The sequence below is a fragment of the Aquarana catesbeiana genome, linkage group LG09, assembly GCF_042186555.1.
Source record: "Aquarana catesbeiana isolate 2022-GZ linkage group LG09, ASM4218655v1, whole genome shotgun sequence".
Classification (NCBI taxonomy): domain Eukaryota; kingdom Metazoa; phylum Chordata; class Amphibia; order Anura; family Ranidae; genus Aquarana; species Aquarana catesbeiana.
Window position 1 is genome coordinate 148215853 of NC_133332.1, and position 144179 is coordinate 148360031.

General features: G+C 43.1%; 1 protein-coding gene across 4 annotated transcripts; it reads left to right on the top strand.

Annotated features, from left to right (window-relative positions):
• Positions 1-8568: 8568 nt before the first annotated feature.
• FMR1 (fragile X messenger ribonucleoprotein 1) lies at positions 8569-111561 on the top strand. 4 transcript variants are annotated; one of them, XM_073599266.1, is made up of 16 exons: positions 8569-8647; positions 21754-21806; positions 29027-29120; positions 29248-29280; positions 38305-38376; positions 39720-39868; positions 54560-54653; positions 57940-58056; positions 68918-69088; positions 69451-69529; positions 72942-73051; positions 80439-80525; positions 80692-80887; positions 101064-101240; positions 103979-104061; positions 111110-111561. In XM_073599266.1, the coding sequence occupies exons 4-16, from the start codon at positions 29278-29280 to the stop codon at positions 111269-111271; spliced, it is 1500 nt and encodes a 499-aa protein (XP_073455367.1). In that variant the 5' UTR covers positions 8569-8647; positions 21754-21806; positions 29027-29120; positions 29248-29277; the 3' UTR covers positions 111272-111561. The 4 variants fall into 4 exon arrangements, with proteins under 4 accessions (XP_073455367.1, XP_073455363.1, XP_073455365.1 ...); XM_073599262.1 differs by lacking the exon at positions 8569-8647 and adding an exon at positions 8654-8955; XM_073599264.1 differs by lacking the exons at positions 8569-8647; positions 38305-38376 and adding an exon at positions 8654-8955.
• The last annotated feature ends 32618 nt before the right edge of the window (positions 111562-144179 follow it).

A 144179-nucleotide genomic window follows, 5' to 3' on the forward strand; every position in this document is an offset into this window, starting at 1 on the left:
GAGATGGTGGAGGATTACGCTCTAATTCACATATGTGCATTTTCCAGGTAATTTGGCCCCTCGTCCCCTTGTTGAGGAGCTGCATCTCCTTGCATGCATGCTGCGTTGGTCCTCCTCCATATCCTTCAATTTTTTTGCGGTCATGCAGCCAAAAGCCTCCTGGGTATCCGGGGCCGTGCTAATGGCACTTGTTGCATGCCTGAGGAAGGCAGCCGTGACATCATCCAGGTTTCTGCTCTTCCTGGCCCTTTTAGTTGAAGGGCGTAGGAGAGGAACCTGGGACTCAGTCTGGCTGCTGGGCAAGGCCTCCTCCTGGCTAAGACTTTCCTGTGTATAAAAATGGGACATATTTGTGGTTTTTTGGTCATCAATCACACACAATTTTGAGCTCATGACTGTTGCAAATTGAATGTTAACAAATAGAAAAGACTATCATTCTGACCCCAGCATTTTTCATTCTTGTCCCAATCATTTTTGTCTATTGATATGTAAACCACTTTGTCGTCTAGTTAACATCATTCAATTTTTGTCTATAATTATGTTCAGCAATGCTATACCTGGGTCAAACTGGGCTCCCCCACATCTTCTTCCTGTGTAGAAGGACTAGGGTGAACCTCAGGAGCTGTGGCATCAGCCAATGTGGAAGGAAGCATTGAGAGTGATGGGCGTGGTTCGGTTTGGTCTGACAAAAAACGTAGGCTGTTGTAGTACCACAGCCTGGGGAAATATATTTCATCTGCTGCTGCTCCGGATCTCTGGGATTCCATGACCTTCTTGCGCTCTCTATGATATGTACTATGCAGGCTACCAATTTTGGCCTTCAAATAATTGATGTCTGCCATTGGATACAGAGGCTTCACCAATTCCAACAGTTTCTCCATCACTGCCTTCCTCTTGATTTTATTGGAGTAATCCCTGCATTTGACTTTCCATAGACATGGCAGCTCCCAGTATTGCTGGATAAATTTGGTTAAAAAATCTGGGGCTGTGAATTTTTTCAACCATTTTGCCTGCAAGACACAACATAAGACAAACCCTAATGTCAGGCTAAACTCTCATAATCTGGTCCCAATCTAGGCCTCAATCTATAAGCAGTAATAGGCCACTAACCACTGATGCCCCAATTTAAAATTGTACCTTCGTTTTAATGTTTCTTTTGGCGATTTCGATCTTGCGTCCTCCACTCCTAGATCGTTTCTACAGCCGTTACATCGACCGCGTGTTATGGCTTTATATACACTGCGCATGCGGGAAACTCAGCCCCTGTTCTTCTTTCTAGTGTATTCCCCGCCCCTTCTCTTTCCGGGCAGTCAGAGAGCAAATGGCGGAGAGACAGCAGGTGTGTGCTAAAAGCAGCAACGAGGAAAGCCAGGAGCAAGAAACTTCCAGATCCAGGAGGAGATATAAGGCCTCAAATATGTCGTTTGAAGAAATGGTGGAGATGGTGGACATCTTAAAGAGGACAGACTATGATGGGAATCATGGACCTTACAGAAACCCAAATGCCAGAAAGGCCAAGATCATGGCTAAAGTTGTGAGAAGTCTGCACAGGAATTTTGGGGTACGACGATCCAAGGATCAGTTGAGAAAACGCTGGTCAGACCTTAAATTGAGAGAGGAAGATCAGTATAGAAAGATCAGGAAAGTTCTGCGAAAAAGTAAGTATTTGTCGTGTGTTCCTATTATTATTACTTTCGTGCTGATCCATGTTCTTTTCTTTACTGTTGTACAGTTTAAAATGCCAAGTTTTATTTTTGTGGACACAGGAATCATTCGCGGGACATTAAACATTGTTCGTTCGACCACTAATGCTTCATTTTTGGGAGATGCAGGTTAAATGCATTTGTTCAAACTCAAATATTCCGCGCTTAGGACAATATTTAAAGAGAACTGCAGCCCCCCCCCCCCCCAAAAAATGGAAAAACACCGAGGTGAAATCCAAAAAAACTAAAAAACTCTCGTGGGGAATGTGGCACTGTTGAAAAGTGAATGAAATTAAAATAGTACCCCAGAAAAATTGTTACAATATGTGAGAAGTACTGTAAAAAAATGTGTAAATAGTAAACAAACAGTATGTCATGTGTAAATGCCACATGTGTAAAACATCACGTAATATTATAAAGTCAAGTGCAAATAAAGCTGGAGTATAAATAGTCCTAAAAGAAATACATGCACCCAAAAATGAACATAACAAATATATAAATATGTGCGTAATATTAGTGCTAATTTAAAAATTCCAAAAAACGCATAAGGTATACCCAAGGAATGCACAATTAGAATCAATAGTGTAACAAATAATGAACGTGATGGTGCACCAAAATTATCAAAAATAAGATCCAAATGATATAAGTGTCCAAACAAAAATAAAGTTCTATATATATAAAAAAGAAAAAAGAAAAAATCTGTGAGAAGTGTCTTTGCTTCCAAAGGATCCCGTGTGAATTGTTGTGGTTGTTATGTGATCTCCTCCTCTGGAACCCCCAATTGTGTCCCCACTCACCAAAAAGCCCAACCCCTGCAGGGGTAATGAGCATATGAATGTAAATCCACTGGCAGAAATCAATCGGTGTCCCCCTCTGTGAATCCACGATCTCCTTCCTGGTTGGATTACCGCTAGTCCTTTAAAAAAGTCCACCAGAGCGTATCCATATGTGTGGAGAAGAGAGGAGCCTCATAGTGTAAATCCAAAAATTTATTATTTAGCCAGTCAGCTTACATTAAAACAAAATAAAATAAAATGAAATAGGTAAACGAATGGTATCTGACTGAGAAGTGACACTGCTCTGCCGGCTAGTGAAGAGCCAATAGCCGAGACAGTAGCGAGGCAGCGGCGTGCGTTCCACGAGGTGGCCAAAACAGACAATTGGAAGACACTTCCAAACAATGTTTATTATTAATATTTCTAGCCTAACATATCTGTCTGCTAAGTATACCTTTTTTGTATTCACATAGGGGAGAAAAGAAGAGGGACATCTGAGCTGTGTGTGGACACCAGTAACCCAGCACCGCCAGAAGATACAGAAAGTCAACTCACCACACACCCTGAAGATGTTGATGCTGATGTACAGGAAGTACTGTGTAAAGTTCTCAAAATGGTGTCAACCACAGGTCAGTGTCTGAGACCACAGCTTCAAGTAATAGATGGATGCCTGCATATTTCTAATACATGGTGTGTTTTTTTTTTTTTTAAGGTGATGTGGATATTGTGGAAGACCAAAATCACTTTAGCAGTGCAAGTGCACAAATCCTTATCAGTGAGCTCTAGGTTTGCAATAGAGAATTGGACAAAATGAAAGAAAACATCCATGATGTAAAAAACAGAGTTATCAACATCATTGATATTTTAGCGAAAATCTAAAAACCAAACATGTTTGATTTTTGTTGTTATGTTGTATATGTGTTTGTACAGTTTTAAATTGATTACATTTGTGTGGCTTCATGCCCAAATGTCTATCGAAGTCGTACCTGAATTTGGAAAAAGTATTCCAGGAACTACTTTTGCAAATTGTTGTGGCGCCGCCAAATCAGTGTCACACCAACTGGAACAGTGCCATTGCCTCAAATAGGCTGCGACTTGTCATGCAATTTTAGCTGTAAAATCACATGACAAATCCCTACAATGTGAACCTAGGCTTTATAGTGTCTGAAGTCGGTGTTTAGCCACTCCACTTCTCTAGCTGCACCACCAGGTCCTGTTTTCTTTATTTTCCGCATTTTAAAAACGAATCCGTGAATTACTAACCTCGAAAATTACATCATCACCTGTGCCAAAACACAAAAATATAGAAAACATGACCTAGAAATGCATCTGGAGAAGTAGAGTTGTGAAACACTGCCCTAAATAATGTTTTAACTGTAATTTTTATGTGTTTTTATTAATCACAAAGCCAAATTTTGACGATGCACACATATTGGGCCACAAAATTTGTAATTCCCTCACGATCCCATGCCTAAAACGTGTGTCTTTCCCTACATCTATTTTGATAAAGCCCAAAAACACACAGTGTGTCAACATGTGCTATCTCCCATCACGGGATATCAATGTATGCATTTTGTGGGTGCAACCCCTTCCTCCAAACTAAAGTAGGTGAGAGGAAGGGGTTGCACCCCCGAAACACGTCCATTGATCCCCCATGGTGTGAGCTAGCGCATGTTGACACACTGAGGGTTATTGCAAAAAGGCAAATCCACTTTGCACTACAAGTGCAATGCAAGTGCACTTGTAGTGCAAAGTGGATTCGCCTTTCTGAAATAAGCCCCAGTGTGGCAACATGTGCTAGCTTCCATCTGGGTATCAATGGACGTGTTTTGGGGGTGCAACTCCTTCCTCTCTCCTATTTTAGTTTGGAGGAAGGGGTTGCACCCACAAAACGTGTACATTGATATCCCGTGATGGGAGATAGCACATATTGACACACTGTGTGTTTTGGGGCTTGAGGAAATAACCTGTTTGTACCTATACACATTTTCGGCAGGGGATCATAAGGGACATTTAACAGTTATACCTCTACGTGTACGTGGCATCAAATTTTGGCTTTTAGAGGGGTGAGATCACTCCATCTGAGGAAATCAACATAGTTTTGGGATACTAATGTCTTATATGGCCTTCACTTTAGCAAAGTCAAACTTTGTAAGTTCCTGAGTTGTGGATGTGTATGTTATGTTTTTAAACATGCCTGTTTAGCCTCAAAAAAGGCTAAATAATGTCAAACATACATGTTATACACCAAGATGTTGGTTTGTTCAAAAACCTTTTATAACGGACATGTGAATGTGCTTGGAGTAAAATGTTTTATAATAAACAATGTGTGGCTTCTTATTTCAGTGCTCAATACCAGTGTATTTGTTAAGTTGGTGTACTTACAGTGACAATGTGCTATAAAATGTGGCTAACTCAGGCAATTTTAGGGACTCTAAGCAATTAATTAAAGGAGTTGAAAAGGCTGAATATTTTTATCATTAATGCATTACATACATTGACAACAATAACATTGTGTGTGTGTAACAGACCCACAGCACAACATAATAGTTAGCTGAAGAAGAGGTTGTCACTTTATGGAGCAGATAAGTTACGTTTGCACTATTGAAGAAAATGTCCAAAATTAAAAGGCCATGTGAGAATCTAGGAGACAGATAAGAAACACAAACAGTAATTCAAATGAAATATGAGTTTAATAGCAAATAAAAGTTTTATTCAACATCAGCAACATTTTGCTGTAAAGCCACTGCCCCTCTACCCACAAAGTACTTTAGATATTTTTGCTGGACATCTCTGGCAGTTTGTGGGGGCAACCCAGCACGGCCACTTTCAAGAGACATCATCACAGTTGATTCAGCTGGGCCGGACACAGCAAAGTCAACCTCACTTGAAACTGAGGGAATGTAGCTTCTTGCATTCATCCTTAAATAATTGTGCAGGATGCAGAAGCATAACACAACATGTTTGAGCTTGTATTCAGCCAGGTTAATCGCTGTTAGAAAAAGCCTGAACCGACTTGACAGGATTCCAAAAGCATTCTCGACAACTCTTCGGGCACAAGACAGCCTATAGTTCTAGTCTCCTCTGCTCTGGGGGTCAGGTTCCCATAATGGTAAAGAGCCTCATAAGATGTTCCCCCAGAGCAAAGGCCTCATCTGCAACAAAGACGAAATTGAGGCCCTCCACATTCTCCTCAGAAGGTGGCAAACGTAAGTTGCCATTCTGGAGCCGACGATAGAAATCTCTGGGCAATCACTTCTCCGTCCGAGTTGCGGCCATTCTTCCTAACATCAAGGTAAAGGAATTCATAACTTGCAGACACCACTGCTAGCATCACTGTACTGCAAAAGCCCTTATAATTAAAATAATAAGAGCCCGAGTTGGGCGGTGGAACAATACGCCCATGCTTCCCATCAATATCCCCACCACAGTTGGGAAAATCCCACTGATGGTGGAATTGGGAAGCCACAGTCTGCCATTCCTGTGGGTTGGAAGGAAACTGTGGAGTCAAACAAGAAAAAAAATTTGTACTTTTGCACATAACATTGCAAGCAGATTAGACACAAACATTCTTGGCCAACATAAGTGTAACATTTATTGAAATTAGCATTTAAAGACAAAAGTATAAGGTCAACTTATCAGATTCCTCACCCCCTCTGGTGGCCCATTCAAAAAAATTATGGTGGTGGTGGGGGGGGGATGGGTAGATGTTTTGGACAGGTAACCCTCTCCACTTCCATGAGAGCTGAATGCATAAATAATGTGTGATATTTTGGCCAGCCTCTCCTTACTTACACTATTGGCAGCCCACTGGACAGGGTAAGAAGTGTCATAATCCAAAAATATGGATACACACTGTCCAAATTGAAGCACATTTTTACATTCATAAATTACCGATCAAGATATTAGGAGACAAAAACTTTAACAGTACCATTTGAAGGTATTCAGGCAGGCCCTTGCACTACATACTTTGGTGAATTCATCCAGAAATATGACCACAAAAGAGGTATAGTGTGTATGGGTTTGGCAAAGTCAGCAGATAGAGTATTGGTATCGGTTGACTTGTGGGGAGGGGGGGGTCCAAATGAGCTTGGGCCCCCAAAAAATAGCCTCTTGCACTCTGCCTGAATTTGAGAGCAACAATAACATTTGTACACATTTTAGGGGATGTTTAGGGTAAGCACAAAAATGAAGATGATAAAATACATTGTTAAGTTACTAGGCTAGGTGTGTATGGGCCCAGGATAGCATGCTGGGGAGGTTAGTGAAGGCAAATATGCATGAAGGACAAAAAAGGAGCATTCAAAGCTTGCAGCATGCATGAGGACAAAGAGGATATTCACAGCATATTACAATAATGGTAATTATGGAATGAAGAAATTAATACAATACATTAGCAAACATTAAATACAAAGAATGTGATGTTAAAGGCTAAAACTTACCCGAATATAGACTTGGGGGATGGCAGAACAGGTCTCTGGAATAATGATTCCCAGAGCCTGGGAGGAGATCCCAGTAAACTTGATGTCCTGGAGACTTTTCCCCGTCGACAAGTACCGCAAGGTGGCGACGAGCCTTTGCTCGGGAGTAATTGCTTGCCTCATGCATGTGTCCTGCTTACTAATATAGGAGGTCAGCAAAGCCAATAGACGGTGAAAGCAGGGGTCCGTCATCCGTTGATAATTCCTGAAATCATCAGGATTATTCTCCTGGAGCTCCCACAACAAAGGCATATGGCAGAATTGGTCACAATTAAGCAGCCAATTCTTGGTCCAAGAACTCCTCCTCCCCCTGTTCCTGGACTGGACATGGGTCAAAGCAATAACTCCAAGCCCAACAACAGCATGATGTCTACGACAAGAACGCCACATGGCTAGTAGACGAACAGCAGTTCAGAGACTAATTGACAAGAACGTACTGAAAATCAGAAAGGACCTGACAAGCACGACCTGAAAATCAGAAACGACCTGACAAGCATGCACTGAAAATCAGAAGCGAACTAAAAAGAACGCACTGAAAAACAGAAACGACCTGACAAGCACGCACTGAAAAACAGAAACGAACTGAAAAGCACGAGGTTGAAAAGCGCGAATCGTCACTCACCAAACTTCTACTAACACAAGATTAGCAGAAAGAGCCCAAAGGGTGGCGCATGACTAGTGAACGTCCTTTTTATCGGCTCGTAGTATGTCTAGTATGTCACTACGTTTGTAATTGTTGGCCAACATTTGTGTGGTCGTGTGTATGCTAGACAAGTTTGAGCCAACGCCCTTCGGACAAAATTCCACGGTTTTGTTGGCGAACAATCCGATGGTGTGTACGAGACTTTAGATTTTCTGCAGATTTTTGTCTTCAGATTTACCAAAACCATGTAGTGCAAGGGCCTACCTGATTGCATACAAATTGAAACTCTTAAGGTTTGACCTTATATTATATGGTTTTGGTAAATCTGAAGACAAAAATCTGCAGAAAATCTAATAGTGTGTATGGGGCTTAGGGGAGATGTCCTTCACTAAGGAGAGATTTTTCCCCACTTCCTGTTGTGCCTACATGCCAGAAAGTCAAGTGAAATCTCTTAAATGGGACAGAAATTTTGTAAAAAGAAAATGTTTTGGCTTTAAGTTCACTCTGTCAATAAAGATTATTTTGGTTTATTTCCTGTCATGCGGTCAGCAAAGGTGTATGTCTTATACAAGCACTGTGCCAGCACTTACAGCTGGTCATGGGGTGAAGATAAAAGGCACCAAAATGGAGATATTGCCCCCAGAGGTCAATGTCACCTGAAGCCCAATGTATTTCTCCATACAAGTGCCCCCTTTAGGCTGAGCGCTCTAATCACTGAGCAGGCTTCTCTGGTGTGAGCTTTGCTGCCTGAAGCCACATGGGCGACACCAGAGGGGCCCTCTCCTCCCAACTCAGGCCCCATCCCTCGCGTTCCTCTCCCGCCGCCAGACGCGCTCTTCAGCCACACCCCTGTCTGCTCCCTCACCTCCATGGCAACCCCAACCCCACTCTGACGTCACCACAGAAGCCTTCGCCAACTACCTAGAAATGTATAACGGCGTAATGAGCGATTGCTGATTGGCCACATTTACGCTCAGTCCGCGCACTATTGGCTCTCGGCTTTGTCAGTCACCCGGGACGTCACGGTCGGAGCAAGGCAAGCAGGTTAGGTTGCGCCTGCTGTATGTGTGAATGGGCGTGATCGAAGCCGCGGCCTCCGTCACGTGATCGCGGTTTAATGTTTACATTCGAGACGGGTGAGGGGGGAATCCTGTGCCAGGCGGGGGCCCGTTTCGCTTTCATTTCCCGGGAGGAGGTGGAGGAGGGGGCGGCCGGCGGGCCTCATGCTGCGCTCAAGCCGCTGACGAGGGAGACAGAGGCCTGCAAAGACCGCCTTAGCCGCTGCCATCGTGCCGAGCAACATGGAGGAGCTGGTGGTGGAAGTGCGGGGCTCCAATGGAGCCTTCTACAAGGTGAGGCCTCATGCGTCCACCTCGGCCCAACATAGAGCTGTAGGTAAGCCGCAGCATCGCTGGGGGTACTACAGGTGCCAGCATGCTCTGCATAAGTCTGTGTGGGAAGCCTTGCTGGCATTTGCAGTTCCCCAGCGGCTGGAGAGCCCCAGGTCCTCCTAACCTAGACGGGTGAATGTTAGTGAGGCCGGGCCTACCTCTACACATAATGACTTGCAAACTTCCCCTCCCTCCATTCATACTTCAGTCCTCCCCTGTCTGCTCACAGCATCAGTACCAGCATCAGTACCAGTGCCATCTTCTTCACCTGTCCTGCCTGGCAGGGACACTGACCTGGGTATCCTCATCCTCCCCATCCCCGATCCTCATCCTCCCCATCCCCGATCCTCATCCTCCCCATCCCCGATCCTCATCCTCCCCATCCCCGATCCTCATCCTCCCCATCCCCGATCCTCATCCTCCCCATCTTCCCGATCCCCATCTTCCTCATCCCCATCTTCCTCATCCCCGATCCCCATCCCCGATCCCCATCCCCGATCCCCATCTTCCCCATCCCCGATCCCCATCTTCCTCATCCCCGATCCCCATCTTCCTCATCCCCGATCCCCATCTTCCCCATCCCCGATCTTCCCCATCCCCGATCTTCCCCATCCCCGATCTTCCCCATCCCCGATCTTCCCCATCCCCGATCTTCCTCATCCCCGATCTTCCCCATCCCCGATCTTCCTCATCCCCGATCTTCCTCATCCCCGATCTTCCCCATCCCCGATCTTCCCCATCCCCGATCCTCATCCTCCCCATCTTCCCCATCCCCGATCCCCGGTCCTCATCTTCCCCATCCCCGATCCTCATCCTCCCCATCTTCCCCATCCCCGATCCTCATCCTCCCCATCTTCCCCATCCCCGAACCTCATCCTCCCCATCTTCCCCATCCCTGATCCTCCCCATCTTCCCCATCCCGAACCTCATCCTCCCCATCCCCGAACCTCATCCTCCCCATCTTCCCCATCCCCGAACCTCATCCTCCCCATCTTCCCCATCCCCGAACCTCATCCTCCCCATCTTCCCCATCCCCGAACCTCATCCTCCCCATCTTCCCCATCCCCGAACCTCATCCTCCCCATCTTCCCCATCCCCGAACCTCATCCTCCCCATCTTCCCCATCCCCGAACCTCATCCTCCCCATCTTCCCCATCCCCGAACCTCATCCTCCCCATCTTCCCCATCCCCGAACCTCATCTTCCCCATCCCCGATCCTCACCCTCCCCATCCCCGATCCTCACCCTCCCCATCCCCGATCCTCACCCTCCCCATCCCCGATCCTCACCCTCCCCATCCCCGAACCTCACCTTCCCCATCCCCGATCCTCACCCTCCCCATCCCCGATCCTCACCCTCCCCATCCCCGATCCTCACCCTCCCCATCCCCGATCCTCACCCTCCCCATCCCCGATCCTCACCCTCCCCATCCCCGATCCTCACCCTCCCCGATCCTCATCTACCCAATCCTCATTGCTGAATCTCATCTACCCTATCCCCAATCCTCATCCTCCTAATCTGATTATCATCATCTCTGATCTCCATCCTCTTTAGCTCTGATTCTCATTCTCCCTGATCCTGATTCTCCTCATCACTGAGCCTCCTCATCACTGATCCTCCTCCTCATCTCCTGATCCTCCTCCTCATCTCCTGATCCTCCTCCTCATCTCCTGATCCTCCTCCTCATCTCTGATCCTCCTCATCTCTGATCCTCCTCATCTCTGATCCTCCTCATCTCTGATCCTCCTCATCTCTGATCCTCCTCATCTCTGATCCTCCTCATCTCTGATCCTCCTCCTCCTCATCTGTGATCCTTCTCCTCCTCATCTGTGATCCTCCTCCTCCTCATCTCTGATCCTCCTCCTCCTCATCTCTGATCCTCCTCCTCCTCATCTCTGATCCTCCTCCTCCTCATCTCTGATCCTCCTCCTCCTCATCTCTGATCCTCCTCCTCCTCATCTCTGATCCTCCTCCTCCTCATCTCTGATCCTCCTCCTCCTCATCTCTGATCCTCCTCCTCCTCATCTCTGATCCTCCTCCTCCTCATCTCTGATCCTCCTCCTCCTCATCTCTGATCCTCCTCCTCCTCATCTCTGATCCTCCTCCTCATCTCTGATCCTCCTCCTCATCTCTGATCCTCCTCCTTCTCCTCATCTCTGATCCTCCTCCTTCTCCTCATCTCTGATCCTCCTCCTCCTCATCTCTGATCCTCCTCCTCCTCATCTCTGATCCTCCTCTCTGATCCTCCTCCTCCTCTCTGATCCTCCTCCTCATCTCTGATCCTCCTCCTCATCTCTGATCCTCCTCCTCCTCCTCCTCATCTCTGATCCTCCTCCTCCTCCTCATCTCTGATCCTCCTCCTCCTCCTCATCTCTGATCTTCCTCCTCCTCATCTCTGATCTTCCTCCTCCTCATCTCTGATCTTCCTCCTCCTCATCTCTGATCCTCCTCCTCCTCCTCATCTCTGATCCTCCTCCTCATCTCTGATCCTCCTCCTCCTCCTCATCTCTGATCCTCCTCCTCCTCCTCATCTCTGATCCTCCTCCTCCTCCTCATCTCTGATCCTCCTCCTCCTCCTCATCTCTGATCCTCCTCCTCCTCCTCATCTCTGATCCTCCTCCTCCTCCTCATCTCTGATCCTCCTCCTCCTCCTCATCTCTGATCCTCCTCCTCCTCCTCATCTCTGATCCTCCTCATCTCTGATCCTCCTCCTCCTCCTCATCTCTGATCCTCCTCATCTCTGATCCTCCTCATCTCTGATCCTCCTCCTCATCTCTGATCCTCCTCCTCATCTCTGATCCTCCTCCTCATCTCTGATCCTCCTCCTCATCTCTGATCCTCCTCCTCATCTCTGATCCTCCTCATCTCTGATCCTCCTCATCTCTGATCCTCCTCCTCATCTCTGATCCTCCTCATCTCTGATCCTCCTCCTCATCTCTGATCCTCCTCCTCATCTCTGATCCTCCTCCTCATCTCTGATCCTCCTCCTCATCTCTGATCCTCCTCCTCCTCATCTCTGATCCTCCTCCTCCTCATCTCTGATCCTCCTCCTCCTCATCTCTGATCCTCCTCCTCCTCATCTCTGATCCTCCTCCTCCTCCTCCTCATCTCTGATCCTCCTCCTCATCTCTGATCCTCCTCCTCCTCCTCCTCCTCCTCATCTCTGATCCTCCTCCTCCTCATCTCTGATCCTCCTCCTCCTCATCTCTGATCCTCCTCCTCCTCATCTCTGATCCTCCTCCTCCTCCTCCTCCTCCTCATCATCTCTGATCCTCCTCCTCCTCATCTCTGATCCTCCTCATCTCTGATCCTCCTCCTCCTCATCTCTGATCCTCCTCCTCCTTCTCCGATCCTCCTCCTCCTTCTCCGATCCTCACTATTCTCTCCTCCTTCTCCGATCCTCATTCTCCTCCTCCTCCTCTTCTCCGATCCTCATTCTCCTCCTCCTCTTCTTCTCCGATCCTCGTTGTCCTCTTCTTCTCCGATCCTCGTTGTCCTCTTCTTCTCCGATCCTCGTTGTCCTCTTCTTCTCCGATCCTCGTTGTCCTCTTCTTCTCCGATCCTCGTTGTCCTCTTCTTCTCCGATCCTCGTTGTCCTCTTCTTCTCCGATCCTCGTTGTCCTCTTCTTCTCCGATCCTCGTTGTCCTCCTCTTCTCCGATCCTCGTTGTCCTCCTCCTCCTCCTCCTCTTCTCCGATCCTCGTTGTCCTCCTCCTCCTCCTCCTCTTCTCCGATCCTCGTTGTCCTCCTCCTCCTCCTCTTCTCCGATCCTCGTTGTCCTCCTCCTCCTCCTCCTCTTCTCCGATCCTCGTTGTCCTCCTCCTCCTCCTCCTCTTCTCCGATCCTCGTTGTCCTCCTCCTCCTCCTCCTCTTCTCCGATCCTCGTTGTCCTCCTCCTCCTCTTCTCCGATCCTCGTTGTCCTCCTCCTCCTCTTCTCCGATCCTCGTTGTCCTCCTCCTCCTCCTCCTCTTCTCCGATCCTCGTTGTCCTCCTCCTCCTCCTCCTCTTCTCCGATCCTCGTTGTCCTCCTCCTCCTCCTCCTCTTCTCCGATCCTCGTTGTCCTCCTCCTCCTCCTCCTCTTCTCCGATCCTCGTTGTCCTCCTCCTCCTCCTCCTCTTCTCCGATCCTCGTTGTCCTCCTCCTCCTCCTCCTCTTCTCCGATCCTCGTTGTCCTCCTCCTCCTCTTCTCCGATCCTCGTTGTCCTCCTCCTCCTCCTCCTCTTCTCCGATCCTCGTTGTCCTCCTCCTCCTCTTCTCCGATCCTCGTTGTCCTCCTCCTCCTCTTCTCCGATCCTCGTTGTCCTCCTCCTCCTCCTCCTCCTCTTCTCCGATCCTCGTTGTCCTCCTCCTCCTCCTCCTCTTCTCCGATCCTCGTTGTCCTCCTCCTCCTCCTCCTCTTCTCCGATCCTCGTTGTCCTCCTCCTCCTCCTCCTCTTCTCCGATCCTCGTTGTCCTCCTCCTCTTCTCCGATCCTCGTTCTCGTCCTCGTCCTCCTCTTCTCCGATCCTCGTTCTCGTCCTCCTCCTCCTCTTTGGTCCCTCATCGCTTATCCCCTTTTTCCCCTATCCCCGTCCTCCCCATCTCTGATTCCTCACTCTGGACTCCTCCTACTGATCACTGATCCTTACTCTCCCCCCCTCAGCAGCAGCAATGCCACCTTCACCTGTCCTGCTTCACAAGGAGACCGAGCTGGGCATTCCTGTGATCCCTATCCTCCTCTTCTTTAGCATTAGTGCCATCTTTACCTGTCCTGCCTGACAGAGAGATAGTCTTGGGTATCCTTATTGTCTCTAATCTTTTTCTCCTCACCTCTAATCCCCACCCTGTAAAGCAGTGTTAAACCTAAAAGCAAACCTTTATTATATTGCAGCTTACCAGTTTTTAAATGTGATGGCTGAATTAGTTTTATTTTTTTAGGCTTTCTTTCTTCTATTCTCTTCTTCTTCTATCAGTTTACATGGATGAGACAAACCATTTAACACTGGTAGGGGTGATTTAAAATGATCAGATTTTATTTATACATGAAAAACATTTATCCCAAAAGGAAAAAAAGCTGTTGCTGTAACTCATTATACAGTGTGAGCTGGAGTTCGGCTTCAGTTTATTGTATTTAAATCTGTTAGTACATTTAACATGCTACCCCCCCCCCCCCCCCCCCCCCCCGATGACATGGCTGCTGTGCCTTCTGTTCTCATTCCTCCAGAGTTGTGTTTCACTAATACAGGAGCTGTGTTACTGGCCAGATCACCATGTAATATCAGAGGGAAAAAGCCAAAGGAAAATAAACTGATGCAGCCACAACATCTAATGATTGATAAGCTGCAACATTATACATTTTGGTTTTAGTTTTGATTTTGGGTTTAACACCGCTTTAGGTTCACACTATAGCGATGTCAGACATTGCATGTGATTTGCACTTTATTGCTCTGCGAACCAATTTGGGGGTGTCATTAAGTTTATATTGACCCCTGCAGCGGTTCACAGAGGGAAGTGTGAACCGTCGGCGATTTGGGTGCGATGCAGGAACCCGCACTGAACTCGCAGGGTTTCCCGCATCAAGTGTGAACCAAGCCTTAATCCCCATCCTCCTCCTCATTAGTATCTTCACCTCTCTTGTCTGGGAGGAAGACTAACCTGGCTATTGTTATTCTCCTCATCTCTAATCCCCATTGTTCTTCTTCTCCTCCTCCTCCTCCTCCTCCTCCTCCTCCTCCTCCTCAGCAGCAGTGCTGTCTTCCACCTGTTTTGCCAGGCAGAGAGACAGCCATTTGCAACCTCTTCAACTCTAACCCCTATCCTCCTCCTCCTCAGCAGCATTAGTGCTATCTTACACCTGTCCTGCCAACTAGGAAGACATCATCACCATTTCTGTCCCCATTCACCTCAGCAGTAGGAGTGCCATCTTCCATCTATCCTGGCAGGTGGATAAACCTGGACATCATCTTAATCTCTTGTCCTTACTCCACCTTCCAGCGGTCCTGCCAACCACTGATATGGACCTGGGCATCCTCTCCTTCTTCTATTTGCAGCAGCAGGGTCATTATCCATCTGTTCCACCTGACAGGGCGGTCCTCTCTAATCCCCTTTTAACAGTAGCAGTGCCAACATATACCTGTTCTGCCTGGCAGAGAGACAGGCCTGGGTTCCATTTCCATCCTCCTATCAAAAGCAGCAGTGCTATCTTCACCTATTCTGGTGAGACAGACCTGGATATCCTCTCCATCTTTAATCCCGTTCCTTGTGGTCCTGCTGTTTCTAGTTTCACTACCTCAATCATCACCTACAATGAACACTCCCCTTTTCAGGATGGACACGTAAATGATGTCATCTCCATGTAGGTCAGGGCATGATTGTCTTGGGTTATGAACACACTGCATTACATTTGGGGAAACCAACATGAGTATCAGAATATATCAATTGCATTTCATGTAAAGATACAAGGTAAATGTGGTGAAATGGGAAAAGCTTTGCTTGGGTGTATGATACACCCTTTTTATTTCTTTATTTTTATGTACATTTTGTAATGCATAAAGGGTAGGCATCCATAAGATAAGAAATTGCACTTTGTAAAATACCCTTTTGGAGAGTAATGTTCAGGCTTTTACAGTAAAGTATGCTAGAGTAATAATGTGCAAGATGTAAACTTCCATAGCAGACAGTCAGATTTCATCCCACTGTTGTATAATCAATTAAAGATTAATTCTGCTTAAGTGCTTTGTTTTTTTTAAGCCTTGCACACCTGGGACTCCATTTTAAAGTGTATATGAAAACACAATTACAAAAAATCTTGCAACCTTCTAAATTTGTTTTCCATATTTTTGTTTTCAACAGTTTCAACCAAACTGTAAAACCATCCATTGGCTGGTGTCATAACTGATCACATATGATGCATCATGGCAGTTGAAGATCAAACCAAGGGCAAGATGGCAGCTTCCTTGACTGAAAACGATAGGAGGGTTTACTTCCACCTTGAAGCTCGCCTAAACACGGCAGCTCCTAAACTCTGCTAAATCCTACATGCAGGCTTGTATGGAGTTGAGTTTAGGAGCTACTAGTGTACATGAAGTCATGAAGTCTAATGTCCTGTAGACACGACTTGTTTTGCCGTCGGAATAAACCAATAGCTTCTGTCTTGTACTTGCTTCAGAGCATGCGTCGGAACAGCATACAGACGAGCGTTTTTTCCGATAGTAATTTGTTCCGTCGGAAAAATACAGAACGTGTTGTGTTCTCTATCTAAGTTCGTCTGAATTTTCGATGGAAAAAGTCCGATGGGGCATACACACGGTCGGAATATACGATGAAAAGCTCCCATCGGACTCTTTCTGTCGGAAATTCCGCTCGTGTGTACGCGGCATAAGACTTCAGTTGCATACTTGTCCTTGATCAGTGCTCCATAATGCACTAAATCTGAAGATAGCCAGGAACTAACATTCCATAAGGATTTAGCAGCGGTACCTCACCTAATTCGGTTAGGACAGCGTTCCTTTAACTTGAGCGCAAAGAGCATTTGCATTAAAAGCCAATAGAAATTCTGTAGATCTACAGGTAGATAAAGGCAGAGATGTTGCCCATAGAAGCTTGATCAGATTTTTTACTGTGATTTATGATGCGCTTGCACTTTGTTTATCCTCTAGCATACCCCAAAAATGTGTATCTTATTGCAAATAAGTTTCATGTACAGTACTCAATTGTTCCTCTAGTTTTCTGAAATGGTCATTACTTTTTGCTTTGTTATTAAAAATATCCAAAGAAAGAAATACTATACTATTCAAAGACTGCTTTCCCATAGCAATAATCAGATTTTCTGTATCCCCTACTGCAAAATATATAAGAAACCTCACTGATGTTTGTAGATGCACTCTTGGCTTTATGCAGAGCCTGGAGTGGGTCGTTATTTATTTTTGGATTTAATGGTCACACAACATTAAAAAAAAAAAAAAAAAAGAATGTTTTTATGAGTTCATATTCATAGTGTATTGTGTTTCACCTTCACTGTCACTTTTGCCTTGCTTCTTAAAATATGATAAATCATTGGATATAACATCACTATTCAACAAGTATACTGAATCGCACGAAGACAATGACAGGACAACGAAGACTTCAGCTTTGTATAACTGAATAACCTTTCTTGTTTCCTTGTGCTTGTACAGGTCCTTGAAGTATTCATTGTACACAGAGCTTAATGACCAGCCATAACCATCAACATGGCAGCATCTACAGGCTCTTTTTTTTTTTTCTTTCTCTTTTCTCTTATATGCACGAGCCTTCAGATCTAAGGTCCTCTTGATTTGTCATGATTCTTTGAGAGAGTGATGTGAAACATGTCAGAAAATAACTTTTTTTCTGCTGGCTAATTAATCAAAAGATAAATATTATTTTGCATCTCAGTGTGCATCGTTCCTGTTTGTACAATTTAAGGCTGTTTTCACACTGGGGCAGGCGTTAACGGTAAACGCCGCTAGTTTTAGCGAAGCTATTCGCCCGCTAGCGGGGTGCTTTTAACCCCCCCCCAGCAGCTGATCAAAAGGGTTAAATGCGCCCATGCCTATTCATTTTCAAGTCCTGCAAGCACATTGCCCCAGTGTAAAATCACTCGGGCTTTCACACTGGGACTGCAGGGGAGGCGTTTTTCGGGTGCTATTTTTCGCCCAAAAGCGCCTGAAAAGCACCTCAGCGTGAAAGGGGTCTTAATGACATTGTCTGTTTCAATATAAAAATGTAAACGTTGACAGCACTCAAAACCAACACAACAGTTGAATAAAATGTTTGTGTCTTTTTGTCTTGGAGTAACTCCAGTGGCAGGATGTCCTCAACACAAGTTTTATTTCTACCAAACTGCCACATATATTACAAAACAAAACTGTGCTGTTGGGATACACAATGGATTTTCTGTAATCAAGAATTGAGGTAATCAAATAATTCAACTGCCTAAAGGTAACACATTTGTTAGTTTTAGGCTCTGTTCACACCTAAACCGGCCACGAATCGCACAGCAATGCTGTGCATCCCTGTTCTCCATGTCAGGGACAAATCAGGGCAGAATCTTTGCCTGAATTCGGCTTCAAACTGAGCGAAAGACACACACAGCATTTCTGTGCAGTGCGCTCTGCAGCCGCCCCGGAGATATGTGAATCGGCTCCATAGAGAGCCGGTCACATTCTCCTGCTATGCGAATTGCATGCGGAGAATCCCTCATCCAATTCGCATAGGTGTGAATCCAGCCTTATAAGAGAAATGCCTTAGGCTCCATTCACACCTTGACATTCCGAATCGCCGCAAGAAGCGCTTGCGATCCCCGCTCCTTTCAATGGCACCCAAATTGTGGCGCGATTGTCGCCTGGTGAACCGTGGTAAAAGCATGCAAACAGAATAGTGGGACGCCTGTCACCCGAAAGAAGTGGCGGAACTTCTTTTGGGCAACAGGCATCTCGAGATTCTGTTTGCATGATTTTCCCGTAATCTGTCAGGCAGCAAAATCACAAGTGTATTCAGCGTTTCGCGGCGATTCCACCCGCGGTCCAGAACGCCATGGCTTGAATGGGGCCTTACGTTTTAAAATTGTAGTCACCAGGGGATCAAACACAGTCCACATCGATCTATGATTGAATCCACACTACTGATAGTAGGCAGCATCTAGTGTTACCGATTGATTTCACAATTCCCGGGGAGTTGTGATCCCTTGAAAGTAACTTCCAGATTTTCACTAGATACAGCATCTTAAAATGCAATGAGTTGCAACAAACCTTTTGGTCAAATTCACAGTTAAGCTTTAAAGCAAAAGTGCTTTTGATGCCTGTTGTTACCTTTTTTATTAAACAGAAAATCTTCTGCTCCATTCTCTGATTTGGTTCACTGATTTGGGTCTTTTTGATCTAATGGTTCAGGTTCTGCCAACTGTATCCACCGGGACTTGTGCAGTGATTCCCTCCCGCACACACACTGTCTTCCCTTTGCCTCTTGGGATATGCATGTCACATAAAGGAGGAAGGGGGCGGGCCTACCGCCACATCATCAGGAGTCACGCCAGCTAAACCAGGAAGAACTGGCGGGCCGCTTGATAATGTAATCTATATGCCGGCGTGGGACTGAGAGGTGGCAAAAATGAATTGAGTAAGGTTCATTTAAAGCAGAACTAAACCCATTGATTTAATTTTTTCCCGAAACAATTGTATTCAAAGCATGCAATGAATGATGAGTATCTCATTTGATTGCTCTGTCAAACCATTAAATGGTTGGTGTCGTAACTGTTCACTAACTGATCACATGTGCAGCACCATGGCAAGTACAGATCAAACAGTGGCTAACATGGCAGCTTCCTTGACTGTAAAGAATAGGAGGGTTTATTTCTGCTTTAAAGGAAACATTCAACTCTTCTAACGTGTTGCACACATATTCAGGTTGTAACCTGTTAGTGCTGCAGCTACCCCCACACCCCCCGATCCCTGCTGTGACAGCAGAACAGGGATCTCTTCCCCGTGTCTGCTGCCACAATTCAAAAAAAAGGTGTGGCCATGCGGGGCTCCGACCACCCAAATCGAGTCACTCATTAACACTCTTCTGTGAATGGGAAACTACAACTACCGACTGCCTTTGCAGCTGTCGGGTTGTAGTTCTCAATGAACTACCACGGCGCTGTTGAGTGTCGTGTTAGTTCATGGAAAGTTCCTGTCAGTGTGTAACTGATTGCTCGTATGAGGTACAAGCACACCAAGACTGCAAGAGCACTGCATTGCACCCACGATCTGCTGATTGTGAGCGCAATGCTTTGCTTTACTGTTTTCCAATAAAAAAAATGAACTTTTTTTTTTTTTTTTTTCCCCTGCAAAAAGATGTGCATTTATTTTTTTTATTTTTTTTTTAAAGGTGAACTTATCCTTTAAACCCTTACATATGCCCAGTGAAGTGACTATCATCAGGTGAAACAGAGATGAACGTACATAAATTGTACCTGACACAAAATCTGGCAGTATCTCTCAGCAGCAGAAAGCAGGGGGAGGGGATCTGAATTCACACACGGCACAGCTCAGAGACAAGAAGCCTAAAGCCTCGTACACACGATGCGATTGTTGGCCAACCGAGTGTCTGATTTTTGTCTTAAGGGGGTGTGCCAGGATCTTGTCTTGCATACTAGCGGTACAAATTGTCGTGCAACAAACACGAACGTAGTGAAGTACTACGAGGAATTTCAGCTCTTGAGCGCCACCCTTTGGGCCCCTTCTGCCAATTTAGTGTTTGATCATTGATTCCGGATTTGTGTACTTACCATACCAAAATCTGACAACAGACCGTTGTCCGCCGAAAATTTACTAGCCTGCCATCCAACATTTGTTGGCTGAAAGCCAACAATTGTCAAAAGGAGCGTACTAACGGTCAGATTATAGGACAACAGTCTTTCAACAGACAATTTCCTGCCAACAATCGCATTGTGTGTACGAGGCTTTAGGCCGGGTTCACACTGGTACGACACGACAGTAGTACCGCTTTGGATCCGACTTTTCCCTGCGACTTGAAGTCCGCCATGCGCCTGACTTCAATAAACAGGGATCCGACTTTGATCCCCGACAATACCAGGCACTGTATCTGCTATGGATCTTTGTGCGTTCCCCCTAATGTAAAAAAAAAAAAAAAATGGCATGGGTTCCCCCTCCAAGAGCATACCAGTCCCTTTTGGTCTGGTATGGATTTTAAGGGGAACCCCCATGCCAAAAAAAATGGCGTGGGGCTCCCCCCAAAATCCATACTAGACCCTTAACCAAGCACACAGCCTGGCAGGTCAGGAAAGGGGGTGGGGATGAGCGAGCGCCCCCCCGAACTGTACCAGGCTGCATGCCCTCAACATGGGGGGGGTGCTTTGGGGCAGGGGGGGCCCTGCACCCCTCACCCCAAAGCACCTTTTCCCTATGTTGATGAGGACAAGGGCCTCTTCCCTGGCCGTTGGTTGTCGGGGTCTGCGGGCGGGGGGCTTATCGGAATCTGGAAGCCCCCTTTACCAATGGGGCCCCCAGATCCCGGCCCCCCACCCTATGTGAGTGAGTATGGGTTACATTGTACCCCTACCCATTCACCTAAAAAAAAATGTTAAAAATAAAACACATAACACAGGTTTTTAAGGTAATTTATTAAGGCAGCTCCGTCATCTCTTCAGATTTCTTCTCCCCTCTCCGACTATTCTGCCTCCTCCACTGACGTCTTCTGCTGGTTCTTCTCCCCTCTCCGGGTCTTCTCCGCTGTTGTCTTCTAGCCCTCTCCAGCTCTTCTCTCTCTCAGCTCTGTTGTGTTCTCCCTCTGTTCTTCCTATATTGACTCGGCGCTCTCTCCTGCTCTAATGCTGGGTGCATGGTGTGCCACTACTTATATTGGCATGGGGCGGGGGTCACCGGAGGCCCGCCCCTTATGACGTTACCACCCCATCATGCCCTGGGTGGTGACATCATAAGGGGTGGGGCCTCTGGGTGACATCACCCGGTGACCCCGCCCCATGCCAATATAAGTAGTGGCACACTGCGTACCCGGCATTAGAGCGAGAGAGAGCATCGAGTCAACATCATAAGGAGAACACAGCGGAGAAGAGCGAGAAGATAGCAGACAGAGAGAGAAGAACCGTACATATGTAAGTGTAAAAATTTATATTTTGTATTGCCTCACGTTTTTAGCATTTTTTTTTTAGATATAGGAGTAGTGTTAAACTAATATTTCTAAATGCTGCAAACCAATCAGTTAATGTTTTGCTTCATTAAGTTTTCTTTCTCTTGCAGGCCTTTGTGAAAGATGTACATGAGGATTCCATTACGGTTACTTTCGAGAATAAGTAAGTACCTGGTTTATTGGTAATTAAAGCAAGACATACTGAGAGTTTTTCAGTGATTTCTTTTAGAATGAAGTGAGTTACTTCCTTATCTTCCTCTCTGATGTCATCTGGGAGTCAGCTTTCTATTCTGGTTTTTAAGCTGGCTCCCTGATGATGTGACACTGCACATTTACATCATCGGGGGGCTGGCTTTAATAAACGGGAAAAGACAATCCGCTACCTGAGGATACTGCATGGCTTATGCGCAGTAGATAGTCTCTGAATTGTATTTTTGAAATCACAAACTCAGCAAATACAAATACTGGCCAAGGCCAAGCCGATCTAAATTTTGCCTATGTGAGAATTGCAAAGTGGGAGCGGGTACCTGTTGAAAAAGGAAGAAAAAAAACACCAAATTTGTTAAAGGAGGGAGGAAGGAAGGGGGTGAGTGTTGGTCCACTTTAGGATGATTACCAAGGTTTTATATTTTGTACCAATGTACAGGTAGGTCACAGAATCATATTTGGAGGTTCTGGTGACACACTAGATCAGGAGTTGTTGAATATTCATTCAATGGGCTTCTTGGAGAATTTTCTTTAAATATTCAGTATGAGCAATGCTCTGACATGGAAGTGTCCGCTGAATTGATTCAGTTGGCCATTATTACTGGTTGTTGTGAGGAAGTCTTACTAATAAAAGATAATGCACACCTAGACATTAGATAACGGTGGACCCGATTTTCTTTTTACAGCTGGTCAGGGGATTGGACCCATCCACAGCCAATTGTTTTGGCCCTAGAAGCTATTGTCAATGGATAGTCCTTGCATTCTTCCCTAACTATAGATTGCTTTCATGTCCACCATCCCTACCCTGTCTACTGGTTTTCTCCCCCTTCCGTGTTGTTTTTTTTTTTTTTTTTTTTACAAATTGAGCTCTCCTGTCAGGTTTTTAATATAGTCTCTCAGAAAGCCTTTCTTCAGAATACCTGAACAGTGACTGCAGCTGATTGTCTTTTTTTCTAAAATGAAATTTGTGTACCCAGGTGGTGTCGGCAGGGCCCATAACTCAAATTTTTACAAATTCACTGGAGCTGGGCAAAATTTGAGCAGTGTATGGCTGGCTCTACACTCGGTAATGGAAAATTGTATCTTCCTGTATTGTACATTGTGGGACACAGTCACCATATTATTCATTACTCATAGGGGTTATGCGCCACCTACATATGACTGGACACTGGCAAAAAAACCCCCAAAAAGACGGGAAGTCCTCCCCTATATAACCCCTCTCATATAGGAAGTACCTCAGTTTTTTCACCAGTGTGTGAAGGTGATGGTCACCGCTGCGCATCTCTCAGTGCGAATTTATCACAGTCTCAACGGTTCCAGTATGGATCAGGAGATTGGTATTACCAGAACTATTCCTATAGCATGACATTTAGAAGAATGGTGACTGGGCCCCACTTTAGTTGAAATGTGGGATTTTTGCATGTAATGTGACCTTTTGGCATGTGCAATACCCTGCGCTGCAGATCCTGAAAAGGTATTTTAGGCAGGGTGTTATACAGGCACTGGCCCCCAGTACATGGGGACTGAGTCCCTGAAGGTCTTGCATGACAGTGTCTATGATGGGTAAAGGTTGGATCCGTAACCTTTTTGTCAGTGGGATCCTGCGGAGAGGATTGGTGAGTGCCCGGGATGCTTTCTAGTGTGTGTATGCCTTGCTGCCTTTATTAGAGTGTCTTTTCCTCTGTGGCCACTAGATGGCAGTAATGTAAATGAGAAAAGATTCCCCTGTATAGGTAATGCCACTGGTGCTTTTTCTACTACTTTTAATGTGGAAGAGTTGGTGTAGTACTGAGTGGGCATACGTATTTCTGCCCGCTCTATAATCCTGTGAGCATTCTTGTTTTTTCCACCTGTCATAAAGCTGTGTCTCATGGACTAGGTAGCATGTTTTTCCCACCTACTCGGTATGTTAGAGCAGCTTGCACAGCGTGGTTTTCTGGGGCTCACAGAGCAGTAAATGTACGGGCCTGTACATGAGCGAAAGTGTCCGAAAAAATGGTGTCAGAGGGGCAGGGCCTGTGACTGGGGGCTATGGTTTTGGTAGCAATAGCCAGTCGATACAGTGTGTAAACTACACAGAGTGCAGACTACAATGCAGTGCACATGCACAGAGTGCAAGCTATACTGTAGTGGAAACAGAATGTCACACGAGGCACAGGGCAGGCTCTTTAGTGTCAGGAAGGTTCACCCTCACAGTCAATGCATGGGACGCACACCTTTTTTAGGTAAGACACTAGCGGCTTGGTGGTCTACCTAAGCTAACCAGTGCACTGTGGTGTTTTAGTGTCCTTCCAGCTGATGGAGACCGCTTTTCAGTCCTATTGTTTTCATCCGGCCATATGTTTTAGTTTTTTTCTTCTAAAAACGGCAGAGTGGTGGGAGCATAGCTGGAGCAGAACAGTAAGACTCTAGACTTGCCCCTAGTGTCATTTCCCCTGAGGGTTATGGGATTCCAGGGGGGAAACTCCTCTTCAGAGGACTGCGGCATGGAAGCCCAGGGTCAGAGGGCAGTCCAGACCCAATAGGCCTTTGTGAATTTTTTCACAGAAATAATCCACACTCTTCGGAAGTTGCCACTACCTGAGTTACATTTCTGAAGCTTGGCGGTCCAGACTCTAGGAGAGATGCCGACTTTAATGTCAGGATCCACCCAGATGCTTGGGCTGGCAGCTGGCTCAGCCTTTTAACGAGCTTCTGAGACCTTGAGCTAGCCACTCCAGTCCCTCCCCAGCCCAGCCGGTGATGCTCTTTGCTCACTGAAGACTGAGAACTGAGTGATCATCGGCCTTTGATTACTCAGTTCTCCATTTAGAAGCGGCGGGGGACAGATGCAGCACCGGATCAACCTTGGTGGGTATAAATGATTTTTTTTTTTTTTTCGTAATCCTAAACTTCTCTATTGCCATGTAATCTATTTTTCATGAAATTGTTTCTGACTCTAGTTTTCTGCATCCATGTAATTTCCACTGTGAGTTGCAGTCATGTGCACCATTCTATGCACACTACAAATCCCTTAGGCCCCTTTCACACTGGGGCGGTGGGGGCGTCGGCGGTAAAACAGCGCTATTTTTAGCGCTGTTTTACTGTAGTTTTTGAGGCTGTATTCGGCCGCTAGCGGTGCGGTTTTAACCCCCGCTGGCGGCCGAAAAAGGGTTAAAACCGCTCGTACAGCGCGGCTATAGCCGCGATATTGCCGCGGTATAGCCGCGCTGTCCCATTGATTTCAATGGGCAGGAGCGGTTTAGGAGCGGTGAACACACCGTTCCTTCACCGCTCCAAAGATACGGCTCGCAGGACTTTTTTTACCGTCCTGCCAGCGCACCGCTTCAGTGTGAAAGCCCTCGGGCTTTCACACTAAACAAACAGCGGAGGCTGTTTAGGGGCGGTTTGCAGGCGGTATTTTTAGCGCAATAACGCCTGCAAACTGCCCCAGTGTGAAAGGGGCCTTAGTCTGTCTCGGGAGCAAGCAAGAGAGGGTGGTTATGTCCCTACATACTGTTGGACCATGGAGAATGAATGTAACCACCCTCTAACAGGAGGGGAAAGAAAGGGTAGTGATTGAAATTAATAGAAGGTACTTTTTTGAATAGATATTATTTTTTTATTTTTTTTTTTCTTTAAGCTAAAATTTCATTTCACTCTTAAATGGTCATAAAATCTAGACCAGAGGTAGGCAACCTTTTGGGAGATAGAGATCCACCTGGATAACATAGGCCCCCCCCCCCCCCCCCCCTCCAATAAAAAATTGAAGAAAACCTAGAAAAATCTAAAAATCTGCTAAAACGAATGTCACTGTAAAAAATAAAAACTTTTAGCTTACCGTAAAGTGATACTAAACACACGCTGTTTAATTTACATTGTCCCTTCTATTTCAGTATGTGGCTGATGACACTATATTTATGTTAATTTCTAGTCGATATACAGCTGTCACATGACCCAGATCTTTTCCAGCCTGTCGGAAGGGAAACCTAAGAAGGAGGAGCTTCTCGTCACATGTTCAAAATAAAAAAAAAAGCTTTATTTTGTAGAAATAACACGGTGTGAGCAGATTTTTGCCAGTCACAGACCCCTCTAACCTGTGTCTTAGAATAAGAATGAGGTGAATCCTCCTTTATTCTACATGTAATACCCTGCCCCCATTGTGTTTAGCTGGTTAGTGGACATGGAGGAGGAAAGTGGGCTGTCATTTACCACTGTGTATACGCTCACATGTGTGACTCTATAGCAGTGTTTCTCAATCATTATTCAGTCAAGGCACCCTTTACAATTCCGCACATCTCGAGGCACCCCATTCTAAAATGTAAAAAACTAAATTTATAGTTTTACACAATGCAACAACACCCATATGTGTAGGACACCCAACATTAGCAGTGATTTATTCTTCCAAAGCAAACATCTTTGCACACTGGTACTGACTAGTGTTCCAATGTTCCTCTTCTTCCTCACTCAGCTAATGTGACCCCAGTGCTGATGGAGAGGGGCAGGGGAGGAGCAAACAAGGGTTCTGTGCAGGTGCCCAATGTCCTCCTTCTCAACCGATGATTTCATTGGTTGTTAGAACACTGGTGGCTAGAAGGTTGTAATGGTGCACAATGAAAACCTGTGGCTTTATGTAACTAATAGGCAGGCTTGATCCACCTGCTGGCTTGTATACAAATTTTGAGGAGTTTCTAGGCAGTTTGCCAAGGCACCCTGGTTGAAAAAGGCTGCTCTATAGCCACATGGGCTGCTCAGATGTGATAGGGAGGAAATGCTCAGCATAGAAACTCACTGAAAACTGAGCATGTTCAGAGTTGCCACAACAGCTTTAAAATCCCTAGCTGAATTGGGGACCTGAACAGAAGGTGGGGATAGAGAGCAGCAGGATCAACCAGGATTTTTTCAGAATACAGAAAACGAATCTCACAGTGACTGAGTGAGTATGAACACTGTGTAATACGGCATTTATTGATAGTTTTTATGATGTGGGTTTAGTGACACTTTAAAAGTTAGCTTCAGTGAGAAACTTGCCATTCACATTCATTCACAAAGTTTGTCATGTCTATGGAGTAATTGGTCACTCCATAAGTCTGATGCTGGAGTTCTTCATGAAAGCAGAACATCTGGTACTGCAGGCTGATTTTCTTGACTACTGCCCCAATTTCTGGTCAGTGTAAGTAGGATGTAGGGCAGTGTCCAGGGCTTAGTAGGATGTAGGGCAGTGTCCAGGGCTTAGTAGGATGTAGGGCAGCGTCCAGGGCTTAGTAGGATGTAGGGCAGCGTCCAGGGCTTAGTAGGATGTAGGGCAGCGTCCAGGGGTCAGTAGTAGGTAGGGCAGCATACAGGAGTCAGTGATAGGTAGGGAAGCGTACAGGGGTCAGTAGGATGTAGGGAAGCGTACAGGGGTCAGTAGGATGTAGGGAAGCGTACAGGGGTCAGTAGGATGTAGGGAAGCGTACAGGGGTCAGTAGGATGTAGGGAAGCATACAGGGGTCAGTAGGATGTAGGGAAGCGTACAGGGGTCAGTAGGATGTAGGGAAGCGTACAGGGGTCAGTAGGATGTAGGGAAGCGTACAGGGGTCAGTAGGATGTAGGGAAGCGTACAGGGGTCAGTAGGATGTAGGGAAGCGTACAGGGGTCAGTAGGATGTAGGGAAGCGTACAGGGGTCAGTAGGATGTAGGGAAGCGTACAGGGGTCAGTAGGATGTAGGGAAGCGTACAGGGGTCAGTAGGATGTAGGGAAGCGTACAGGGGTCAGTAGGATGTAGGGAAGCGTACAGGGGTCAGTAGGATGTAGGGAAGCGTACAGGGGTCAGTAGGATGTAGGGAAGCGTACAGGGGTCAGTAGGATGTAGGGAAGCGTACAGGGGTCAGTAGGATGTAGGGAAGCGTACAGGGGTCAGTAGGATGTAGGGAAGCGTACAGGGGTCAGTAGGATGTAGGGAAGCGTACAGGGGTCAGTAGGATGTAGGGAAGCGTACAGGGGTCAGTAGGATGTAGGGAAGCGTACAGGGGTCAGTAGGATGTAGGGAAGCGTACAGGGGTCAGTAGGATGTAGGGAAGCGTACAGGGGTCAGTAGGATATTGGGAAGCGTACAGGGGTCAGTAGAATGTAGGGAAGCGTACAGGGGTCAGTAGGATGTAGGGCTGGGGTCAGGGAGGCAAGGTACTGGGGGTTGGGGGTCAGAGTATGGTATTAGGAGGGCACAGTACAAGTCCCCCCTAAGGATCTTTCCCTGCAGATGCTAAAAACATGGAAATATTATGTGACCACACAAGAGTGCTGCAGGAATAAGATGCTTAACGCGGAGTTCCACCCTAAAGTGGAACTTCCGCTCATCGGATTCCTCCCCCCCCCCCTGGTGTCACAATTGGCACCTTTCAGGGGGGAGGGGGTGCAGATACCTGTCTTATACAGGTATCTGCAGCCACTTCTGGGCTTAGACAGCCGCAGAATATCGGCAGAAGACCGCCCCCCACCCCCGTTGTGTGCTGGGAAACACACAGTTCCCAGCACACAACAGGGACCAGTGCAGAGGCGCAGCGCGACTCGCGCATGCGCAGTAGGGAACCGGGCAGTGAAGCCGCAGCGCTTCACTTCCCGATTCCCTGACTGAGGATGGCGGCGGGGCAGCCGAGAGCCGAGCGGTTGATCGGCTTCGGCTGCCGACATCGCTGGACCCTGGGACAGGTAAGTGGCCATTTATTAAAAGTCAGCAGCTGCAGTATTTGTAGCTGCTGGCTTTTAATATTTTTTTTTAAAGGTGCAGCTCCTCTTTAAAGGATTTAAAAGAAAAAAACAAAACTGAAATATCATGGCATGATAGATAGGATTTATGTGAATGAATTATGACAAATAACACTTCTCTGTTTAGTATTACTCTATCACAGCACACTTCCAAATAAGAAGCCTTTGGTTACCACATCAAAGGTTATCGGAGAGTCATGTGACTTACGAATTGCTGGTTAGGGCTACTGAATTTAATGCATTTTTAATAATTTTTAAATGATTTTTCTTCCAGACTTTAGCAATGAGCTAAGACAAATTGCTTTTGAAATGATGATGGCTATGTATTCATCTGCTAATGCTAAGCCTTGTGCTATTCATCATTTATTTTAAAAGTCACCTGTTTTGAACAAGTTTGTGATATTGTTATGAATTTACAATGCATTATTGTGATGGGTTTGTGCTTGCAGCTGGCAACCAGAGAGACAGATACCATTCCATGATGTAAGGTTCCCACCTCCTTCAGGGTACAATAAGGACATCAATGAAAGCGATGAGGTTGAGGTAAGTACTACATTCTTTGTAGAAATCCTGTGTTGATAACCTTTCTCATTTTGTATCCCTTCATTTCATTAATGCAGAACTCAGTAATAGATTATCAACTGTTCTCTTATTCATGTATTCTCTTTAGTTTTTGAGGGTGAAAGGAGAAGATGATTTCATGGTAGGTTGTGTGGCATGTAACCCTGAGATTTACTGTATTAACAAAAACCTTTCTCTAGATTACCCATTATGTTTGATGTTTTGATTTTGGTTCTGATAATTTTAAAGCAAACTTGTAGACAGAGGAGAGAGTAATAACTGACAGCAGGCTCACACAGCTAACAACATAAGACATTTTGGACAGCCATTGCTGACAGTCTAAAAATGCTACTTGCCTGGCCATGCATGCCTTTAGGACATGACCTGGAACAATCGTGCAGATTATGAAAGTCAGAATGAAGCCGAATGTCTCATCCACTGACTTGTTCAAAGTTATTGAATTAGAAGGTGCCGAAGCTAATGGATTAACATGACAACCAGTGAGCTCATTTCTAAAAGTAAAATATTCGCTGTAGCACACTCCACTCTTTCTCACCACTATTTCTTCGGTGGCCATATAGAGATGGATAACTAAAGAGTAATTAAAGTTTTACTGAGGAAAATACTACCCCAGAATGCAGAGCCTAGGCAATCGGTCACATAATGTCTGCCGATGAGTTTCACTCCATCTGAACTCTGTTGCTCCTCCTAAGCAGAGATCACATGACTCTACCCTTTCTGCAACACTGTAGGGAGGGTTTTTTTTTTTTTTTTTTTTTTTTTTTTTTACTCCTTTATCGATTTGGCAAGACTTTTATCACAGCTTTATAATAACATGTGAGTGTAGATCAATGTCTTAAACAGACAAGTATGTAGTGGGTTTGTGGATCATACAAACTGATTTAAACAGGGACCTTTGTTCTGACAGGCTATGCTAAATTGCTCACTGCACCTGCCCACTAAACCACTATGTTGTGCTTCTTTGTAAAGGGTAACCATTTTCTTTTTTAATTTTGTTATTTGAAGCCAAAACCTTTTTTCTATTTCGGATAGATTAGGGAATGGTTTAAGACCCATATTAATTTTTTCCCACCTGTGTCCCATTTAAGGCCGTTATATATCCGCAAATGAAAAAAAAAAAAAAAAAGGCCATGATGAGCTAGTATGCACCACATACTAGCTCATTATGAAATACTTACCTTAGAACGAGGTCCCCGCATCGCATCAAAGTCAACGTAGAGGGAGCTGACATTTTCCCCTCTGCGCTTCTTCCAGGTTCGCAGCTCTGGTGCTGTGAGTGGCCGGAGCCACGGTGACGTCACTCCCGTGCGAGAGTCGCCACTGACATCAGCGACTGCATGCAGGGTGAATGTCTCCTAAACCGTGTAGGTTTAGGAGATATTCATTTTACCTACAGGTGAGCCTTTTTATAGGCTTACCTGTAGGTAAAAAAGGGGGGTATACTACCACTTTAAGGAATTTTCCCTTCACTTCTTGTCCTGAAGACAACAACTCAATATTTTAGATTTCCCCTAATGAGGAATAGAGAGTGAATTTCCCCTAGATCACTTAAAAACTTTTTTTAAGATTACAATGGAAGGGTTAAAACTCCTGTCAGTAGTAGAGGCAGTTTTGCTTCCTCATGTTAGTGCCTCAAGCAAGGAGAACAGTATTGACATTGCAAAATCTTACTTCAAATGTCCTGACACTGGCAGTCAGAGGTAGCTGTGCATTAAACATCACACTGCAGATATACAACTATGAGGCAGTAGATACAGGGGTGTCTAGGTACACTCACATACCAGGAAGTGCACTGCTGTTTTTCAGGTGGAATACAAAACAAAAGGTATATTTTTCAGTGGATTTCTTGGGCACAATGTTCTTAAGATGTTACGTTTTAGCATAGGAAATCTTCACTTTTTGGGTTCATTTCCATTTTAAGCTTAAATGATTGCAAACTGATGTTTTTTTTTTTCTTATAAATATACATATAATCTTAGTTTTGCAAATAAACTTTTAACACATGTTTAGAGCACTGTGGGTTATCAAAGGCAAGAAAGAACACAGAAGACATTCCTTCGATTCTTTATTGATTAAAACCTTGGAGGAAGCTGTCATATGCTCTGACTCCTATACATGCGTATAAAAAGTTTTTAGCTTGGGCTTTTGGCTTCTATAAACAACACTTTTTACAAAGGGACAAAGAATTGGCTTGGAAAACATGAAAAGGAGCCTCTCTAATAAGGATGAGCTCAGGTGTGTTTGCAAGTCCACACGCCCGTCAGAAATCTGACACTCTACAGCCCTAATCACAGGTAGGTAGTGAGACTTTTCCCGATCCGTGTAGCATGAGCGCTGCGGAGTGTCATCTTCCTGGCAGGCACGGGCATATGGACTTGCGAACACGCCTGAGCTCATCCTTGCTCTCTAACATGAGAACACACATATTTGATATGCAATATTTCAGGTTTACTTACAAATTCTATTCAAGACACAAATCTGTCCAAAGTTTTGACCTTTGTGAAAGCGAATACCTACACTAAAAATATGTTTAATGAACATTAAAGTTCAACAATAGGCATCCTTCCCTTTTTTTTACATTTTTTTTTTTTTTTTTTTTATGCTGAATCCTAATCCGTAATTTAGTGCCTAAAATCTTTCCTGCCCTCTGTTAAAATAGTCAATTATCTGTGGGAGGGGCTACAGCCTTTCCTGGATTCTCATGACGACAGTCTTGTCGGGATATGTCCCCCTTCCTTCTCTTTGTGACTGATGTCGGCTCCAGGCTCTCTGCTAGCTCCTGAGACCAAGTGCAACTCAGCTCCTCTCCCCCTCCCTCCTCCCCTCTGTATGACCATAAGGCACCTTTCACACGAGTGTTCCAAACGGGTCCATCTGTCAGTCTTTCATACGGACCTGATTGAATGGTTCATTAACCCCTATGGACCAGTGGGTGTAAACAGACTTGTGTCTGTTTAACACCAAACCTACCTCTAATCCAATCTGGTCTGCTAAAAAAAAAAAAATGGAAAGGAATCTGGCCTTCTTTTGGCTAGGTGGATTGGATCAGGGAGCAGATGGTTGTAAACAGACAGCGAGGTCCGTTTATACTTGGCCGCCCATAGAGCAGAGCGGGCTCTGTCCCTTTCCGCTCTGCAGAAACTGAGCAGACATAGAACGGCTATCCATCTGCTCTGATCAGCAGGGGATCAGCAGACAGATCCCCTGCTGAACAAAACAGAGTCCACCACATTTGAAAGGGGCCTAAATATTAAATGATAATACAACCCCTGGCAAAAATGATGGAATCACCAGTCCCTGAGGATGTTCCTTCTGTTGTTTATTGTTGTAGAAAAAAAGCAGATCACAGACATGGCCAAAAACTAAAGGCATTTCAAATGGCAACTTTCTGGCTTTAAGAAACGCTAAAAGAAATCAAGAAAAATAATTGTGGTGGCCAGTAACAGTTAGATTTATAGAACAAGCACAGGGGATAAATTATGGAATCACTCAACTCTGAGGAAAAAATTATGGAATCATGAAAAAAAAACAAACAAAATAACACTCCAACACATCACTAGTACTTTGTTGCACCACCTCTGGCTTTTATAACTGCTTGCAGTCTCTGAGGCATTGACTTAATGAGTTATAAACAGTATTCTTCATCAATCTGGCTCCAGCCTTCTCTGATTGCTGTTGCCAAATCATCTTTGCCGGTTGTAGCCTTGTCATGGACCATTTTCTTTAACTTCCACCACAGATTTTCAATTGGATTGCGATCCGGACTGTTTGCAGGCCATGACATTGACCTTATGTGTCTTTCTTCAAGGAATTTTTTCACAGTTTTTGCTCTATGGCAAGATGCATTATCTTGATAAATGATTTCATCATCCCCAAACATCCTTTCAATAGATGGGATAAGAAAAGTGTCCAAAATTTCAATGTAAACCTGTGCATTTATTGAAGATTTAATGACAGCCATCTCCCCAGTGCCTTTACCTGACATGCAGCCCCATATCATAATTGACTGTGGAAATTTGCATGTTTTATTCAGACAGTCGTCTGCTTAAATCTCATTGTAACGGCACCAAACAAAAGTTCCAGCATCATCACCTTGCCCAATGCAGATTCGAGATTCATCACTGAATATGACTTTCATCCAATCATCCGCAGTCTACGATTGCCTTTCCCTAGCCCATTGTAACCTTGTTTTTTGTGTTTTAGGTGTTAGAGATGGCTTTCTTTTAGCTTTTCTGTATGTAAATCCCATTTCCTTTAGGCGGTTTCTTACAGTTCGGTCACAGATATTGACTCCAGTTTCTTCCCATTTGTTCCTCATTTGTTTTGTTGTACATTTTCTGTTTTCAAGGTATATTGCTTTAAGTTTTCTGTCTTGACGCTTTGATGTCTTCCTTGGTCTACCAGTATGCTTGCCTTTAACCACCTTCCCATGTTGTTTGTTTTTGGTCCATGTTTTAGACACAGCCGACTGTGAACAACCAACATCTTGTGCAACACTGCGTGATGATTTACCCTCTTTACCTACATACTAACAAGCAGATTTAATCTGATGCAGGTGTTAGTGTTTGTAATGAAAATTTACAGGGTGATTCCATATTTTTTTCCTTAGAATTGAGTAATTCCATAATTTATTCCCTGTGCTTGTTCTATAAATCTAACTGTTACTGGCCACCACAATTATTTTTCTTGATTTCTTTTAGTGTTTCTTAAAGCCAGAAAGTTGCCATTTGAAATGCCTTTAGTTTTTGGCCATGTCTGTGATCTGCTTTTTTTTTTCTACAACAATAAACAACTGAAGGAACACCCTCAGGGACTGGTGATTCCATAATTTTTGCCAGGGGTTGTACATAGAATACTATTTTAAGGTATAACACAACACTACTTTACAGTAAAACAAAATGTAATAAAATAATCAGAGCCAATATTGTGATTTATCATTTTATTGACTATTCAGATTGTTGTGTGATTGAGGCAATGGAACCTTCCATTCTCATCTGCCTAGACTGGGTTCACACTGTTGTTGCAGTTTGGCGACTCCATGGACTTTCTATTAGGTCCTGTGTTTTTGGGACATTTTCTGAAAGTGCACCAAAGATGCAGCATGCTTGACTTTTGATGAACTTTCAAAAAACGCACCAAAAACGCGTGACCTAATAGAAAGTTTCTAGGAAACCGAAGGTTAACTGCACGAAAACCATGTGTACACCAGCAGTGTGAAACCTGCCTTATATTTTCAAATAGGACAGATCTATTCAGAGACCTGGACAGAGGAGTGTCGCATTTTAATTTAGTATATGAAATAATATCTCTATGGCAAAAGTTTTCTTTCATTTTAAATACTGTTGAAGGATTAACCCCCTTTACATTTTTATTGCTATCTGGAGCTGCATTACAAAGCCAAGTCATGCGCCTGCACAAATGCATATGAATTTGGCTGTGTTTGTGCGCCCCGGAATAGAGACAGTGGCCTATCCTCCATGGGTGCAATATGTGTGGTGCACACAGGACCTTCGATAAAGGGGTACAGCCAGGTCTCCTGTACAAGGCTCAGGCCCCATCTGTTTATCAGAGGGGCCCATGCAGCAGTGGGAATGGGATCATAGACAGGGTGGGTGATCATTGTGGCATGGGTCTTCCTGCAGCAGCTAAAAGCTGACTTTTCCTCTTCTCCCTCCTGCCGGATTTCAGAAGCTGCAGGGAGAGCCACACTGGGGATCAGCTCCGGTAATTTTCAATCACACAAATCCCCAATTGAATTCTTCTGTGTGCCCCTCTCCCCCTACAGTGCTGACAGCTTTTTCTCCCTCCTGCTGGCTGCTGAGGGAATATGGGGATTGTTTCAAGACAGAGAGTGGGGGCAGTAAATATATTATATTTGCCAGCCCTTTCTTTCCTGAATGAACACAGTGATTGATCAGTATTGATCACTCACTGTGTTTGTTTATAGCTAAAATATAGTAAACATTGTTTACTATGTTTCCGCGTGTGAATGAACAGGAGCCTCTTTACAGAGCACCTCCCGTTCATTCATCTCTATTGCATTAAGGCTGCAGAGAAAGGATTGGGGATTTTTGTCCTCAAATCCTTTTTTTTCACAAAAGTCAGATACCCCCCAACAGTGTTTTGAAAAAATATGTAAAAAATAATTTAAAAGATGGAAAAATGTATTTAAAAAATTGTAAAACATAATTTTCAAGATATATTAGGGGCTCATTCACACAGGTTCTCTGGCTCATACAATGTGAATGAGTGGTTTGTTTGTGTGGCTGGAGCTGCTTGTTACTCTGTGGGGGTGCAACAGTGGCCTTGAATGTATTGTCTGTCATTAGGACCTGCAGCTGTGTTCCTACAGGCATTGCATCCCCATAGAGTAACATAGGCTGTTTGCACACAGCTACAGACACACAAAAAATGTTGATTCACACTGTACAGGCCACAGCACCTCATGTCCCCATTCACACAAAGAGCTTTATTTACTGGGTACAGTTTTAGATTTGACAGTAAGTTATGTTGTCTTTGTACCCACTAATAACAATTTTGTGTATTTTTAGCAAAAAATATAATTTTGGTACTTTTGGGAATGGACCTGTCAGGTAGGCTGTATGGGGACCGTGATTTCGAACAGCAGCACCAGGTGCACGTGAGCCCCTGTGCTCTTGCATATTGTGTAACGATAGGCATTCGCTGTTCCGTGTCTTTGCTCCAGTTGCAGTTGTCACAGCTGGAGCGAAGATTCATCCAGTGTGTAGCAGGGATGATCTCAGGTGTGTTCAGACACAGGCCAAACTCACCCAGGCTATTCCACTGGGAAGCTGTCAAATCCAACAGTTAGTCACAGATATTCCCTGCCCAGCAGTATGTTCCTTGCATAATTAGCTGTTTGGCAGCTTCCCAAGGGGATAGCTCTGGTGGGTTCGGACTCATCCAAACATGCCTGAGCTCATTGGATAGGAGATTGGTGACCATCTAATGCTGTGATTAGCCACTGCTAAGGCAGATCATTGTTCTTTTAGCCTCACCTACAGGACCCAGGTAATAGAAGGAAGGGAGCCCACTCTGCTTCACTTACTACTGAACTTTCTGCCAACTACTACTGAACTCTCTGCCTTACATACTGCTGCACACTGCGCCACTTACTACAGAACCTCTAAATTCCGTGCCATTTATTGCTGACCTCTGAACTTTGTACCACGTATTGCTGACTCCTGAATTCTAAACCCGTAAGCGGTGGAGGCATTCCCTTTCTTGCAGCGTATACATGCCCCTTGTATATGTGACGCTGTGAGAAAGAAATGCCTCGGCCACTTATGATTGGCTGTCCACAGTGATAGTTCAGGCTGGTTCAGACTTGTGTCTGAACACACTTTAGCTCATTTTTAGAGGGGGGGGGGGGTTGGTGTTTGTGTATGTACATATATGTATAAAAATGTATGTACGTTCATTCATTCAAACAGAAAGATATAGACAAAAAAGGTGTCTGATGTTTCCCATGTCTTTCCTTATAAATGAACACAGTGCCATGTGTAGAGATCATTTTCTGTGTTCATCCAGGGGGTCCCTGAGCATTAGAGCGGTTTCACCGACACTCCCCCCTAACCCGCTCACCATCCTGGTAACCCGTTCCCTCTTGTACTCGCAGTGAAGTGAGGAGAAGGCGACATTGGCTTTGAAAGTGCTGATTAATCAGAATTGGGGGGAATGGGTGGTGAGGGACATAGGGGGGAGGTCACAGCTCAGGGAGGATCAGAGGAGGTGGAGGAAAGTTGCAGAGTAGAGAGGACACAAACTGCGGCTGAAAGTGCAGCTCAGAACACAGGACCAGCAGAGCTGCTGAAGGTGAGGAAACTGCACAGCTTGTCACGCTGCATCTGCTTCCTGCTTTTAGTGTGATGACGCATCTCCATGGAAACGGAGGCATGTGAAAAGCGTGCCTGCTCAAGCTGGCAGCTCAGGTGTGCGCACTTCGCCAAGTGTAGCCACATGTACTGTATAAACAATCAAACAGAGAGAGGACTGTTAATTGCTCATTTATGAGAGTTGAAGTGCCTGTACTCTGCAAATTTAAGCACTTGGGAACAAAAGCAAAGGTTTGTAAGCATAGGGTAACGGCTCTTTTCACTGTCCCATAGCCAAAACAGAAGGTGAGAGGAATTCCCTGCAAATTAAGGGAATCCCTTGCAAGCCCCCCAGGTCACCAAAACTAGTGTCCCCATTGCAAGATTTTCCCTTTATTACTGTTCTGGGGACGACCCAGAATTTGGGATTTTCTTTTACTTTCCCCTTCTAATGATAATGGTAAACAGGACATATGGAGAGGGTGAATCTCCTTAATGGGGGCACAGATCGCAATAAAAGCTGACAGGTGTTCTAATCCCTCTCCACTCTATCCAAAACTAAAAACGGTTTTGCCTTTATGTTAAACTTTATTTGCTGATTTTTGGACAAAGAGGTTGGGGTTCACTGTTTAGGATTGTATACAGTAAGCATAACACACACAGAACTGCACAAAGCGTTCTTAAAAATGAAACGTTTGCCTTAAAATCACCAGAAAATTAAACGAAAAAAATCTTGTAAATTGTTTTGTGTCTAAATTCTTGTAATTGTCTGTTATGTTTTCACAGTTGAAGTGCTGCCTGGTGAAATAGGAGAGAAGGCAGAGAGCTGCTGTGAGTGACTCCTGCAGTCTCTCTGCTCATCTACAGTTGATGTTCTTAGAATAAAGTTCAAACATAATAGCAATGTAGCCTTGTGTTTTAGTAATATTATTATATGGGGGTGGGTTGGTGGGTAGGCAGTACATAACATTCAGGCATAAGTCAGGAGGCAGGTCTGGCACCACATCCACCTTTGTAAATGATTGAATTTCTGTAGGCACAGAAGAATAACTCGTACTCTTCACTATGAAGCAAGTACCAAAGACAGGCAGAAACATGGATTGCTTGCACACGATAAGAACAGACCTTTAGGCAACGGAAGCTAAAACAATGTTTTTTTTTTTTCTAATTACAATTGTCTTAAACAATTACTTTTGGGTTATATTGATTGTAAAAAGACTTTTGGCTTTTTTTTAATACTTAATAATGGCTAAGTTGCTTTACAGACTTTATATTGTAACAGCCTCCCATGCGTTTACTCTGTTTTCTAGGTTTATTCCAGGGCAAATGAAAAAGAGCCATGCTGCTGGTGGCTAGCTAAAGTTAGAATGATAAAGGGTGAGGTAGGAATATGTCTCTATTTCATTTGATATCAATTTATATTTCTCCTAGACTGATAATGAGATTGCTGTCTTCTAGGTCCCAGTCACACTTGTGCATTTTTGGTGCAGGTAAATGCATGTGAAACTGCATGCTTGCAGAGGTCTGTACCTTTAGTCGTCGTCTTTGTTCAAGTCTGTATGGTTTTCACGCCCTTCCAGCGTCATTGACCATACTGGCACAGATCCTATTATCTCATCAGATATGATCAATGGCTCGTGTCCTAGCATACGGCTAGGGGGGTGGTAAAAATAGTCAGTTACACTGCTGGTTTACCATCTCCTAACCTCCCACCTGAAGCTACAACAGCAGCTGCAAAACAATTGGAATCCCTGGTGTGTTTGGCAGGAAAAACTGCTGCCAAATGCAATCCATTCAAGTGAGTGGGGCTGTGCTCCAACCCCCCTGCAGCCCAATGTAATACACTCGCTTACGGTGCAGTAGTGCAGACTTTTTAGGCTTAAAAGAGGTGGTGAGGAAGTGCCTTGTAAAAAAAAAAAAAAAAAGTTCCACAATTGCTTTTCAGATGGGCAGCAGGGTCTGCTGCAGGTGTGAACAAGCCCTAAATTGGAACTATGTGCAAAATACCAAATGCCATATATACTGCAATGTAGGCTGTCAATGGCATTAACACAACATTCTTTTTCCCCCAAATACATAGTTTATCCTGCCTGTAAGTCTGTTATTTTTCAACTTGCTTTAACAGTCAGAGGTGTCCAGCAAGAGTGACAGTTAGATGATTGAGGTTACACACTGGGGTTGATTACTGAAGGCAAATGCAGTGTGCATTTGCACTCATTTTCTCCAAAGCTTAGTGAATGTGCTGAAGCTCTGCTGATTTCTATCATCCAATCATGTGCAGGTAAAAACTTTTTTTTTTTCTAATTGGGTATTCTTTACAAAGTGAAGCTTCACCACAGTCACTAAGCTCCGGGGAAATAAGTGCAACTGCACTTGCAAAGTTGCACAGTCTATTTGCCTTTAGTAAGTCAACCACCTTGTTTAATCACCCTAAGTCAGAAAGTGTGTTTTAGGCTGGATCATCAGGTGAAAATAAAGGCAGAGAATCCTAAAAAGAAAAATGTAGCTATCACATCTGAGGAATTAGTAAGCTGCAATATGTCACATTTTTGATTTAGGGTATATAGTAGATATACTATAAAACGCAGATCTTCTCATGCATTTTACTAGGCCACAAATGCACAAGTGTAAATAATCCAGGCTTTTTTGCTTCCTTATTTTTAACACATTCTCATTTGAGAATGTTAATGTAAGGTTATTTTATTATGTTTATTTTTCATCCCAGTTTTATGTAATAGAATATGCAGCTTGCGACGCTACATACAATGAGATTGTCACAATAGAACGACTGAGGTCTGTAAACCCTAACAAGCCAGCAACAAAAAATACATTTCACAAAGTAAAGTTGGATGTACCTGAAGATCTGCGGCAAATGTAAGTACATTTGGTAGATTTGAAGCGTACTGTGTAGCAAGACTGCTGCCTTTCCCCAACATAGGTTACAACTTACTTATTGAGTTTTATATGCCATTGGTGCCCCACCTGTATTCTGCTAGGCTGGTTCTATACTTGATCATCTTTTTTGTGCCTAGGCGAAGAACAGCCACACAGGGTGTTTAGACCCAGACACTCACTCCCTCACCCAAGAAGGTCTATTCCAGGGGTGTCCAACCTATGGCCCAAGATGGCTATGATTGCGGCCCAACAAGAAATTGTAAATTTACGTAACCACGTTTGGTGTGTGTGTGTTTTTTCTTTTCTTTCAGCTTCATGTGTGAGCGAGCACATGAAGCTGAAGAAAAATATGACTCTTTACTGGACTTTTAAGAGTTTTTTTTTTTTTTATCTTCTCAAAGAAAAATATCCCACTGTTCGCAATTGCGCCTTATTCATGTAATTAGTTTTCAGTAGGACGTGTATTTGTGAGCAAATATTTTCAAGGATGAAGCATTCGAAGGGCAAAAGTGGTCAAAATATCTGATGAGCACCTCGAGAATTCATTTTGAATTGCTGCTACATCCTTTGAACCAGAAATTAAAGCGTTAGCTTATCAAAAACAGTGTCAAATATCACACTAGTTTTATGTTGCCCTCTTTTACTTTAAGAGAAAAACATATTACCAAAAAAACAAACAAAAAACAATGAAGTTTTATTACTCAGGTAAATTATCTGTATCGGTGATCTTTAACTTGTGATCTGCCCAACTTTTTCTGTTCATCAGCTATCCTTATTGTTAATATATTTTATGTGTGGCCCAAGACAGTTCCTCTTCCAAAGTGTCCCAGAAAGGTTAAAAGGTTGGACACCCCTGGTCTATTCTTTACATTGCATATTTGCTTCTTATGCTATATCGGAGCTACCACATTTCCTGCCAGATGGTTAAGGCAATAGGCGCCATTATTTTGGTAAAGAATAAAGTAATAAAATGCATTTTTTTTTTTTTTTTTTTTAATTCATGTACAAGTTTTGTGTTCGGTGCTGCAAAAATATCTGATACATTTTTTGTGTTTGAAAAGAGGGTAGTTAAAAGGTACCTATAGATTTAAGAAGACCGTAAGATGTTTGTGCAGGATCAGTCAGCAAAACATCTCTTCTTCTGAAAGTCCTTTAGCTTATAAATGTCAAGTGAACATGTTTAGAGAGTCATTAAGCACTGCAGACATCTCTGATAACCCTTCACAATCCTGTTTTTTTTTGTAACCTTTATTGTATACAAAGGATACACAAAAATGCATCTTTACCGTTTACCTTTATCAATACCTTTTGGTATTTGCTACTTGATTTGCCAAGGACTGTCCAAGTCTGTGGTACGTCCTTAATAGCCCCATTGTCTTGTCCTTTCAAGCAGAACTCCGGGATCATCGAAAAATCCCCCATTAGAGCGCACACACACAACACTAAACAGTTATTACATTTGTAAAATTCCTTACCATTGAAGAGAAAAGTCTAATGAAATTTTCAGAAAGTCCTCTCTGTAATTCAAAAAATGCATCATGCATTCTGCCAAGGAGGAGGTGTTAGAAGAGTGATTACATCATATCCTCCCTTCTCTCTCTAACTACATTTCCCATGAACCTTCCGGAATTGCTCTGAACGTGGGAGGTACACTAGCCCTGTACATGTTAACCACTGGCCTTTTTTTGAAACTTGTTGTTTTACAAGTTAAAATCCTTTTTTTTTTTTTTTTCTTGAAAATTACTAAGAACCCCAAACATTATATATATTTTTTTTCAGACACCATAGAGAATAAGATGGCAGTCGTTGCAATACTTTGTCACACCATATTTGCATAGCGATCTTACAAACGCAAGTTTTTTTGAAAAAAATAAATTTTTTTTAATTAAAAAAATTAAGAAAACAGTAAAGTTAGCCCAATTTTTTTTTTTTTTTTTATTGTGATAATGTTACGCCGAGTAAATTAATACCCAACATGTCATGCTTCAAAATTGCACCCGCTCATGGAATGGCGACAAACTTTGAAATGTAAAAATATCCATAGGCGACGTTTAAAAATTTCTACAGGTCACCGGTTTTGAGTTACAGAGGAGGTCTCTTGCTAGAATTATTGCTCTTGCCCTAACGATCGTGACAATACCTCACGTGTGGTTTGAACACCGTTTACATATGTGGGCATGACTTACGTATGTGTTTGCTTCTGCATGTGAGTGGTACGGGGTGCTTTAAAAAAAAAAGTTCTTATTTATGGTGTTTTTTTTTTTTTTTTTTTTTTTTACACTGTCCCTTTTAAAAAAAAAAAAAAAATAAGTTTTGGATCACTTTTATTCCTATTACAAGGAATGTAAACACCCCTTGTCATAGAAAAAAAGCATGACAGGACCTCTTTAACCACTTAAGGACCGAGCCTCTTTTAAAGCAGAGGTCCGGCCGTTTTTTTTTTTTTTTTTTTAAAGTCCGTAACTACAAACACTGTAGCTGCTGACTTTTAATAAGGGCACTTAGCTGTCCAGCGAGCCTGCGATGTCGGCCCCCGCGAGGCCGATCCGTCGCCGCCATACTAACACAGTGGAGCCTGTTTCTTACTGCACATGTGCGAGTGGCACGGCACTTTGTGAATGGACGCCTGTCTATTGGGACACACTCATGTCCCAGAAGACATCGCGTCCCATCTCCCAGGAGACAACAAGAGGAAGGACAAGAACCGCGGACTAGGAAGTGGCAGATTAGGACAATCTGTCTAGCAACAGCCATTTCTGGTAAGTAAAAAAAATTTTTTTTTTTCAAATGTTTTTTAATGTATTTTAAACACTTAAGCCCTGGACCATTTGGCTGCCTAAAGACCAGAGGACTCTACAATTTGGCACTGCGCTGCTTTAACTGGTAATTGCGCAGTCATGCAATGCTGTACCCAAACAAAATTTGCGTCCTTTTTGTTCACACAAATAGAGCTTTCTTTTGATGGTATTTGATTGCCTCTGCGATTTTTTTTATTTTTTGGGATATAAACTCAAAAAGACCAAAAATTTTGTAAAAAAAAATTGATATTTTCTACTTTTTGTTATAAGAAAAATCCAATCAACTCAATTTTAGTCATACATTTAGGCCACAGTATCTTAAGCCACACGTCTTTGGTAAAAAAATGTCAATAAGCGTATATTTATTTGCGCAAAAGTTATAGCGTCTACAAACTAGGGTACGTTTTCTGGAATTTACATAGCTTTTAGTTTATGACTTTATGACTTTTATTTCTTGAGGTGCTAAAATGGCAGGGCAGTGCAATTCCCCCCCCCCCCCCTCACACATGCCATGGTTCTATGTGGAATTGCACCCCAAAATACATTTTGCTGCTTCTCCTGAGTACAGGCATACCACATGTGTGGGACTTTTTGGGAGCCTAGCCGTGTACGGGGCCCCGAAAACCAAGCACCGCCTTCAGGATTTCTAAGGGCGTAAATTTTTGATACCTATAACAGTTTTGAAGGCTGCCCCCCCCCCAAATGACCCCTTTTGGAAAGTAGACACCTCAAGCTATTTGCTGAGAGGCATGGTGAGACATGAAAGCCGACCGCTGGCTGAAAAGAATGATGCCTAAACCCACAGGCATCATTCTGGTATAACCACTCAAAGTCCAGCAACATTCCAGTACGTTGCTGGTCCTTGTTGGGCATATATTGTAATCTTTTTTTTTTTTCATGCAGCCTGTGGGCTGAACGAAAAAAAGATATTAATCGGTGGGTATGCCCACCATTAGAATACCTCCCTTCATCCACCCACTTCTAATGATGCGCATATATACACCATTTTGTTTTTAAATGTGGTGGTGAAATCGCCTCCTACAGCGCTGGAGTCACGGCTTTATTTATTGTGGGAACAAACGCTGTTGCTGTCAAGATAAATAAATCAGTGCTGCAGCTGAATGGCCTAAAAAATATAGACCGAAGCATGGGGGCATCCGCCCCAAAAGTTAGGAGCAAATCACTCCTCCACCCCTGCTGCCCCCATGCTTCGGCTTATATGCTCTTTTTTTGTTTGTTTTTTTAGCTGTGGTGGTGAAATCACTTCCTACAGCGCTGGAGTCGTGGCTTTATGTATCTTGGGAGCAAACGCTGTTGCTTTCAAGATAAATAAATCTGCGCTGCAACTGAATGGCGTACCTGCTAAGCAAATGATGGTTAACAATAAAACAAAGTAACATTACAGTATAACAGTAAGACATACCATGCCTGCAAAGCAAATACAAAAAAAAATAGTAAAAAATAAAACCTTTTTTAACGCAATCTGTGCCTAAAATATATATATATATATGCCGAAGCATGGGGGCATCCGCCCCAAAAGTTAGGAGCACTCCTCCACCCCTGCTGCCCCCATGCTTGGGCATATATGCTCTTTTTTTTAGCTGTGGTGGTGAAATCACTTCCTACAGCACTGGAGTCACGGCTTTATGTATCGTGGGAGCAAACGCTGTTGCTGTCAAGATAAATAAATCCGCGCTGCAGCTGACTGGCGTACCTGAAAACAAAGAAATTGGTTAACAATAAAACACAGTAAACAGTAAAGTATAAAAAAATTACATACCTGAAAAGCAAACATGATAAAACATAATAACAATAAAACATTGCAGAATAGAATACAGTAAAAAAGAGCAGAAAAATAGAGAGAGAATAGAGCAAGAGAACAATAATACGACAACTATTTTTTTTTTTTTTTTATTGTATATACATGTTTGTGGGTTTTTTTTTTTTTTTTTTTTTGTAACGGTTGTAACAGTAACGATTCCAGGTTCGGGTCTCTCAAAATGCAATGGCATCTTCTTGGGAGACCCTGTGTAAGTGTGTCCTAGTCTGTGCAGTGCTGTACCCTACGCTAATACTCAACTACTGTATGGTAGCGTTCAGAACATTCACCAATGCAAAGACCAGGATTGTCAGGACAGGAGGGACAATAATAGCGGGTGTTGCGCCTATATCCGCGCTTGCTGCAGACACGACATCTTCTTTGGGGGGCTCATTGGGTAGGGGTACTCGGGAGGACATATGGAAAATGCCTCTCATGCAGCCGGCTTAATGCATTTGGATTGGGAAGGTGAGGTAGAGCACCGTCTGGAAACAGAAGGGCTCTGACGATCTCTTCCTGGAATTTAAGGAAGGATCCAGTTCATCCAGAAGCTCTGTATAGCACATGAGCGTTCAGCAAAGCCAATTGAAATAAATAAACAGACACTTTTTTGTACTAGCGTCTGGCCTTATGGGCAACTAGGTACGGCGCCAACAACTGGTTGTTGAGGTCCACCCCTCCCATATTTTGGTTATATTTGTGGACACAGAGGGGTTTCTCCACAACACCAGTCGCCGTAGGAATTTGGACCGTCGTGTTTGCGTGAACAGACTCCACTTCACAGCGAGTAAGTCATTACACTTCAAGCAGGCTCTCTCCTCCAGCCTAAGACGGGAATCTACAAGCCCTTGGGGAAAGCCCCAGCGATTAGATCGCACGGTGCCACATGCGCAAATCTGATGATCAAACAAGCGACTAAAAAGTGGCACGCTCGTATAATAATTGTCCACATACAAATGGTACCCCTTTCCGAATAAGGGTGACACCAAGTCCCACACAACAATCTTGCCAGCACTCCCTATGTAATCTGGGCAGTTCGGCGGTTCTATGTAATTATCTCTTCCCTCGTAAAAAACCTCATAAACCTACAAAAACCCCTCATAAAACTACATGTATAGCCTGTGGCCCTGTCACAGAGCTTATACAGCTTGACCCTGTATCTGGCACGCTTGCTGGGAAGATACTGTTTGAAAGAAAAGCAGCCAGAAAACTTAATCGGGGACTCCTCAACGCAGACAACTTGATGGGGAGTAAACAAGTCTGCAAAAAGTTGGTTGAAGTAGTTTTTGAGTGGGCGAATTTTGTAGAGCCGATCATATCCAGGTCTCCACGAGGACGACAGAGTTCATTGCTGTATCGTGCCCTGGTCATGGAGGCAGAGAACACGGCATATGGAAAATTGGGTCAGTGGACCAATATGACTGCAACATACTCATTTTAACTATGCTCATGTCGAGGGCTAGGCCCAGAAAGGTCTTAAATTCGGAAACCATAATTGGTTTCCAATCTCTGGCAAGGGAGGACTGGGGATTAGCGGTGATGTATTGACCAGCATACAAATTACTTTGGTCCACAATAGATCTATAGAGATCGTCGGTAAAAACAGTGAATAAAAATTAAGGGAAGTAAAATCAACTGTTTCCAGCTGAATGCCGAGTTGGCCAGTAAATGGGGGAAGTACAGGTGCTGCAGAAGTGGTGGGTTCCCAATTAGGATTGGCGAATGCAGCAGGAAGGGCACTATGGGCTCGACGGGCCTGTCGTTGTCTTCTTGGTGGCAGCGGGATTCTACTTGTGCTTGCCACCTCGCCAGCTTGAACTGCACTTATGGGACTCGCCACGTTACCACGTGTTACTGCAGTGCTGGTTTGACTACGACCAGGATGTACTAGGCCGCTGGTGCTTGCCAGTTCACCAGAAGGATGAGCGGCACTAGTACTTCTCTGCTCCATATGAGAGCCCTGCAGTTCTTGCACTTCAACAGCAGAAGGTCGGGGTCTGGTACACCTGACCTTGGCAGGGACCACAACTCCGTCGTCAGAGCTATCTGTCATGGAGCCACTGTCGTCTACAGGATTGTATTCTGAGCCTGAATTTGACAGATGAGTGACTACTTCTTCACTATCTGTCATGCTCAGAAACGTGTAGACCTCTTCACTAGTGTACCTTTTGATTTGCCATTTTAGGCTCTAACTTTACTGGTACAGTAGTGAGACTCGCAGGTAAAAAAGCTCCTAGGCTGTCAGCAACTGTATCAAATGCTACCAAAAAAACTGTTAGCGATCGCAGGGATCAGGCCTGACTCTGCGAATGCTGCAGTTATGTGTTTAGTGTTTTGTAAGTGACAGTGATCGATCGATCCTGCACTTGGGTGGGCTGGGCTGGGCGGAGGGGCAAAACGCAGGTGTTAGCAGGTATCTGGGCTGATCCCGCTAACACTGTTTTTGGGAACCCTAAACTGCTGGGGACGCTAGTATTGATCTGATCAGATAGTGATCCGTTCAGATACTATACCACTAAGGGAGGTGTATGCTGCCTGCGTGGGTGTTAGCGGTACTGGCACTAATCTGACACTGCCTGGGGCGACGCAGACCCTAACTGAACCTAAAACCTAACTGATATCACCCGCCGGGCGATCAGGGGGTTAAACCTTTATTGGGTAATAAACGGCGGGTATAAAAAACAAACTAAGTGTCACCTGTAACACTTATATGGTGATCACTGGTGAAAGGGTTAACTAGGGGGCAATCAGTGTCAGTGGCCTCTCCCTCAGGACAGATCGCTCCTGGAATGATGCCAACCAATCGCGCCCCCCCGCCCATGGGAGGGGAGTAACATACCCAGATGTTACTCTGCCTGCTTGTGCCATTCTGCTGACGTACTGTATATCGTCGTGAGGCGGTCGGCAAGTGGTTAAGGAGCGTGTTTATGTAATTTTTTTTTTTTTTTTTTTTTTTAGGATGGACCTCCGCTTTAAGGCTGTTGGGCAGAAGTGACGTTTGACGTTGCTTCCGTCATCCAATATCACTGAGTTGAGTGGGGGCCATCACTTCTCAATCGACAGTGCCTCGAGGGGAAAGGATCGGATCGTCTCCACCGCTACCGATGGCTCCAGTAAGCGGCAGCGACGACCGGAACGAGGAGGGGGGTGCACCTCTCCTACCGCTGATAAAAGTCATCTTGTGGCAGATCCGCCGCAGAGACTACTTTTATCATAAAGCGGATTGCCTGCCATTTAAGAAAATACTGGGGTTATAAAGACTATCTGCTGCTATAACTCTGGTATTTAACGTCAAAGTACCAATGTATAAGGACGACATGCGGTCCGAAAGTGGTTAAATGTGAACAAGCCCACTTCAACATAAATCACACCCCTCATTCTGCAGCCAGCCAGCCACACTACTCAGTAACACACAGCAGGATAGGTAGGTTTACACCAGGGGTAGGCAACCTGGGGCCCTCCAGTTGTTGCAGAACTACAAGCCCCATCATGCCTCAGGGGAGTAATTGTAACTGCTAGCCTTGCAATGCCTCATGGGAAATGTAGCTCCACAACAGCTGGAAGGCCCCAGGTTGCCTACCCCTGGTTTACAGCCTTATAAATGCAAAGCATGTTTGTGCTCTCCCCCTCCAGCCACAATCGCAGATTAACATATTGCCCTTACTTGCTTTATGTAATCATTACTGAACTGTAGACACATGCCCATAATTATATATTATACACACAGTACTCTGCTGTAATTCAGTATTATAAATATTCCTCCTCCTGCAGTTTTGAGATCTTTCTAACAGCAATCAGTGCAAATCCAATATATAATTTTCCTGTAGTCTTAACCGCTCCTTACTCATTGCTGCAGAGACTATCCGATTCCAAGTTGCTCCTGTCCTTGCCCCTACTGAGTCTCAATCCTCTGTTATTTCCCCCAAATTAAAGGAGAATATTTTGGCTCTAGATGCAATGTGGATTAGAGGATCAGCCTGTTGATTCTACTTGTTCTGTTTCCAGCCCTGGGTTGTTTAAAATTCCCACAAAGACTGTCCTTTTACACTTGCTTTTAAATCTCTTTCTTTCTGGAGGTTGGAAACATCTTGACAAGCTGTTTCACAACACGCAAAGAAAAAGAAATCGCTTCTCCTTTTAGCGGTTTAGTGAGGATTTTGTGCGGAAGTGGTCTGTTCCCTCTATGGATTCAGCAGTGTCCCACCTTAACACGCGTGTACTATTTTGGTAGAGGACTCTTTAAAGACCCAACTGATAACTGACCCAATTGGTTGAAAGCCCCTTTTAGAGTTCTGTTCTCGGTACCAGGCCCTGCTTTTCATCAAATTGTCAAACTATGATTGTTCTAAAACCCATAAAGTAGTTGTAAACCTTTTTTATAAACTCAAGTACTCAAGCATATCCTCATATAATGTGTACCTCTCTCCACCTACAGCTCCTAGTGTGGATCCTGGCCACTCTCTTTTTTCCTCCTCAACCTGCATGTGTCACTCTCAATCTCAGATGTTCATGAGCAGGTTATGGTATCACAGAGCTACAAACATTAGTTTTACTCCCTGATCTTTTCTCATTTTCACCTCCAGGCTTCCTGTGTCACTGCACAGATATCAGATCTTCATTGAGCCCACTAAGGTTTACTGGATTAAGTTGTCATTGCCCCAGTTCTTATTTCAGGGGTTTAACTCCAACCTGTTCAACATTTTCTAGCCCAAAGTGGGCATTTGTCTCTTCTGGATATTGAAGCTCTGAGTATCTTGGTTTTAGTAAAACAAATTCTGCATGGAATCTACAAAATCTTTCATTGCTTCCCTTCATCAAAGAGACTTTTTGGACACTAAAGATTCTTAATTACATGGTCCCATCTTTTTAGCACTTCAGAGATTTCAAGACTTTCCTGTGGGGACCCCTACTTTACCAGTTTGTGGCCCTGCCATTCAGCCACTCATCTGATGTGGATGTTCTAATGGCTCTGTGGGATCAGTACTCCCTGATATGTCTTTCTGTCCCTAAAGCGCTTTCCTCCTTTGCTTTGCAGGGTTAAGATGAAGGGTATCACAATGAACCTCGTAGCTCCAGACTGGCCCAATAGGTTGTGCTGTGCCAACCTGGTAAGACTTATTGTGGAGTATTGAATCATCAGGAGCTTCATTGGACACGAAAAGCTTACTTTACTTGGTGCAAGTCTTTGGATTTCCACCCCAGGGCTTTATTCGAAGGCTAAGTGCTCTCCTTCCTACAGCTGGGTCTGGACCAGCATCTGGTTCACTCTGACATTTTAACCAATTAGAGACCATAAGGTAGTGTTTTTTTTTGTAACTATCAACTCTGAAAGGGGACTATCAGAGCTGGTGCCTTAAACTTGCAAGGGACACTTTTTGATTTTGCATAGAGGATCAAAGTGGTGTTGCGGCCCAGGAATTCCTTTTTGCCTAAGATATTTTACTGCCTTTCACCTCAGCCAAGGTATTGTTCTCCTGTCCCTCTGTCCAGCCTCAATTCACCAAAAGGAAATTTCCTTCCCTTTTTGGATGTGGTTTGGAATGTAAGAATCTATCTTGCAGCCACCGCTTCCTTTAGTAAGACTTATTTTACATCTTCTAACCCTTGATAGACACTCTAAGGGTGCATTGGTTTTAGTTCCTTGTTCTACCAGGTGGTTCAGGCAGACCATATTATTATATGTCTCAGGGATTATTTTCCATCCCTTCCTATAAAGGCTTAATTAATTAGAGCAGAGAGTGCTTCTTGAGGTTTTTGGCATCAAGCAGCTCTTCCCAGATCTGCAAGGCTTGTGGTCCTCTTTGGGCTTATGGTGCTTCATTATGGCTCTTTGAGCTTCAGGCAGTCCCCAGATCTGTTTATTTCAAGCCTGCTAGTATAAATTTACTGTCTTGCCCTCTGTCTGTTGGACTTCTTTTGTGTGTCATTTAAGACTTCCTGTGTCCCTCCTGTGTCTCTTAATGGACAGGAAAGAAAATATGATTTTGAACTCTTTGTAATCTTTTTTTCTGGAGTCCTTTGAGGTACACGGATGTCCATCCCTCTGTGTTTCTGCTCTGGGTTCATGAAATCTTAAGTATGTTAGTAGTGGGAGAGGTTATCCTAGGCCAGGGATATGCAATTAGCGGACCTCCAGCTGTTGCAGAACTACAAGTCCCATGAGGCATAGCAAGACTCTGACAGCCACAAGCATAACACCCAGAGGCAGAGCATGTTTTGCAACAGCTGGAGGTCCACTAATTGCATGTCTCTGTCCTAGGCTGTCCTACATAATAATAATAATAATAATAATAATATTATTATTATTATTTGCCAATATCCAATCCTCCTGTAGGCAGGTAAGTTCTCAAATCATCACTCAGGTTTCTTATTCTAGAGAGATGGAAGGAAAACTACTCAGAACCATCTGATGAAGCAAAATATTTCAAGTAAAAGGTCACTATCTCCAAATACTAATAGGCAATGCCACAGCTGTGGTATTTGTCAGCAAGCAAAGAAAGCATCACAAATCGATCCCTTCATCTTCTTGCAACATGGTTCTTATGGAGAGGTCAGTTTGGAATCTCTTTTGGCTACAAATCCAGTATTGCAGATTCTGCAAGCCATTACAATCTACAGAAGGCCACAAAAACGCCAAATTTAGAAGTGGTGTCCTAAGTGCAAAATGGGTCTCTCTAGGGGTATATTTTTGCCAGAGTGACATATTCCTAAAGTGGTGGTGTTTCTTTGCCCCCCCTCCCCCCCCCCCTCGCTCCCTGAACCAGTGGCATCAAGCCCCAGGATTAGATACTCTAGCCCATTGCAACCTCAACCTTCCAGCTGTGGTAAAACTACAAATACCATCATGCCTCTGCCTCTAGGAGTCATGCCTGTGATTGTCAGGGTCTTGCAATGTCTCATGGGACTTGTAGTTTACAAAACAGCTGGAGGGCCGAGTTTGCCTACCCCTGCGTAGCCCATCCTAAATTTTTCAGTTTTATTTTACCTTCCCATATTTCCATTTAATTTTTCAAGTTATGCACTTTTCATGGAAAACTTATCTTAACCACTTTCCGACCGGCGCACGCCGATGTACATCAGCAGAATGGCACGGCTGGGCAAATGGACTTACAAGTACGTCCATTTGAATTCCCCGCCATGCCATTGCGTGCACGCCGCCGGCCGGGAGCTCCCTGAGTCGGGTTGCGGGTCCCGCGGACTCGATCGCCGCGGGGATACCTGCGATCGCCTCAAGGAGAGGACGAACGGAGAGATGCTGATGTAAACAGCATCTCCCCGTTCTGCCTAGTGACAAGTGTCACTGATCACTGCTCCCTGTAATCGGGAGCAGTGATCAGCGTAGTGACACACACAGCCCATCCCCCCTAAAGTTAGAATCATTCCCCTAGGACATACTTAACCCCTCCCCGCCCCCTAGTGGTTAACCCCTTCACTGCCAGTGTAATTTACACAGTAACCAATGCATTTTTAATCGCACTGATCGCTGTATAAATGACAATGGTCCCAAAAATGTGTCAAAAATGTCCGACATAACGTCGCAGTCACAATAAAAATCGCTGATCGCCGCCATTACTAGTAAAAAAAAAAATATTAATAAAAATGCCATAAAACTATCCCCTATTTTGTAAACGCTATAACTTTTGCGCAAACCAATCAATAAACGCTTTTTTTTTTTTTTTTTTTTTTTTTTTTTTTTTTTACCAAAAATATGTAGAAGAATACGATCGGCCTAAACTGAGGGAAAAAATGTTTTTTTTTTTATATTTTTGGGGAATATTTATTATAGCAAAACGTAAAAAATAATGCGTTTTTTTTTCAAAATTGTCACTCTCATTTTTGTTTATAGCGCAAAAAATAAAAATCGCAGAGGTGATCAAATACCAAAAGAAAGCTCTATTTGTGGGAAAAAAGGACGTCTATTTTGTTTGAGAGCCACGTCGCACGACCGCGCAATTGTCAGTTAAAGCGACGCAGTGCCGAATCGCAAAAAGTGCTCTGGTCAGGAAGGGGGTAAAATCTTCCGGGGCTGAAGCGGTTAATTACCCTAGCTTTCAAACCAGACTTCATCTTTCTCAGACCTCATATCTAGTCTCTGGTTGGCTGTGTGGTTTTGGAATATCAGCTGCTGAAGAATAAAGGTTTGTTTGCTAAGGGTTGCTAGCTAGCCCGTAAGAGTTCACTTGTACCATCACATAGTTTTTATATAATTATATGCTGAAACCCAAGTAGTGTGGGTGAGTGGGTGTTTGCTCTGCCCCTTTTTCCTTCCTGTTTTTTTTTGAGCACACAGAACAAATCTTTTACAGAAAGACCTGAACAAAATAATGGAGTGGGCAACTACATGGCAAATGAGGTTTAATGTGGAGAAATGTAAAGTAATGCACTTGGGGGCAAAAACATAATTGAAAATTACTCATTGAGGGGAGAACCGCTGAGGGAATCAAGGATGGAGAAAGATCCTAGGAGTCCTAATAGATGACAAATTAGCATGCAATGTCAAGCTGCAGCTACCAAAGCCGGCAAATTTTTAGGATGCATAAAAAAGGGGATATACTCTAGAGATATAACCCTGCCACTTTATAAAACTCTGGTTAGGCCACATCTAGAGTACTCTGTCCAGTTCTGGTCACCAGTCCTCCGAAGGAATGTGCTAGAACTGGAGAGAGAAGTGCAACAAAATGAGTAAGGGGCCTGGAAGACCTGAATTACAAAGAGTGACTACAAGCACTAAATTTATTGCTGGAGAAGCGACGCTTGAGAGGGGACAGGATAGTGATTTACAAATATCTCAATGGTGATCCCAGCATAGGAAAAAAACGATTCAGTCTTAGGGAGTGTAAGAGGACACGGGGCCACACAATGAGATTGGAGGAGAAGTGTACAGGGATATGGGAAATAATTATAGACACTGACACATGTACACCTACACAGGTTGAACTGGAGGGACTATTGTGTTTATTCAACCTTACCTTCTATGTAGCATGTGCATTTGATAGTTTACTATCAAAAGTACTCTCTCATCATGCTGCCACGGCAACCATACACTACCGCGTTTCCCCCGAAAATAAGCCCAGGTCTTATATTAATTTTGTCAGTAAAAGACACAGTAGGGCTTATATTCGGGGTAGGTCTTACCATGTAATGTGCTGTCTTCTCTTCCCCTCTCTCTCCCTGCCTGACAGGAATCCCCAGTGTGAACCGAGTTAAAATGCTTGTAAAATCCTATAATCCACTTTATTACAGTAGTATATAATGTACAATGTATGTGTTTTCTGTAATATAATTGTGCCAAATACCTTCATTATAGCGCTTCTGTGACCCGCCGGAGCTCCCTTCCCCACAATTATATTACGGAAACATAACATTATACATTATATTCTACTGTAGTAGAGTGACTTATAGGATTTTACAAGCATTTGAAACTAGGGCTTATTTTTGGGGTAGGACTTATATTCCAGCCCTGCTGGAAAATAACGATGGGTCTTATTTTCGGGTAGGTCTTATTTTCGGGGAAACACAGTATTATGTTTTAGCACCTTCACACTGTTTTCTTGACACTGGACGATGTGAAGGTGGTTTGATCTGCCGCCCTGTGGTACCTACGTTCTTCTCGTACCACAAATGTCAGTCAGCAAAACCGGTAGTGTAGGACCATAGGAGACTCTTATTTCTGAGGTAAGAAACCAGTGATCTCTCTAGCTACCTGTAAGGGTGACAGTCTTCCTTCTACTACCTAGTCTAACAAGGCACCTCTCAAATTACCATCAGTGTAAGGGGGCACTTTAAACAATACCAAATGGTTATCGTTTAATAACCGACAGAAATACGATCACAAAACTTTACATAATTTTTGATTTTTTTTTTTTTTTTTTTTTTTTACTTTTTTAAGCAGCAATAAAAATATATTTATCAAATAATAGTTTCTGTTACAACATGCAGGTGTGTGCATGTGCGTTTTTGCACTTATTATCTTAGAAGATATTTTAAGTTGTTTTTAATACATATTTAAGTAGAATTTCTGTAACTTTATTTTTTGTACCTGTTTTGTTTCAGGTGCGCAAAAGAATCTGCCCATAAAGATTTCAAAAAAGCCGTGGGAGCGTTTTCAGTAACGTATGACTCTGAAAACTGCCAGCTAGTCATCCTTGTAAGCATTTCTTAATTTACTGAATGTAGATAATAATTTAAAATTATTAAAATAGGTCGAAATTAGTATTAAACATTCTAACTACATGAAAATGTAAAAAATTATTTTGAAAAGAGAAGTCTAAAGTTACCCCCACTAATAAATATGCTCCCTCCAGACCTTCTCTATCCTAGAATCAAAAATGCTCACCTTCTGATATAGTGTCTGCTGCCTATCCAGTCATCATTGAGTTTTTAGAAATAAAGCATTTGATTTGTACTTCCACTTGGAGCCTGAACCTGCAGCTCAATAGGCTGTACTTGATTTTTGTCTCCCTGGAAGTGACAGGAGACAGGAGTCATTTAAAGGCTTTAGGGGCTTTAGTACATATTCTCCAAATTGAAAAAGGATGTTTAAGTGCAAACCCAATTGCTGACTTACTGGGCAACTTACAATGGCTTCTGCATTGAAATGTAAATATATTCGGCTCTCAAAGAATAGAGCGGGGCTGGAGAAATCGTATTTTATTTTTGAGGGGGCAATCTTAAACTTGTCCTTTTTAAATTTGTTTCTTGGGTTTAATGCCTGAAGTTTAACTAAGGCCCTAGTCACATATAGTGCAGTGACCTGCTTTTTTTACTGTACAGGAACAACGCAGGTTACCGCTAGGACACGCAAAAAACAGTTTTATTTCTATATGTCCTATTTACATTGCAATACACCCTGAAGGTGCGGGGCAATGAACTGTGATAAAATTCAGATATGCTGCATTTGTTTGCAGTGCACTGGACAGGATCGCATGTCACTGTACAGCAGTGCAACACACCGAGTCACTTTTTTTGCACTTAAATGAACAAATAAAGTTCATACCAAAAAGGAATGTGTGTGACGTGATGAAATGGGCACCATATGGTGCACTACTGCCGACTCAATGCAGCTATAATTGACAGCTGCAGCACACTAAACCACTGTGGTTTACTGCGCGTCAGCTGTCCATTGCTGTGAGAACTGGCCCTTAGTAATTCTAGTAGTTATTTGGTAAATTAGTAAACAAGCCCAGTCTGTCCCCCCAATGGTTTGGTACAAAAATATCAATTGTATTACCTTGTGTCCTGTTGTAGGCTATATTATAGGTTTGCTTGCAAAATCATTTTTGCACAGATCATTTGTTCTTTGTACATCCCAGGACACAAGGCATCTTCATTTCCATTACCTGAAACCTTCAGGTGATTGGACACAATTAAAAATAACATGAAGTCCCCTCTTAGAAATAATTGCTCCCAGTTAGCCAAGGCTTCAGTTTTTTGAGTCTCAAAAGTTGTCTTGTATTTGACTCTCCAAAAAATGGAGAGGGCTTGGCGAAAGCATATTTATTTTTGAGGGGACAATCTTGTCCTTTTTTAATCCTTTTAAATTGTTTCTAGATTTAATGCCTAAAGTTTAACTTGGTAATTCTAGTAGTTATTCTGTAAGTTAGTAAACAAGCCTGGTCTGTGGTTAAATGATGTAAAAAAAATACCAATTTTATTATCTAATCAAACCCCACCCATTTTGTCTTTGTGGTTTATTGCTTGCTACAAAAACTGAAGCCTTGCCTAACAGGGAGGGGTTATGCCTAAGAGGGGACTTCCTGTCTTTTTTGCCAGTGTCCAATCATCTGAAAGTGACAGCATAACCCTGTTGTAATAAAGGTGAAGGTGTCCTGTGATGTACTCCAAGAAAAGGGTTTTACAAGTAAATCAAAAATACCATTATTCACTACATCTTTAACTAAAACTTTAAAGCGGAACTAAACCTGAAACCACTACATTCAATGCATGTCGCAAATGATAACTGCAACAAGTGCTTGTTCTTTTAACCTCCCTGGCGGTTTTCCCGAGTGTGGCTCAGGGTTAAAATTCAGGACCATTAGCGGTAACCCCGAGCCACACTCGGGATTACATCGCAGGATCCTGGTGTGGCTTTACTTACCTTGTCCCCGGGATCCTGCGATGTCACCCGCTGTGTCTGTGGGCTCCGTCCTCCTCCGAAGCCTCTCCGTGCCAGGCTCCGTTCCCTGCGAGCGGCGCGATGCACGGGGGCGGAGCCTGGCGGCAAATTCAAAAAATTGTAAAAACATAACACATACAGTACTGTAATCTTACAGATTACAGTACTGTATGAAATTATTTCACATCCCTTTTGTCCCCAGTGCTTTGTCCTATGCCCTGCATGCAGTTTTATGTTATATATACTGTTCTTTCTGCCTGGAAACTGGAGATTGTCCATAGCAACCAAAAAGTGTCCCTTTACATCAAAAGTGGCTTTAGACCAGCTAGAAAACAGCGATGGTAAATTAGAACACTTGCAGAATTGAGCGATAGTGAATCGTGGGGAAATTCATTTTATTATTATTTTATTTTTTAATTATTTATTTTTATTTATTATATTATAATTTATGTTTTTTTGTTTCAAACTTTATCATACCCGGGATATCTACTACACTCTTGTTTGGACAGATTTAAGTGTGTTATTGTTAAGAATTACAGACCTACAATATAAAACGCCAAATTTCCATGCAAAATAATTGTACCGCTTTCAGCACCTAAAATCCGAAATAATCATACCGCCAGGGAGGTTAACCAAACGGGCAAGCCATCAAATAGCTGGTGTTCTAATTGCTCACATGTGCAGTTCCATGGTAACTGCAGATCAAACCAAGGCTAAGATGTTTGTAAAGGATAGCAGGGTTTAGTTCCACTTTAATGTATCAGTTATTTATTAGGTAATGAAGCCAGGAGGCGGATGATTGCCCCTGGGCCTGCACCTTTAAAAACAAATCAAAAATTGCTGTGCTCATATTTCCATCCTTCAATATTAAAGGCTGTAACCCTTTTCCAGGAAGTAGCCTATGCAGTCAAGAGGCCCCAAAAGATTACAAAATTCTGTGCAGCTTTGTAAAATGATCTTCACTGTGGCTTTCCCACTTTGAATAAACCAAAACATTGTAGCCTAGAAAGAAGATTAATCTTTCATTCTTTGTTTTCTTTAAGAGATAGTGTCAGTGCGTGTACTGATGCATGCTGTGGTTCCTTCTGCCAGTGGCTATGTCAATACAGAATACAGTAATGACGTGGTTGGCAAGAGGAAACACACTCCACATTGGATAAAGCATTACCTTCAACATATTTTACAAAACTTAAAAGTAACTTTTAAGTAACTTAAAAGTAAATCCTATTGCTAATGTAATTTTTTTTTCTTTTTATGTGCAGTCTGCATATCTTCATTTTCTAATAAACCCTCTATATTCTCATGTTGCTTGTTGCAGTCTGTTGTGGAAGTTACAATAAAAAGGGCAAACATGTTGAGTGACATGCATTTCCGGAGTCTCCGCACCAAACTGTCTCTGATGCTGCGAAATGAAGAAGCCAGCAAGCAACTTGAAGTATGTGGATTATGTTTTATTATCATTTTTTTTTTTTTTTTTTTTCTTATTCACAAAACCATAAGAATTGTAAAGGTGTTCATTTTGTTATTGCATATTTCAAAAATTGTCGGTATTGATCTACAGAAATTCAGATTCAACCTTTGTATAGATGAAAATAGTTGCAGAATGAAAGAATTTTAATTGTGGTACCTGTGATCCAGCACAACAAATTTTTATAAAAGAAGAGCATTGTTAAAGTGTGTGTGTTTCACATTTAGTTGCACAACTTTCATAATTCACTCATGTCAAGACGTTTCTCCTATATGTAAATCAAACTTTGGCAGATTGTGTGCCCACTAATAAATCCTTATGGGGATGCATGTAATTTTGTCTTTATTTGATTTGTTTACAGCTTTATGATAACTACGTAACTAATTAAAGTCAAAACTTTATTTTTTATAAATGGAGAGGGATTAGAACGTCTGTCGGATCAGGTTTTTATTGCTGTCTGTGCCCATGTTGGGGAGATTCATGCTGTCTTTGTGTCCTGTTGACCATCCTCACTTAAAGTCAAGGTTAAAAAATTCCCAAATTTAGAGTTGTCACCATTACAGGTTTAGAGGTGGAATCTTCCAATGGGGACACTAGTTCTGGTCACCCTGAGGACAACCAGTGATCCTCTCACTTCCTGTTTTGGCTGTGGGACAGGAAGTGAAGGGAAATCTACCCAATGAGGACACAGCACCTGTGTGAATGAGCCCTATTCCTTTTAGGTTTTCTTTCTTCTATTTTCATCTGGTGATCCAACCAGTAAGTCTGTTGTGTTTTTTTAAAAGAACAATCTCTCTTCCAGATGTATCAGTTTACAGGGATGGGTCAATCAATTTAACACTGGCAGGGGTTCTTACAATGTTTAGCTTTTATTTATGTAAAATCTAAATTTTAAAGTGTTAGCTGGCGTTCAGCTTTAGTTTGTTAGTGTAATAAATCTGCCAGTACATCTAACACTGCCCTCCCCCACACACTGACAGTACTGCTGTCTGCTGTGTCCCCCGTGCTCCTTCATTCAGAGTGGGGATACGCTAATACGGGGGTGTAAAAATATAAAAGAAAGCAAACACAGCCACAACATCTAATAATTGGTAAGCTGCAATATAGTAAATGTTAGGTTTTGGGTTCAATAACACAGGCAGACAGGAGAGTCGGAAAATACAGCCAATCAGTAATCGCCTTTTCAGAGGTTTGGAGTGGGCAGACTAAAATGTTTGGATGCTATAGGTTGTTTTCACCTTTTGCTGTGTCACGTAAAGGGGCCACTAAAATACAAAAAAAAAAACAACTCTGTAAAGAAAACGGTTAATATTTACCTGTCAATATGCTATGGTGGCTGAAAAATCTGCAGCATCTGACACATCTCTGGGTGTATCAAATGCCCGGTCCTCTCTGCATACTGTGGTTACATCTGCTGCCCCCTATGTCATTACTGTGTTCTGAGGGCGGCTAAATTAAAGTGATTGTAAAGTCTTGTTTTTTTTTCCCTATAAAAATAACAAACTTGTTATACTTACCTGCTCTGTTGCAGTGGATTTGCATAAAGCAGCACGGCTCCTCCTCTTCTCGGGTCCTTCTTCTGTGATCCTGGCCCCTACCTCCTGCTCAGTGCTCCCACAGCAAGCAGCTTGCTATGGGAGCACCCGAGCCGAGTCACAGCTCCCTGTGTCCATTCAGACACGGAGCCCCACCCTGGCCCGCCCCCTCTCTCCCATGATTGGCTAGCTGACTTTGATTGACAGCAGCGGTAGCCAATGGTGCCGCTGCTGTGTGTGTCAGCAAATCAGGAAGAATCTCAGATGGCTGAGACAATCGTGGACATCACTGGACAGAGAGGGACCCCAGGTAAGTGTGAGGGGGGGCTACTGCACACAGAAGGCTTTTTATCTTGATGCATAGAATGCATTACGATAAACCTTCAGCCTCTTAGAACCCCTTTATTATTTTTTTTTTTTTTTTTTTTTATTATTTTTTTTTTTAACCACTTCAGTTACTTTAATCAGAGACATCTTTCAGATTGATAGTCATGGTTGTCTCTTGCCAAGTCACATCATTGTGGCCGTTAAAACTTTTCTCTTAATTAGATTTGTGTATTCAATATATAGAGTTGCATTTATATAAAAGTGTAATATAAGAAAGAGAAGAAAAAAAAGAAGAAACACCCACGCTAGACGCTGTACATCTCAGCCACACAAACTCTTGCTATTTACATGCATGGTTATATTTAATGCTTTTAGAACTAGTGATCCCTCCCCCACCCCCTCCCCCCAGTGACCCACCCCTGTTATTCCATTACACACCTTTTCTTTTCTTTCTTTTTCCCTTCTCTCTCCTCCCTTCCCTCCTCTCCTCCTTTTAAGCTAGTATCTATGTTTTCCCTCCTCCTCCTCTCACATTCTCTCTTGACTTCTTGTCAATAAGCTATGGAACAGCATCCCCACCCTGGAAGGGAGGCTGTTGCCCTCGGCACTAAGGTATTATTGATAGAGGGCGCGGCATTGCTTGAACCCATGGGTTCCATAGTTTCATGAATAGGTTATAGTTGCCTAACCTGGTGTAGAAAGTCCTTTCGCTCTGTATTGTGGAGTTAACCGTTCCAACCCAGGCTTCCGGGGTTGGAGGTGTGCTTGATTGCCATGCTTGAGCGATTAATTTTCTGGCCTGAAACAGGCATCTTACTATCGATATGGCCGTGCTCCTGTCCCTCATTTCTCTACCGATATAACCCAGCACACAGATTTTGGGATCAGGTTCTAAGTCCACTCTAAACGTAGCATTTATTTTCTTTATAATCTCGGTCCAATACCTAACTAGTTTAGGACATCTCCAAACCATGTGAATTAGGTCACCTGTTCCTCTACATCTAGGGCATTCGTCGTTGGTTCTACGGCCAAACATAAACAGCTTTTTTGGTGTGTAATAGGATCTGTGTAGCAACATCAGGTGAGAGGCTTTTTGTGAAGGAGAAACTGACACCTCTGAACCAAGCTCAAGAATTCTCTCCCATTGCTCGTCTGTTATCGTCCCCACATCTACCGCCCATCTGCCCCTTCCCCCTAATAGACCTGCCTTCGTATTACCTCTCTTTGTTAATTGGGTGTATGCCACTGTGATTAAGCCCTTGGTAGTCTCTGATTTGATTATTGTCTGTAGTAGTGGGATCCCACACCATATTGGGGGTTGTCTACCAAACTGCTTACTCAAAGCATGCCTGATCTGCAGGTAGCTGTAGAGCGCCTGGCTTGGCATCCCGTACTCGCGTCTTAGGTCCTCAAAGGGTTTCGGAGTGTCCCCTTCGTATAATTGTATCAGCCGGCTTACCCCACAGTTTTCCCACAGTCTGTTCCTTTCTACTGTTGATAATTCATGCAGTCGCTTATTATTCCATAGTGGCACATATTCTGATATACCTTTGTACCCCATTATTTTTTTAGTAGTCTGCCAGACCTTGGTGATCATTTTAAATGTTGGAATTTCTCCTTGTAGCGAGTCTGCCTCCAATGCTCCCACTAATGAGGCGTGCGGATTCCCCTGCAGAATGATTTTGATATTGCTGTTTCCCCCACCCTCGGCAGCACAGCCGCCCAACTGCTGCAGCTGGGCTGCCAAGAAGTAGATAAATGGCTGAGGGACCCCCAGTCCCCCCTCTGTGTCAGGGCGCTGCAGCTTTCGTAAGCCAATCCTAGCCTGCCCTTTTTTCCATATTAGTTCCCTAAAGAGGGATTGGATTTTTTGAAACCACTTTTCTCCAATCCAAATTGGGGAGTTGTGAAGTAAGTATAACAGCTGGGGCATCCAAACCATTTTTATCAAATTGGCTCGACCTGCCACCGACAAAGGGAGTCTACTCCAAATATCGCATTTCCTCTTGAATTTCATTAAGAGGGGGATCAAATTATCCTGAATAAACATACCGGGGTCCTTAGCCAGCACAACACCTAGGTATTTCATTTTCTCTGTGATCTTCAAGTGGGGCAAACACATCGGAATGGAGTTGGCCAGTGGATCTACCGGTAGAAGCGATGACTTCTCCCAGTTGATAACTAGTCCTGAAAACTTGCCAAAGTCTTCTACTAAGTGCACCACTTTCTCCAACGAAGAGGTCGTGTCCCCCAGGAAAAATATAACATCATCTGCAAAAAGCGCTATTCTCTCTTCTCTCTCTTTTCTTTGAAATCCCTGTATTTCCGTGGATGATCTCACTGCTCCCGCCAATGGCTCCATAGCCAGAACAAACAGCAATGGGGACAGGGGACATCCCTGCCTTGTCCCTCTTTCGAGGGAGATGCATTCCGAATAGTCGCCGTTGACCATGAGCCTTGCCCTTGGATGGTTGTATAGGGTTTTTAGCCAGCTGATAAATACGGGGCCGAATCCAAACTTCTCTAGCACCCTCCAAAGGTATTCCCACTCCAGGCTGTCAAAGGCCTTGGCGGCGTCCAAAGACAATATGGCTCTGGATTCCGCATTTTTTGTTGGTACCTGTAGGTTCAGGTAGGCTCTTCTAATGTTTATACTAGTGGACCTACCGGGGATAAACCCCGATTGGTCCGGATGCACCAGTTTATCGATGCATTTATTTAGCCTAGATGCAAGCACCCTTGCAATAATCTTGGCATCTGTGCACAACAGCGATATCGGTCTGTATGAGGCAACTTCCGATTGATCTTTCCCCTCCTTTGGAATTACTATTATATCAGCCTCTGACATTGATAGGGGCAGCCTACCATCCCTGGTCGCCTGCTCTAGTACTTTTAGAAGTTCCGGGAGCAGAGTCTCCCCATATTTCCTGTAGATCTCCAATGGTAGCCCATCCGGGCCCGGAGATTTCTGCCCTGACATCTCCGCAACTGCCTTTTGTAACTCCTCTAGGGTCAAGGGGGAATCTACCTCGCTTCTATCGGTCTCCGAGAGTGTGGGCAGGTCTATTCCTTCCAAGAACCTGTCCATCTCGCACTGGTTCAAGCCCTGACAGGACCTGTACAGGTCTCGATAGAATGTGGAGAAGGTTTCTAAGACCTCGGTCGGGTCAGATGTAATATTTCCAGCTGACGTTTTGATTGAAGAGATGGCTGGTGAGAATAGATTGGACCTAGTTAGGAGAGCAAGCATCCGGCCTACTTTCTCTCCCTCCCCAAAGTAAATTTGCTTCTGGAAAAGTCTCTTATTTTCTACTCTTCTATTAATTACCTCTTTATACTCTTGTTGTTTATTGAGCCAAGTCTCCTGTTTTTCTCGGGTTGGGTCTGCCACATATTGTGCTTCTGCTTCCATGACTTCCCTGCTAGCCCTTACCTCCCGATCCCTTGATATTTTTTTTACCATGGCGACCTGCTGGTGCAGCAGTCCCCTAAGATATGCTTTCAAGGTATCCCACACCACCCCCACCGGTGCTGTACCTGTGTTAAATGTTATAAACTCTTTTAACTTAGAAGAGATTTCTGTTGGACTGCTGATCAGATCCAGCCATAACGGATTTATTGTCCACCTCTTCCGACTAGTTCTAGTGCTTAGGTTTAGAGTCAGAGTCAGGGGAGAGTGGTCCGATATTCCCCTCGGTCTATACTCTATGTTTCCTATTATTCGCATGGCTTCACTATTACCCACTGCCATGTCTATACGCGAGAGAGTGGAATGTGACCCTGAGTGGCAAGAGTACTGCCGAGTATTTGGATTATAAGATCTCCAGAAATCGCACCATCCGATCTCAGCGAGCAGCTGGGCCAATCTCCCCTCTGGTACTCTTTCCACGTGGGTCACGGGTGGGAATCGGTCCATGCTACTATCTAAAACTGCATTAAAATCGCCTACCGCTATTATGGGAATGTCCACCATACCATCCACAAACTCTAACAATTCCAAAATGCACTCTGTTTTAAACGGAGGAGGGATGTAAATACTTGCTATCACCAAAGGTTTATTTTCTACCACACAGCTCAGAAAAACATACCTTCCCAACGGGTCTATCCTGACTTTCCTGCAGGAAAATGAAATACCTCTCCCCACCAAAATGCTCACCCCTCTTGAGTAGGAGGTGTGGACCAAGTGGTACTGTTCTTGGAATTTCTTACTCCGAGCATGTATTTTCGTCTCATTAGTGAGGTGAGTTTCCTGCAGGCAAGCCAGTCCCACACCATAGTTTTCCATCATCGAAAAAACAGCTGCTCTCTTAGCGGGATCGCTCATGCCCCTAATGTTCCATGAGCCTATTTTTAAAGTTTTAGAGGGCATCTGCTAAAAAAGAAAAAACAAATACAAAAAGAGAAAAAAAAAAAAAAAAGAGAAAGGGAAAAAAAGAAAAGAAAAAACAACAGGGGGAATGGCTGACCCCCCGGGGAATAAGAACAATTCATTTGTGCATTTGTGTCTACAAAACTTGCCATAATATCTAAGGTTGTGTTAAAAATAAGTAAAAAATATAGGGTGAGGGGGTAAGGGCCCCCGCATCCAGGAACCACTCCCTCCCCTCCTCCCGTGTTATCTAGTTGCAAGCGTGTCCAACCTGTGCCAATGTGCTTAATTTTTGCAGACTCTCTCCTCTTGAGTGCGTGTGCCTTTCGTTCACCGCAATATCTGACCCCGTTATTTATTGTGAGCCCCCCTCCCCCCCCTCTATTTAGCCTACCCCCTTCCCCCCCCTCAGCTTTTGCCTGGCCTGACCCCCTTCCCCCCACTCCCCTCTGTATCCCCCCCTCCTGCCTAACTAGGCTAGCCCTAGGGGCTATGCGTGTGACCATTTTATTCCCTTCCAACCATTCAAAAAAAACCATTTCACTCACATGTTGACCAAGTGCTTTGTAACATACTTCCAAACTCCTCCCCCCCTCTCCCCCTCCCCCCACCCAATTCCAAAACACCAGAGCGATATTCAAGAAATGTAAACCTGGTGAAATCACATCTTTCATCCGTGCTTCCATCCAACACACCCCCCTCTTACCCTCCCCTCCCCGTGCCATCCGCTATATGCTGCAAACAAACCCCAAAAAAAGAAAAAACGAGAGAAAAAAAAAAAGAACCCCTTTAAATTTTCTATATAGGGAGTACCTTTTTTTTTTTTTTTCTCCTACTGTATACAGTTTTTCAAATTTAGGAAAGGTTGGTGTTAAGGTATGCCCCCAAACCTTCCCACAACAAAATGCAAGGTTCCCTCCCAAGGCTGTCCAGCATTCTGTGATTTGATGTAGATCGTTCTTTCTGCCTGTTGTTGGTGTTGTTTTTTTTTCTTAATGTAATTGCACAGATCATTTGTTCTTTGTACATCCCAGGACACAAGGCATCTTCATTTCCATTACTTGCAACCTTCAGGTGATTGGACACAATTAAAAAAGACATGAAGTCCCCTCTTAGAAATAATTGCTCCCAGTTAGGAAAGGCTTCAGTTTTTTGAGTCTCAAAAGTTGTCTTGTATTTGACTCTCCAAAAAATGGAGAGGGCTTGGCGAAAGCACATTTATTTTTGAGGGGACAATCTTGTCCTTTTAATCCTTTTAAATTGTTTCTAGATTTAATGCCTAAAGTTTAACTTGGTAATTCTAGTAGTTATTCTGTAAGTTAGTAAACAAGCCTGGTCTGTGGTTAAATGATGTAAAAAAATACCAATTTTATTATCTAATCAAACCCCACCCATTTTGTCTTTGTGGTTTATTGCTTGCTACAAAAACTGAAGCCTTGCCTAACAGGGAGGGGTTATGCCTAAGAGGGGACTTCCTGTCTTTTTTGCCAGTGTCCAATCATCTGAAAGTGGCAGCATAACCCTGTTGTAATAAAGGTGAAGGTGTCCTGTGATGTACTCCAAGAAAAGGGTTTTACAAGTAAACCAAAAATACCATTATTCACTACATCTTTAACTAAAACTTTAAAGTGGAACTAAACCTGAAACCACTACATTCAATGCATGTCGCGAATGATAACTGCAACAAGTGCTTGTTCTTTTAACCAAACGGGCAAGCCATCAAATAGCTGGTGTTCTAATTGCTCACATGTGCAGTTCCATGGTAACTGCAGATCAAACAGCTAGCCATGTTGCAGGGTTTTGGCTGTCAGCCTTTTCATGACAAAGTCACAAGCCTTTAACTTGCCAGTCAGCCCTTGGCCACATCTAGTTCTACTTTTTGGATCTGCAGCACTGCTTCTGTTGCTTAATCCCTTCCACTGTGAGCTGCAGGGGGGAGGTATGTGAGAAACCAATAAAGGCAGATTTGGCTTAGTCTGGTCTTATTAGGCGTACACATTACATATTAACTAGATTTAGTCCCTTTTAAGACTCTCTCCTACAGGCTCCTCTAGTTGTGTTTTAACCACCTACTTTTTGACTGGTGGGAGTATGCATGTTCTTTTGTTGATTTTGGGGGTTTAAAATGCCTCTGAACCCCAATGTTGTAGGAAGGGAGTTAAAGTACTGCTGATCACTAATGTTAGTGGGTGGGGGGTTTCCAGTGCTACTCTCCAACAGTATTTTAAGGGGTTATTTTTTTGTTTTGGGGGGGGGGGGGGGGGTTGTTAGGTGTTTTAATGTCTATCCAAGACATCTAGCCATTACCTTTTTAATGCAATTTCATCCTTTCAGCTTTCTTCCACTAATAATGGACGACTCGCACTTGGTTTCAGTGGGCGATTTTTAAAGAATAAGCACATCTTAGATTATTTTTTAATTACCTCAGTACCAGCATGTAAGTCCATTAACAAAAAAATGAGATCACCTCGGGGTGTCTACTTTCCATAAAGGGGTAATTTTAGGGGTTTTTGTACTGTTCTGGCATTTTTATGTGATATGTTTAGTACAGTGGTCTTCATACTGCAGCCCTTTGCATGCCTTTATCTGGCCCTTGGGCATTCCTCCCACAGATATGAAGCACTATTTCTTCCACTGATACGGATGATGGTCCACTATTCCTCCCACTGACACAAGTGTTGGAGCACTATTCCTCCCACTGACACCAATGATGGAGTATTGTGCCTCCCACTGACACCAATGATGGGGTATTGTGCCTCCCACTGACACCAATGATTGGGTATTGTGCCTCCCACTGACACCAATGATTGGGTATTGTGCCTCCCACTGACACCAATGATTGGGTATTGTGCCTCCCACTGACACCAATGATGGGGCACTATTCCTCCCACTGACACCAATGATGGGCTACTATTCCTCCCACTGACACCAATGATGGGGTACCGTGCCTCCCACTGACACCAATGATGGGGTACTGTGCCTCCCACTGACACCAATGATGGGGTACTGTGCCTCCCACTGACACCAATGATGGGCTACTATTCCTCCCACTGACACCAATGATGGGCTACTATTCCTCTCACTGACACCAATGATGGGCTACTATTCCTCCCACTGACACCAATGATGGGGGTATGGTGCCTCCCACTGACACCAATGATGGGGATATGGTGCCTCCCACTGACACCAATGATGGGGGTATGGTGCCTCCCACTGACACCAATGATGGGGTATTGTGCCTCCCACTGACACCAATGATGGGGCACTATTCCTCCCACTGGCACCAATGATGGGCTACTATTCCTCTCACTGACACCAATGATGGGCTACTATTCCTCCCACTGACACCAATGATGGGGGTATGGTGCCTCCCACTGACACCAATGATGGGGATATGGTGCCTCCCACTGACACCAATGATGGGGGTATGGTGCCTCCCACTGACACCAATGATTGGGTATTGTGCCTCCCACTGACACCAATGATTGGGTATTGTGCCTCCCACTGACACCAATGATTGGGTATTGTGCCTCCCACTGACACCAATGATGGGCTACTATTCCTCCCACTGACACCAATGATGGGCTACTATTCCTCCCACTGACACCAATGATGGGGTACTGTGCCTCCCACTGACACCAATGATGGGGTACTGTGCCTCCCACTGACACCAATGATGGGGTACTGTGCCTCCCACTGACACCAATGATGGGCTACTATTCCTCCCACTGACACCAATGATGGGCTACTATTCCTCCCACTGACACCAATGATGGGCTACTATTCCTCTCACTGACACCAATGATGGGCTACTATTCCTCCCACTGACACCAATGATGGGGGTATGGTGCCTCCCACTGACACCAATGATGGGGATATGGTGCCTCCCACTGACACCAATGATGGGGGTATGGTGCCTCCCACTGACACCAATGATGGGGTATTGTGCCTCCCACTGACACCAATGATGGGGCACTATTCCTCCCACTGGCACCAATGATGGAGTATTGTGCCTCCCACTGGCACCAGTGATGGGCCACTATTCGTCCCACTGACACCATTGATGGGCCACTATTCGTCCCACTGACACCAGTGATGGGCCACTATTCGTCCCACTGACACCAGTGATGGGCCACTATTCCACCTCCTCCTGACCACAGGCACTATATTTTTTTTTTTTTATTTCTACTGACTACAGTCCAGCTCCCCTAACATCTGAAGGATGGTAAATTGGCCCTTTGTTTAATAAGTTTGGAGACCCCTGGTTTAGTGGATAGTAAAGCAAATGGGTTGATTTTTCTTTATATAGTAAAGAAAGTAATAAAATAAAACGCAACCCAGTGGTTATAAAATGGTACCAAAAAAATCTGTCCTAAAAAATGACTTTAAATAATTTAGGTACAGTGTTGTATGACCTGAGTAATTGTCAAACTATCACAGTACTGAAAGCTCAAAAAGTGATTATGTAACATTTTGGTACTAATGCAAAAGTTAGTTTGTTAGATAAAACATTATGGCTTTTTCTCCTAATAACTTCTTGTCTTGAACATTTGTGTATTATATTATCACAAAAGTGTTTTTCCTTTTGCTTTTGCAGAGCTCAAGGCAGCTAGCATCCAGGTTTCACGAGCAGTTTGTTGTACGAGAAGATCTAATGGGCCTCGCTATTGGCACTCACGGTGCAAATATTCAACAGGCTAGGAAGGTTCCTGGGGTGACTGCCATTGATTTGGATGAAGATACATGCACATTTCATATTTATGGGGAGGTATGGGCTACTGTTTTTCAACAATTATTTGCTGAACTAATTGAACCTCTAAAAGGATAATAAACCGTAAATAAAAGTAATAATTTTAACAAAGCATGGGAAGGATTTTAAACGCTATAGAAGTAGTTTATCGCAGTGGTCATCAACCCTGTCCTCAGGGCCCACTAACAGGCCAGGTTTGCAAGATAACTGAAATACATCACAGGTGATATCATTTGCTGCTCATTGATTGCAGTATTCTAGTCTGCATCTTCCCAAGGTAATACTTAAAACCTGGCCTGTTAGTGGGCCCTGAGGACAGGGTTGATGACCACTGGTCTATCGGGAATTTTTTTCTTCATCAATCTAATTTATTGTTTTAGGACCAAGATGCTGTAAAGAAGGCCAGGACCTACCTTGAATTCGCAGAAGATGTCATACAAGTTCCTCGAAATTTAGTCGGTATGTCAGTATGTTTCTTATCTGTCTTATTAGTAGTTTTTCCTTCACTGGCAGTGTCATTCTAATAAAGTTTCTACTGTCCCAATGTCTATATGTATGCAAAGGCTAGTCTACACTTTGAATACAGTGCTTCCTCTGGTTGAGGCATAGAGGCAGGCTGATGATGTCACAATCTCCAACAATCAGAGGAAGCGCTGTAATCATTTATAGAATACAAAGCTGCCTATGAATGGCTGCCTCTCAAACCAACTCTTATTATTTTTTCCTGGTATGAGATGGGAAGTCTGTTTCACAGCCAGAACCCAGCACAATGTACTGTATGTAGCTGAAGCTAAAATGGTGCTTGGTCAACGCAGCATTTAGTGAAGGAAATAGTTTGGACAGGAAACATGGAAATCAGCTTTAATAATTATGCTTGCAAAAATAGTGTGTGCTGTAAATTGCTTCCAGCATTGCTCATGTTTCTTCTTGCTGGAGGTAGCAATTTTGTTGAAGCCAAGAGTGGTCACTTCCTTTTTGGAAACTCTACTCCTCTCCTTGGTCTCAAAAACGAAATGTCCCATTCTTCATTTAAAATCTATACATTTCCAGCCTTGATTATATGTCATGGCTCAGTTAAGCCAGCCATAAATGTATCGAAATTCGTCGGGGTCTAATTTTGGTCCATGTTTGGGCACCCTGATTATACAGAAGTCAATCTACCGATTGACAACCAGCCTGTTGGGTTTTTCCTGATCGATCAGTGCCGCCAGCTATAGCCAGCAGCACTGCTCGTATTCTGATGGCAGGGAAGACTCCCCACCATCAAAACACAATAGCACAGCGGAAGGATTCACATTTGATGTGGAACAAACAAAAAATAATAATGTATGTATAGGCTGCCATAGGCCTCATGTACACTACAGTTTAGGAGCAGTTGTTTGTTTTTTTTTTTTTTTTTTATCAGCAGCCCCTGAACTCTCCTGTGTTATCTTATGTGTACATGTACACTCAGTCGTTTATAGTAGTTTAGAGGCAGTTAAGGTTACAGGCATTTTTCTCAAAGCAGGAAAATCGTGGTCAGGACTGTAGTTTACTGGCATTTCATATGCTTGTAACCACGGTAAACCACATGTTTGCGTTTTTAAAGGGGAACCATTTCTGATTATTTTTGAACATATAAAACTGTTGAAAAAACACAAATTTCACCACATGCTTTTTCCTGCATCAATGGATGAGTCCAGTAGCGACAAACTCTGGTCCCCCCACCGGGAGAAGACAATTGATGATTTATTCCTCTGTCAACACTGTCTGTATTGATGGGGGAATAGTGGTTGCAGGAAAGAAATTTGCACCGTGTATGGCCTGCTTAACTCTTTTGTGTTTCCCTGGCAGGAGAATTTGTCCTGTCACCTCTCCTGCTTTTCTTTTCTCCCTCCCTCCACATAATCTGTGTCATTCCTGTTGCTTTATTCTCCCCATTGGCAACAGTAAATCTTAAAGCTGTTAGCTGATTGGCCTCTAGTGGCTCTGATTTTAGGCACAGCTGAGCATGTGCAGAGCTCGGTGCATTATTGTATTTTAACCCTTTCATGACTAAGCCTATTTTTGACATTTGGTGTTTACAAGTTAAAATCCGTATTTTTTGCTAGAAAATTACTTAGAGCCCCCTAACATTATATATACTTTTTTAGCAGAGAATCTAGAGAATAAAATGGCGATTGTTGCAATATTTTTTATCACACGGTATTTGTGCAGCGGTGTTTTGAATGCAAATTTTTGGGAAAAGGGACACTTTCATGAATTAAAAAAAAAAACAAACAGTAAAGTTAGCCCAATTTTTTTGTATAATGTGAAAGATGATGTTACACTGAGTAAATAGATACCAAACATGTCACACTTTATAATTGCACGCACTCGTGGAATGGCGACAAACTACGGTATCTAAAAATCTCCATAGGCGACGCTTTACATTTTTTTTACGGTTACCAGGTTAGAGTTACAGAGGAGGTCTAGTGCTAGAATTATTGCTCTCACTCTGACGATTGCGGCGATACCTCACATATGTGATTTGAACACCGTTTACATATGCGGGCACGACTTCCGTATGCGTTTTCTTTGCTGCGTGAGCTCGCGGGGACGGGGGTGCTTTAAAAAAAAATGTTTTTTTTCTTATTTATTTTATTTTTATTTTTGGAAATTTGTGTTTTTAAAAAAAAAAAAAAATTTGATCACTTTTATTGCTCTCACAAGGAATGTAAACATCCCTTGTGACAGTAATAAGTGGTGACAGGTGCTCTTTATGGAGGGATCGGGGGTACTGTGCACTTCAGAGTATTCAGGTCGCCAAAAACGCTGATTCTGAATACTGTGTATTTTTTTAAAACTGGCGCCATTGGCAGCCGAGTAAACGGGAAGTGACGTCATGACATCGCTTCCGCGTTTACAATTAGAAGGCTGGAACAAAGCCGTACACTGCTTCGTTCCAGACTGTCAGCAGCCGCCGGAGGCGGCGGATCATCGATCGGGCCTCCCGGTAGATCAGGAGGCCCGGTAAGAGTGGCGGGATGGGGGGATGTCCCCTCCCGCTCCTCCGGTATAACAGCCGAGCGGCTTTTAGCCGCATCGGTTGTTATACATGGATAGCCGATCGCCCGCTCTACAACATGGTACCGGGATGATGCCTGCAGCTGCGGGCATCATCCCGGTATAACCCCGGAAAGCCGAGTACGCATATCTGCGTACGCTCGGCGGGAAGGGGTTAAACAATATAGGCACTTATTTTTAATATCTTACAATAGCTATACATTCTGATCAATTGTGTAACTATAAATATAGAGCTGAAATCGAGCCTTGCCTTAGCTTGTCGTACTGAATAGGGGCAGGTGCAAGCTATGGAGATGGCCATGACTGCACGATCTGCGGGAATGTGGATCTAAGGTCTGCAGTTGTATTTACAGAACTTATCGGGACCGCATGGAATATTGTATGGGAGTTTTATTTTACAATAAATATAATAGCTATTAAAGCAGAATTTCAGAAAAATAAAAAATATCCTGAATAAGGGGTGAAAAAGTACCTCTCATCTGTCTTTATTTGGGCTTCCTGTAATTCCCTGCACATAAAACCTCTGAGACATGGAGGGGAAGGATATTCGCTTGTGAGACTCCTTAGCATTATGCAGTGTCAATTTGATATGATTAACATGACAGGTAGAGTAAGGGATAAGCTTATGGGTGTGGTGTTTATTATTTACTACTGTATTAACTTTTCGTGGCAACACTGTATTTCTTGGCAGTAAAACAAGTCCCCCACCATGATTACAATGTGTGTGTGATTTTTTTATATCGAGAACTGCACTTTTTTTTTTTTTTTTTTTTATACTGTGCTTGATTATCCAACATAGTAATGTTTCACGTTTTATTGTCTTTAGGAAAAGTTATTGGGAAAAATGGTAAACTCATCCAGGAAATAGTCGATAAATCGGGGGTTGTTCGAGTTAGGATTGAGGCAGAAAATGATAAAAATATCTCACAAGAAGAGGTACATCTAATATTTGGGTATTGTTTTTTGTTTTGTTTTAGTTTTCATTTGAAGAATTTATCTTTTTTAATGTATTGTCTCTTACATTTCAAATGCTGTATATTGTGCTTTTATAGCTGTTGTGCACAACTTCATCTTTAAAGAGACACTGTTACCTGCCCATTTAGGGCAAAGTGAAAGTATCTTTTAAAAGGGCACCCTTCAACATTCGGAAGTGACTGAGGAAGTTGATATGAAGGAAGCCCGATTAACATGAGTATAAGGGGTTGTGGGATGCCCTTTAAATAGACGTTTTAACTGTGTTGTGCATGGGCAAGGTGACGGGGTCTTTTTAAACAACTGCCATAAAATCAAAACCTGTATTTTTTTTAAGTGTATGAGTGGGTGGGTGGAATTGACGCTGCTAGTATGAAATGTATGAAATGAAGTGCAAATTGCATCTGTAACTATGCCCTAAAATAAAGTGCAATAATACAATATAATCAAAGTATCCACGTGAACATAACATAATAAAGTCCACAAATTCATATAAGCAAAAGTTCAGTTCTAAATTACGAGTGACGTAGGTGCTGCCAAAAACGTGCATGCAATCGGGCAATAAAGTGAGGGAAGAAGTATTTGATCCCCTGCTGATTTTGTACGTTTGCCCACTAACAAAGAAATGATCAGTCTATAAATTTAGTGGTAAGTTTATTTGAACAGTGAGAGATAAAATAACAAAAATATACAGAAAAACGCATTTCAAAAAAGTTATAAATTGATTTTCCTTTTAATGAGTGAAATAAGTATTTTTCCCCTATCAATTAGCAAGATTTCTGGCTCCCAGGTGTCTTCTATACAGGTAACGAGCTGAGATTAGGGGCACTCTCTTAAAAGGAGTGCTAATCTCCTCTTGTTACCTGTATAAAAGATTCCAATCTCTCCACCGTGGCCAAGACCAAAGAGTTGTCCGAGGATGTCTGGGACAAGATTGTAGACCTACACAAAACTGGAATTGGCAACAAGACGATCGAGAGGGTGACAACAGTTGGTGCTATTATTCGGAAACGGAAGAAGCACAAAATAATTCTCAATCTCCCTCGGTCTGGGGCTCCATGAAAGATCTCAACTGGTGGAGTTTCAATGATCATGAGAACGGTGAGGAATCAGCCCAGAGCTACACAGGAGAATCTTCTGTGATCTCAAGGCAGCTGGGACCATAGTCGCCAAGAAAACAATTGGTAACACACTACGGCGCGAAGCACTGAAATCCTGCCACGGCCGCAAAGTCCCCCTTTTTAGGAAAGCACATGTAAAGACCTGTCTGAAGTTTGCTAATGAACATCTGAATGATTCAGAGGAGTGGATGAAAGTGTTATGGTCAGATGAGACCAAAAACGAGCTCTTTGGCATCAACTCAACTCGCCATGTTTGGAGGAGGAGGAATGCTGCCTATGACCCCAAGAACACCATCCCCACCGTCAAACATGGAGGTGGAAACATTATGCTTTGGGGGTGTTTTTCTGCTTTTCTGCTAAGGGGACAGGACAACTTCACTGCATCAAAGGGACGATGGATGGGGCCATGTACCGTCAAATCTTGGATGAGAACCTCTTTCCCTCAGCCAGGGCATTGAAAATGGGTTGTGGATGGGTATTCCAGCATGACAATGACCCAAAACACATGGCCAGGGCAACAAAGGAGTGGCTCAAGAAGAAGCACATTAAGGCCCTGGAGTGGCCTAGCCAGTTTCCAAATCTTAATCCCATAGCAAAAATGTGGAGGGAAGGTTCAAGTTGCCAAACGTCAGCCTCAAAACTTTAATGACTTGGAGAGGATCCGAAAAGAGGAGTGGGACAAACTCCCTCCTGAGGAGTGTGCAAGCCTGGTGGCCATCTACAAGAAATGTCTGACCTCTGTGATTGTTAACAAGGGTTTCGCCACCAAGTACTAAGTCATGTTTTGCGAAGGGGTCAAATGCTTATTTCACACATTAAAATGCAAATCAATTTATAACTTTTTTGAAATGCGTTTTTCTGGATATTTTTGTTGTTCTGTCTCTCACTGTTAAAATAAACCTACCGTTAAAATTATAGACTGATCATTTCTTTGACAGTGGGAAAACGTACAAAATCAGCAGGGGATCAAATACTTTTTTCCCTCACTGTATTGCCTGATTGCATGCACGTTTTTGACAGCACCTACTTCACTCTAATTTACCACTGAACTTTTGCGTATATGAATTTTGTGGACTTCTATTTGAATCTATAGACTTTTTTTCCCTCAATATGTTTGTGTCACACTCGTGCCCCCCTATTGTGCTGCACTCGCCAGATGACACTACCCATCAAAGGGTAACTAGCCACCACAGTTTTAAATGACTGTAGATGGGGACCTCAAAACTACCTCAGTCTCCACAGTGAGCTCATGAAAAGACAATAATGGTAGTACCCATAGCGTGGCTCCGTACAACTAATTTATTGCGAAAGATAATCAGTAAACTTACAGGAATCCAAACGAATACAGGCGTTGTATACAAAAACTAGGAAGTCCGGGTCACGGAGCGTACCATGGACCAAAACCGGATGTAACGCAATAGCTCCACCCTCCAACTAGCGTGTTTCATCACAGGGGCGACATCTGAAGCGGCCGGTTCCAATGATGTCACTGAAAGGGGCTGCTTCCAATGACGTCACTGACAAATGCGCAAGTTAGAGCTATTGCGTCATGACCTCACATCCAGTTTTGGTCCGTGGATTGCACCGTACCAGACTTCCTAGTTTTTGTATACAACGCTTGTATTCGTTTGGATTCCTGTAAGTTTACTGATTATCTTGTGCAATAAAATAGTTGCACGGAATCACGATATGGGTACTATCATTATTGCCTTTTCATGAGCTCACTGTGGAAGGACAAGACTAAGTAGGTAGCTGTGAGGACCCCATCTACAATTTTTTTGAGACTGTGGAGGCTAGTTACCCTTTGATGGGTAGTGTCATCGGGTGCGTGCAGCACAATAGGGGGGCATGAGTGTGACACGAAGATATTGCCCGATTGCATGCACGTTTTTGGCAGCACCTACTTCACTCTAATTTACCACTGAACTTTAGCTTATATGAATTTGTGGACTTTTATTTGAATTTACAGACTTTTATGTTATCATGTCCACACAGATACTTTGATTATATTTGTATTATTGCACATTTGCACTTTATTTTGTGGCATAGTTACATATGCAATTTGCACTTGCACTCAGCACTTTTTGCATTAAATTGTATATGCCTATTTTGTTTTTGCACGTGACTATTTGACACATGAGATTGCACATTTCATATTCGCAGCGCCAATTCCACCCACCCATTTATACACTTCCTCTTGACCATCTACCTTTTTGGCGGTTAGTATATGTGGGGGCAGCAGCTATTAGCACTTCTTTCAGTCCATAGTATATAGTAACTATTTTTTTTTATTTTTTTTTTGTTTCCCTGTATTTTGTTTTTTAGTTTCAGAGCTGATGAACATAGACTTAGTTGAACCTGTTTTTAAAATACAATTAGAGGGCAGTTTAACCTTAAAGCTGAAGCTAGAACAAGAAAAATAGCACTGCAAGGGTCGAATGCTTGTTATGTCTAGAGGTGCAGAAATAAGCAGAAACCTTATTCCACACTCCAACAGACTTTCTCTAGCCTTATCACTGGTCTCCCCACTCCCTACAGATGCAGAGGGACCACCCCCATTCTGGAGCTTTGGGTATTTTTGGGTTTAAGCTTTAAAAATGCATAGTTGCTAAAATACCTTTAAGGTTAAAGATGGAATTTCTGAACTGATTTGTGAAGTTCTAGCTTTAAAGCTGATCTCCAGCTTTTATTAAAATTGAGTTTGTTTTGAACCAAACTGGTTCATTAAAACTATTACCTTCACAGAGAAATGCAGCAGCTGGGAGGGGAGCTCTGTTTAAGCTGTATGTAGCCTCAGCTACATATAGTATACAGCGCTGTATTCCAGCACTAGGATGGAAATTTCCTGTCTCACACCCGGACCTGCGCTCAGCCTTTCACAGGGAACTTTGTATTTTATCAATGAATACAAAGCTTTCTCTGATTGGTAGAGAGGCAGGAAGATAACCTCAAGTGTGGGAACTTCCCGTCCCACACCCGAGACAAAATAGTTGGGTTGAGTCTCGCTATGCTGCTTCTGAATGGCTGAGGCGGAGATTGTGACATCATCCACCCACCTCTCTGCCTCCACTAATCAGAGCAAGCTTTGTATTTATTCATGACTCCATTTTGTACCAGGTGTGGGGCAGGAAGTTCCCATCCCACTGCTGGAACATAGTGCTGTATATTGGATGTAGCTGAGGCTACATACAGTTCATACAGCATTGACAACCATTGCATCTGTTAGTGAAGGTAAGAATAGTTTTTTGGTTGGACCAGCTTGGCCCAATCAAACGACTTAAAGTGGTCGTAAACCCTGCTTTGTTATTTTTGCTTACAGGTAAGCCTATAATAAGGCTTACTTGTAGGCAAAATGAATATCTCCTAAACGTGCACCATTTAGGAGCTATTCACCCTTCATGCAGCTGCTGACATCATACCATGCTGGATCTTCAGAGCTTCTTGCCGGAACCAAGAGCTCCCATGTGCATGCGCGGGAGTGACATCATTGCGGCCTCGGCCAGTCAGTGCTGAAGCTTGCAAACCCGGAAGAAAAGTTGGAGGAAAATGTCAGCCCACTCAGCAGTGACCGGGCGCTGCTGGGAGGGCTTCGTTTTAAGATAAGCATTTCATAATGGGCTATTATGCATCATTAAGACATTGTCTTGCAGGGTTCTTTTTTTTTTCTTTATTTCAGCGGTTTACAACCGCTTTAAGCTTCACCAAAAGCTGGAAACCAACTTCAAGCTAGTGGTGGACAAATTATTGCAGAATTTAGGGCCAACCTAACATAAGAGATGGTAAGCACTTTGTTGACAAGAAGCAACAAACATTGATGGTTCTGTTGAAGATAATATAGAATGCTGAGATACTCAGACACCAGCCTATTCCTTATATTTGTTGACCATCCGCTGTGCTGGTGATCTGACCAATTTGAGCCTCATGGTCTAGTTGCTGTATTGGTAACAAAAAAAATAAAAAATAATAATGTAAAGTTGCACCCAGTTGAATGTGCAGCGGAACTGTTATTCTCATATGACTTATGTCCATATGTTTTGCACTGTAGACTTGCCAGGATGATTTCTCTTTCGTTCACTGACAAACTAAGCACTTCATAGTCTTGATTATAGGAGTGTAGCACTACCTTCAGGAGTAGAACAGTAGACAGAATCAAAACAAGCAGCGTAGCACTGCCTTTGAGCAGTCCTAGCAGGTAGTGAATACCCTCTCTGCAATAGGCAGCTACCGAGCCAATTTTTCTCGGTTCAGGAGTCAGGAAGGGGGCTTCTACTCAAACCTGTTTATGGTTCTGAAGGAGTTCTGAAGGAATGTGTCTGTCCAGTACTGGACCTTAAGGCCCTGAATTGCTTTGTGAAAATAAATAGGTTTAGGATAGAATCAATTCGTTCTGTGGTGGCCTCCCTTCATCAGGGAAATTTCCTGGCCTTCATAGACATCAAGGATGCGTATTTGCACATTGCCATCTGTACCAGCACTTCCTGTGCTTTGTGGTCCAGGATGTACATTATCATTATTTGTAGCGCTCCCTTTTAGTCTGGCCTCCGCCCCCCGGGTGTTCATTAAGGTACTGGCTCCAGTCCTGGCATTGCTGAGACCATGGGGGATTGCAATGATAACCCATCTAGGCCACCACCTCCTGTGAGCGGAGTCTCATTCTCTGCTGATGGACAGCGTGGCAATCACCATGCGCACTGTGCAGAAGTTGGGCTGGGTATTGAACCTCCAGAAGTCCTCTCTGACTCAGGCGTCTGGAATATTTGACACTAATTCTCGACATGCACAGACCAAGGTGTTCCACATGCTGGACAAGCTTCAGAAACCCTGGACCTCCGGTTCCGTTTTTGCTGTCTTCGCAGGTGGTCTTCTCTAAATTTTTTGCATGTAGGTTCTTGCATGTAGGTCTCATGGTGTCCACCTTTTTTGGCAGTCCAATATGCACAGTTTCACACAAGGGTCCTGCAGAAGAATTCCCTGTCCAAGTGGGATAAGTCTCCTCTGTCCATGGACAACCAGATCCGCATGGGACATTTGACCAGGACCCTCCCTTCTCTGGTAGCTTCAGTCTCACTCTTTGGGCTGGAAAGTAGTTAATCTGTCTCCATTGGACAGTGGTCATGATGGACAGCAGCATGTCTAGCTGAGGGGGAGTTCTGAGCACAAGGTCGACCCAGCTTCTTTGCGGGCGGCCAGTCAAGAGCCAGTCAGACAATGCCACAGCAGTGGCCTATTTCAATTGCCGGGTCGTAATGCGGGGTTCGGCAGCGGCACTGGAGGCCTCACACATTTTTCAGTGGGTAGAACGTCACTTGTAAGCTCTTTCTGCCATTTAGAATCTGGGCATGAACAATTGGCAGGTGTGTACCACCTTGGTCGTCAGATGCTGGATCAAGGAGAATGGCCCCTGGCCTTTCGTCTCAACAGGAAGGTGTCGAGACGCGTTGCAAAAATGCGGGATCCCCTGGCGGATGTGACGGCTGCTCTAGTGGTGCTGTGGAACCATTATCAACTCATTTATGCCTCCCCACCCCCAGGCAGACAGTCCAGGCTTATGCCATTAAGGGTCAGGCTCCTTCCCCCCCCCCCCCCCCCCCGATACAGCACACTCTACCAGGGTGATTAGTGCCTCCTGGGTGTTCCGACATCAGATACCAAGTTTTACAAAATTGTTGTTTGGGATTCTTCAGATTGCATGTTTTGGCCACAAGGTTTTGCAAGCGACTGTTTGAGGGTTCTTGTTTCTCTTCTGGGGGATTCTCCGGTGCTGTTGCATGTTTTTCTATGGTTACCCACCCCCCATTATGGTATTGCTTTGTAACGTCCTCAGTCAAGAATATGCAGTGCTGTATTTTTCAATGAATGAAAGAGAAAACGGCATTTTTTTGGTTATCATCCCTTTTTCTGAATTTTATTGACGGACACAACGCCCATCCTTCCTTTTTGGGTTTTTTTCTTGTTTGTACTGCTTTGTGATGAACTGAGCTGCCTATTGCAGAGAGGGGGTTTACTATCAACTAGGACTGCTCAAAGGCAGTGCTGTGCTTTTTTTTTTTTTTTTTTTTTTTTGTTCTGCCTACTCCTGAAGGTGGCGCCATAACCTGACAGTCAAGAATATGATGTACTCTGTCAATGAAGCCAGAAAAGGGGATTTTATGGGGAGCTACAAAGAATCCTATTTTCTGTGCATATTTACCATATACCTTTGTGAATTGTGACCATGTTTTTTTTTTCAGGGAATGGTTCCATTTGTTTTTGTGGGTACAAAGGACAGCATCACCAATGCAACAGTTCTACTGGACTATCACCTGAACTATTTAAAGGTAATTTCTACAACTTTAGATCAACATGCATTTCAAGAAAGGTTTATATGATCTTTTAAAATTATTGTATTTCATGCACAGATATGAGGTCAGAAATGCCACTGAATGTTGTCTTTTCTTTATTTTACTGGGATACAAAGATCTAATATGTTTTCAATGATGCTAGGAAGTAGACCAACTCCGTTTGGAGCGTCTTCAGATTGATGAACAGCTTCGGCAGATCGGAGCTAGCTCAAGGCCTCCACAGAATCGTCCTGATAAAGAGAAGGGATATCTGAGTGAGGACTGCAGTGGTATTGGACGGGGAGGACGTCCCTACAACAACAGAGGGCGCAGCAGGCGGGGTACAGGATATGCCTCAGGTGGGTCTTTTGAACTTGGTAACCTACTCCGAAGAGACACTTATTCTGATTCTTTAAAACATCTAGTCAAAACGAATCTTTTGTGAACATAAAGTGAGTCTATTAATGATTTTTACAGTATATAAGAAAGGATGCTACTCATGACAATATCATGAAAAACTAAGCCCCGTACCACCTACCTTTTTAGGGCCTTTTCAGACCCTCCCGTTCTAGTTTCTTTTAAAATGGATTGTCTCAACGCAACACATCAAGTGTTAACACCAAAAACAAGAACAGACCGCGCAACAGACATTCAGCATTTTTCATGCTGTACCGCAACACTCAATAGTGCATTGTAGTTCACTGCAACACAAGTGCATCTGTGCTGAGTTGCCTTACTGCATTAACGTGTTTCGGTAGTGCCCACGTTACTGCGGTTCACCACTTTGCAAAGGTGTATACTGTATAATCAGAGGTCCATCCATGATACCGCTGACTACAAATTTGTAATTTCTTTTTCATATGTCACGGGACACAGTGCAGGTTATAAATCATGACTACCTTATATAACCCCTCCGATACAGGAAGTACCTCCATTTTGTTCGCCAGTGTCTAAAGGTGATGGTCACTGATGTACAGCTCTCTGCACAAAATGCTACCAGGTTCCTAAACTGTTCCAGTAGGAATCGGAAGATTGCTTTTTTTTTTTTTTTTTTTTTGTAACCATTCCTACAGCAGTGACCCTAAGGTGGATGGAACCCGGATCCTGCTACGATGGAAATGGGTGAACGTGAGGATTGTCTGTAATGCAACCTTATGGCACTGGACCCTGCGTGTATGGAGCCCTGTGTATGATGACTGACCAAAGCATTTTCTGGCAGGGTGCTGTACAGGTCCAGTGTGGTGCCGGCAGTGTAATATTATAATGTGTTTTTGTTAGAAATTGTGCCCCTGTCCCACCCCCGCCGAGATCAGTGGATGCCTTACTTTCAACTTTGACACGCCATCATGTTAGAATATTAGCATATAATATATTTATATATTTACTATTATATGCTAATATTATAACATGATGACGTGTCAGAGTTGAAAGCAAGGCATCCACTGACCTCGGCGGGGGTGGGACAGGGGCACAATTTCTCGAAGTGTTTTTAACCCGGTTTGACCTAGCCCTTATCGAATAAGCAATGAATTCAGTGTTCGCTATAGGGGGAAGACTTCAGGATTCAGTCCAGGTGGAAACCCTGGGTTTCCCGGGATGGGGGTCATCTGGCTAGGGCAGTGATGGCGAAACTTGGCACCCAGATGTTTTGGAACTACATTTCCCATGATGCTCAACTACGCTACAGAGTGCATGGGCATCATGGGGAATGTAGTTCTAAAACATCTGGGGTGCCAAAGTTCACTGGGCTAGGGTGTGAAGAAACACCATAGGTCCTAATGGCCCTTTCCCAAATGGAAAGAAGAGAGGATAGTAAGGGAGACGATGTGGTTGAGAGTGGACAATCAGTGGGGTGGATCCAGGGAACAGACGCTAGCAGTTCCATCCGTTTAAAGGCAAACCACTGTTTAGAGGCGATGGCAGAACCAATCCAGGACCCTACACGACAGCGCCGCAGAGTGATTGAGTTTGAGGTGGGGGAGTCCAGTACCTCCATCAGATTTATGTTTCACTAGAATATCGTAGCTGAGTTGAGCCAGAGATGTGGGCTAGAGGAATTTGAGCAGCAACAAACATAAGAACATAAATTTGTAACACTTTTGGGTGGAGTGCCATGTAATGTGTGTTTTTATTTATTTAATATTGGATTGTGAATGTTAGTGATTTACTTAATGTCAATGTTTTTAGTTTAATTTTTTTTTTTTTGGTGCATATATGTTCACATTTCGATTTCATCACTATAGGCTGTAGAGTGCTATATTTTTTCATTATATTAATTATTAGATTTGATTTTTGGTGTTGGCTAGCTCTACAAACAGGTTTTTGGTAGCTGCGTAGAGAAATATTTGATATATTGTTTGAATCTTTTCCCCCATCAGCAGGCTCTCACAGCCGAGAGAGTGAACGAGAGCCTCTAGCATTAGTCAGCTCAGCTTTAAAAAGGCATGTGAACAGCTAAAGGAAAATGAGCAATTTCTAGATAATGGGCAAGACATAGACCTAGGCTTTATCCCACCCAAAACTGTGCAAAGCCTCCAAGCTCCAGGACCAAGACCTATTAATATTTAAAAAAAAACAGTTTGTTTCTTTATTGTACATCCCAGAGCGCAAGGTATTTTCCCCCAGTTGTCTTCCAGGTCAGCCCTTGAGAGATTGAGTTCTTCCCTCCAGACAGGAAACACGTTGCCACTTTAATTCTTTAAAAGGCGATCCCTCAGGTCCCTGGTCAGTCTTGGTGTTTCCTCCATCTGGAGGGGACATGTTGCCTGAGGACCACCGGAGGCTCCATCTTTCAAAGGCTGGGCTGGGGCAGGGGTCTCAGCCTGCAGCAGGGAGGAAGCTATGGATGTCTCTGGGCTGCAGGGGTGAGTGCACCCTTACAGTTTTTTTTTTGGTGGAGGAGGTCGGGTTAGAGGCCGCAGGCAACCCTCCTTTGTGACCACGCGTGGAGAGAGGCAGCAGGGCGTTGTCCCCCTGGCGAGCCCTGGCAGGGCGGCGTGTACCCAACCAAGAACTTCTATCAAAACATGACCTGCTGTACCAAGGTTTTAGGAAGAAAAAGTCCAAACTATTCCCGGTTCACCAAGTGATGTCGGACGTTGTGAGGAATGAGTGGGCAGACCCAGAAAAGAAGTCCTTTTTTGCAGCTAGTCATAAGAAACAGTTCCCTTTCAGTGACAAACTACAGGAAGTGTGGAATAATCCTAAATTGGATGCGACACTATCAAAAGTCTCCAAAAAATCTTCATTGGCCTTTGAAGATATGGGACATGTAAAAGAGTGTATGGATATGAGGGGAACATTATCCTAAAGATAGCTTTGGAAACAAGTGTCGCCAGCCTGAAGCTGTCACTCGCCAACACTTGCGTGGCAAGAAACCTTGAATTTTGGCTCTCCCAACTGCAGGACGATATAAAAAATGTCACGCCTAAGGAAGAACTTTTGAAGACTCTACCGATTCTCTCTAAGGCAGTCGGGTACATAACCAGATGGGCTATTTGGATGAAGACCTGGTCAGGGGACCCTGCATCCAAAATATGACTATGCAACCTCCCATTCTCCGGAGACTGTTCGAAACAGGCTTGGATGGAGCCCTAGAAAGCAGGGAGGACAGGAAGAAAACCTTCCCGACCGAAAAAACGCAAACCTCCACAAACAAGGTTTTTTCGTGGTTAAAGAGAGGGTCCACAAGAAAAAGACTACCCCGAAAAAAACTGGACGGGTCACAAGGGGAAGCTAAAGATTAATGTCCTCTTTGGCTCTTCTAGTCAACCCTCAAAACAATGACAACAGAACGCCAGTAGGGGGAAGGCTGGCTACCTTCCTACCTCAATGGCAGAAGACGACAGCCAACCAGTTCATTCTAGACATCATAGCAAGGGGTTACTCCCTGGAATTCAATTGTCATCTTCCAGAGAGATTTCTATTAACGAAACTTCCCAGGGATCCTCTCACGTTTTTGTGAACAAAAAACCTTCCGGGAAGTTTCGATTCGATATTAAATATAAAACCCCTGAACTAAGCGATACAATACAAAAAATTCCGCATTGGATCCATATTTTCAGTCAAAAATATCCTTCAACCAGGAACTTTCATGGCGACCATGGATGTCGGGGATGCCTATCTCCACATTCCTATACGAGAAGAGTCCCAGAGATACCTGAGGTTGGCAGTGGAGATAGAGGGAAAGGAGTATCATTTCCAGAGCAGGGCTCTTCCTTTCGGGGCTACCCTCATCACAGAGGATATTTACCAAAGTCCTAGCAGAAGCCCTGGCTCCTCTGAGGTTGAAGAAGATGGCTGTAGTACCGTACCTAGATGACCTACTATTCGCAGCAACGTCAGAAGTGTAGCTGGTAAAAGACCTGGCAGAAGCTCAACTATGGCTGAAGTCACTAGGCTGGATTTTAAACATCGAAAAATCCAACCTGTGTCCCACTCAGAACATCTGGTTTCTTGGATATCTGCTCAACTCCATAGAGCAGAAGACGTCCCTACCGGAGGAGAAGATTCAAAGCCTCGTCAAGAGTAAGTTCTGTACAGAACAATCTCCCGATATCAGTCACGGGGCTGATGTCGGTTCTGGGTCTGATGACCTCAACGATACCAGCAGTACAAGGGGTCCAATATCATCTAAGGCCCCTACAAGTCTTTCTCTTAGGAAATCAACAAGATCTGGACAGGACGCTCTTACTTCCAACCTCTATGAAGAGGTCGCTCTGGTGTTGGAGGATCCACACAAATTTAAACCAGGGCCTGGCATGGTCATGCCCAACCTCACGGAAGTTGATCACAGATGCGAGCAGTTGGGTATGGGGAGCCCACATAGCGGGGCAACCTGCTATGGGGAGATGGTCCCCAGAAGAAGCCCAGGAGTCTTCCAATTGGAGGGAGCTTATGGCAATAGCCAAAGCCATAGAACACTTCCAAGGCCAACTAAGAAGTCATCACACCCTATACCCTAGTACCAAATATAGATCTATTTGCATCTGGGAAAAACACCCAGGTTAATTGTTTCTTCTCGCTAAACCAGCAAGACCGGCCTCTAGGGTTAGACGCACTCCAAAACCCATGGTATATTAAAAATGTGCTATACCTTCCCTGCGGTACATCTGATTCCTGGGGTGGTGAAGAAATTCTTACAAGAGCAAACAAAGCTCATACTGATAGCACCATATTGGCCCAAGAGAGCCTGGTTCTCTCAGCTCCTCAGTCTCAGCAGAAGAGCCATGGCTACTTCCTCACAGGGACGACCTGATGTATCAGGGACCCCTATCAGGCCTAAGACAAGAAAGCTTCAGATGGGCGGCCTGGTTACTGAGGAAGACATCCTGAGATCGGAAGGACTCTGACAAATTTTTGTTGACATTTCTGAGCGCTAGGAAGCCGAACACCAGGGCCATCTACAGAAAGATCTGGAGAAAATTTAACAGCTGGTGCGCTGAAAGTAACAGACAAAAGATGGATACATTGACTATTCTTGAGTTCTTACAGCAAGGTGCTGATAAAGGTCTAGCGCTCAGTACGCTGAAGGTCCAGATAGCAGCGCTTTCGGTGTATCTAGAACGGACACTACAAGAAGACCCCATGGGTCTCTCGCTTTTGCAGAGCGTTGGCAAAATACAGACCACCCAAGGCACAAAAATTTCCCACATGGGATTTGTCGGTGGTACTGATGGGGATCATCAAAAGTCCCTTTGAGCCGCTACAAAAAATTTTTTACGCCTGCTGACACTCAAAACTGTTTTCCTTGTGGCTATCGCTACAGCACGTAGGATAGGGGAAATCCAGGCTCTGTCTGAGAGCCTTTTTTCTCAAAATTCACGATGATAGACGCTTACTTCAAACAGATCCGGGATTTACACCAAAAGTGACGTCAACTTTTCATAAATCCCAGCATATAATACTACCTTCAGTACCTTGAAGTCACCAATGAGTTCAGAGCATCAGACGCTCTATTCATCCTGTACGCTGGCAAACAAAAAGGTAAACAAGCGTCCAAGAAAACACTAGCCTGATGGCAGCTATAGTAGAATGCTACGGAGTTGGAGATAACACCCCATATGCACCCCATGTTTCCTGGCTCCATAGTTTATGTGCCATGTGCTTCCCATCCCCTTGGCTGCTGTGTTTCTATGTGTGTAACTGCTTTTACTCTTTGTCCTGGTCTCCCCACGCGCCAAATAGCAGTGGCAGAGTGTGGAGGGGGCATGAGGCTCTTAGTGCCAATGCAGGGGTGGAGTGCTTCTCACTGCCCCCATCTGCCTGTGTACAGGGAATTGTGCTGTGTGCTCAGGCACAGTACGGGCTTGATGTCACAGGACCTGGAAGCTGCAATATTGAAACTTCATATATAACCAAGTGTAGCGCTAAAAAATGAGAAAGAGAAAATATTGCTATACCACATATAATAGCAAAATGAATTGTGAAAAGATAGTGTTTTGTATACTTTGTGAACATTCATACATATAGAACACTTATGTTATAAAGCCTTAGGGTCACCAAAAGTGATAACAGGATGTAAAAATGGCAATAAAGTCCAAAACTGAATGTGCAGATACGGTGAACATAAATTTCGCAATGGTGATAAATTCCAAAACATATACTCGTGAGAGATTTCTGTATGTAATCCAACATGTGCTGACAGACCCTTGTGCGAAACCGCCACCTAGGATGACTGGAGGCTTACCAGAAAGTTGGGACCCACCTAGCATACGCTATATGGGTCAAACAGGCTTGGATTGCTCACTGGCAATGAAGGTAGGGAACCAAGGGCTGGTGAATGGTGAAGTTGTAACGTTGCTATCCCAAAGAGGTCTTCTTCATATGGAAGCTCGGACACCAACGGACATTACCCACATGTAATGAAGAAGGGGCTCATAGCGTAATTCCGTAAACCATAAAAAATTTATTAAAAGGAAAAACACTTACATTTCAGAATAAAAAGCGCTTGCAAGTAAAATGGCGGCAGTGGAGTCCTCCCGACGCGTTTCGTCATACAAGACTTCGTCTGGGGTACTTGCCCACTGCAGCCAGACTCCTTTATATAGGGACAAAGACCCCTCTGATGAGAATCCAGCTCCCAGGCTTGTTTGCATTGGCACTTCCGGGGTCATCCAAAATGGCGGACCCGAGTGCTATCCAAGCCTCTCTTTCATGTAATTCAATTCCCATAGGTCTAATGGTGTCATGTGTTTCAAGAGAAGACGTGGTGCTGAGTGCCTTCCAAGCCTCTCTTTCACATGATTCCATTCCCATAGGTCTAATGGTGTCATGTGCTTCAGGAGGAGACATGATGCTGAATGCCTTCCAAACCTCTCTTTCAAATAATTCCATTCCCATAGGTCTAATGGTGTCATGTGCTTCAGGAGGAGACATGATGCAAAGTCCATTCCCATAGGTCTAATGGTGTCATGTGCTTCAGGAGAAGACATGATGCTGAGTGCCTTCCAAGTCTCTCTTTCAAATGATTCCATTCCCATAGGTCTAATGGTGTCATGTGCTTCAGGAGGAGACATGATGCTGAGTGCCCTCCAAGCCTCTCTTTCAAATGATTCCATTCCCATAGGTCTAATGGTGTCATGTGTTTCAAGAGAAGACGTGGTGCTGAGTGCCTTCCAAGCCTCTCTTTCACATGATTCCATTCCCATAGGTCTAATGGTGTCATGTGCTTCAGGAGGAGACATGATGCTGAATGCCTTCCAAACCTCTCTTTCAAATGATTCCATTCCCATAGGTCTAATGGTGTCATGTGCTTCAGGAGGAGACATGATGCTGAATGCCTTCCAAACCTCTCTTTCAAATGATTCCATTCCCATAGGTCTAATGGTGTCATGTGCTTCAGGAGGAGACATGATGCAAAGTCCATTCCCATAGGTCTAATGGTGTCATGTGCTTCAGGAGAAGACATGATGCTGAGTGCCTTCCAAGTCTCTCTTTCAAATGATTCCATTCCCATAGGTCTAATGGTGTCATGTGCTTCAGGAGGAGACATGATGCTGAGTGCCTTCCAAGCCTCTCTTTCAAATGATTCCATTCCCATAGGTCTAATGGTGTCATGTGCTTCAGGAGGAGACATGATGCTGAGTGCCTTCCAAGCCTCTCTTTCAAATGATTCCATTCCCATAGGTCTAATGGTGTCATGTGCTTCAGGAGGAGACATGATGCAGAGTCCCGGCATCCATAACCTCCCACTTCCACTTGTTACTACCCCTTATGACCTCTTAGTGGGTGTATGGAGGGGGAGGCCGTGACTCTGCATCACCACATCAGTGACATCCCCCCTAACGTATATTACGATAAAAAACCACGCTCGCGCATGCGCGCGGCGTAGTTCAGCGCGGTGACATCAATGAAGGGCGAGGCTGCAACTGTGCGTCTCAACCTCAATCACATCCCCCATAGTCTAATAGAGACCGCGCTCGCGCATGCGCGCGGCGTGGTCCAGCGCGGTAACGTCATCAAAAAACGACGCATGCGTACATCACCTCCGGTCTCCGTTTGATCACACCAGGAAGTGACCTGCAGAGAGGGGAAAAGGGCCGGAAATGATGTTATAATCCCCAGACCGGCCTTCAAAGTGTACGCAATGAGTGTGCATTAATGGGTGACCTAAACACGATCAGGACTTCATTCAAAGATGATAGATGAGTCCATGAAAACAAAAAATGAAAAAAATATGAAGAAGATGGATTCTCAGCAGGAGAGAGAAGAGATGGAATTATTCCATCTCTTGACTCACTCTATGTCCCCATATAGCTCATATTGTATTACTTCAAAAACGACAATACTTTAATAATAACTACCCAATTGTCAAAATAAAGTAAATATAATCATAATAATAATAAAATAATGTGTAACAGATGGAAAGGCACATGCATGTAAAAAGTATCAGACATAATATACACCCTAGGTATTAGTACTCCTAAACGGAAGTTGATGTTTCTTATCTCATGATAAATCTGTCATAAGGGGTAGTAACAAGTGGAAGTGGGAGGTTCTGGATGCCGGGACTCTGCATCATGTCTCCTCCTGAAGCACATGACACCATTAGACCTATGGGAATGGAATCATTTGAAAGAGAGGCTTGGAAGGCACTCAGCATCATGTCTCCTCCTGAAGCACATGACACCATTAGACCTATGGGAATGGAATCATTTGAAAGAGAGACTTGGAAGGCACTCAGCATCATGTCTTCTCCTGAAGCACATGACACCATTAGACCTATGGGAATGGACTTTGCATCATGTCTCCTCCTGAAGCACATGACACCATTAGACCTATGGGAATGGAATCATTTGAAAGAGAGGTTTGGAAGGCATTCAGCATCATGTCTCCTCCTGAAGCACATGACACCATTAGACCTATGGGAATGGAATTATTTGAAAGAGAGGTTTGGAAGGCATTCAGCATCATGTCTCCTCCTGAAGCACATGACACCATTAGACCTATGGGAATGGAATCATGTGAAAGAGAGGCTTGGAAGGCACTCAGCACCACGTCTTCTCTTGAAACACATGACACCATTAGACCTATGGGAATTGAATTACATGAAAGAGAGGCTTGGATAGCACTCGGGTCCGCCATTTTGGATGACCCCGGAAGTGCCAATGCAAACAAGCCTGGGAGCTGGATTCTCATCAGAGGGGTCTTTGTCCCTATATAAAGGAGTCTGGCTGCAGTGGGCAAGTACCCCAGACGAAGTCTTGTATGACGAAACGCGTCGGGAGGACTCCACTGCCGCCATTTTACTTGCAAGCGCTTTTTATTCTGAAATGTAAGTGTTTTTCCTTTTAATAAATTTTTTATGGTTTACAGAATTACGCTATGAGCCCCTTCTTCATTACATGTGGGTAATGTCCGTTGGTGTCCGAGCTTCCATATGAAGAAGACCTCTTTGGGATAGCAACGTTACAACTTCACCATTCACCAGCCCTTGGTTCCCTACCTTCATTGCCAGTGAGCAATCCAAGCCTGTTTGACCCATATAGCGTATGCTAGGTGGATCCCAACTTTCTGGTAAGCCTCCAGTCATCCTAGGTGGCGGTTTCGCACAAGGGTCTGTCAGCACATGTTGGATTACATACAGAAATCTCTCACGAGTATATGTTTTGGAATTTATCACCATTGCGAAATTTATGTTCACCGTATCTGCACATTCAGTTTTGGACTTTATTGCCATTTTTACATCCTGTTATCACTTTTGGTGACCCTAAGGCTTTATAACATAAGTGTTCTATATGTATGAATGTTCACAAAGTATACAAAACACTATCTTTTCACAATTCATTTTGCTATTATATGTGGTATAGAAATATTTTCTTTCTCATTTTTTAGCGCTACACTTGGTTATATATGATTTATTACAAATTTTCTATTTGTTGTGTTAGCTGCTTACATCTATGACTTTTTTGGAGTAAGCGCATGGTTTATAGGTTTTTTATGCATATTGAAACTTCCCCAGGAGAAACTGAACTGGTAATGGGCAGCTGTTTTTTACCACTGAAGACTGGTAAGTACTATATATTTAAAAAAAAAAAAATGCTGTTCTCAAGAAAGGTGGACAGCTGGTAAATAAAGGCAAAAGGCAAAGAAAATCTGGTTGGCCACACATCCAGTGTAAAATCACCTTTATCTGGAAATATTCATAAAAGCCGGGGGAAGAGGGTTCCCAATATCCTTGATCAGGTAGAGAGTAACCTGGACATGGCTCCTCTTGCACGATATACTCTGGGGTTCAGTTATTTCCACGTGGCTCTGATTCCATTCACTTAGGTTTCCATTACCTCTGGGAAAATTCTTCCTTTTTTGTCAAGGGAGGAATTCTCATCTGCTATTACTGGATTACAACATCTGCTTTCTGGATTAGATCATCTTGGTCGCAAGTGGAAACATTCTCTTTCCCCTCCTCCATTCTCATTAACGGAGAAGGAACTCTACCAAGGAACTGCCAGAGGAGGTGGAAGGGGAAAATACTTTTTCGGAAGAGGGAGACATGGAGAATTGCACTAAAGAGGAATCTAATCTTGGAAATCCCATGAGTAAGATTTTATCTTAGACCTAAAAGGCCTTTGTGGGTTTTCTCTTGGAAATGTCCATACCAACTTAAAATGACTACTTCCTGAGCCCTCCGTCCCAAAGGTTTCAGGATTGGGACTCAAGTATTTGTTCCTCCAAAACTATTTGCTCAACAATACCCCATGGAAAGTGAGTACGCAATAAAATGGAGTATGTCTGCGATGGATCCAGCGGTTTCCTATCTATGACCCTCATGGTTTCAGTGGGACAGGGTCTTGGTATTTAAGAATGCTACAGACAAGAGTCTTGAGGCCTTATTCAAAGCCTATTTTAACCTTGTAGGTGTGGCCTTGCTTTTGCGACTGTGGGACTGTGCCTCAAGGTTTGGGCTTGGTGGGCCCCCTGTTTGCGGGGGTTTCAAAGTATTTTCCAGAATGAGTGGGTCTACTAGGTTATAAGCTGGAATTTCTGACCCTTTCCCTCCATGCTTTATGCTTTTAAATGTTTCTTTGAATCTGCAAAAAGGGACTGTTCTCTTGCACTCAATCACCTTTTGCAAGTAGTGCTTGTCCTGGTCCTGGAGAGAACAGTTTTACAGTTTCTACTAAAACCTCTCCCTGGCTCTGAAAGCAAATGGCGATGTTTGCCCCATCCTGGATCTGAAGAAACTCGGCAAGTTGCTTCAAGTGCAGAAATTCCAAATGGAATGGGGGCAGTCGGTGGTTGTCTCCCTCAAGCAGGGAGATTTTCTGGTATCTGAGGATATTCAGGATGTTTATCTGCATATCCCAATATTCCCACTCACCAAGCGCCACTTTTTCGTTTGTGGCCCTGCCATTCAGCCTGGCTACTGCTCTGAGTATTCACCATAGTGCCCTGGTCTTGGAGCTCCTATGTACTCAGGATATTCCTGTCATAGGTTATCTGGATTACTTGCTTCTGCAGAAGCAGTCCACTCAACTTCTGAAGCTCAGTATGGCTCAAATGGTACAAAGTCAAATTTTCGGTCTTATTAGCAACTCAATGGTTGGAATATGGCCTGGTGCGGGACACAGCCCAGTCGAGAGTGATCCTCACCCAAGACAAACGCCTTGCTCTGAGAACCATGGTGTACATGTTTCAAACTCTGACAAATTAATTTGGCATTGCATGTGGGTCTTTTGAAACATGGTTGCCTCCTTTGATGCAGTCCCGTTGGCCCATCTTGTCAATATGGGACAGGACTGTCGTTGGATTTCCCAGTGCAGTTAAACCCCAGAACAAGACCGTCTCAAAGAAAATATTTTAAAGGTATATAAAAAAATCCCATTATTTCCCAGCGTCCAATGCTTAAGACAAGAAGAGATTTTACAGTTAAGCAATAAAATTATTTTTTTTATTTTTTTTAACTTAAAAAAAAATCCAATACAGATATATCCAGCAAAAATCATCACATTTTATATTATTTTTTTCCGCTAAACAGTTACATATAGCAACCTAAAATGTTTGTGCTTCATCTTGACTTTTTTAACCACTTAAGGACTGGAAGGCTTTACCCCTTCATAACCAGGCCATTTTTTTTTTTTTTGATAAGGCAATACGTTACTTTAACTGACAATTGCGCAAGCTAGCGGCGCTGTACTCAAAATTGATGTACTTTTTTTTCCCCCACAAATAGAGCTTTATTTTGGTGAATTTAAACACCTCTGCAGTTTTTTATTTTTGCGCTATTAAAAAAAAAAAACTGATAATTTTGAAAAAAGAAATATTTTTTACTTTCTGCTATAATACATATCCAAAGAAAATATATAAAAAATCAAATGTATTCATCAGTTTAGGCCAATATGTATTCTGCTACATATTTTTGGTAAAAAAAGCAATAAGCTTATATTGATTGGTTTGCACAAACGTTATAGCGTCTACAAAATAGGGGATAGGTTTATGGCATTTTTATATTTTTTTTTACTAGTAATGGCAGTGATCCGCAATTTATTTATTTTTCTTCTTGCAGGACTGCGTCATTGCGGCGGACAGATTGGACACTGATTTGATATCCACTGATCGCTGTATAAATGACACCGGCAGGGAAGGGGTTAACATTAGGGGGCAATCAAGGGGTTAAGTGTGTCCTAGGGAGGTGTTTCTAACTGGGGGAGTGGACTGACGCAGTACATATAGATCGCTGTTCCTAATCACTAGAAACAGACAATCACGCTGTACTCCCCTGTCAGAGCGGGGATCTGCTTTGTTTACATTGGCAAATCCCCGTTCTGCCTCTCTGAGGAGTAATCGTAGGTGGCCGGTGGACATCGTGGCCGCTGGACCACGTGTGCGTGGCCACAGTATCTCGTGCGCAAAACAACGTACTGGTATGTCGTTTCACGCAAAAGGGTCGTCCTGCTGCAGTATATAAATAGCGGTCCCTAGGTGGTTAAAGCCGACCTTCAGTCATTTTTTCAACTTTCCAGCTATTAAATCTTCTGCCCTTGTTGTTTTAACTTGGATAGTAAAACATTTTTTTTTCTGCCATTAAATACCTTATACAGTCCACTTCCTGCTACTTGTGTGGTCATTAGCCTAGGCTTATGACATCATGCACAGCTCTCTATCACTCTTGTGAGAGTTTACCAAGAAGGGAGGAGGGGAATGAGTCATAAGTGGGCCAATGAAAGCTGCAGAGCTGGAGGTGTGCCTCTGTTTGTAAATCCAGGAAGTGAACAGGCAGCAGCTTCAGGTGCCCACAGTTACAAAAATGGATGCAGCCAGACTTAGTGGCGGGAGATTTCTGCAGCATATTTGGCAAGTACAGAATCGCAGTATACATAAAATAATATGCAAAGTGGTTGGAGGGAAGCTTCAGAAAGGCAAAGATGTTTTTATTACAAATTATGTGAGCAGACTGGAGTTTCTCTTTAATAGTGGCAAACTGCTGGTCATCATGTACTCCTCTATATTGGCTGCTCATTAAAAATGTAATGTCTGAATACTATTTAAAAATAAAAAAAGGTTTATATCGTTCCAATAATCCAAGATTCAAGTGTGATAAATGATTAATGAATATTATATGATTTGCTGTTGCTGAGTTACTCAGCATTTATTGAAGTGGAAGTGTTAGAAATAAGTGTTGTATTAGAATTTTCAATTTCAGGCCTCTTGAAGTGGAAGTGTTTGAAAAAAAATGTTGTATCAGAATTCCCAAATTTTCAAAAATTCTTATTGGAGAATGATAGTCTGCTGGTTATAAGGCAACATAGCTCCTATTTCAAACATTTGAGATTATTCTTTAGTGTTTGGGAACTAGGCTTTAGTAGTTTAGCAGTGTGCACCAGTTTGTGCTACTATCTCAACTTGGTTGTGGATCGAAGAATAAAAGTTTTTGCATGAAATTTTTAAACACAGGCTCAGTTTTTTGTTATGGTTTCTTGTTGTTTTGCCAGTTTTTTAAGAATCTATTATTTTGCCATTCTTAAAGTGGATGTAAACCCAAAATTTTTTTTTATATTGTACTGTGGAGTATAAGATTTCCTATCATTTGAGCCCAGTCTTGCCACACAGAGTTAATCCATCTCTGAGCAATCCTCTTTCATTGTTCAGTGAGATAAATCTTGACAAACTGAGAAAAACTTTGTCAACTCCCCCTTGCTGTGAGTGACAGGTGATTTATATATCTCGTGCATTAGCCTAAGAGACATGCAGTATTTTTTAATTCCCTCCCACTCCTTTCTTCAGCAGCTCTGCAAGGATTGCCTGTTCCACACCTCAGCATGATTTGGCATGCTGAAGTCATGTGGTTACTTTCCTGTCTTTTCACTGGATGTTAGAGATCATAGCAGAAGTTCAGTGTTAGAAATACACAGGAGAAAATGCATATTGACAAGGGGAGTGTAAAGGTGGGTGGGGAGTCTACTGACATCACAACTCCTCCTGCCGAGCTCCAGACAACAGACCCACCCACAGAATATGCAGTTTCTCCAAGCGTCTTCCAGGACAGCCCATGTGACCTTGGGCTCCTCCTACCAGGACAGGAAACACGTCACCCCCACCAGATAAAAGGGCGGTCCTCCAGGCCCATGTCAGTTATTTGTGTTTCCTCCGGACGGGGGGTAACATGTTCATGGAACCTGCTCCCGTAGGCCTTATAAGCAGGGGCTGTGTTTTTTTTCTGGGGCATATCACTTACCTCTTCCTCTGCCAGAAGCAGCACACCGCTGGGGAGGTTGGCTGTGTTGCTGTTCTCTGTCCTCAGTGCCTGGAGAGGGCCAGGACCGGTGTGAGGTCGTGCCCCTAGCGCAGTGCATTGCACTCTAGCTCAGCTGAGCTTCGGTTGTCCTTCCCTGCCGACAGCCTGGCTGATCTGAGCAAGGAATGGAGGAAGCCGCAGCGTTCGAGGGGGCGGAGCTATTGCGCTCCAAGCTGGCCCACAGGAAGTGCCTGGAGAGGGTTACTTCCGGGGCATATGACATCATCATCGGGCGCCGGAGACGAGGTTCCAGTCTTCATAAACGGCGCGAACAGAGAACGCTGGCTGCTGGTGTTTCTTGGTGTTAAGCAGCCAGGCTGTGGATGACCAAGAGGGGCAGAATGGATCCTCCTGCAGTACCTGCACAGGCAGCGGATGCAGTTCCCAACACCAGCACCTCACAGGTAAGCCTGGGGTGTTCTGTCACCACCTTGCTATCCCTGTGAGTGTTCCCTCCCCCTCCCCCCTCTGTAGTAGTGGGTGTAAGGGGACACATTTCCTCCCTCCTGCACGTGGTGTTACGGAGTGATTGTGTGGCTTTAATTACATTGTGGGTCATTTATTTTGTCTTGCAGACCAAGACTCAGGACAAGGCCCAAGCGCAGCCACTTAAAAGGAAATGTGCGGTTTGCGCAAACAAATTGAGCTCCTCATGGAGCAAAGCAGTTTGTCGCACCTGTATAGAAGGCCTAGTAAAGGATGACCCGGTTGCCTCTTGCCAGAAGATGCTTACTTCTGTTAGGGATGAGCTTGCGTCCACCTTCAGTTCCTTTAGAACGCTTATTGACAAGCTCCAGACTCCAGCAGAGAGTCCGTCTTCACTGAAGGCGTCAGTAAGCACTCCGCAGCAGGCAGAGAGTGAAGACTCTGAGGCTGAGGTCAGATCTACCCGTTCTTCTCTGGAAGAATCAGGGTCAGATACAGAGCCCAGAGATAGAGAATCCACTCGAGGCTCAAGATTTAAGTTATCTGTTGAGGATGTAGATGACTTATTAAAGGCTATCTATACTACCCTTGAATTAAAAGAGGAAGAGGTTCAGTTATCCAAACATGATCTTATGTATAAAGGATTACATAAGAGAAAATCAAGAGTGTTTCCAGTTCATAGTTCTTTGGTTGATACTATTAAACTGGAATGGGATAATCCTGAGAGAAAACCATTCTTCTCTAGTAACCTAAAAAGGAGGTTTCCTTTTGATGAGGACACTGCACAGCCATGGAATAAGAATCCCAAGTTAGACGCACCTCTTTCAAAAGTTTCAAAAAACTCGGACCTGGCGTTTGATGATATGGGTACGCTTAAGGATCCGATGGACAAGAGGGGGATATCCTTCTCCACAGAGCCTGGGACTCAGCAGTTGGAAACCTGAAACCAGCTTTGGCTTCCACTTGTGTGGCCAGAAATCTGGAGGTTTGGTTGACTCAGATTCAGTCACATCTGTCAGCAGGTACCTCCAGAGAGCAAATTTTAAAGTCTTTTCCTCTCCTATTTCAGGCAGTGGGTTTTTTGGCAGATTCTTCCGCTGAGTCGGTAAGAATGTCAGCCAGGACTTCAGCTCTAGTGAACTCGGCCAGGAGAAGCCTTTGGCTTAAGACCTGGTCAGGGGACTCGGCCTCCAAGTTGCGCCTTTGTGGCCTTCCTTTAACTGGCGATCATTTATTTGGCCCAGGTCTACAGGAGGCACTGGAACGCACGGCTGATAAGAAAAAGGCGTTTCCAGAGAAAAAGAGTTCAGACAGCCAGAAAATTTTTTCGTGGCCAAAACAGGCAACAGAGTCCTAGAGAAAAGGACAGCAGGCCGAAAAAGCATTGGACTGGGCACAAAGGCAGAGGCAAAGGGGGAGTGCTATTTAACCCTCCTCAACAGCCCGCCAAGCCGCAGTGACTTGTGTTCCCCGGTGGGAGGGAGATTGAGGGCCTTCATCCCACAGTGGGCAGCAGTCACTCTGAGCCCCTTCGTCCTGGACCTAGTGACCAACGGGTACAGGCTGGAGTTTGTTCACCAACCACCAGAACGTTTGTTGGTCACATTTCCTCCACAAGATCGTGAGAAAGCGAGGGCTCTGGGTCTCCAAATCGGAGACTTATTCGATCAAAAAGTCCTGATTCCTGTTCCTCGATCGGAGCGGGGCAAGGGATTCTATTCCCATGTATTTGTGGTCAGAAAGCCGGCAGGAAAGTTTCGACTTATCCTGAATCTCCGGACCTTTAAACAAGTCCATCAGATACAAGCATTTCCGTATGGAGACGGTTTTTACAATCAAAAACCTACTATACCCAAACTGCTTTATGGCCACGTTGGACTTAAGGGATGCTTATCTTCACATCCCTATCCATCCAGCCTTTCAAAAGTTTTTGAGATTGGCAGTGAAGACGGGTATGGGGACCCGACATTTTCAATTTCAGGCCCTCCCCTTCGGTCTTTCCTCAGCCCCACGCATCTTTACGAAGGTGTTGGGGGAAGTGCTGGCTCCTCTAAGATTAAAGGCAATAACGGTTATCCCTTACTTAGACGACCTCCTGATAGTGGCAAAATCATACCAAAGGCTGTTGGAAGATCTCCAGGCTGTACAGGACTTCTTACAGTCCCTAGGCTGGCTAATAAACAAAGAAAAATCGTCCTTGATTCCAGCCCAGAAAGTAACTTATCTGGGTTACGATTTTTGCTCCGTGAACCAAAGAGTTTTTCTTCCTCAGGAGAAGATTACCAAAGTGTTCCAGACTATGTCAACATTGCAGACCAACCAGTCGGTCTCTCTGAGACAGGTGTCGAGGGCAGTGGGTCTTATGACCTCATGTTTTCCCGCAGTACCATGGGCGAGACTCCGTCAGCGTCCGTTACAAAGGTTTCTTTTAAGAAACTGGGACGGGGACGTAAGGTCCCTAGAGTCAAGGATCTGGCTTCCCGACAGGATAAAAAGAAGCCTGTGGTGGTGGAGAGCTGGTCAGCACCTAGCAGGAGGTCTCCCATGGTCCTTTCCCATTTCCCGAAGGATTACCACGGATGCGAGTTCCTGGGGATGGGGGGCCCACCTCAGCAATGCAGTAGCACAAGGAGAGTGGTCCCCAGAGGAGGCAAGGGCCTCATCCAATCAAAGAGAGCTGCTTGCAGTCCAGAGAGCCCTCCAGTCTTTTCAGATGGAGATCAGGGGTCACAACCTCCAAATCCTGTCAGACAATATAGCGACAGTCGCGTATATCAACAAGCAGGGAGGCACGAGAAGCCGGAGGCTTCAGTCCATTGCCCAGGAGATCCTTTCATGGGCAGAGGGGAATCTAGCCTCCATTTCTGTTGTACACCTGAAGGGGAAAAACAATTGCCTGGCAGATTATCTCAGCCGTCACAGGATAGACCGAGACAACTGGTCCCTTCATCCCGAAGTCTTTGCAGACCTCACCAAGAGATGGGGTTATCCGGTAGCGGATTTGTTCGCAAACCGAAACAACCGCAAGACGGAGATATTCTTTTCCATGAACCCGGCAGACCAAGCCTTGGGGATCGATGCTCTGGCGAACCCGTGGCCTCCAGGCCTATGTTATGCCTTTCCGCCAATCAGGCTGATTCCAGAAGTCCTCCGGAAGTTTCGGCTGGAAGAGACAGATCTGATTCTAATTGCCCCGTTTTGGCCCAAGAGGCCATGGTTTTCCCTGCTACAGGCTCTGGTTTCAGAGCCTCCGTGGAGTCTTCCGAAAAGGGAAGACCTATTATTGCAGGGTCCAGTATCACACCCTCAGGTGGTTTCCTTAAACTTGACGGCCTGGTATCTGAAGAAAAGATACTGAGCGCCCAAGGGTTCTCTGACAAAGTAGTCAGGACTCTCGTTAATTGCAGGAAGCCAGTTACTAGAGCCATGTATTCCAAAGTCTGGAAAAGGTTTAACTCATGGTTATCTGAAAATGATAGATTAACTCATGATATTCCGTCTATCTTGGAATTTTTCCAAGAGGGTGTCGACAAAGGTCTTTCTGTTAGTACCTTAAAGGTACAGGCGGCAGCTATTAGTGTGTTCCTCCAGTTTTCTCTCCTGGAAAATCCCACTATAGCCAGATTTTTCAAATCTATCTCTAGGGCCAGACCAGTAGTAGTGAGAAGTTGTCCAACTTGGGATCTGTCCCTAGTACTTCAAACTCTGGTAGAATTTCCATTTGAACCTCTGGAAAGTATGTCAGTTAAGTTACTTACATTAAAAACTGTGTTCCTTATAGCTGTTACCTCAGCTCGTAGGGTAAGTGAGTTGCAGGCCCTATCAGTTAGGGAGCCCTTCCTCACGATTTTTGAGGATCGAGTTGTGTTACGAACCGATCCAGGTTTTTTGCCCAAGGTGGCAAGTACATTCCACCGATCTCAGAACATTGTATTGCCAACCTTTTGTAGTTCGCCACAGGGCGACTTAGAAAGAAAATTTAGTTTTCTAGATGTAAGAAGGATTCTCTTGGTCTATCTTGAGGTCACGAAGACCTTTAGGAAAACTGATGCCTTGTTTGTCCTCTTTTCTGGAGTTCACAAGGGGAATAGTGCATCTAAAGCCACATTGGCTAGATGGATAAAGCAAGCCATCTTGGAAGCTTACAAAATTAGGGAGGTCCCTACACCTTTTGTTACTGCGCACTCAACTAGAGCCTTGTCTACGTCTTGGGCTGAGAGGGCTGGTGCCTCACCGGAACAAATTTGCAGGGCTGCCACTTGGTCCAGTTACTCGACCTTCATTAAACATTATCGCCTGGATCTCCTATCAGCTCAGGAGCAGGCGTTTGGTCGTAAGGTCCTTCAGGCAGTTGTCCCTCCCTAGACTGGTAAGTTCTGGCTCATCGTCTCATGGGCTGTCCTGGAAGACGCTTGGAGAAAAGCTGAGTTAGACTTACCGGTAACTCCTTTTCTGAGAGTCTTCCAGGACAGCCGGATTCCCACCCGGTATTGTCTGAAGTTATGTGTACTATGCATATGTTTTGCAGGGTCCTACGGTTCTTGAGAATACTGACATGGGCCTGGAGGACCGCCCTTTTATCTGGTGGGGGTGACGTGTTTCCTGTCCTGGTAGGAGGAGCCCAAGGTCTCATGGGCTGTCCTGGAAGACTCTCAGAAAAGGAGTTACCGGTAAGTCTAACTCAGCTTTTTTCGGGTCTAATTACAGACAGAGGGAAGATATTTTGACAGGTAAAGATAAATGCAGGAGGCATGTATATCCTTATAGATAACCCCTTTTGGCAGTAGTTTAGAAAGGATGACATTGGGTTTACATCCACTTTAATTACTTTGTGTTTTCAATTCAGAAATATATGGTTAATTATTTTCAAACAGGTACAAATTCTGAAGCATCAAATGCATCAGAAACTGAATCTGACCACCGAGATGAGCTTAGTGATTGGTCCTTGGCACCAGCAGAGGAAGATCGGGATAACTACATTCGGAGAGGGGATGGAAGAAGACGTGGTGGAGCACGAGGCCAAGGGCTGAGGGGGCGTGGTGGCTTCAAAGGTAATTGATGTAAATTTTAATCATTTAAACAGTAGACATCCATTGTATTGATTTTAGGAAAACAGAACAGTGAACACTGGAAACAAAAAAAGATGTTAAAATATAAGTGTCATGTCATATATAAGCTTTAAACATGCTAAATCATTTCAGAAGGCATTTTCAGTATTTTTAAATTTGAAGATTTCAACGATAAAATAATACCTGGTGATCCTACCATGACGATAAACAGACTCAGACATTAGAAAGTGTCCCCTTTGCTGGTTCATCTTCTATTAGCAGAAATCCTCTTCCTTCAATCTTAAGCAGTGTCTTTCTTCTCATCATAGTTTCAGCTTTGTGGGTTGTATTAGTCCTATGGTTTTGTTCTTATGGGCGTGAATCTCTTCAGCTCCTTTTTTTTTTTCCCTCTGACCAAGTCCCTCCTTATCTGATCCTTGATTGGTGGACAGTGTTCTGGGTGGAGACATGGTGCCATATTCTTTCAATTTTTTAAATAATGGATTTAACTGTGCCCTAAATTAGTTCAGATTTTGGGATATGTCTTTGTAAACCAACCTTAAGTGGTTCTTTTCCATTAACATGTTGGTAGCTGCTAGATCATACTATTACTTTTTGTTCACATATCCTCCCTGGGACCTTCCAGAAGCAGTTGTATTTATTTTACAGGATAGGTTTCAGAACATGTTACATGCTACCCGTATCCAGGATGTAACATGTTACGAAATGAAAAATATAATAAATAGAGCTGTGCACGTTAAGATAAAATAAACAAATAATGAAGTTATTTAATGCCAAAAATATATATTATATATAATAATTATAAAGTAAAAGTCCTTAAATTATCAATGTGTGTGTCCATTATTTTCTTCCACTTGTGCCATAAATACTGTACACTTTCTGCAATGTTGTTGGCAATCACTCCAACTTGTATTGTGCAAAACCCTTCACCAACATTCCAATACTCCCACCTTGTGGTTTGCACCAATAAAAATCAGGTCTCATGTGCTTTCCCTTTAACCACTTGCCGCCCGCCCACCGTCAAATGACAAAGGGACAGTGCAGTGCGGCTCTCATTCTGAGTGGATGTTCTATGACAGCGCACCAGAACGGGCGTTCAGCGTGGCGATAACGGTTGTGTTGCTAGGACACGGCGCGACCCGATCTCTGTAAAGAGCTGCTGACGCATCTCTTTAACCATGTGATCAGCTGTGTCCAATCATGGCCGGTCACATGTAAACATGGAAGTGCCATAAATCGGCTCTCCTCGCCTCACACTGACAGAGTGCGGGGTGAGGAGAGCCGATCAGCGGCATTCCTTGCAGGGGAGAACAGGGAAGGTAATCGGGGCACTGATCATCAGTGCCCTGATTACAGGAAAGCTGCAGCAGTGCCACCAATCAGTGCCTATCAGTGACACAAATCAATGCCCATTACTGGTGCCAGTTAGTGCTGCCTTTTAGTGCCCATCAGTGCTGCCCAGTAGTGCCACCTATCAGTGCCCATCAGTGCGGCATATTAGTGCCTCCTCATCAGCGCACATCAGTGAAGGAGAAAAATTACTTATTTACAAAATTTACTGACAAACTAAGAAAAAAACTTGGGTTTAAGCCTCACATCATTATTATTCATGTTTCTCCTCAGCGTGACATTTTGTCCATCAATAACTCTATGTTCATGAACATTCTGTCATTGGTCTTTTCTCTGAGAATTTCCCATGGGTTCTGTTGGTAGACTTCTGCACTCAAGATCACTGAAACTACTACTCGCTACACGCAGAGGTTCAGCTCCCTTACATGAACCCTCTTTTCTACACAGGTCTCCGTAACCTAAAATCCTTAGACTCTGCCATGAGTGTTGATATGTCCTTCTTCCCTATATTAGGGTCGAGGATTGCTAGATTGTCTGTTTTAGGAAATAAGGAGTCTTTCTACGCTTTCCTCCTCAAAACAGTTGGCCTTTGCAACAGTTGACTTTGCTTAGTACTGGAAAAGGTTGCATTGCCCTGTACTCAGGACCTCCCTGTGAGTTTGCTTTCCCTTAATATGCAGTGTGTAGGTGCCCTGCCAAATGCCTGCCTATCTCACCAAACATCTTCAATTATATATTATGGATGGTAAAAACCACCAACCCACGCAGGTGGAAACTGGTAAATTTTTAAATTCATTTAGGAGCAGCACGTTATAAGGGTGAGTGAAAAAATGGGATAATTAACAAATTAATTACAAACCGCGCTCCCTTTAAAGTGCAGGTGCAAATAATTGAATAATAATCACAAAATTACAAGTAATGCAAGTCACTTGCATTACTTGTGATTGTTAGTCAATTACTTGCACTTGCACTTTAAAGGGAGCGCGGTTTGTAATTAATTTGTTAATTATCCCCTATCTTCAATTATATGACTGCTCTACCGACTCGCACACATAGATCTAGAAGCATTTCTAATGCCCTGATATACACCAATAAGTCATATTCCAACCCATAGTTTGGTTGCCTCTCTTCCATACTCTTGGAATCTTATCATGTGAGGTAGTTCTCACCTAGTTTGGGGAACCACATCCTACACATTGATCCAATTCCACATTGTGCATCTTCTATTTGGAAGGGCAAAACACTTAGGCAGGTGGGCCTGCTGGGTGGTAAGGGCTAACTTTTTGACTGACAGCTCAGGGGGAGAGGGGATGTGTGACGGGCACAAACTCCCATCATATTGTTGCTTTATGTTTTTTTTTTTTTTTAAGCAAATGATGACCAATCTCGGACAGAAAACAGACAGCGCACTTCAAGAGATCCTAAAGCACGGACAGCAGATGGCTCTCTGCAGGTTGGTCACCGCTGTGTTCTTTGTTGCTTTAAATATCGCATGATAACTAGGAATTTGTTGGCTGTGTACACTTCTAGAATCAATACGGTGTAGATTATTTTTATTTGTGTCTGCAAACAATGATACAGATCTGTGTGAGAAATATTAGTAAACCCCGTCGCCAACCAGAAATGACAATATTCTGAGAAAAAAAAAATAAGGTTTTTGTGAAGCTGCCCCTTTAAGTGACTATACCACCTCTGAAAAGCAAGACGCTAACACAAATGTGATAATTGCACGCGAACAAAAGATAAAAAACAATCCAAATAAACTTAAGAGTCCAATGGTGAAAAAAAAATATTTGTAATAATATTGCACAGTCCAAAAAAATTATTTCAGAAGAAAGCTCCATTTACCACGCTCCTTGTCTTAAAGGTGCCTCAGATGCTCCTTATATAAGTGATGGTCAGCATCCATTACCAAATGGCTAATGGTGCCATTCAAACAGTGTGAAAAATATTAGTAAGCCTTGGCGCAAACTAAAAATGTGCTGAAAATGTGAAGCTGCCCCTTTAAGTGAATATACCACCTCTGAAAAGCGAACCAATGTAAAGCAAGGTGCTAACACATATGTGAAAAATTGCATATAAATATAGGATAAAAAACAAACCAAATATACTTCCAAAGGTGGAAAAAAAGTTATTTATAAGAATTATTAATAAATATTGCACAGTCAATTTTTCCTAAATCTTGCTGAACAAAGCTCCAATCACCGTGCTCCTGGTCTTAAAGGTGCCTCAGATACTCCTCCCCCATATAAGTGCTCAACCACAAAGTGTACAAAATGCACGCTTACCAACAGCATCTGATATATGCGCCTTTGGTGTCATAGGATACCACCCTTTTTGCACGTTTTCACAATGTCCGACCTTAAGAATGGTATATGGGAAACCACCACCAGCTGATCTCTTCAATCATCAATAACCGAGACCCAAGGAGAGTGTGACAGACCTAGCCAGGACAGAGGCTTTTGGAGGGGACTGAATGCAAGCCTCTTGCCTACCAATTATGGGCCTTGGCATTTGGGGGAACGGTGCTCGTTGTGAGCTGTATGCCTGGGGACCCTGGAGGTGGCGTTACTTTAGATTCAGGTCCATGTCCCCCAAGACACACAGACTTTGGGGACCCTGGACATGCTATTGTGACGGGAGTCACTAATAGGGGCACAAGGTGAATGAGAACCCCCACTATGATCTGTGCTAGTCAGACTCAATGCTGTATATATAATGTGTGCTGTCTCATTATGTTGTGTACTATTTGCTGTGATGTTTGGGGTGTGGCTGTATTCCAATGTTCTATTGTGTCTGTCTGCCATGGATTATGGGATGTTTATCTCTATGCAGGGAGGGGGGATTCCTCCAGTAGCCACCCAGTTAATAAGACTGTTTACTGATGAGAAGTTTGAACACACCTGACCCGTGTGTCTATTGTCATTGGACAGTTTAACCTGCCCTCTTTTCCAAGGGTGGGGGGAAAGAGTCTCTGAGTTATTTTATCTGTTGTGTCCATGTGTGATAATAAATTAGTTCATTCCTGTTTAAACCTCAAGACAGAGCATCTTGTCTCGTACTTGGGGGAGAATTATTCGTATGGGTTCCTGGTTCAGCTGATGGAAGTGTTCGGTAGCTGCCTTTGTGTTTGGGTATGGAATGTCCTAAGCGACTTTAACCCATTTCATACTCGGGGTGTCGTTACAGAGAGATAATAATCCAGGATAGTGTGATACCATTTTATTAAAAGTCAAAACAAGGATTAAAAATATAAATTTGCCACTTACATTTCAAAATGCTATAGTCAACACCAACACAACCAGCCTGTTCGATTTGTCCTGCACACCGCTCGGTCTGAGCCAGCGCGCGCTCCAATGGCCGAATGTTCAAACCAGAACAAAACTTGTAAATGACGTCACATATAGCGGATGTGCAGCCTCAATGCACTTCACTTGTCAGCTTCATCAGGAAGCTCACTATCCACAATTTTACCACTTGTCAGTGGTGTATGTGAAGATCTCCTATTTAGAATAATAGAGCCTCATGAAACCTCAAAGACAGCATCTAATCAGTTGCAAGTTAGTCATTTCCTAATAGAAGCCATTCCATACCTAAATACACCATAACCCCTTTACAACCGCATGACATACATACTGTATGTGGTTTCAAAAAGTGTGGTTTCAAAGAAGTGCGCTTTAATCCTGGATGTCGCATTAGTGTTTCCGTGTTTGTGCTAAAGGTATACCTCGATCGCGCACGCCCAGCACTGAAAACAAGCTGTCAGTAATGGCTCTGGACCGCTTCTAACAATCGAGAACTAGAAGAACTAGCTCTCGATTACATGGTCGCTGTGATAGCCTGTGATTGGTTATCACAGTGATCATTCATTCAAGCTCATCCCTATGTTGTTTCTCCTCTGTAAAGAGGATGCAATGTGTCTTTTCCACCTGCTAGAGGTAAAGTCTGTACAAAAAATAAAAAATATCTCAGGGGAAAACGGTGTTTAGTGTAAGTTAGTGTCATTGTTAGAGTCGGTATCAGTGTGTCATTTGGTGTCAGTGTTAGCAGCAGTCTTGGGGTCACTGTGTTTTTGGTAAAAAAACAAAAAAAAAGGTTTTATATTTTAGTGTTCAGTGTGCTCAGGTAGCCAAAAACAAAATACTAGTTTCTTGGCACTACTATGGGGGCAAAGAACAAATAATGCACGCATCGCTACGATCGTCAGGTGTAGGAGAATTTTTTATTCTGCAGGTTTATAAAAAAAAAATGTCATGGTAACGGCATAAAAAAATGCAGCTAAAGTTTGCTATAAAGAGTTATACTTTTATAATAAAACAAGATCAGGATATAACCATTAACATTTACCACAAATTAAAGCCCAATCTCTTCTGAAAAAAATCAAAGTAAGATCCACCTGGATACTCTAAGTGGTTGCAATCATATGTACATTTTTACTAATATTTGCCAAAGTTGATAAATTGGGTTTGGGTGCTTGTTTGTTTTGACCTTAAAGTACTAAACCCACAACAGTAAAATCGGTCTCTTTATGCAGTAAAGTATGCTTGTTATATTTACAGTGAGACCTAAGGGGTAATCCTCTGCATTGTTTAAAAAAGGCTGTTTGATCCTGTCCTCTTATTCCACTGTCCTCTAACCATCTCCAGATAAGAGAGAGCCTTTGGAGTTACTCTGCAGTTTGGTGTGTATTGCGAGGGTGCATGTGATCAGCACAGGGCCAATCAGCACTCTCCAGACAGAGGGTCAGGGGTCCTGCGGCCTCATAGGACAGTCAGAGTAGAATGAAAACTCCTCCTACAAGCTTTAACCAGACACTGATAGAAGTCAGGAGATTGTTATATGGTCCTGAGGGGAAAAGGTATTTAGCAATTTATATTTACAAAAATAATTGCATTACCATGCTCTGTGTACCATGGGAGACCAGATATAGTGACTGCAAGGTCCTGGGTTTAGTAACACTTTAAAGAGCCTATGAAGGGGTTAAAGTATGCCTTGCAGGAAAGTAACAGTGTTTTCTAAATTTTTCTCCTACAACCGTAGGCCTCATGCACATGGGGTGTCTGTGTAAGCCCCTCTAAATGCCAGAACTCCTGGCAGGAAAATGCTGCTTTAAAAAAAGGCCACTGCCTGGGAGATGAGGCTATGCGGAAATCCCTTTCCTATTCATATAACACTCTACTTGCTCATACATCCCAGCACGACCTCTCGTACCTGAGGAAATGGGAGAGGGACCTAAACGTCACGTTCACTGAAGACCAAAAGATCCGCATACTCACTTTCGCTCACAAGTCCTACTTATGTAGCAAGTATCAAGAAATCACCTATAAAATCCTGATGCACTGGTACAGGACCCCCACTGTGCTAGCGACTATATTTCCAGGACATAGTTCACTGTGCTGGCAATGTGGCACGCAGAGTGGCACATTGCTGCACATCTTCTGGGAGTGCTCAGTCCTGACTCCTTTCTGGAGACAAGTGCTACAGATTATTCACAAGCTCACTGACGTCGCTCTTCAGGATAACCCGGCAGCAGTTCTTCTAAATCTGACTCCTTTGTCCAGAAACAGATATCGCAAATCTCTTTTGATACACCTCCTGAGTGCAGCCAGAGCGTGTGTCCCCAGTACATGGAAGCAACAGGCCCCACCGACCGTGTCACAATGGTTTGCAAGGGTTTGCGACATTCAGCGGAATGAACAGCCCACAGCTGCCCTGGGGGAACACAACACCCGTTGGGTACACTGGAACCTTTTCCGATATTCAGCGGAATACAAGTCTTACATCTGAGTATCCTGTCTTAGGATAATTTAAAGTATCGGATCGTGGGCCCTGCCGAAGCTCTACATCCCCTCCTTTCCCTACACCTGCCCTTTTCTGTTCCTCTCTCTCTTCTCTTCTCTTTTTGTTATTTCTTCTTTTCTCATCCTTCCCCCCATTGACCTCCTATTTTTTTTTTTTTATTATTATTATTATTATATAAATGAAAAACTCTCACGGATTGCGGAAAATGTCTGATATTATTCCCACTATTCCAGTGATTGGAACTATATACTACGAGTAACACAACGTTGGAACTTAGTCCCCTAAAGGGAGACTCTCCCCATCGGTTTTGTCCATTGGTCATATCTGTGGTTTTTGTTGGTTTAGAGGTTTCCCCTGTTGTTTTGGTGAAACTGTGGGATGAAACAGCGGGAGCAACTTTGAACTACAGTTCCCTGCTAACCCTTTCATGACTAAGCCTATTTTTGAAATTTGGTGTTTACAAGTTAAAATCCGTATTTTTTGCTAGAAAATTACTTAGAGTTCCCAAACATTATATATATTTTTTTAGCAGAGAATCTAGAGAATAAAATGGCGATTGTTGCAATATTTTTTATCACACGGTATTCGTGCAGCGGTGTTTTAAACGCAAATTTTTGGAAAAGGGACACTTTCATGAATTTTAAAAAATCCAAAAACTGTAAAGTTACCCCAATTTTTTTATATAATGTGAAAGATGATGTTACGCCGAGTAAATAGATACCAAACATGTCACCCTTTATAATTGCACGCACTCGTGGAATGGCGACAAACTACGGTACCTATGAATTTCCATAGGCGACACTTTAAAAATTTTTTACGGTTACCAGGTTTGAGCTACAGAGGAGGTCTAGGGCTAGAATTATTGCTCTCGCTCTGACGATCGCGGCGATACCTCACATGTGTGGTTTGAACACCGTTTACATATGCGGGCGCGACTTCCGTATGCGTTTTCTTTGCTGCGTGAGCTCGCGGGGACGGGGGTGCTTTAAAAAAAAATGTTTTTTTTCTTATTTATTTTATTTTTATTTTTGGAAATTGTGTTTTTAAAAAAAAATAAAAATTTGATCACTTTTATTGCTCTCACAAGGAATGTAAACATCCCTTGTGACAGTAGCTGCGTGAGCTCGCGGGGACAGGGGCACTTTAAAAAAAATTTTTTTTTTTTTTATTTATTTTATTTATTTTTTTACTTTATAAATTGTGTTTAAAAAAAAAAAAAATTTTTTTTTTTACTTTTATTGCTGTCACAAGGAATGTAAACATCCCTTGTGACAGTAATAGGTGGTGACAGGTACTCTTTATGGAGGGATGGGGGGTCTAAAAGACCCCCCATCCCTCCTTTACACTTCAAAGTATTCAGATCGCCGAAAACGGCGATTCTGAATACTGTGTACTTTTTTAAATTCGGCGCCATTGGCAGCTGAGTAAACGGGAAGTGACGTCATGACGTCGCTTCCGCGTTTACAACGAGAACGCTGGAACGAAGCCGCTCACAGCTTCGTTCCAGCCCGCCCCCAGCCGCCGAAGGTACCCGATTGGACACAGCGGCGGGAGGCAGCGGGGGGGATGTCCCCTCCCGCTCCTCCGGTATAACAACCGAGCGGCTTTTAGCCGCATCGGTTGTTATACACGGGTAGCCGATCACCCGCTGTAAACAACGGTACCGGGATGATGCCTGCAGCTGCGGGCATCATCCCGGTATAACCCCGGAAAGCCGAGTACGCATATCTGCGTACGGTCGGCGGGAAGGGGTTAACATAACCTAATAGTTGAAACCGAAATACTGCCTCATTTATGTACAAAAAATGTTTAATGAGTTTGTATCATTTCTTGGTATTAAGAGAAACGGATGACATGCTTCTTATCATTTCTTTTTGTTTAACCTGCAATCCCTAAATAAAGATTAAAAAAAAAAAAGCCACGTATTGCACATGCCTTTTTTTGGAGCATCTAACATTTGAGCGTTAATGCATTCTATTAGCCAGAATATTCATTTATTCTGGTCATTGGAATGCAATAACACTCACACGCTAGACACGCCTAGCATTTAAGAGCGTTTAGCATTTTTCTGCTTCTCAGCTCCTCTCCCGAACTCTTCTTTGGTGGGGGGTTTTTTCAGCCTGTTAAAGCTCCTCTTCTAATGTGCCTGTAAATGTCTATGTATGGATGAACACATAGGAATACATGAAGGCGCTTTTACAGGATGAAAATGGAAACGCTGAAAGCTTATGAAAGTGGTTTTTTTTTTAAGCACTGTGTGCATATCAGCACTGAAAGTGAATTTGTATGAACATAAATCCAGAAAGCTGCTAATGATAACTTTTAAAGGTGCCAGATCTGACCTGGTTAAAGCTCGCAGTCGGTGAGATTTAAAAGGACTAAACTCCTGTCCCATTACTTTTCCAAGGTCAGATGAAATGTTAACAAATTCGATAAACAATAAATGCTGAAATACTTTTGTGTATTAAAATCTATGCTGTAGACCTCTGCAAATTTGCATTCTACTTCCCTGGTGGGTTGAAATTAAGAAGTTCAGCAGGAAACGTCTATTGCATGGATGACAGAGAACTAAAAGAAAGCGGCAGATAGATGCACAGCCAAATTTAATTAGTCAATTCTGAGTTAATTTTTGGAACAAAACATTGAAATCACAGGAAGGTTAATTTCAAAGTTCTTATTATTTCTATCTGTATTTTCAGATCCGAATCGACTGCAATAACGAGAGAAGTGTACACACTAAAAGCTTGCAGAACACGACTGTCGAGGGCACCCGACTTCGCACGGGCAAAGACCGCATTCAAAAGAAAGAGAAACCTGAGGCTGTGGATGGCCAGCAAATGGTGGTCAATGGTGTACCATAACTTTTACATGTCTACCGTCAACCCTATACAGTCTAAACAAAGTCTAAAAAAGATGCATCATATTTCACATTCTAGAAGCCTGGTAGGCCAAAGACAAATAGGCAAGAAGACACGGAGCATGACACAAGCGTTCCTGTTAGCCTTATTTTGTTAGTATTGGCAAAGTCAGGCATTGGAAACGTATTTGCATTAATTATCAAAACCTCCGAGGCTTTCAATACATATTGCACTTGACTTTAAGAAAAAAATATTTTTTGTTTAAAAGAGAAAATAAATGAAAAAATACTAAACTGTGTGTTGGTATAATTGTGTTCAGTTGCACTATTTTTCAGGCAGCTGATTAGTAAGAAAGAAGCAAAAATGACAGCTATAATTCAAATTTCAGTGTGAGTAGACAGTTCATAAGCTGGGCTTGTTTTACCAATTATGCAGTATGCCTTAAAGTAAGGCTTTCTTACAAGAAATATATATGTGCTGTTGCTGACCTGAAAATTTGAGTTGCCTGGCTGTTTCAGTACTTTCTAAATCCCAGATAAGTATGCAGATCAGGAAAGTCAGAGAGGAAAGCTGTCTGACTTGTTCTGTGTTAGTGACTCAAAGTATTGAATCAAAGGGGGTAAGCATGATAGTCGGGTAACTAGCATTTTCAGAATAAGCCTCCAAAGGCAACTTCCATTGTTCTCTTTGGAAAGGTTTACTTTAAGTCATTCCATCATTTCTAACTCTTTCAGCAGTATCTTAGTGGGACCTAATAAATGTGCAGCATAATGTAATTTTTCACATAGCAAAAAAAAAATTTAAAAAAATTGTATGATCTGTGCCTTTTTTCTAACTTGGCAGGTATGATTATTGTGTGGATGAATCAGGGGAAAACAAACGTATTAGCTGTAAAATATATGTAGCAATCCTTAAGACTCAGTAGAGCATTATAGAAGAGTGCATGCATTCCATAATATTTTATCAGTTATATGTAAACATAAGCCTTGGCGCCGGAAATGGAAAAGTAGAACTTTTTGGTTTTGCACTGAGTTAGCAATTAATAGACATACCAGGGACACGATGTCTTTGTAGAAATAATAGGTATTGTTTTCTTATCATGTTGTGAGAGATTTACAATCATCTGTTAGGAATCTTTTTAATATGAGAGCTGAATGAGTAAACTGGTCAGTTTATTTGAATGTTTAATTTTTTTGTTCAGGTGTCCTTTTTGTTAAAATGCAGATCTGCATCTTTATTTAATGCTCCCAGGACAAACTTTTATAAAATAGTGAATTATGACATTTACCAAATCTTCACTGCCAATGAATATATGTGGTGCTTATGTTTTAATGACAGTAATTCACCCCCAGTGAATATTTGATAAAAATCCCATTCACTGCTTTGTAAATAGGCCTCTGGTTGTGTTTGCAGTGTTGAAAGGCCTGAAGACAACTAATCACCAGTAGGCATTTGTGATCATTCTAAATGCAATTTTTGAGTTGTTATAACTGTGCAGTCTTGTCTGTCAGGGATTGCAGTGTATAAATTAATAACAGAATGCATAGGGATCCTCGAGGGGTAAGGCTGCACTTTATTACAGTGCAGCAGTGAATATTCAGATTATTACAAATGCAGTGTGGCTATTTATTTATCTTAACATCTATTCCCATCTGTTATGAACTTAAAAAATAGTATATTGGATTCATGGAAATTTGATACCAAATCTGTAACTCTCTCGTTCTGTGCAAGTAATAGCAGACCACTGCAAGGTGCAGGGAGGAGTGGAGAAAATGAAAATACATGGGAGATTTACATACAATCTTGAAATATCCTTCAAGTACCAACACCCCCACCCCATATGTTGTGTTTCTTTCTGCCATTATGAAGGGTCACAAGACAGGCTTCTCTACCCCATCAAATACATGCCCTTTTCCCGCCCCTTGCAACATTAAGGTACCTGCCAGGAAGGGGCCAGGCAGACTAGGAACAGTCCATGGCAGCAGTGAAGGGAAGAACTGCCGCTAGCATGGAAAGATTGTATTAATTTCAGGATCCAGATCAAATTCCAAACTCTCATATAATGTATAATTTGTATGATTAATTTAACATGATGCTGTAAGGAGGATAGTCATGTGATTATAGCATATTTGCTTTTCCTGTTTTATATGAAACTTCCAGCTTAAAATGGTGCAATAGCTCCTGAAACTTATCTCCGCTACCACTTCTATAAAGGGATGTCCTATCTCTATGGAGATGTAACTGATCTACAGAATAGTTTATGGAGAATACTAGAGGCCCCACCTTTAGTATTGTCCATGAACCAGATATCATTTGTTACCTATTGCTCTTGAATTTCTAATGCATACAAGTGAATATATTAAATGACAACATGCTGCACACAGTATAACATATAAAATGTCTTAAAAGTATTGCCAAACACTAATGTTGGTTTCTAGTTATTTATTTTGGGAATGTATAGTATTTGGGGGGGAACAAAAGCAAAAATAAATGAATTGGTACCTTGCACACATCTGTATGCTGTTTGGTTCAAACTACTGTAGATACTAAACAAAAGGTAAACTAACATTGTTGTGCCCATGAGGGCATTATCTTCTGTACATACTAGCTAAAACAGATTGGACTTTTATGTTGACAATTGTTTGGTTATAGTGCAATATATTTTGTATGCAAGCAGTTTCAATAAAGTTTGATCTTCCTCTGCTACCTGAATTGGGTTAAATATATACATGTTAAGAATTGGAACATTTGTGTTTCCTCTTAAAGTGCACCTGTTCCTAACAGACTCCTTACGACCACACACACAGGTTGGTCATCTAGTGCTCATGTAAAACTATCTAACCCACCTCTTGGCATTGCATACCCACACTCTAGTCTCACTGTTGCTTTCCATGGATACCCCACCTTGTACTACCTCCCAGAGACATGAGTGCCAGTCTCTTTCCCTTCTGCTGGATTCTTTTCTGGAGTCTTCTTCCATCCACTTCTACAACTTTCACACTTAAGCCTTCTCACAGATGGTCATGCATGTGCCCTAGTTACATGGCTAAGAGACGTAGAACCATTGCATTATTGCATCTACTCTACAATGGATATAAAAAGTCTACGCACCCCTGTTAAAATGTCAGGTTTCTGTGATGTAAAAAAATGAGACAAAGATAAATAATTTCAGAACTTTTTCCACCTTTTAATGTGACCTGTATACTGTGCAACTCAGTTTAACAACAAACTGAAATCTTTTTGGGAAGGGGGGGGGGTAAATAAAATAATGTGGTTGCACCATCTTATAACTGGGGATGTAGCTGTGTTCAGAATTAAGCAATCACATTCAAACTCATGTTAAATAGGAGTCAGTACACACCTGCCATCATTTAAAGTGCCTTTAGTTAACCCCAAATAAATGTAAGCTGTTCTAGTAGCATTTTCCTGACATTTTCTTAGTCGCATCCTACAGCAAAAGCCATGGTCCGCAGAGAGCTTCCAGAGCATCAGAGGGATTTCATTGTTAAAAGGTATCAGTCAGGAGAAGGGTACAAAATTAATTTCCAAGGAATTGTATATACCATGGAACACAGTGAAGACAGTCATCATCAAGTGGAGAAAATATGGCACAACAGTGACATTACCAAGAACTGGACGTCCCTCCAAAATTGATGAGAAGAAAACTGGTCAGGGAGGCTGCCAAGAGGCTTACAGCAACATTAAAGGAGCTGCAGGAATATCTGGCAAGTACTGACTGTGTGGTACATGTGACACCAATTGCCAGTATTCTTCATATGTCTGGGCTATGGAGTAGAGTGGCAAGACAGAAGTCTTTTCTTATGAAGAAACACATCCAAGCCCGGCTAAATTTTGCAAAAACACATCTAAAGTCTCCCAAAAGCATATGGGAAAATGTGTTATGGTCTGATGAAATCAAAGTTGAACTTTTTGGCCATAATTCCAAAAGATATGTTTGGTGCAAAAACACTACACATCACCAAAAGAACACCATACCCACAGTGAAGCATGGTGGTGGCAGCATCATGCTTTGGGGCTGTTTTTCTTAAGCTGGAGCAGGGGCCTTAGTCAAGGTAGAGGGAATTATGGACCGTTTCAAATACCAGTCAATATTGGCACAAAACCTTCAGGCTTCTGCTAGAGAGCGGAACATGAAGAGGAACTTCATCTTTCAGCATGACAACGACCCAAAGCATACATCCAAATCAACAAAGGAATGGCTTCACCAGAAGATTAAAGTTTTTGGAATGGCCCAAACCTGAATTTGACTGAAAATCTGTTGGGTGAATTGAAGAGGGCTGTGCACAGGAGGTGCCCCCTCCCTCGCAATCTGACAAATTTGGAGTGTTTTTTGCAGAGTGGGCAAATATTGCCAAGTCAAGATGTGCCATGCTGATAGACTCATACCCAAAAAGACTGAGTGCTGTAATAAAAGCAAAAGGTGCTTCCATCAAAGTATTGGTTTAAGGGTGTGCACACTTATACAACCATATAATTTTCATTTTTTATTTTTACTTCCCTCCACCTAAAAGATTTCAGTTTCTTGTTCAACCGAGTTGTACAGTTTATAGGTCACATTAAAGGTGGGAAAAGTTCTGAAATTATTTATCTTTGTCTCATTTTTTTTTTACATCACAGAAACCGGACATTTTAACCGGGTGTGTAGACTTTTTATATGCACTGCACATGTCTTTAGTGTTTTTAAGACTATACAAAAATGTCCATGCTAGATGCATGTGCCTGGGAAATAGACAATTACATTTGGCATTTTCTAGATTCACTTGGCATATTTTTCCTGATTATACAATTCAGGACACAGGTGTCTTTAAATCATTAAGACTGGGTTATATGCAGCTGCCTTCCAGAGAATGAAAAGAGAGAAAACAGCTAGCTTAACAAAGGAGAATGCATGGTGCACATCTCTCTAGTGCGCATGCTCCGAAATGCGTCGTGAGCACGCCAGTGCTGCGTCCCAGCTGCCTACCATCCAGCTTCAGCTGCGTTTCAACCCTCGTTCTCTGGCTCCACTACATCGTAGCAACATCCTGCTGGCCAGGACAACCCCCATGAGAGGTTACACGAGCTGCAGGATCAGTGTGCAAACCTGAACTGATGCAGCACTTAACACTGGACTACATGTGCCTATTTACCATTACCTCAATGTGAATTTTTATTATACCTTGATTCATATTAAACGCTTACAGTCTACACTCAGTGGCGCCTGTTTTCTCTCTTCTTTTCGCATGTTTGGAGATCGCTTCCACTTCCCTTACAAGGCTGGCCCTGACATAGTGGACTGTGTTTTACCTGTATACAGAGCTACAAGCTCAAAGGACTATCTTGATGGACTTTTGTTTTATGTAGATACTACTCTGGCTGCCCCACTACCCATTTGTTTGTTTCCAGAGATTGAACACTGTCAAAAAAAGGTTATTTCCCCCCAAATATAACCTAGATGCGGGGAGGCCTGTAATGTTGCTTTTTGTGCCCTTCCTCTGCCTCCTTGGATTCAGGACACCAACTGAGCAACATCTGATTTTCATTTCTGTGAGCACACAAATGGAGATTTACTCACTGATGCTGGATAACAGCAGCCTACAGGTACTTGCACCAAGCCATTTTCAAGAACCCCCCCCCCCCCTCTGTACCACTGCTGCGAAGGTCATCCCTGTTGGGGACATTTATTCAGTCACATGGTAAACTTTAAGGGAAAGGATAAGGGGTCAGATGGCTTGATAGCTCAGGGTTAACCTTTAGCTCTGTTGGAATTTGTAGTACATTATTTCAGGCCTTGGCACCCTCTTCTCTAGTGGTTGCCTCCATTCTGACTCTCTGCCTTCCTCTGGTCATTCAGCTGGCTCTGGCTTCATTTCTGTCTAGAGAGGAACATTCCTCTACAGTGTCAGAGTTCATGGGCAGAATTGCTTGTCTTGAGACCTTGGACAACAGAGGTCACAGTCATACTCCTACCTTCCCTCTGACTTCAAGTTTTGACTTTTACCTTGAGCAAAACACTGTACCAAATGAGAAAGCATCTGCTAAATAAGAATCCTTGCCCTCTGAGGTATCCGACCAGTATGCTACAACTGCTATGGAAATCTCTCTAAAACCTAAGGAGGCCATTGCTACACTGATTAAAGCTGTTCGCTCTTGGTAAGATTGGAGCAGCTGGGGTCTGCTTGCCTTCAGGTGTCTAATATGGGGTCCCTAAAATTCCCTATACCAGCTAAGACCTGTCTGCTTCACGTGCTGGTTGAGCCGTTCCTCAATGGCGATTGGCTGCCCACAGAGAAGATTTGCTTCTCCACTAAAGGGTTCACTCAACAATAACCAACAGAGCAAGGTTTCCTTTGAAAATGCAGTTCCTGTGGTAGATCAAGCCATTTCTTCCCTTTTAACAAGACCCCTACGGAGGATAACCCCGTGTTTTGAAGATTCAGTAGTTAAGAGATTGGAGGCCCTCCTTAAGGCCATCTTTATCCTTGCAGGCTCTGCCATGCAGACTGTAGTTAGATGTATGGCCGTTTGCTAGGTCATTGCTGTCTGGATTAAGTGTATGGCCCGGAATCCCAGCTCCATCCTTGAGGATCCCCCCTGCCCATAGACAGCTGGAACTTTTGCCTTCTGCTACTGTGTGAATGGTTTGGCAGACACACTTCACCAAATGTCTAGGATGGGTATTTTCTTGGTAAACATGTGCAGGTATCTCTTGCCTAAATACTGGTCTGCTGAACTTTGTCTTCAAAAGGTATTTACCTTTATATACGCAAATTGTTTTTTTGCAGGGAATGGCTGTTTTTGGTCCTTCCTTGAATAAGTACATCAAGGGGGTAAGAATACTCTCCTTACCTAGAAGAAAAAGGATGTCACCTCTGCCTGTAGATCAACTACCTCCTGAGGTTTGAAAGGGTTCTTTTTATCCCTCCCAGTTTTCAAATGCCAAGCCTAGGACTGGAACATGTTTTTGCAAGAAGACATATTCTTCAGTAACAGCCAAAATTGGAGTCTTATGCACAGTGACGGGGCACTCCCACTTCTTAAAGTGGAGGGAACATCTCCTGGCCTTAAGGTTCCAGAACATCTCAGATGCTTGGGTCCAGAGTTTTGTTTCTGGGGACTACAAACTGGAGTTTCAGATTCTACCTCCTTCACGCTGCATGCACTCCAACTTGTCCCCCTGCTACTTTTAGGACAGGCAGATCTGCTTTCAGCTGTCAATCAGCTTTTGAGTAAAGGGTCATTACCATCAGGAGAATGCTTTTAGGGATTCTACTCATCTCTTTACTCTTCCAAAACCAAATTGAGGAGTTTGGCTCCTTCTGGACCTGAAGACTCTAAACGTGTTCCTACAGGTTAAGAAATTTGCATGGCAAATGCCAAGTCAGTCATTGTTTCCCTTTTTCCGGGGATTTTTTGGCATCAGTACAAATATTTGTACAGTACTTTTCTGCCTAGAGACTTCAGTCTCTGTTCTCATGCCAGGGTCCGGGAGAAGACCTCGTTTGTGCATGTATGAAGGGCTAGGGTGTAATTGTTCTCGTTTTGAGGTATGCCATATGCTCAGTTTCACTCCTGAGCAGTGCAACTTAACACTCTGGATGAATTGTACAAGCACTCCCTGGCATGTTGTCCATTGAAAGCACAGTGCACATGCACTGGTGATATCACTGGCTGCTGCTAAAGTAACTTGCACATTTAGAAGATATTTACTGTACCTGCAGGTAAGCTTTATTATAGGCTAAGTAAACAAGGGGGGGGGGCTTTATTACCACTTTAAAGAGGCCTGTGCTGTACTTTAGAAAACAGGTTTTAATAGTCAAAAATTCTATTAATCCTAATGTTCATATGACTGATTTGGCTACTGGGCATGGTAATGAAATGAGTCCCACTGACAGATGGCGATTCCAACATTAACTGCAGTCACTGAAATCGTATGCTGTTTTAAAACAGTACTGGAGTCTTTTTAAAATGGCTCCTAAGAATCAAGTGACTGAGGCAAAATTGATACATAACAAAGCTAAAATTAAATTACCCTTGGAGTGGGGCTCCCCTGAACTGCAAAGGTAAATGTGCATTTTATTTTTCCCTTAGGTACTATTGAAAAGCACTTTTACTTACCTTATCCCTCACTCCCACAGACTCCTGGCCATGCAACTTGTCCCATGAAGCCAGTTTTCTGCTGTGTTAGAGTCCCGGCTGCCTCCTTTGCGCTATACATGGAGGATTTCACTGTAGTCCATGCTTAATTTTATAGGCCAAATAGCACTGATTTTTGACTAATCATAGAGGTCTCAATTATACATCCCTGCAGAATCTCTGGCTGATCTGCCTGTATAATTCCAGCCAGCAGCCATTGAGATGAAGAATTAGACATGGTCCAAAATGTTTCTATGTGAAATGGGAGCATGACTTTTGTACTTCCATGCTTTTGCAATAAAGTGAAAGAGCTTTTAATATGAACAAAGACGTGCAGATGTACTATTTTTTTTTCAGTGTAAACAAAATGGACTCTTTTTGGCTAGTGTTGGTTGCTTGCTCTGCACAACTATCAAGGGAGAGTGCCTCTTCATGTCTGCCCTGGATATCCCCATCAAGAATGCTACAGATGGCAAGAGTGCTTCTCTTTTTCAGTAAGAGAAACCTAGGGCTCAGTCTGGGAAGAAACTCTTGGAGGGAGACCAAAAAAAGTGCTCTTCATTATTCTAGGCTCAGGCTCAGTCCACAAATACCTCAGATAAATCGTCTCAAGCATAATGGGGGGATACTTTGCCTTCTTTGAGATGTGTCTAGATCAGTATTTGGCCCTCTGCACCTTTCAAGGGTCAGGTGTCTGCAGTTGCAATCTTGTTTCAGAGATCTCTGGCTTCCCATACTTTAAGTAAGACCTTTTTGCAAAGTGTCTGCCGTGTGGCTCCTCCTGTTCACTCACCTGTGACTCACTGAGATATAAATGTAGTTCTCTTGGAACTTTAAAAAACACCTTTTTGAAACTATCATTGATCTTCCCCTTTTCACTCACATTCACAAGGTTACATTTCATGTTGTCATTTCCTCTGCAAGCCAAGTGTCTGAGCTAGCAGCTTTATTCTGTACAGGACTTTCTGTTCTTTCACAGGGTGATGCTGAGGCCCAGAACTTCAGTCTGCCTGAGATATAGTTTGGACCTTTCACCTTAAAGGATAAGTTCACCTTTCGTAACATGTTTTGAACAGACATATTCAGCGTGTAGTGGAAAAAAAAGGTGGAAGGCGTGTGCTCTAAAGCTTGAAGCAAGATGATACAATTTGTTCATATACAAAATAGTTGAATGCATACAAAAAAGTTTCTACGTATTCATAAAAATTGGGTTACAAAATACACATTACGAGTTAGAAGTTAGACATGCCCATGCAAGGGCAAGTGCTCAAAGGTAGACTGGCGTGTTTCGAAGGGTTCCCTCTTCTTCAGAGCTTTGAAAAACAAAGGGAAGTGAGGGATTCCCTTTACTCTAGAACTGTCCACGTCCCAGCGCTTTAGATAGAACAAACACCAAATAAATATATAGTGAAGAGCATATATATAGAAAATGTTGGGATTGTATACCACATAATACAGACCAGAGACGTATAGTTAAAATGTTAAAAAAATAAGCATGTTGAAGTATTAAAATATATAATGATTGAAGTATTAAAACATTAAACAATAAAACTCTAGAAAGCCATTAAACATTATTTTCCTTGAGGTATTACTTAAAAAGTGTGAAAAACAAAACAATTTTTTTTTATATATAGTCTATTCACACTTGCGCTCAAACTACAACTGTGTCTAGTGAACCCATTTTAGCAAGTAGTAATATAATGTTTTTCACACTTTAAGTAATACCTCAAGGAAAATAATTTGTAATGGCTTTCTAGAGTTTTATTATTTAATGTTTTAATACTTCAATCATTCTATATTTTAATACTTCAACATGCTTATTTTTTAACTATACGTCTCTGGTCTCTATTGTATGGTATACAATCCCAACATTTTCTATATATGTGCTCTTCACTATATATTTATTTGGTGTTTGTTCTATCTAGAGCGCTGGCACGTAGACAGTTCTAGAGTAAAGGAGAATCCATCACTTACCATGTGATACACCTCCCAACTCCTCTTTTATGTTAGTCTACCACATTGTACAGACTTCCCTTTGTTTTCCAAGGCTCTGATGAAGAGGGAACCCCTCAAAATGCATCAGCCTACCTTTAAGCACTTGCCCTTGCATGGGCATGTCTAACTTCTAACTCTTAATGTGTATTTTTTAACCCAGTTTTTATGAATATGTAGAAACTTTTGTATGCATTCATCGATTTTGTATATAGAATAATAGGGACGGAGTTTGGGACTTTAAATGAAGTACACGGCCTGTGCCTCCATCCCTGGTTCAGGTGTAAGATAAAGGAAGGTGGGACTTTGAAAGAGGCTGTTGATTTGTGGCGCTGAGATAATTAGAAAGTATATTTAATTGGCATATTGAGTCTGACAATACATAACAATAATGCACATAGTAGAAAAGGTTAAATAAGTATACGCACACACAGTATTGACCTCATGAATACATTACATATACATAGCAAAGGGACGGCATATAAAATTGACAAGATTTAATAGGGTAAAATTATTGCAGATTCCTATATATATATATATATATATATATATATATATATATATATACACACACACACACACACACACACACACACACACATCCACATCCACACACACACACACACACACATCCACATCCACACACACACATCATCTAAATGGCACTATGCAGTGTAAACAATGGTAAAAAAACATGATCATTTGGTTGTAGATAATGAGTCTAAGTAGGTTCCTATCAGTAGGCATGGGAATGCATCCGATATGTCTGACGCGTTTTGTGGATAATATCACTCTTCAGGGGCCGATGCATGCAACTCTATAAAAAACAACAAAACATGAGTAGACCAGTATGATCAAACATTATACCCCTCAAAGGGGAGAGTGTGTACAAGAGAAAAGGGAGAGTTACTCATCCCTCTGAATACTTACATCATGATACGTCTGGAAAATGAAGTACGAGGAATCAGAGGCTTTCCAAATTGTCTGTACCGGGAGCTGTGGAAGGAGCCCGCAGGAGAGGGACCAAGTGCACAAAACATCATCCCCAAGAAAAAAGGACGAAAGGCAGAAATCCAGGTAGTGGTTTGAGTGGGCTTCATATCTAAATATATATATATTGGGTGTACTATAAATATTCTATTTTGTGGGAAGTAGCTAGAGCCCAATGCCAAAGTGCAGGTGGACAAGTGAATGTGAAAAGAAGTGTGTGAAGAAAGAAAAAAAAAAAAAATCAGAGATGAAAAAGAAAAAAAGAGAAAAAAAAAAGGAAGGAAAAAAGAAAAGAAAGAGAAGAGGGAAAAAAAGAAAAGGAAAAAGGGGGAATAAAAAAATGACCATGAGACAGGTAAAGATGACAAAAACAGCGAGCATGTATGAGCATAAACAGGAAAAGAAAAACCATATAATTACCTGTTTAGGATATAAAAGCAAGTGCCATGTAGTGTGCAGTGTGCACAGAGATGCTGCCATAAGGACTGGCTAGCACAGAGTGGGGATGTTAAATACACTTGGCACACACCCCCACGGGCTCCTCCCAACATCACACAGGTGCATCAAGAAAGGTGTCTACGCCCGAGCAGCAGCCGCCGCTCATGAAGTCTGGAGACGCCCTCCTCCATATGGTGACACCAGATGGAAAATTCAGACACGCCAGCGCCAGGAAGCCCTGTGGGGACATTGCACGCATGGCATGGAAGTGTGCTGCCGATTTGCAGTAGAGGCAGGCCCACCCCATCCCCCGCATCACCCAATGCACAAATGGGGGGGGGGGGCACCAGCACCCCAAATCGCAGCTCCCGGACAAAAGATAAAAACAGGAACAGCACATCAACTCCTAGTCCCGCAATAAACCAGACCCACACAATTAGTATGATGCAAAGTGTGCCATAGAAATTCATGTCAATGGTGCCATCATGGCCTGGGTGTATGGACCCCGTATTTTGGTACATTGACACCCAGGACATAGGTGGCCCTGCATGTGGATGGCAGGGGAACACTGCCAATCCAATAATCAATAAAGAAGAGGGAACCCCTCAAAACGCATCAGCCTACCTTTGAGCACTTGCCCTTTGCTTGGAGCATGTCTAACTTTTAACTCTTAATGCGTATTTTGTAACCCAGTTTTTATGAATACGTAGAAACTCTTTTGTATGCATTCATCTATTTTGTATATGAATAAATTGTATCATCTTGATTGAAATGTTAGATCACGCGCCTTCCACCTCTTTTTTCCCACATGGCCTTCTTCGGACCACCCCTGGTCTGTTTAGGCAGCGGGACACGCATGATCAACCTCTAATTTCCATCTTTTGAAAGTACTACCATTCTATACCTAAACCACTTTCACGAGTGCAGGAGAAATTCTTTCTCTGATCACATATTCAGGGTGTAACATGTTACGAACGGACCAGTACAGAGCTACACTGACAGGTCTGCTGTTCATTGCTGTGCAATGCTTTAGAGGCTCCAGAAACAAAAAATAATAAATGCAGTTTTTTACCTGCTAAAAAAAATGTGCATTTATTATTTTTTGTAAACTTGTCCCTTAACCAGGACATTGTTCTACTGTCCCTCTGTGCAGTTCCAGCACGTCTTAATGAGATCTATATCCATTGACTGAAAGTAGTTATAGCTGTGAGTTTATTTCGCAGCCACTGCTTCTTTAGAAAGACTGACTTTTTGTCATTCCTTATGGTAAGAGTGAACCAGCTTCTCATTCCACATTTTCTCGGTGGCTAAGAGACCATCATCCAAGCTGATTATTTTAAGGATTGGGTGCCACTCATTTCCTGTCGAGGCACATTTTTATATTTCACATTTAGCTCTATAAGTGCCTCTTGAGATTTTCAGCATCTGCCTACTGTTTTTCACATGTCCAAGACTGCCACCTGGTCTTATGTTCACATGTTCTCTAAGTTTTACCAGGATGATGTTCAAGTTTCCTCTGATTAAGGATGAGCCGAACAGTCCCCGGTTCGGTTCACGCCAGAACTTGCGAACAGGCGAAAAATTCGGACAAACACACGAACACCGTTAAAGTCTATGGGACACAAACATGCAGAATCAAAAGTGCTTTGTGCAGATTTCAGGAGTATGCAATGCATAGCAGGCAACATTTCTCCCACCACTCTCCTCCCACCCCCCCCCCACCTCTGCACACCTCTGCCTCCACCTCCACCCCCCTCCCAGCTCAAAAGCAACTGCATTCATGTGTAGGCTGTACAAGGTTTTTACAACACTCCCTCTCCATTGCCACTATTGGATAAAGCAAGTCCCCAAAAGCTCACCATCAGCGATGCATGGAAAAGAAACAGACGCCAGATCTGTCCTGAACCTCCTCCACTGAAAGCTTTGCCAGACTGACCGCGCATGCTCACAAAGCCAGTTCCGCTGGAGGGACTGAGGAGAGAGGGAAATGTTTACCCTTGTTGCCTAGGAGACCAAAAAGCCGCACATGCGCTCAGCTCACACAAGCATGCGGGATTGAAGATATTAGAGCCAGAAATGTTTACTCTTGTTGCCTAAGAGACCTGGCGTGACAGCAGAACGAATAGTCAACCGTGAGAACAGGAGGTAGGGGCAGCTGCGCGGGCCACATGACAAGGCCTGGCGGGCCGTATTTGGCCCGCGGGCCTTGTGTTTGCCACCTGAGTTTTAAAGGCTTATATGCAAGTTATTGTCATAAAAAGTGTTTGGGGACCCGGGTCCTGCCCCAGGGGACATGTATCAATGCAAAAAAAAAGTTTAAAAACAGCTGTTTTCTCGGGAGCAGTGATTTTAATAATGCTTAAAGTGAAACAATAAAAATGAAATATTCCTTTAAATATCGTGCCTATGGGGGTGTCTATATTATTCCTGTAAAGTGGCACAGTTTTCTCATGTTTAGAACAGTACCACAGGAAAATGACATTTCTAAAGGAAAAAAAGTCATTTAAAACTGATCGTGGCTGCAATGAACTGTCGGGTCTCGGCAATATGGATAAAACTCATTGAAAAAAATGGCATGGGTTCCCCCCAGACCATTACCAGGCCCTTTGGGTCTGGTATGCATATTAAGGGGAACCCCAAACCAAAAATTTACGTGGGGGGTCCCCCCAAAATCCATACCAGGCCCTTTAGGTCTGGTATGGATTTTAAGGGGAACCTTGCGCCAAATTAAAAAAAAATGGCGTAGGGTCCCCCCCAGAAATCCATACCAGATCCTTCAGGTCTGATATGGATTTTAAGGGGAACCCTAAGCCAAAATTTTAAAAAAATGGCGTAGGGTTCCCCTAAAATCCATACCAGACCCTTATCTGAGCACGCAACCAGGCAGGCCACAGGAAAAGAACCGTACCAGGCCACATGCCCTCAACATGAGGACATGGGGAGGACGCTTTGGGGTCCCTAAAGCACCTTGTCCCCATGTTGATGGGGACAAGGGCCTCATCTCCACAACCCTTTCCCGGTGGTTGTGGGGGTCTGCGGGCGGGGGGTTTATCAGAATCAAGGGAACCCCCAGATCCCGGCCTCCCCCCTATATGAATTGGTAACGGGTACATTATACCCCTAGAATTTCACAAAAAAAGTGTCAAAATAGTAAAAAGGACAGGAGACACTTTGGTACAAGTGCTTTATTAAAAAATAAAAAAATAAAAATGTCCCGCGATGTAGATCCATCTCACGCTGCCCGACGGACTGAAAAAAGCTGCAACAGCTCCGCCTCCATGTGAGGTTCCCGCCGATTAACCCTTCTTCTCAGTGACAGCTGTTATATAGCTGAGGGTGGGGCCACCTGGTGACGTAAACGGGTGACCCCCACCCCCCCCTTTGATGCCACAGGACATCAGAGGAAGGTGGAGGCAGAGCTGTTGTGGCTTTTTTTTTCTTTTTTGGCTAGTCTGGCGGCGTGAGATGGATCAACATCTCAGGACATTTTTATTTTTTTATTTTTTGAAGGGCCTGGTATGGATTTTGGGGGGACCCCCACACAAAACTACGTGGCATGTTCACCAATGTCAGGAGCATGGCGGACAAGATGGGTGAACTAGAGATACTGTTGTACAAGAAGGATTTGGATTTGTGGGAATTCAGAGACCTGGTTCAAGAGCTCTCATGATTGGCTGGCAAACATTCAAGGGTATACCCTTTACCGCAAGGACAGAGAGGGTAAAAAAGGGGGAGGGGTATGCCTATATATCAAGAATAATGTACAAGTGAATGTGAGAGATGACATCACTGAGGGAGCTAGGGAGGAAGTGGAATCCTTATGGGTAGAGCTCCAAAGGGATGAAGCTAAGGGGAAAATAATACTGGGAGTATGCTATAGGCCCCCTAACCTGAGGGAGGAAGTGGAGACAGATCTCCTATCACAATTTGGATTAGCAGCAAGGATGGGAAGTGTTGTCATAACGGGGGGATTTTAATTATCCAGACATAGACTGGGCGGAGGGAACCGCGCATTCATTTAAGGCTCGCCAGTTCCTTAATGTCTTGCAGGACAATTTTATGGGTCAGATGGTAGACGCACCAACTAGAAATAAAACATTACTGGATCTACTGATTACCAACAATACAGACCTGATCACGGATGTGGAAATACGGAGCAATTTAGGTAACAGCGATCACAGGTCCATTAGTTTCAGTATAAATATTACAAATAGGAAATATAAAGGGAATACAAAGACACTGAATTTCAAAAGAGCCAACTTCCCTAAACTACAAACCTTGCTAAAAGGCATACATTGGGATAAAATATTAGTAACAAAGAATATGGAGGAGAGATGGGTTTGCTTTAAGAGCATATTAAATAAGAGCATTAGCCAATGTATCCCATTGTGTAATAAATTTAAAAGAGCGAACAAAAGTCCTGGATGGCTTAACTCCAATGTAAAAATGCATATAAAAGCAAAGGAGAAGGCCTTCAAAAAATACAAGGTTGAGGGATCATCGTCAGCATTCAGACTTTATAAAGAATGCAACAAGAATTGTAAGGGTGCAATTAGGATGGCTAAGATAGAACATGAAAGACACATAGCGGAGGAGAGCAAAAAAAAATCCCAAGAAATTCTTTAAGTATGTAAACAGTAAAAAAGGGAGGACAGACCATATTGGCCCCATAAAGAATGAGGAAGGACATCTGGTTACAAAGGATGGGGTGATGACGAAGTTATTGAATTTATTCTTCTCCTCAGTCTTCACAAGTAAATCGGGGGGCTTCAGTAACCAAAACTGCAGTGTTTATCCTCCTGACACAACACAGGAAGCACCTCCATGGTTAACAGAGGACAGAATTAAAATTAGACTTGAGAAACTTAACATTAATAAATCACCGGGACCAGATGGCTTGCATCCGAGGGTACTTAGGGAACTCAGTCAGGTGATTGCCAGACCGTTGTTCCTAATTTTTACAGACAGTCTACTTACTGGAATGGTACCAGCTGATTGGAAAAAAGGAAAAAAGCCAATGTAGCACCAATATTTAAAAAGGGCCCAAAATACATCCCTGGGAATTATAGACCAGTTAGCCTAACATCAATAGTATGTAAACTCTTGGAGGGGATGATAAGAGACTATATAGAAGATTTTAGTAATGAGAACGGTATCATTAGCAGTAATCAGCATGGATTAATGAAGAATCGTTCTTGCCAAACCAATCTACTAACCTTCTATGAGGAGATGAGTTGCCATCTAGATAAAGGAAGGCCCGTAGACGTGGTGTATCTGGATTTTGCAAAAGCATTTGACACATTTCCCCATAAAAGTTTACTGTACAAAATTAGGTCCGTTGGCATGGACCATAGGGTGAGTACATGGATTGAAAACTGGCTACAAGGGCGAGTTCAGAGGGTGGTGATAAATGGGGAGTACTCGGAAGGGTCAGGGGTGAGTAGTGGGGTTCCCCAGGGTTCTGTGCTGGGACCAATCCTATTTAATTTGTTCTTAAACAACCTGGAGGATGGGATAATTGGGATAAACCATTCAATCTCTGTATTTGCAGACGATACTAAGCTAAGCAGGGCAATAACTTCTCCGCAGGATGTGGAAACCTTGCAAAAAGATCTGAACAAATTAATGGGGTGGGCGACTACATGGCAAATGAGGTTCAATGTAGAAAAATGTAAAATAATGCATTTGGGTGGCAAAAATATGAATGCAATCTATACGCTGGGGGGAGGACCTCTGGGGGAATCTAGGATGGAAAAGGACCTGGGAGTCCTAGTAGATGATAGGCTCAGCAATGGCATGGAATGCCAAGCTGCTGCTAACAAAGCAAACAAAATATTGGCATGCATTAAAAAGGGGATCAACTCCAGAGATAAAACGATAATTCTCCCACTCTACAAGACTCTGGTCCGGCCGCACCTAGAGTATGCTGTCCAGTTCTGGGCACCAGTCCTCAGGAAGGATGTACTGGAGATGGAGCTACTACAAAGAAGGGCAACAAAGCTAATAAAGGGTCTGGAGGATCTTAGTTATGAGGAAAGGTTGCGAGCACTGAACTTATTCTCTCTGGAGAAGAGACGCTTGAGAGGGGATATGATTTCAATATAAAAATACCGTACTGGTGACCCTACAATAGAAATTAAACTTTTTCGCAGAAGAGAGTTTAACAAGACTCGTGGCCACTCATTAAAATTAGAAGAAAAGAGGTTTAACCTTAAACTACGTAGAGGGTTCTTTACTGTAAGAGCGGCAAGGATGTGGAATTCCCTTCCACAGGAGGTGGTCTCAGTGGGGAGCATCGATAGCTTCAAGAAACTATTAGATAAGCACCTGAATGACCACAACTTACAGGGATATACAATGTAATACTGACACATAATCACACATAGGTTGGACTTGATGGACTTGTGTCTTTTTTCAACCTTACCTACTATGTAACTATGTAACAATTTTTTTTTTTGCTTTGGGGTTCCCCTTAATATTCATACCAGACCCAAAGAGCCTGGTAATGGACTGGGGGGGAACCCATGCAATTTTTTTCAATGAGTTTTATCTATATTGCCGAGACCTGACAATTCATTACAGCTGCAATGACTTTTTTTCCTTTAGAAATGTCATTTTGTTGTGGTACTGTTCTAAACACAGGAAAACTGTGCCACTTTACAGGCATACTATAGACACCCCCCGACACGATATTTAAAGGAATATTTAATTTTTATCGTTTGACTTTAAGCATTATTAAAATCACTGCTCCTAAAAAAATGTCTGTTTTTTAAACTTTTTTTTGCATTGATACATGTCCTCTGGGACAGGACCTGGGTCCCCAAACACTTTTTATGACAATAACTTGCATATAAGCCTTTAAAATGAGCACTTTTGGCTTTTCATGTTGGTGTCCCATAGACTTTAACCACTTCAGCCCCAGAAGGATTTACCCCCTTCCTTACCGGAGCACTTTTTGAGATTTGGCACTGCATCACTTTAACTGAAAATTGCGCGGTCGTGCGACGTTGCACCCAAACAAAATTGATGTCCTTATTTCCCCATAAATAGAGCTTTCTTTTGGTGGTATTTGATCACATCTGCGGTTTTTATTTTTTGCACTATAAATAAAAAAAAAGAGCACCAATTTTTAAAAAAAAATTTTTTTTTTACTTTATGCTATAATAAATATTCCCCAAAAATATATATAAAAAAAAAATTTCCTCAATTTAGGCCAATATGTATACTTCTACATATTTTTTGGTAAAAAAATCGCAATAAGCATATATTGATTGGTTTGATAAAAGTTTTAGCATCTACAAAAAAGCGGATTTTTGCAGTTTTATGGCATTTTTATTTTTATTTTTTTTATTAGTAATGGCGGCGATCTGCAATTTTTATCATGACAGCAACATTATGGCGGACACATCGGACACTTTTGACACTATTTTGGGACCATTGTCATTTATACAGTGATCAATGCTATAAAAATGCACTGATTACTGTGTAAATGACAGTGGCAGGCAAGGGGTTAAGTGTGACCTAGGGAGTGATTCTAACTGTGGGGGGGATGGGCTACTACTCACATGACAGCTATCACTGCTCCCGATGACAGGGCGCAGTGATCTCTGTCATGTCACTAGGCAGAATGGGGAAATGCCTTGATTACATAGGCATCTCCCCGTTCTTCCGCTACATGACACGATCACCGGCACCCGGCGGACATCGAGTCCACGGGACTCATGGTCATGGAGCACCCACGCGCACCCACAATGCCGCGTCTTAAAGGGGACGTAACTGTACGCCCATTTGCCCACGTATATCATTGTGCGCTGGTCGGCATGTGGTTAACCGAGTTCCACGGCTTTCGAATTTCCTGCGAACACCGCATAATCAAACAAAGTTCAGCCGTGAACTCTTGCTCGGGCCGAACCATTCGCCCATCCCTACCTCTGATGCCAGCTTTTGGGGATAAGGTCAGTCAAGGGGGCTCTTGTAGCTGCAGGCAGTTCCCATTGTGATGATAATGAGGTCTGGAACCCTCCAATGCTGACTGATAAATGAGGTGTCATCCCTAGAATTTGCAACTCTGTGACATTCCATCCAATTTAAAATATCCAATCCAAACAGAAATGTATGTAAGAATGCATTTAACTCAGCAGGCCTGTTGGATTCCATTAAAACAGGTAGGCTTTTTAACTAAATATTTTTCAGTGTCTGGAAACTTCAAAAGGCTTATATTCAGCCTCAGAAATTGACATAAAGCAGTGGCTTTATTGATTTGTGCACATTTGTAGTGTCCTTGCCCAGGATTTCTGCAGCAAATCCCTGTTGTGGGTGAGAGGGAGATGGGAATTTTTTTTTCAGCCAATAATTTGTTTCCATTTTACAATAACCAATGGGTGTTTGCTATTTAAATGTATGCATATTATTAAAGTAGACCTCTCCGCAACTTTAGAAGTCTGTGTAAATAAATTACAGATATGTCATAATATACATTAACAGTATGTCTAGACTGAAATTATATTGTAGGTGTGATGCATGCAGGTGCAAGCATTTCCTTGGTCTCCTCTGGCCTCATTCACACAGCTGTGTCCAGGGCAGCCATCAGAAATTTTTGGGCCCCTCACACAGCTTTAGGCCTGCTCCCCCCCCGAGCCTGACCACCAACATTCCCCACCCTCACACAGCTTTAGGCCTGCTCCCCCCCAAGCCTGACCACCAACATTCCCCAGGGCTTGCCCACAGGCCATCCCACCGAATCCACACACCAGCCACCTCACCTGTACGCACTCAGCCCCCCCCCCAATCCTGTACAGTAGTTCACAAAAGTGAGTACACCCCTCACAATTTTTGTAAATATTTTATTATATCTTTTCATGTGACAACACTGAAGAAATTACACTTTGCTACAATTTAAAGTAGTGAGAGTACAGCTTGTATAACTGTAAATTTGCTGTCCCCACAAAATAACTCAACACACAACTTTTAATGTCTAAACCGCTGGCAACAAAAGTGAGTACACCCTTAAGCGAAATGTCCAAATTGGGCCCAAAGTGTCAATATTTTGTGTGGCCACCATTATTTTCCAGCACTGCCTTAACCCCCTTGGGCATGGAGTTCACCAGAGCTTCACAGGTTGCCCCTGGAGTTCTCTTCAACTCCTCCATGACGACATCACGAAGCTGGTGGATGTTAGAGATCTTCCGTTCCTCCACCTTCCGTTTGAGGATGCCCCACAGATGCTCAATAGGGTTTAGGTCTGGAGACATGCTTGGCCAGGCCATTACCTTTACCCTCAGCTCCTTTAACAAGGCAGTGGTCGTCTTGGAGGTGTGTTTGGGGTCGTTATGTTGGAATACTCCCCAGTCTCCGAAGGGAGGGGATCATGCTCTGCTTCAGTTTGTCACAGTAGATGTTGGCATTCATGGTTCCCTCAATGAACTGTAGCTCCCTAGTGGCGGCTGTAGGGAGTAATCACTCATGCAGCCCGGGAGTAATCACTCATGCAACCCGGCAGTAATCACTCATGCAGCCCCAGACCATGACACTCCCACCACCAAGCTTGACTGTAGGCAAGACGCACTTGTCTTTGTACTCCTCATCTGGTTTCCGCCACACACGCTTGACACCATCTGAACCAAATATGTTTATCTTGGTCTCATCAGACCACAGGACATGGTTCCAGTAATCCATGTCCTTAGTTTGCTTGTCTTCAGCCAACTGTTTGCAGGCTTTCTTGTGCTTCATCTTTAGAAGAGGCTTCCTTCTCGGACAACAGCCATGCAGACCAATTTGATGCAGTGTGCGGCATATGGTCTGAGCACTGACAGGCTGACCCCCAACCCCTTCAACCTCTGCAGCAATGCTGGCAGCACTCATACGTCTATTTCCCAAAGAAAACCTCTGGATATGATGCTGAGCACGTGCACTCAACTTCTTTGGTCGATCATGGCGAGGCCTGTTCTGAGTGAACTTGTCCTGTTATACCGCTGTATGGTCTTGGCTACCATACTGCAGCTCAGTTTCAGGGTCTGCAAAATCTTATAGCTTAGGCCCTCTTTATGTAGAGCAGCAATTCTTTTTTTCAGATCCTCAGAGAGTTCTTTGCCATGAGGTGCCATGTTGATCTTTCAGTGACCAGTATGAGAGAGTGAGAGCAATAACACCGAATTTAACACACCTGCTCCCCATTCACACCTGAGACCTTGTAACACTAATGAGTCACATTACAACTGGGAGGGAAAATGGCTAATTGAGTCGGATTTGTTGCCAGCGGTTTAGACATTAATGGCTGTGTGTTAAGTTATTTTGAGAGGACAGCTAATTTACACTGTTATACAAGCTGTACACTCACTACTTTACATTGTAGCAAAGTGTCATTTCTTCAGTGTTGTCACATGAAAAAATATAATAAAGATGTGAGGGGTGTACTCACTTTTGTGAGATACTGTATATATGTCAGCCCCCCCCACACACACAGCTGTATATATGTCAGCCCCCTAAAACCTGTATATATGTTAGCCCCCCCACACCTGTATATATGCCAGCCCCCCCACCTGTATATATATGCCAGCCCCAAACATACACAAATCTGTAAATGCACAAGCCTCTGGCCCCTCCCTGTACACAAACAGCCCCCTCCTATTCCTTCACAGCCCCTACTTGTAAAGGAAATCTTCCTACCTAGTCCCAGCTCATTTTCACAAAGCTGACATGTTGCTGACACAGAGGAGCACAGTACAGGCAGCTCACACAAGGGGTGCACATGCACGTAGTAGCCAGAGGTGGCAGTAAAGAGCTTGATGTCTGAGCTCAATGACACAGAGAGCAGCAGAAGCTGCAAGATCATTTCTATAGTGCACAACATGACTCCCCTTCACCCGTCCTGCCTTCTTGTAACCCTCTGATGGCGGCCCTGGCTGTGTCCATGCAGCCGCTACATCCCCACACACTTACATGAGCTGTCTGCAAAGAAAGAAGCCTTTCTTTAATAGTTTGACTGCAACGTTTTAACTGTGTAGCAAGTCACAAAGAGAAAGACTACAGCAGAAGTTGATCATTGTCAGATGTTTGTGAACATACCATTAACTGCACACCCATCAGGATTTACAGCGCTGTGTCATCTCTGAGCCAGCATACCTGTATAAAATGTAGATTTTGACCCTTGAAAGTGCTTGAACTACGATGCCTCTGTCCTTCTGGGTCAAAAAGCAAATCAGTGTGTTGCCGGGTAGGTAACATTTTAATCTACCAAAATGCATGCACATAAAATACACTGCTCAAAGGAACCTCTAATTACTAAAATGTGGCGTAAAACCCTAGTGCCCAATATATCAGAACTTATAGCTATAGTCAACCTTCACTATACGTATGAAAAAACACTCGCCATCAGGGCTAACACTATCACCATTCGATCAGGCATGGAAAGATTGGAATCCGATTATTTTTACTAAGCCATGACTGGTTGTTGCCATCTCTTTGTTGTCTTTGTTGTTTTTGCTTTATAATCTGTTTCATCTGGTTACTTCCATTATTACTGAACATTTTACACTACCCCTATACTCCCACTGGGACAATCGCATGTTTTTGAATACTACGTGTTTCGTATATCAATTCATTGGTTTGTTTTTGTATATTTTTTCATTACTGGATACCTTGATCTTGTCTTATACGCTGTTTATATACAATGGTCCTATGCAAAACCTAATAAAAATAAATTGTTGAAAAAACTTCTGGAATAATGATCTGATCAGTTAAGCAACAGAGGGGGTTGTTAATCAGTTTCAGCTGTTTTGGTGTTAATGAAATTACCAACAGGTGCACTAGATGGGCAACAATGAGACAACCTCCAAATCAGGATTGGTTTTACAGGTGGATGCCACTGACATTTTTTTTCCCCTACTCATCTTTTATGATTTTCTCACTAGTTTTGCATTTGGCTAGGGTCAGTGTCACTTCTGGTAGCATGAGGCGACACCTGGACCCTGTAGAGGTTGCAGAGGCAGTCCAATTCCTCCAGGATGGCACATCAATATGTGCCATTGCCAGAAGGTTTGCTGTGTCTCCCAACACAGTCTCAAGAACATGGGGGAGATTCCAGGAGACAGGCAGTTACTCTAGGAGAGCTGGACAGGGCCATAGAAGGTTCTTAACCCATCAGCAGGACCGATATCTGCTCCTTTGAGCAAGGAGGAACAGGATAAGCAGTGCCAGAGCCCTACAAAATTACCTCCAGCAGGCCACTGGTGTGAATGTCTCTGACCAAACAATCAGAAACAGGGCTCAACATCCGCTAGTGGGCCCTGTGCTCCCAGCCCAGCACTGTGGAGCTCAATTGGCATTTGCCATTGAACATCAGAATTGGCAGGTCCGCCACTGGCGCCCTGTGCTTTTCACAGATGAGAGCAGGTTCACCCTAAGCACATGTGATAGACATGAAAAGGTCTGGAGAAGGCACGGAGAATGTTATGCTGCCTGTAACATCATTCAGCATGACCAGTATTCTTGGGTCAGTGATGGTCTGGGGAGGCATATCCATGGAGGGACGTACAGATCTCTACAGGCTAGACAATGGCACCCTGACTGCCATTTGGTATAGAGATGAAAAAATCCAATAGAACACTTCTGGGACATTATGTTTCGGTCCATCTGACACCGCCAGGTTGCACCTCAGTCTGTTTAGGAGCTCAGTGATGCCCTCGTCCATATCTGGGAGGAAATATCCAAGGACACCATCCATCATCTCAGGAGCATGCCCCGACATTGTGAGGCATGCATACATGCCTATGGGGGCCATACAAACTACTGAGTACCATTTTGAGTTGCTGCAATGAGATTCGAGTAAAATGGACTAGCCTGCTGTATAATTATTTTACTTTGATTTTCGGGTGTCTTTGAATTCAGCCCTCTGTAGGTTGATAATTTTCATTTCCATCAAACGATGTGGCATCCTTTCGTTCCTAACACATTTACCCAGTCCATATCAGTATAGATATCCAGCATGATATTTTTCCCCATTGAAATCTGATGTGTTTTCAAAGTGTTCCTTTAATTTTTTGAGCAGTGTACAAAAAAAAATAATTGATGCTAGGTCCACTTTAAGGTTACCACACAGGGTTGATATCTTCTCATGAAGGGTACATGCCTATTTGAAATAACCCAAATTTGTTTGAACTCAAACTTCAGGGTTTTGAATCTTGGGTATATTGCACCTACACCAACTCCATGAAAATGATGTATTGTTACAATTTGCTGTCCTGGCAGAGAGGTATTGCATGTCACATAAAAAATTTTTTCAGTACCTTCAACTCTGTCATGCATTACATTGTCAATCAGTTTACTTCCCTCTGAAATATAATCCCTCTTCCATTCTCGCAATGGTGGTCTCTACTACTTCTTGTTTAAGAAGGGTTCGATAGGAGACCTGTATTCTGCCCTGCACACCATAGATAGTGCCAAGATATAGTTGAGTTGTCACCGCTGGGGAGAAGATTTGGGCCCATTGGATGATGACCAGTGGCTTCAGGCCTTGGACCTTATACCATTAGTTTCTTTGTTTCCATCACATCACCTAACGCAGATGTTTATAGTTCATAGAACCCATTTCACACCTCAATGCCGACATGCATGGGGTAGATCTACAACGACTGACTGCTCCCACATTGCTTTAAAAATACAGGCACCCTTTCCATATGTTATGGAGATGCCCCAAAGTTTTCATCAAATTTGTTTAATTGTTCTCATTAAAGTTCCTGATACCAAAATTGTGGTGATGTTACCCATCTCTCTGATGAGTATGGTAATTGTTGCAAGAGAGGCTGACTGACTCCTGATCGGTCCTTCTCTCTTGAGGGCCAAACTGTTTACTGGGGATTATAAGAAACTAATGAAAGCATGTGTAGTAATATTTCAAAAACATTACATTATTTTGGACGAATACATCTTTGGATTAGGGTTTGTAGGTTTCCAGTGTCTTCGTTTAATATAAAGCAGTAAAACTGAATGCAGTCTACTAAGGCATGTCTAGTCTACTAGTCATTTTTTTAATTAACTTTGGACACAGAAATTAATTCTATAATATATTTTTGATTGCACAATGCAGGTAAATTGTAATTTGCAATTATCTATGTTTTAATTATAGTGCAGCAATGGTTGTTTTAATTGAGGGGAATCTGAATTACTGACTACCTTTGCAGAAAATAAGATACATATTAGTGTGAAATACTGGAAGGCTAAATTATTACAGACTCTATTCTATATTGTGCTTTCAATGTGTTCATTAGTTGCTGTGGCAACTAGGTGAGAATATAGTGAATCGCTTAGCAACTTAAAACAGAAAAATATACTTTAAAGAAAGTAGCAATGGACGTCGCATTAGCATTAGATCTTTTTTTCTGAATTCTTTTATATCCAAATGGAATGTGTTTTATACAAATTGCCATCAATTTATCAAGGTATGTAATTTTCTAACTCTAAGATAGACATCGTTTTCTAGAGAGAAAAAAAAAAGCTGTTTTCATTTGCGTGCATAGAATATTTTGTAAGCTTATAAGTTTGTAGGTCAATAATTCTTGGGGATTTGTTTATTTGCATCTATTAAATGAGAAGTATGGGAATCCGTTTTTTTGTAGAGTCATACTTGCCTAGCTGGATGCAGCATCGGTCCCCCGCTGGCTCTAGCACTTAGAACTTAGCGATCAAAAACCTCAGATTACGGGGGCGTGGCCTAGTGAAGATGTAGGAGGAAGAGTGTAGCTGCGAACAAACTCCTGCTCCAGGATTTTCTGTGTCTAAAAAGCGGTGACGGCGGGGAGAGCTGGCAGAATGTGTAGCGAGGACTGCGGGCTGGAGGTGGAGACAGACCGGTGGGGTGAGAGATCACTGCAGCTTTCATTCATTCAGCCCGGTTGTGGGGGCATATGCGGAGATCCCTGTGACTGGCAAGGATACACCTGGCTGCATATCAGGTTATTGGACAGGACCAACATTTTAGCAGGGAGGACATGTGTGGCGGACCATCTGTGGAGTAACACAGGGCTGAACTGCATGTTTATTGCTATGGTGCTTGCTAAGGAAGATGAGGAGACATCAGAAGTATCCTAAACCAAGGCAGAGCGTGACAGAGACAGGCTGCAAACACAAAAATCCCTGGGGAGGCGTGAGTACATTGAATACATTTAACAAATCTGTGATTGATGAAAAGTAGCTTTAAAAAGCCCCTGGACTGTTTGATAAGGAGACTGGGTATATAAAAATAAAATAAAAGGGGAAGCTTATCTGACTGAATGGGAATAAACGTGGTAAAAGCTGAAAGACAAACAAAGGTTAATTTGGAAGACCAATTGGTGGCTTGAAGTCCATGTTGCTGTATAGTGCTGTACTCACTTCTCTTCTGACGTTGCTTATGAATCTTCCTGTCCATAAGGGATAATATAGTTTGCCATACAAATAAATAATCTGGGTGATTTGCACTATAACAAAAAAGAAGGGAGAAGAAGCTGTACAGCAGGAAAACACACAAGTGCAGCGCTCTGCCAAAGAAAAAGTGAATCAAGCAGCAGCAAACAGGACAAAGGCGGGAGCAGATCAGACAGCAGACTCCAATGTTACTATCTGAGGCTAGTATACTAATGGAGGAGGAGCCCTCATTGAAAGAAGTATTAAATGCAGTGAATTTTTGTAAAGTAACCATGTTAGAAATGTCTGACCATTTAAAGGGCATTAGAGAAGAAATACATTTTCTACCGCATGATGCACACAAAATAAGGGAAAGAACTACAGCCCTTGAGGGAAGAATTAGCCTGATAGAAGATGACTTAATCCACTGAAACAAGAAATGAAGGCAATTAATGAAAAAGTCAGTATGCATGTGAGAATTGTGGGATTGCTTGAGCCGTGTGAGGGCTCCATTTCTGCAGAAATCATGGAGAAATGGCTTTTTGAAACTTTTGGTTAGGAATCCTTTTCAGCATTTTTCGCAATAGGAAGAGCACAGAGAATCCCCCGGGCTCTTCTGGCTAGGATGCTTTTCTACAAGGATAGGGAAACCATTTTGCAAAAAGCAGGAAAAAAGTGAGACATAATTTACAATGGAGCTAGAGTCTCGTTATATCCAGATTTTTCTCCAGAAATACAGAAGAAAAGGGCTAGATTCTTGGAGATTAAAAGGAGGCTACAACACTTGAATATTACATATGCCATGCTATATCCGGCACGACTGTGCATAATAGCTCTTGGTGAAGTATTTCTCTTTAATACAGCAAACAAAGCATTGGCATGGTTGGAAAAAAGAAACTATTGTCTAATTGAAGAAGAGATCCAAGAAAATGCCTAGACAAAGAAATGGACTAGACTTTTAACAGCGGTTTTTCTATTATTGACATTAAAAAGGGGCGGGAGGGGGTAGCTACAGCTTTTTTTTTTTTTCTTCTTCTTTTTTTTCCTCTTTTCCTTTTTCTGTTTTTTTCCTTTTTTCCCCCCTGTCTTTTTTTGCTCCTTTTTTGGGGGACTAATATATTCTACCTTTTTATTCTCACCTAGTGCTTTCTATATTTTTTATATGAGCCATTTTTGGCTTCTTTATAAGAATGCTGAACACTATGGGAGAATAAGTGGAAATGGGCATGAAAGGGAAAGGTTAATTATCACATCAATCACAAAGGAAAGTCACTTTAAATGCTCCGTGTATGGGCCCAAGGCCAGGTATGGAAGATGGAATGTTTTTTTCACTTGGTTTTTTTTGGGAGGGAGGGTTTGGCTTTTTTTGGGGGGGGGGTCTTTTCCTTCTCTCTGCTGATTAAAGGCCGATTGAGGAAGGGGAGGGGTTTTTATGGTTATGATTGTTTGAGATCTTTGAGCAACAGAAACACTAATGCACTACAATGGAAAAAGGAAACTATGTATAACTATGTCACTAGTACACAAGTTATATATTGCTATGTTATACTATACACATTGATATGGAGAAGCACAATGGAGTTAGATAAGAGGGGAAAAGTTAGGAGAGAATCATTGTTTAATGACACAGTTATAAAATATAGTTAGCATAACTTATGATATGTTTTATAAATTAGAGAATGCAAGCTAAATCTATGAGTATATGCTCTTGGAATGTCCGAGGACTAGGAGAGCTGATTAAAAGAAAAGCAGTCTTTTCCACTGTAGAGACATACAGAGCCGAGGTACTATGCCTGCAGGAGACGCACTTGACAAATGGTACAATTTGGTATCTAAAACAGAAGAAATATCCAACACAGTACCACTCAGTACACACTTCATATTCTAGAAGTGTGAGTATTCTGATTGGTGCTGGGGTGGCGTTTTCCTGCAGGAGAGCTATTATAGATAAAGAAGGCAGATATATTTTTCTTTATTGTAATTTTGAAAATACAGGATACATTTTGGCTAACGTATATATCCCACCCCCATTTAAACCTGAAGTAGTATATAAACTGATGTAGTTTGTCTCAGAAAGTTTGGATGTCCTGATAGTAATGATGGGAGATTTTAATGAAGTATTGGATGGAAAGTTTGATAGATACCCATTGGGAAGGGTATGGGATCAAGGGACTGAGCAAATATTTCCTCAATTAATAAATTGGGCCACATCAAAAACATCAAATATATGCTTAGATGCCTATCAGACTACTCACCATCATTGGTGTTAACATTACACCAAAGAGAAGTTCACTATAAAGGAGGGTGGAAAATAAGGCTTTCCTTAGGGAAACACTGATACAACGGGCATCAAAGATAAAAAAGCAAACTAGAGAACAGGAGATGAAAACTATGCAAAGGGTCATGGAGGCAGAAAGATAATATGTGGAGACACAAACAACAAAGATGTTAGCGGATTGGGTAAATGAACAACAAAAATATAAACAAATACTTCTGACAAAGGCAGAAAATAAGCAGATGTTCTTTGAAGAGGTGGAGAAAGTAGGACATTTGTTGGCCTTATTGGCAAAAGCAAATAAACCCGCTATGGCCATATAATCAATTAAAACAAGGAATGGAAGGGTTACTGCTTATACACCTGAAATCATGAAATCAAGTATACTATGAAACACTGTACAGTACCCAGACCCAGGCGGTGGAGGGGGAGATGTGGGAATTCTTCCGGTAGTTGGAGATTCCACATCTTACCAATGAGGAAAGGGAGATGCTGGACTCCCCCATGGCTCTGGTGGAGCTTCAACAGGCTCTAGTAGCATTGGCGAACCAGAAGTCTCCTGCACCGGATGGTTACTGGCGGAGATATACAAAAGATATGGAGAAGTGCTACTGCCAGAATTACTGAGAGTGTTTAATAGAGCTATGGGGAGGGTAGATTACCCACATCAATGATGGAGTCCATGATCATAGTGACTCCATCATTGTGAGACCCGCTTAATCACTCCTCATACAGGCCAATATCCCTGTTTAGCGCTGATGTCAAGATCCTGGCAGGAATATTGGCTAATGTATTACAAAAAGATAATAACTAAATACGTACATCCTGACCAATCAGGGTTTATGCCAAATAAGGCAACTAGTATTAACATTAGATGGGCATTTTTTAACCTACAAGTTCCAACGAGGAACACAGGATCAAGAGCTATACTATCATTAGATGTGACCAAGGCATTTGATAGCCTGGAGTGGCATTATCTATGGCAGGTTCTGAGAGCTTTTCAGTTTGGTTCAGGATTTGTTAATTGGATAAAACTTTTATATAGAGAACCCAGGGCTAAAGTAAAAATAAACAATGAATCCTCAAAATTATTTCCATTGACACGGGGGACGAGGCAGGAGTGCCCATTGTCACCCCTGCTCTTCGCCCTGGCGATGGAACCATTTGATATTTCCATTAGAGCGGCGGCGGATATCCAAGGGTTTAAGAGAGCAAAAGGAGAGAAAATAGCATTGTACTTTTATTTTTAGGGGATACCCAAATCCTCTTTAAGTGCAGCAATGGATGTAATGTAATTTTGGACAGATTTCAGGTTTGGGAAAAAACAAGGCTTTTACCGGTGGACCCTATGGAAGCTCCGTTGCCTGCTGGGATTCCACAGATGGAAATAGTTAAGAAGATGGGGTACCTAAGAATACAAATAGCAATAAATCCGAAAAACAATATATTAGCAATAATTTGGCCTCATTAAAAGAGAGCTTTAAAATTAAAGGAAAGGTGTGGTGTCAATTACCTCTGTCATTGGCAGGTAGATGCAACCTGATAAAAATGATTTGGATGCCACAACTTTTATATATATTGCATAATGTGCCACTTTGGATACCGAAGTAATGGTTTAGGAAAATAGACGCAATTTTTAGGGAGCTAATATGGAGGAAAAAACTCTCAGATAGGACTACGGGTGTTGCAGCTGCCGAGAGACAGACGGGGCTTGGCGGTGCCACACCCCTGGAACTATTTCTTGGTGACACAATTGCAGCACTTGAGGGGACGCAATCTTCCAGAGGGAGGGGATTTGAACAAGGAAATTATGCTCGTGGGTACAAAGCATAAAACACTAATAGAAGCCCTAGAAGCTGAATAATTTACACCTAAAATACCTACCCTATTGAACTGGTTAACCGCTTTAGCCCCGGAAGATTTTACCCCCTTCCTGACCAGAGCGTTTTTTGCGATTCGGCACTGCATCGCTTTAACTGCGCAGGCGTGCGACGTGGCTCCCAAACAAAATTGACGTCCTTTTTTCCCACAAATAGAGCTTTCTTTTGGTGGTATTTGATCGCCTCTGCGATTTTTATTTTTTGCGCTATAAACAATATAAGAGCGACAATTTTGAAAAAAACGCATTATTTTTTACATTTTGCTATAATAAATATCCCCCAAAAATATATAAAAAATTTTTTTTTCCTCAGTTTAGGCCGATCGAATTCTTCTACATATTTATGGTATAAAAAAAATCGCAATAAGCGTTGATTGATTGGTTTGCGCAAAAGTTATAGCGTTTACTAAATAGGGGATAGTTTTATAGCATTTTTATAACATTTTTTTTTTTTTACTAGAAATGGCGGCGATCAGCGATTTTTATTGTTATTGCGATGTTATGGCAGACATGTCGGACATTTTTGACACATTTTTGGGACCATTGTCATTTATACAGCAATCAGTGCGATTAAAAATGCATAGATTACTGTGTAAATGACACTGGCAGTGAAGGGGTTAACCACTAGGGGGCAGGGAGGGGTTAAGTGTGTCCTAGGGGAGTGATTTCTAACTCTCAGGGGGATAGGCTGGTGTGTGACGTGACTGATCTCTGCTCCCAATGACAGGGAGCAGAGATCGAGTGACACTTGTCAATAGGCAGAACGGGGAGATGCTGTTTACATCAGCATCTCCCCGTTCGTCCTCTCCGTGAGGCGATCGCGGGTATCCCCGCGGCGATCGAGTCCGCGGGACCCGCAACCCAACCCACGGAGCTCCCGGCCGGCGCACGCAATGGCACGGCGGGGAATTCAAATGGACGTACAGGTACGCCCATTTGCCCAGCCATGCCATTCTGCCGACGTACATCGGCGTGCGCCAGTCGGGAACTGGTTAATAGGGTATGGAAGGTAGCCAAAGAGAGGTTGGGATATCAAGGTTACACAGAATTCTCTCCTATTTGGGATAATAAACACTTACAGGAAATGGTAAGTGTGACAGACTCACCCGGGACAGAGGCTATTGGAGGGGACTGAACGCAAGCCTCTTGCCCACCGATTATGGGCCCTAGCATTTGGGGGAATGGTGCTCTCTGTGAGCTGTATGCCTGGGGACCCTGGGGTTGGTGTTACTTTGGATTCAGCTCCATGTCCCCCCAAAACACACAGACTCTGGGAACCCTTTATATGCCATATTAGAATGATAAGACTGAATTATACTGTTGGGACACATCCTGTGAGAGATGCTGGTGCCATCAACTCCAACTACCTGTGTTTATGTTAATTGAGTGAGCTGATCATATTAGCCACCAGCACTGGCTAGGAGACGAACTGTTGATGACTAGGCTGAGGAGGGGGGGGATTGTTGTTTGTATTGTTAATTGTAATTAGCTCCGGCTATTGTGTTTATACTACTGTGTGAAGCTCGGTGCCCACAAGCCTGTCACCTGGTCTCTGTAAATGTTTTAGTTAATTAGCTCATGTTAATTATGTTAATTAGGTTACAGTTGTATTGTTAGAGGAGGTTCCAACGGCATATAAAGTCTTGTAATTTTGATTCTAAATAAAACAGTTCATGTTAGCAACAAGCATGTGTCGCCTTGTTTTGTGCTCAGAGAGGTTGGAATATCTGATATCTGTATACAGGCTGGGAGGAAGTGGTATATGACGGAAGCACTCAAGCGGAGTGTGGGACGTTCCGTGACATTGGTGGCAAGCAGCGGGA

Coding starts and splice junctions, on each gene's coding strand:
- FMR1 (XM_073599262.1), top strand. CDS start 8,905: ATGGAGGAGCTGGTGGTGGAAGTGCGGGGCTCCAATGGAGCCTTCTAC. Junction 69,089..69,450: donor CATTTCATATTTATGGGGAG/GTATGGGCTACT, acceptor TTATTGTTTTAG/GACCAAGATGCTGTAAAGAA. Junction 80,526..80,691: donor ATCACCTGAACTATTTAAAG/GTAATTTCTACA, acceptor CAATGATGCTAG/GAAGTAGACCAACTCCGTTT.